The sequence below is a fragment of the Phaseolus vulgaris genome, chromosome 4 (assembly GCF_051622355.1).
Source record: "Phaseolus vulgaris cultivar YP4 chromosome 4, ASM5162235v1, whole genome shotgun sequence".
Lineage (NCBI taxonomy): Eukaryota > Viridiplantae > Streptophyta > Magnoliopsida > Fabales > Fabaceae > Phaseolus > Phaseolus vulgaris.
Window position 1 is genome coordinate 46,351,012 of NC_143501.1, and position 137,778 is coordinate 46,488,789.

Below are 137,778 nucleotides of genomic sequence, written 5' to 3' on the forward strand. Positions count from 1 at the left end.
TTTCATGTTGTTATCATAAAGAACACCAAGTATATGTTCAACTTCTGTCAGATTACTTCCTTTGAAGCAACAAGCAATGTCAAGAAAAACACTTTTTTCTTCTTCTCCCAAAGCATCAAAGCTTACTTTAAGTATCTCTAGAATTTCACCATTAGGAATTCTTTTATAATGTTCAATAGCAGACTCCCATTCCTCCACACTTTTTCCAACTAAGTTGGAACCTATTACTTCTAAAGCCAATGGGAGACCAGAAGCATAAGTTACTACACGTTTCAAGACGTCCTCGTAACTTGGATCAAAATTTGCTCTTTTGAAAGCATTCCATATAAGCAATTGAAGAGAATCATACTTGTTCAATTCCTCCACCTCATAAGTTCTTTCAACCTTATGAGATTTTAGCAGTTGTTCGTCCCGAGTGGTAACGATAACTCTGCTGCCGGGACCAAACCAATCGGATCTTCCAGCAAATGCTTGTAACTGCTTTCGGTTGTCAACATCATCTAGAATCAAGAGAACTTTCTTCCTACGGAGCCTTTGTTGTATCATTGAAATTCCTCGTTGCACACTTGCTAAGTTGATGTTCTTCTCTCCAAGTATTTCGGAAAGAATGAGGGCCTGGAGGTGTTTTAACCCATGTTTATTTGATTCAACTCTAACATTTTGAAGAAAACATGAACCATCAAAATCATCAACAATCAAATTATACGCTTCTAGAGCAAGTGTTGTTTTTCCTATCCCTCCCATTCCATGGATCCCTATAATGTGGACAACATCATTAGATCCAACATCCAAAAGTTTCTTCACTTTCAGCACTTGTGACAGTAGGCCAACTGGGTGATCCGCAACATGTAAAGGAGCACGATTAATCTCCCTAGAAACCCGTTCAACAATTCTCCCAATAAAGTTGTATTGGTATTCATCTCTGTTTCAAAACAAAACATACGTTGGAGATTCTACACACGGACTAAAGATTCATATTATATAAGTGGATGCAAATCTCAAGCCGGTTTTTATGAGGTTGATTAGATTTAAAGTTCACTTCTTAATATGGTATCAGAGCCATATAAAGTCTATCTTAACAAGAGTTTGTTGGATTTATCAGTTCACACTAAAAAAAAGTTAAGCTTTATGAAGTTAAACTAGAAGCATTGCATCCATGTTCTCTTCATACTTAGACTAATTGTCAAATGGTTAAGTGTTTCTTTTTTTATTTAAATAACGTTAAATCATTAGAGAACTAAAACATGATCCACTAAAAGTTAAAAAGTAAAAAGATTGGTAAGGTGGGTACCCATCTTTAAAATGATAGCCAGATAAGTCAGCAACTTGACGCAGAGCCACCTTCCATTTCTGCAGCTTCTCCTTCTTATCTTTGAACCTCTTTTGATGCTCAGCCAATGCTTCTCCATAGCTACCTTTCTGATGTCTTACATGAGAAGGATCCACCTTATAAAACACGGGTATAACAAACAACCCTTTAGTCTTGCAGTGAAGGATGGTAGCGAGTTCATCCAAGCAAAAGGAGGAAGAAGCATAGTTGGGAGAGAGCACAACTATGGCAATCCTAGACTCTTCAATTGCCTTCACAAGTGTTGCTGTTATTTCTTCTCCGCTTTCAAGTTTGTCATCATCAAAGAAACTGTGAATTCCCTTGTCATCAAGAGCTTTGAAGAGATTGGCAGTGAAAGCATAACGCGTGTCTTCCCCTCTAAAGCTCAAGAACACATCATAGGTGAATCCATGGGAAGTTGTAGTTGCCATTAGAACAAAGTCTATAGAGTGATAATGGTTATGCAGATGGAATCAAACTTGGAATAAATATGAAAATGCCAAACTATAAATAGTGTGTGGTCCTGTTGTGCAATAAGCGCGTGAAACTTTTGAAAAAACACTGTTAATTTACTTCACTTTTGGTCAACACAACAATTATCAATTCATGTTTTAAAGATTATACATTTATTTTATATGTAAAAAATCTTTTTTGCAACAATATTTTCTGAAATGTAAAACATTTATTTTTACATAAGTGATTTTATTTAGATTAATTGTGAGTTTTTTTTGTCACATTCATTATTTACTATTATTTTTTAGTTTTTGCTCAATCCTGATTTTTATTTTCTTTTTACTTAGGTACTCTAAAAAGTATTACACATTTATAATGAATTTTCTACCAATTTAAAACTTAATCTACCAAATAATATTTTTAAAATAAAAATAGTTTATCTTTATTTCAAATGTCATGCTATATTCTTGTTTGTTTTTCTGCATATCAAAATCTTGATATCCACAGTGTCCGTAAGTTCAATTTAGAACCTAAAATTTATATTTCTAAATTAATTTTGTTAATATGTTTCTAAAATGTCATATTGTATCTTTATATCTCTCTTCTTTCTTTCTTTCCTTTTTATCAATAATAAGTGTTCCTACAAGATCTGAACCCTGCATAACACTTTCTCTTGTGGTGATCTTTTCGTCTTTTCGGCCTTTCGGTTAGTCTTCTTTCAGCTGAATCTCCTTTGGTCTGAACACGATGGGGGAATACCTGCGAAGACACTCCGACGATCAAGTCAGACCAAGAGCTAAGTACCAGAAGAGTAGGAAATGAATAATTACCTTGGGTGTTGTGTCTCTTCTGCTATTTATACTGCTCTAGGTGGGCTATGGATGCCGTGGACCTACTTTAAAGTCCAAACGAAGGCTCAATTGTGTCTTAACCGTGCTTATCACTTAAGTTGACTTGTTTATACCTAATTACGTGTTTAGCTTTGCATCTTGTCGTCTAGTCTGCTTTGTTGTCTGGTCAGCCTTTCGACTATCCGGTAGTACATAGTAATATAAACAATAAAAAATAATAATATTATAATAAATAATAATACTAGGTATTTCAACTCTAATAAAACAAACCTAATAAATTCCAATAGAAAAAGCCTAAGAGTGTGGATGAGCATGATAGAGTTTCCTATGAAGCTTCCTTTACGTTTATTTCTTTCCATGTCGGTACGTAACACGCATTTCACTATTGTATCCATTGCCAATTAATTGGACAGCAAATATTTTTAGTAATATTATTTTAATAAAAGTAACATTATAAAATTATCATTAATTTTTTAATAATAATTCCTTTTAAAAAAACAACATTGTAATTTTTTTTATTAAAAGTCTTGTATAACCTTTTTTAATAAAGAAGTAACATTTTAAAAATATTACTAAAGTAATATTTTATAATAAAAAAGGTAATATTATATAAATGTTACTAGAAAATTTTAATAATATTTTTTAATAAAAATATGAATTTTTAAAAATATTATTAAATCTTTTTAGTAATATTTAATATATATATACAACATTATAAAAATATTATTAAAGTTATAGTAAATTTTTAATAAAAAGATGACATTTTAAATTTGTTATTAAAAAAATTTAGTCATATTTTTTAATAAAGGTAACATTATAGAAATAACACCAATATACATATTTTTTAACATTTAAATAAATATTATTAAATTGTTTAATAGAAAAAAATGTAAAGATATACGTATATTCACATTAAAACTAGTAATAAAACTTTGTCGACATAAAACTAGTATTACTTTGAATAGATTTTTGAATTTTGAATGTTTGAAAGTGAATCTTAACATGTATTCTATGAATAATCACTCAATCACACTTCCTAAACTCAATTTGTGAACATCCTAACGGGAGTAATTAAAAATTCTTTTCACCCTATCCACTACAAGAAAATCATGAAATAGAAACCAATTTGTAGAAACCAAAATAATTAGTTGCAATAGTAACTAAATTAGAGACATTTTAAAAACTAAAAAGAAATTTGGTTTCTAAATTAGTTTATATTATTTTCTATTATTGTTAAATAGTTTCTAAATTGGTATCTAATTAGCAACCAAGGTTTTTGCTACCAAATTTAGAAACTAAATAATTGGTAGTTAAAACCTTAGTTGCTAATTAGATACCAATTTAGAAACTATTTAACAATAATATAAACTAATTTAGAAACCAATTTTTTTTTAGTTTCTAAAATGGTCTCTATTTTAGTTTGTATTGTAACTAATTATTTTGGTATCTAAAAATTGGTTTCTATTTCATGATTTTCTTGTAGTGATCACAAAATTCAGAACATAACAATGATACTAATAAATAACAATCATACCAATCATTATACTTTATATTTATGTTAACGACCATAAATAATCTTTTTGCATGAATAATTGGTTAGTATAAACAAGGAGGTTTATAGTTAGTTTCCAGCAACACTATGTGAACTAAAAATATGTGTTTGTGTCTACGAGCTTGAGCTTTTAAAAACCAAGTTTGAAACATCAAATGATTTTATGAGGAAAACCTTAAGCTCAAACAGAAATTAAAAACAGCATGAAGAGAAAAGAATCTAAAACAAAGACTTGACACCTAAAGCACATAATTTGAGAAATTAAAAAAGAAAGTTATATGAAAATTGAAAGTATTGGAAAGAAAGTTATTTGAAAATTGAAAGTCTTGGAAAACCATGATTGGATATGAGGAACAAAATGATTCATGATAGCAAATGTATATTTATCATCCTTTTATTGATATGAATTCTCCAGTCACATAAACATATCAAACAAGATTTTACAATTAATGTAATGTTAGAGATTAACTTAAACTGTATTCATAAGGAGTATTAACATTTAATCTCATTTTCAAATTCAATTTCAGAAATAGGTTTAGAGATTTTTTTAATGAGGTTTTAATTATTCTAAAGTGTATGATTAAAATCTATGAAAAGCAATGATTAATTAGATTGAATGTTCACTTGCAAATTAAGGTTCTCAACTGCAAGTCACCCAAATGTAATTCACTTATGCTTATACTTTAAAAAAAAAAATACTAATCCTATACTAAAATATTTTATTCCTATTTACATTTTTATGAGGCTAAAAAAATGAAAATGGGGTCTAATAATTTTTTTTTTAGATCTCAGAAAATAATTAAATTTTAAAAAATCAGAAACTAATTACGAAATTAAAAAATCATAAACAGAAATAAAGTTGAGTATAACACATAACAATGAAATAAGAACAAAATTTCAGATTAAGAAAATACATAAGAAGACTGAAAATGGAATTAATTTATTTCCTAAAAGAGTAAAACCAAAAAACTGAATATGAAAAAAGAAGAAGAATAATAGTGGTTTTGAAAAACCAGAAATAGAAAAGGGAACAAAAAGAAGAAAAAGAAAAAAAATGAAGAATAAAGAAAATAGTGAGAGGGAGGCTTGCAATGAGAAAAGATATATGATATTGTAATGGTTCACAAATGCATAAGAATGCAAAAGGAATTAATTTATTTCATAAAATAATAAAACCAAAAGAAAAAAAAACAGGAAATAAATGAAGAAAAGGAATCCAAAAGAAAAAGTAAATAAATGAAGAAATAGAAAATATTAAGAAGGAGCTTACAATGAGAAGAGCGCAAATAGTGTAATGGATGCGTCAGATTAAGTTTAACCCTGAAACTGTGAGAGTAAGTCTTCAAACACAAAAGTTTTTAATATGATTCTAGATAAATATAAACCCTCCAAATCTTAACATATTTAAGATGTGTATTAAAAATTTAATATAATTATAATTTTGTTATTATTAGCATAAATAATTTAGAAACTAGAAAAGCAACCTATAAAAATATAAAAACTTGAAAAGGCCTAAAATCATGAAGATATATACATTATTAAAACTCAATCTGGACACAAGTTGGGTTTATGAGAATCAAAACAAATCATTGTTAATATATGAAAATATCTCACTCATACCCTAGGTAAGTTGGTGCTCACTACATCATTTTTCACTTTATACAACGCTGACATGTCAACAGGTAAACAAATGTTGTCTAAAGAAGGTATATGCAACGATTTTTTATTGTTTGCTACTTAGTAAGGTTTATTTATGTTTGGCTCAAAATATTTAGAAAAAAATGTTGCCTAATTATTTTAAGCAACATTTTATAAAATGCGAACATAGATATTATATTGCGAGTAGGTAACATTATTAAAAGTGTTAGTATTTTATATAATATTTAAGACAACATTTTTAAAATATTTTATATAACATTTTAAAGAACGATTTTTAAAATGTGGATGTTTTAAATAACATTTTAGACAATATTTGTTAAGTAGTTCTCTTAAGATTTAAGGAATATTTATATGAATTAAAGCTCTTTAATTGAGTTGTTGTTTGATGAAAGAGAAGACTGGTTTCATTTTGGACTGTTTCTTCCTGCATCTCCATATCTTCTTTTGGTACCTCCATACACAACATGAAAATACATTTTTATCCTACTTGTGCCACCCCTATAGAATAACTTCCGGTAATCTGGAAACGCATTTGAAAAAAGACTTCCAGATTACATAATCCGGAAGTTAAAAAAGACTTCCGGATTATGTAATCCGTAAAGTAATCATGCATGTTAAAAAAGACTTTCGGATTATATAATCCGAAAGCTAATTAAAATTTGAAAAATGACTTCCGAATTATATAATCCAGAATATTACAGAGGAGAGTGAGAGAAGAAGGTATGGAGGTGAGAGAAGAAGCAGCCTTCATTTTGTATAACATGGCCCATGAGCTACAATAAAAGGCCATGAGAGTCGACCAAAGTCCAGAACATAAGTGAAGTGAGAAAAGAGGAAAGTATAAGCATAATAAAGAATAGAGCAGAGAGTAGAAATGAAGTTGGGTTTAGGGTTCAAATCGGTGGAGAACGCGCACCACGATTCTGTGTGGCCGGTCACATGGGTCCCTCATCAGCTTCGTTCGTGTCTTCAATGTTGATTCCAACACATGGGTACAACCTTTTCCCTCTCTTTACCTTTTGCAATTGTCTCAAACTAGCTCGTGCGTTATTCGTTACGCTTAACCTCTCGTTCTTTTTTTGTGCTCGTACGAAAACCTAAAACACTAAACAACTAAAAATTTATCAACCGAGAAGGGAACCTGTTGTGTGTGAAAACTCTTGATTAGTTTTGATGTTAAAATATTATAGAGAACTGGGACTGGTTGTGATTAATTATTGTTTTAATTCTAATGCCACGTGCTTTGTGAACCCTAAGTAAAACAAATTTGTATGTTAGGTCTGGGCTCGAATTATATTTACATTCTAAATTATTCTCGTATTGACTTATGCATGTTTGTTGTTGATGATTGTTGAAACTTATGATGTGGTGGATTGTTCTTAATCAACATATTTTATTCTTATACAAAATGAATATAGTTTTCTAGAGACAGGGTTTTATTTCCTACCAGCCACTTTTTAAGATATTTTGTTGGAATGGGCTTATTAAATCTAGAAAAACAAGTAGAAACTACCCCTCTTATATTAATTTTCCCTGCATAAGAGCAATTTAGTGCAAAATTTACACTGAAAAGGAGTTTGTACGATACATGCATAATAATATATGATTAGATAGACAATTATATTGTAAAAAGACGAGGTTGGAACATTTTTTTGGAAGAATACTTGATTTATTTTTATGCTTCGTATACTTCAAAGAACATAGAATTCCAAAGTAAACCATATTGATCATCAAAATGCTTGTGTCTATGATATTCTAAAAAAACAGAATTCATATTGAGGCTTATTTTTTAAGATTGTTATACACAAACATGAAAGGTTGTACATATGAAAGATTGTTATTTTTTATGATTGATCAGGCCTGATGGTACAAAAAAGGCTTATGTCAGGTTAATGCATTGGATGTGGCAAACATTATCTAACATAGTAGCTGGGTTTTATTAAATGTGTTCTATGGTGATTCTTGACAGTAACTTTTCAAAAAAGGATAGGTTCTATATTTTGGGTTTTATTATTTTGTATCTTTTTGTTCAACAGAATCTAAAAAACATCATATTTCAATTTTGACTCTTAAATTGATGATTGAAATGAGCATGAGATAAACTTATTCCTAAAACTGTGAAACTATATTATTAAGTTATTCAAATGTTATTTTTAATGTATCAGTATCCTATAAATCAAAATAAGTTTGTCTTGTTGGGAAGGGACCCATCCCTCACTCAATTCAACCAGATGGAATGTTATTATAAAATTATTTACTTGATCATATGGTGTTGCCAGTGTAAGTCGAAATGATGGAGTATATTAAATATCTTTAACTGTCTATGGCTAAAGCTGTACCTAACTGGGCTAAGAGATCATTAGAGGGTATACATTGATTCCATGTGCCATTTCTATGTAAAGAAAAAAATCAGATGTGCTCATTAAAAGCTCAAATTCTTATCTTGGTAGATGTGAATCTCCTATTTTGGGTGACAAAATGTTAAATGGTTATTACTTATTAGTAGTTACTTGGTGATATTTATGTTAAATATCTAATTTTATAGAGAAAGCAGTAAAACATGCTCATTGTTATCTTTTTTCTGTCTTATCTAAAGGGATATTTTCATGAGTTTTTAAATTGATTTTATGAATGACTGAACAGGAAAGCGGCAATGAGAAGCCTATTGTTGCATTTATTGCTGGTTTGACTGCTCCCCCTGACCGTCATATGGGTCATGCTGGAGGTAAGATTACTTTTTTAGAATTAATAGCTTCAGAGAGAAAATATCATTCTGCATGTTGCTTTATTCATCTTGATTAGGCGACATGCTTCTTGGGCTTGTTTTGTTTCTTGTTTTACTTTGGCATTTGATTTCCATATTTTTAGCTTGTAGTTTGTGTTGATATTTGTGATTATATTTATATGTAAATGCGGTATAATCAAATAATGCACAGTACACTATACATGAAATGGACATAAGTATATTACTTAAAAATTCATATACAAGTATCAAAAACAGCAATAACCTCGAGATGCAATGTTATTTTGTTAAAAACATTTGAAACCATTGAGGATTAGTTGAATGTTAAAATGTGCTCGAGATGCAATGATGAGAGCTTGCCTTTGATCAGAAACATATTGCACCAATCCACATTCTTCAAATACTTTTATGGTTATCATTGGAGTAGTGACCAAGTTTCTTGACAGTGTTTGTGTGAGATCCTTTACAGACATAGTGAAAGAAGTGCAATATATTAAACTTGTGAGAGAACACAAGTTGGAATATGGAAATATTTATGGAGCTAATCCTTATGTTAGATAAGGGGTTTATCATAATACTCCTATGCCTGGTGCTTCTATTGTATCTCATTCCCGATTTGATGATACGTTGAACTAATCATGGTAGACAACTGAGGACCACAACACAGCTTTTGGAATTCTACCTTTGACTTGTGAATCAATAAAGATTTAAATAAGGAACTGGTAGATTCTGCTCAAACTATCGAAACAACTCTTAATGCTAACACCACTTTATCCGAAAAGATGAAGGAATAGTGACATGCACTCTCCTTTTGATCCACTAAAGGAAACCCTAAACATTTATCTTGGTTTTTTATTAAAAATTTTAAAGAAAATTTCAAATTATAATGATCATAATTTTTTTTAAAATTCTTTTCGTTTTTGAATATCTACGGTATGAAAATATAATTATATAAATATGAAGTTTCAGCTCTTGAAGGAAATGATTGACAAGTTTAGTCAATAAATTGTTCTCTTCCTAGATAATATTGTTTGCGGAAGACATTCTAAACAATAGTGAATATGAACATGTTCAGCAGAAGACATTCTAAACAATAGTGAAAATCAGCATTAGTATTTAAGGTAGATGAAGGTGAGATCAGCTGATAATCATTCTAGTGATCATTTTGTAAAGTTTGGTAATAAAATGTCATTCCCTACAACAAATGATTCAATCAAAAGCTGTGTATCAAAATTCTCACTTTTTTCTAGGTGAACAAAATTTTTCTGAGGCTCGATATTGGTTGTATAATATCAACCGTGTGAACTCGACACAACTTATGTACATGAAAAACATTAACGAAGAAGATATCGCTAATTTTGTGTGTTGGGATACTCGGCCATACCAGAAGATCTTTATAAATGGATATCAAACATGGTCGCAAGGAGAATCCCGATTACATTTACTACTTAACTTTGTTAATAATGGTGCCCCTCTGGATTCAAATATGTCTTCATCTAGAACACACGTATTTGTGAGCAACACTATCTACTAGCTTTGGGAACCAAAGCTTTATGTCCAACTTTAGCGTTATGAAATTTATGTCCTTGGTGGTATTTTGTTCAAAAAAACTTTTGAGAATCGTTTTCATTTGTTGGAGGAATAACACCTAAGTACATTAGATCTTGTATCATAGTTATAGTCACACGTGTCTTATCATATAAGGTCAAAATAAAGAGACAAAATCAATTGATTAAGAACAAATATTTTGAACCAATATCACATTTAAAGATTCAATTCCACTTAATATCCCGATCTACTAGTTCAAATATTACGGTATAAAACAACGCATGGATTATATTAGAATCTGTTCACTTGATTTGGGCTCGAACTTAATTTGTACACACTTGTTGGACTTGGGCTTGGTTATTTAGAACTCTCGGATGGGTGTGTACATACACGGGACACCAATCATAAGATCTAATTGGTCTTTTCCTCTTTGTACCTAATAGATCTACGATGGGTGTGTAGAAACAGACTACCCATGTTTGGGCCTATGTAATGGGGTTTTCTAGAGTATTTTACTGTTTAATTTTTATTTTTAGTCTTACTGTTGTCTCGTCTTCCTTTTGGCATTTTAATCCTTTCCGCTATTCGGTATAGACAAAACATAATCAGTTCTTAGTTGTATAATTTAAATAAATAATAGTGTAATCAAATCAAAGTAAACTAAAAAAAATGGTGAAAATGGAATATGTAACTACAACGATAATAATATGTAACTATAACTATTATCCAAATGTAAGTATTGAATAAAAATATTTACTTATTAATTCTTTTGGTATAATGCAATAGAAAATAAATATACGAAATGACTCATCAAATAATTTTTTGAGATTATGAGATCCTTTACCGAATAAGATCATCCAAAATTGCTAAATTTCCCTAGGAATTACCCAGAAATTGAAACTGAGTTGAGAAAAAACACAAGAGTTTAGAATATCAATGACAATCTTGTTCTTGCATATACATTTTTTTTTAAATTTCACAAATCATGAGTATGAATGATGATTTTTCAAAATTGTCTCAATTTTTCTTGCATTTTCACCACAAATTGAAAGGTCAACTACAAGGAAAGTTGAAAGGTTCAGTTTTCCAAACAACTATTTATTAAGCAATATGGGTTATCTCAGAAAAGATCAATTCATGATGAAAACTTGTAAAGCCGAAAGAACAATATTTTAGGTACGTTTTAAAAAGTTTTTAAGTTGAAAGCCTAAAGAACAATGTTTTAAGTTAAAATTGTTGAGATGTTTATCAATTTTCAACCTCAACATCCCCATGACCAACTTCTTCCGGCGTATCATTATAAGAAATTTCTTCAATTGGGATAAGTTCGCCATTATGAAAATTTTTCCCAACATCAAAATTTTCCAAGTTCGACAAGTGTCTACAAATCAAGTCCGAGCCCAAATCAAGTGAACAATATTTGTACTTGTAGGTCGGGATATTAAGTGGAATTAGATCTTTAAGATGTGACATTGATTAAAAATATTTGTTCTTAATCAATTGATTGTCTATTTATTTTGACCTTATATGATACGACACGTGTGACTATGGTTATGATACAAGATCTAATGTACTCAGGTGCTATTCCTCCAACAAAGGAAACTTTAGCTTGAAACAGATATTTATAACGATTTCCAAAAGTTTTTTGACCCAAAATACCATCAGGGACATAAATTTCATAACGATAAAGTTGGATAAAAGATCCTGGTATGGGAACTTCACTGTGAGGCTTTGGTTCCCAACTCTCGCAGATAGTGGTGCTCACAAAGACGTGTGTGTTCTAGATAAAGTCATATTTGAATATAAAGGAGCAACTCCATTATTAATAAAGTTAAGTAAGTCATAATAAATGTAATAGAGGGTTTTCCCTTGTGGCCATGCTTGAAATCTATTTATAAAGATCTCTTGGTATGGCCGAGTATCCCAACGATACACAGTATTAACGATATCTTCTTCGTTAGTGTTTTTCCTGTACATAAATCATAAGTTGTGTCGAGTTCACACGGTTGATATTATACAACCAATATCAAGCCTCAGACAAATTTTGTTCACCTAGAGGCGGTGAGAATTTTGATACACAATCTCTTTTGGATCATTTGTTGTAGAAAATGACATTTTTTTACCAAACTTTACAAAAGGATCACTAGAATGGTTACTAACTCATCTCACCTTCATCTATCTTAAATACTAATGTCTTTTGCTGAACATGTTCATTTCCACTAATTTTCTCAATGTCTTCTTCTGAAGATATGATCATATGCTTATTTCCACTATTGTTCTCAATGTCTTCTTCTGAAGATATGATCATATGCTTATTTCCACTATTGTTCCCAATGTCTTCTTCTGAAGACGAAGATATGATCATATGCTTATTTCCACTATTGTTCCCAATTTCTTCTTCTAAAGATATGATCATATACTTATTTCCACTATTTGTACACAACGTTTTTTTTTCTAGACATCGACTCAGCTCGGTTTCGGATGAGTGAGTCGTAAAGGGGCATGCTAACTGATTCACTTGTATTTCCAGTTGTTTTTATATTCATTAATGATCAACATAGTTTTGGGCTTCTAATGCGTTTTTCTTAAGCTGGCCACTCCAGGTGAAGTCCCTCCCGAGAGTGTATTTCGTATTTCAACCTCTTGGTGTAGGAAGTTTCACTCCATGTGAAATCCATCCTGACAATGTATCTTGTTCTTCAAACCTATCAGTATAGGTTTCATTCCAGGTGAATTCGTGAGTGTATCGTGTACTTTACCTTTGGGTTCAAAATGCTTTCCAAGTGAAATCCATCTCGTGTTTCATTAAAAAAAAATGGTGTCATTATAATTTGAAATTTTCTTTGAAAATTTTAGTAAAATGTCGAGATAAATGTTTAGGGTTTCCTTCGGTGGACCACACCGAGAGTGCATGTCACTATTTCTTCATCTTTTCGGATAAAGTGGTGTTAAGAGTTGTTTTGATAGTCTGAGCAGAATCTGGCAGTTCTTTCTTTAAACGTTCAACTTCGGCGGGATGTAGAATCTTAGTAGCGTCATCACCAAGTCTCTTGCATACCAGCAAAGTCCTAGCGGCAAGCTCAACAACAATATTGGAAAGTTCTGACTTACTCAAACTAAGACACTCAGATCCTTAATGAAGACTCAAAGAGACCATCAGACCCTTTCTTCAGCGGATAAACCTTTAGAATTCTCTTTATTACCAACACTCTCTCGGTTGTAATGGGATGAATTAGTCATTCAAGCTGAGAAGAATTGGCACGAACTATTGTCGGTTCTTTATTAATTCGTAAAGTCAAAGGAAGAATCCCAAAAGCTGTGTTGTGGTCCTCAGTTGTCCATCATGATCGGTTCAACGTGTCATCAGATCGGGAATGGAATACAATAGTAGCACCAAACACTGGAGTATTATGATAAACCCCTTATCTAACATAAGGATTAGATCCATAAATATCATATTCTAACTTCTGTTCCCTAACAACCTTAATATATTGCACTTCTTTCACTATGTGTGTGAAGACTCTCATACAAACACTGTCAAGCAACTTGGTCATTGCTCCAATGATAATCACACGGTTGTGATAGAAGTATTTGAAGGATGTGGATTGGTGCAATATATTTTTGATCAAAGACAAACTTTCATCATTCACAGCATCATCATAAGGGAATTGTGGACTCTCAATGCAGTTTAAAACCATCATGGCTTCATCTGCAAGGCTATTGATCATGGGGTCAGTCAATTGGAGCAACTTCTTCACCATACACATATCCTTGCACTGTTTTTCTAACCACATGAAGAAGGACATCACATGTGTGGACTAGCTTGTGTCACGACCTAGCTCCACCACCCAGAAGAGGATCAATGTTGTGGAATTTAAAGAACTCTTCTCTGCTAAGAGTCAAATTGGTACCTACGTCTGAACTTGGTAGGAAACAAGCCATGGTAATGATGAAGAAAACAAATGAAAACTAAGAGCTATTGTATACAAAGGTATGCACATGTGGATAACCAATACATATGGATTAACCTCAGTGCTTGGCACGATCACACGAAGAATACATGTGGATGCACTTTTTTTCTTCTTGTTTGTTTTATCCATGATTGTTAGTGATTAGTGAAAAGACTTACAGTGCAAACTGATTCATATTGCTGATGTTGGCATCTTGAGTATGATAGCTGACATAGGGATAAATCGACCTCAGCGACACTCCTTGACCATCATGAATAACATCAGTGGTGTTATCAAGCCTAAAAGGTAATTTTTTTTCTGTTATGTTACATTACGAATGTATTTTCTTCATGGAATTATATGGACTAATCTAGCTTCACCTCCTTTGTGTAGAAATGATAAAACTAAGTACTTAAATTTAGCAAATATTTGTAGTGGGCTAGTGAATTGAATCAATTACTTTTTCACTAGTATAATAATGAATGAAGCATATACTATTTTGATGAGAAATGTTTTATAATAAAAAAAATTATGGCAAATTTCAGTTTCATATATGTTTTCATTGTAATGAAAATGAAGCTTAGCATTATGTGTTCTTTGTAGGATCACGTTGCTGTTAGGACCTCCTGGATCGGGAAAACTACATTACTTTTGGCTCTTGCGGGAAAGCTTGATAGCAATGTCAAGGTAGTACAAAATTCTAGCCTAAATTAGGATTCCCTTTGGTTATGAAGAACCAATGGTTTACATTAATTAAGTTACGAGTAGTAATTACTTGAATGATTTTCAAACTGTTATTCAATGATAAATTGATATGTATGGTAAACTAGTTGATTTTTGTAATACCTTCAAATCTATATTAACTATAGTTTTTAATTTATTGACCGTTTTTTTTAACTTTTTTTATACTATTAGTGTACAAAGTTAAATAATTGCAAAGGATCTCATATTGCTCTATATTTTGTATTTTCTAATGTTTTTATTTTATGAATGAAGTATTGCTGTTCTTTGAAATAAATACACTACTAAACCTAGTGCTTATACTAACCATTCTGTCTGTGTACTCCAATTATTTTTCTCAAAACAACTAGTACTGCAATACCACAAGAAACAAAGCTACGCTGTAATAAATCACCTTAAAAACCATATTTTGCAAATTTCAAATAATCATCAACGAACTCATATATATTGGGAGGAACATTGAAAACTACAATCTCATTAATAAAATTATGCAAACTCTTCCTGCTCAATGGGATATCAAGAAACAACTTTGCGTGCACCTAAGAATCTTGACAAGATTTTCTTAAAAGAACTTGAATCTTGAAAGTGTATGAAGAAGTTCTTCAACAAGATGCTTAGAAGTAGAAAAGAACCACATCATCCAAGGTGCCAAAGGTAACTTTAATGATCAATATTTTTATGACTTTAAAGATGAGGTAAACTATAATGATATTTATTCTATTACTCAAGCATATTATGAAGTTATTTCTAATACTTCCAAAATGATTAATGTTTTTAAATGTCTTTAAAAGGTTTTAAAAAATGTGTCTAAGAGCTTTAGCTTTTGAAAACCAAGTTTGAAACATCAAATGATTTTATGGAGGAAAACCTTAAGCTTAAACAGAAATGAAAAACGGCATGAAGAGAAAATAATCTAAAACAAAGACTTGACACCTAAAGCATATAATTTGAAAAATTAAAACGAAAGTTATTTGAAAATTGAAATTCTTGGAAAACGTTTTAAAGTGAAAAATACTAGTTAGAGAATAGACCGTCTACTGACCGAAAACACTTTCTTAAGGAAAATTCTATTTGAATCTTATATAGATGGATCTATAAACTCAATGATAAAAGCAGTATTGGATATGAGGAACCAAATGATTCATGATAGCAAATGTATATTTATCATCCTTTTATTGATGAATTCTCCAGTCGTATCAAACAAAATTTTACAATTAATGTAATGTTAGAGATTAACTTAAACTGTATTCATAAGGAGTATTAACATTTAATCTCATTTTCAAATTCAATTTCATAAATAGGTTTAGAGAATTTTTATGAGGTTTTAATTATTCTAAAGTCTATGATTAAAATCTATGAAAAGTAATGATTAATTAGGTTGAATGTCCACTTGCAAATTAAGGTTTTCACAAGTGAAATCTTAATTAGGCCCAAATGTAGTTCACTTATGCTTATACTTTTTACAAAAGAAATTACTAATCCTATACAAAAATATTTTATTCCTATTTACATTTTTGCAAGGCTAGAAAAATGAAAATGGGGTCTAATAATTTCTTTTTTAGATCTCAGAAAATAATTAATTTAAAAAAAAATCAGAAACTAAATACAAAATAAAAAATTAAATACGAAATTAAAAAATCAGAAAAAAAAATAAAGTTGAGTATAACACAAAACAATGAAATAAGAACCAAAATATAGATTAAGAAAATAGAAAAAAAGACTGAAAATGGAGTTAATTTATTTTCTAAAATAGTAAAACCAAAAGACTGAATATGAAAAAAGAGAGAATAATAGTGGTTTTGAAAAACTAGAAATAGAAAAGAGAACAAAAAGAAGAAAAAGAAAACAAATAAAGAAAAAATAAAATATTAAGAAGGAGGCTTGCAATGAGAAGAGACTTGATATTGTAATGGGTTCACAAATGCATAAGAATGCAAAAGGAATTAATTTATTTCATAAAATAATAAAACCAAAAGAAAAAAAAACGGTAGTTTTGAAAAACTACAAATAAAAAAGGAATCCAAAAGAAAAACTAACTAAATGAAGAAATAGAAAATGATCCTTGAGAATAATATTAATAATATCATTAGAAATGGTAAATTTTCCAAAAGTCCCAATGGATACCCTTCAAATTGTTTACCATTAAATTTTCTTCCAAATAAGCTCGTCATTTGCAAGTTAACTGACAACAACTTTGTGTCATTTGGGTTCCATGGCTAGTTGAAGGCAAGTGTAAAGAGTATTTTTCTCATATTGTAAACTGATAAAAACATTTATTCATTCAATTCTTAATTTTTTTCTCTCTCTCTTTATTTTCTTTGCAGAGGTTCGAGAATCTAATTGTGTTGAATTTTGACTAGGAAAAATATTATTTGACACCCACTTTTTGCAGCATTGCTCCAAATTACATCTTCCACATTACAAAGGTTATGAGATGTGAAAGGGTATTTTTGTCAATTAAAGGGGTGTAATTTGGAGCAAAGGGTGTTAAAGTATCATTGCTCTTTTGACTATTGTAAATTTTTAACACAGATACCTGATATGTTTAATCTTCCAAATTTGGAGAAACTTTCATTCAAAGGGTGTGAGAGTTTAATTGCAGTTCACGACTCAATTGATTTTATGACTAAACTGAAAATATTATATGTGAAAGGTTGCAACAAGCTTATGAGTTTTTTGCCTCTGAACTTGCCCATTCTTAAAAGTCTAGAACTTTCATATTGTTCGAATCTAGAGAAATTTCCAGAAATACTTGAAAAGATGGAAAACATAAGGGTACTTCAATTGAAGGAGCTTCCCATAAAAGAATTGTTGTCAGTTGCGTTTCAAAACCTTATTCGATTCGAAGACTTAAGCTTGTCATGTGAAATGGTTGACTTACCAAGTAACATTGTCACGATGTCTGAGTTGTTGTATATTGCTGTTACTAATTGTAAGGAGTGACGATGGGTAAAATTAGAAGAGGGTGAAGATAACATAGGCTCAATGGTTTCTTCTAATGTAGGTTTGTTTTCGGCCTCGTCTTGCAACCTTGATGATCACTTCTTCTTAGCAGGTTTCATGCAGTTGGCACAAGTGCGTAGTTTATTGCTAAGGGAAAATAATTTCAAATTCCTTCCTGAATGCATCAAAGAACTTCACAACCTCTACAATCTTGATGTGAGTCATTGCAAGCATCTTCGGGAAATTAGAGGAATGCCACCAAATTTAAAGCTTTTCAAGGCAATAAACTGTATATCCTTGAGTTCCTCGAGCTCAAGCATGTTGCTAAATAAGGTTTTGTCTTTCTTTTGAAATACTTTTATGATTGATAATACGAAGTGCTCTTCATGTTTGTTATTTGTTATAGCTAATGAGTTCTTTATGAATTATGTATGACTAACAATAACTACACGAGGCTGGAAAAATTGAATTCTGGTTTCCAAGAACAAATATTCCAGAGTGGTTTGATCAGCAAAGAGTGGACCTTCAAGTTCTTTTTGGTTTCGTAATAAGTTTCCTGCCAAAGTTCTTTCTCTTAATATTGCACCTGTGTGTGAGGAATATAAATTTCATTTCATTAGACCTATGGTGTTCATTGATGGCAAACTTCAAGAATCAATATTATTTTCTTCCAAGGAAATAGAGATGATGTTTGAATTGGATCAAACATTCCTCTTTGATCTACAAATGCTACTTGTTTATAGTAATTTGTTTGAACTACCTTTAGAAAAAGAATGAAAGCATGTGGAGGTTACATATGTAGGTGTGATAAAGACCTCATTTGTTAAAGCAACAGGAATCCATATATTCAAAGAGGAAAACAACATCATGAAGGACATTCAGTTTGATGATCCTTATAGCAACAAGAAAGTAGACTACAATCTAAATGGTTCTCAATCACAAAACCACTCCTTGTTATAAAGCATAGGTTTGTTCACTACATGCAAATTTTTCCTAAGTTTTTTTTCTTTTTTGTTTTCTTGTTTTTATTTATTTTATTTTATTTACTAGCTTGAGCACCAACTCTCCTAAAGTATGGGTGAGATATTTTCATATATTAATAATGATGTGTTTTGATTCTCATAAACTCAACTTGTGTCCATATTGAGATTTAATCATGAATGTATCTTCATGATTTTTGGCATTTTCAAGTTTTTTATATTTTTATTGTTGTTTTTCTAGTTTATTAATTATTTATGTTAATAATAACAAAATTATATTAAATTTTTAATACGCATCAGTTTTGGAGGGTTTATATTTTTCTAGAACCATATATACTCTAATGATAACAAATGTGAATGTGTTGTTATCTTATATGTTTTATGAATAAGAAAAGTGAGGTTGTGGTGACGGACTAGAATAAACACTAATGCAGAAATACAAAACAAATGCGACTATTTTACATTTATAAGGGCGGTTATATAACCGCACTTGATCAACACACATTCTTAAATTGAAGATTTACAAGTGCGGCTATTTAGCCGCATTTGTAAGTGCGGCTATTTAGCCGTATTTGTAAGTGCGACTATTTAGCCGCATTTGTAACCGCATTTGTAAATGCGGCTATGGTAAAGAGCCGCATTCTTTTTTATTTTTTTTAAAAAAATTAAAACCATAAACCCTAAGGCAACAATAGCGGTGACAATGGCACAAAGAAGACAATGAAGGCTCGTAAAAACGAGAGGAAAGACGAGAGCAGAAACAAAAGAGAAAATGAAGTGTTAGAGAACCCTTCGCCAATGCAAGAAAACAAACAGATAAGTGAAACAAAAAAAATATGTAAACCATTGGTGAAGAAAGAGAGCGAATCGAAACGAACTTACAATGGTACGAGAACATAATGAAACTCGTAGAATAAGAGAGGAACACCAAAACATGAAGCTCCAAAAAGAAAGAAAGTATGAAAGAGTAAGTGGCGCGCTTCAAAATTAGGCTAAAAATTGATTTAAGAATGCGGCTATTAGTTATAGCCGCATTCTTAAATCATGCGCTTTGATTTACGAATGCGACTATTATAAATAGTTGCAGTCGTAAATCATGCGCTTTGATTTAAGAATGCAACTATTTAAATTGTCGCATTCGTAAATCATGCGCTTTGATTTAATAATGCGGCTATTTAAATAGCCGCAATTGTAAATCATGCGTTTTGATTTAAGAATGTGGTTATTACAAATAGCCGCATTCGTAAATGAAATTAATTTAAAAAATGCCACTGCGTTTTGAATGACAACAACAGCTAACCCTATAACCACATTAAATAAATAGTCGTTATTTATACATTTTGTGCTAATGAAGGGATGTAGCCAACCTTTTATTGCAAGACAATCATGTTTGTTGTCAAAACTCCATAGTAGCATGATTTTGTTTGATAATAAAATTATCCCTACCTCTAGTCCTAAGTATTTATTTTGCACATGTGTTGTTGTCAAAGTTGTCAATAGCATGTGTTGTTGTCAAACTTACACAGTCAATTAAGTTGGGTATATTCTCATATTGGTTGTCAAATAATATGGAAAAATGTTAGACACCAGGCGTCAGTATTGTCAAAATCCCAATCGTTGTCATCATGTTCTTAATCATCTTCGCTTGATTCATTCACGTCATCATTATCACGTATTGGTTCGATAGCATTACCATTGACCCATTCAAGAACTGATGTGTCAACTAATTGATGAGTATCATCTAAAGATCACAAATTTGACTAAAAAATAAATTAATCTATGAAAGAAGGAAGAGACGAGTTGCATTTAGTTTAATTTAGTAAATATCAAGCAATCATAAAAAATATTTACAAAAATGTTAACAATACTCTCTTAACACAGAAATTGATTTAGAGTCAATATATCTTCTTTTTCCTTTTTTAATGGTTTTTTTACCTTACTTAATTACTTTTTCTTATAGAAATATTTATCATTTTTGTATCATGTGGAGGACATATTGTGTATGTTTATTTCCAAAACAAAGATTTTATGAGCATATGTTATAGGATAAAAGTTGTTGCCTTTGAGCAATGTTCACGGCGGGAAAACCATGGTCAAACCGTTGTCTAAAGTTTAGGCAACAATTTTATGTTGTTGTCTAAAGTAATTTTGTTGTAGTGTTTGTATTGTCCTTAATTGATCTAATCATGTTTACTTCATTTTATTGTAATAAACAAACTAAAAATTATGAGTGTGACTACTATCTTTGGATAAATAGTAAACTAGTATAAATTTTCATAGTTTTAAGTTTTTATTTTCTAAAACTTCGTTTAAATTTTTAGTAATTTACAAATTTCAATAACATTTGCTTTAGAGCTTATTATCCATTTAAATATTTTTTATTTATAGTTATACTTCATTACTCTATTTACCATGTCAAAATTTGTAAGTGATTTTGTTTATATGGATATGTTTGGTAAAACTTTTTTCAAGTTTGTGGATTATGCATAAAGCAATGCGATGACTGTTATTGTCTGAATTATGGTCGTTTCTCACTTTTAACAATAAATCTAGTATGAATCATCGTTGATTTCCCCATTTAATTTTTTTAACTCCTTGTATTTTTATTATGATAATAACTTTATACCAAGTTAATTAAATCAGTTATGATAATGATTTTAGTTTAAAGTCGTTGTCATAATTCCTTTAAACAACAATGAGTATAACCGTTGTCAAACAATATAATATAATCATTTTTAATATTACTTTTTAACTCTTGTTAAAAGTCTATATACATTAATACATCCTGGAGTTTCTGGATAATCTACTTAGGATATCTAAATTAATGAGATCAAATTTTAATTTATGAATCATATTATTTCGTATCATTTATAATATTACAATTTTTATTTCAATACAAAAGTTTTATAAAATCTATATTTTAATAATTTTTTATTTATATTTATATAAAAGATATATTTTTGAAATAGAAAAATATTAAACAAGAACATACTTCGATGGAGAGTTTTTAGAAAAGCAAAAATTTACATTTATTTTCTGTCGTCACCTTTCTCATTCTATCTCTTCTATTTCTTCTCATTCTTTTCTCTCTTTTCTTTTTCAACCTTCTATCTTCTCTTATTTTTATTAATATTTATATTTCTAAATTAATTTTGTACAACATATGTTTCTAAAATGTCGTATTGTATTTTTATATCTCTCTTCTTTCTTTTTATCAATAATAAATAGGAGTACTAGGTATTTCAACTTGTATAACACTAGCTAGTGCAAAAAAAAATTTAGACAACAATTTTTTGAACTATTAGACAGCGGTTTCAAAATTACTATCTATAAATACATAATTTATACTATTGGGGAATAGATAATAGTTCCAAAACCTTTGTTTATAAGTCACATCTAGACGACAATTCTTTTCACCAAACATAGTGTATAATGAAAATAAATATGGTTATACTCTATTAGGGATGGAAATAAACGACGATTTTGCCTAAATTCGTTGTCTATTCCCTTTCCTTAGACCTTTTTAAAATTCACATGGTCAAGGTATAGATTATGGTTACTGTACAAAACTGCCGTCTATTATGTTCTCTAAGAGGTATAGATGACGACTATGGCCCATACCCGCCGTCTACTATGGGAGTTTTTTTTTATTTCATTCTATTTTATATGTTTTTTCTTCTTATTTAACATGTTCATTTAAAACCCAGTCAGATACATAAATTCAGACACATCCTTTCAAACAAGCAAATTATATATATTGATAAATGTATTACAAAAACTAATACATATTCCTATCTATTTAATTCCTATACTATTCGTTAGCTATCCTAGAGTTATAGTAATTAACGAAATATGTGGCCCAAACATTTCTCACATAATCTAGGACTTCTAGTGGCAGTGGTTGTTCATTTGTAAACAACTGCATTACAAAATAAAATTCAAATTAGTGTTAAGATACATATACTTTTATTATAAAGAATAATTTAAATATTATTATATGTTCTTAATCTTTTCGAATGCCTACTCTTACAATGGTAATCATCCATTGCATAACGTAGTAGTCACACTCATAGCCTCCCGATTGTTTATTACACTACAATTCAATATAAATTAAAAGTTAATATTGATATTTTGATAAGCAATGAAAATAGGAAGACAAAAATTACAAACCTTGAACCATGCAACTTTTGATAATTTGCATTGGGTCGACCTCTAAGTATGCTATATCCACACCATGCCCTTATTAATAGAAAAAATCTTGTTAGTAGATGTTTAAGTATTATACACAGGTAAGTTTATAATGTAATTACACATAAACTATTTGCTCCAGATGTGTGGATAGCTTCTTGTGCAGTGAAAAAACCACACAACAGTGTTATACGAATAACACAAGTAACTGCTAGTGACCCTTGCATCATCCGTGAAAACAGTTAGTAAATATTTAAAACATGAAATACTAATAATTGACAACTTATAATTGAACTTACTCATTAATATAAGGGCATAGATATATTTGTTTTCCCTCTTTAATCAAAGTGTTGATGATGTATGATTGAGTTTCAGCTTTCTTTGCTTTAATTGGATTAATGAAATAGGGATCCAAGAATCCATATACATCTTGATTCCCGTCATTAATAGAAACTCTAGACAAATACCTACAAGTTATTAGTTAAAACATAATCAATAATAATTTAATATAAAATAAATTGAAATATAGGTGAAAGATACTTACATCATAAAAAATTGAACGATGGTTATATTAAGCTCTAGGTTTCGAGCTGCAAATTATAACACATCTGACATATATATGTACAAGGGAATGTCAGTGTTTCTTCCAAATAAAGTATCATCCCACGAAACCTCTAGTGGGTTTGTACCGATAGGCTTAACAACTGATAATAAAGAAGCTATAGGATCATCAATGGTAACTGAAAGCTTCTTTTGTGGACTTGGTTTCTGACGAGGTTTCTACAAAATAAAGAACATTTGTTTTAAATTACATATAATACATAAATATAAATTAATATAATGAAATTAAATTCTTACCGGGGGTTTTGGAATAACTCGAATGAGGTTTCTACAAAATAAAGATCATTTGTATTAAATTAGATATTAGATATAATACATAAATATAAATTAATATAATTAAATTAAATTATTACCGGGAGTTCTGGAATAACTCGAATGAGGTGTTTGGGTCAGATTATGAATGTATGAACTATCTCAACCACAATAATTACCTCATCTGTCAGTAGAGGAACATGAGCATTAACAACTCGTACTTTGTCCACCGTCACCTTCACCACATTAGGGAGAGAGACACATTATGTAAGGTAATGACCCATTCAAAGACTTTTCCAATGGCCACCTGAGGAATGATGTCGTTCTCTAGAAGTAACTCACATTGACTTATTTGGCCAATGACATCCCCTGATGTTGTGGGAGCTGCACAACTCCCCTTTGAGCTCCTCAGAGTGGGAGCCACAAGCGCCTCAGCACAAAGCTGCTGCGATAGAAACTCCTGTCGCAACAACCGATTCTTCGTAAAACCGTCATATATCTTACACTGATAGAAGGCGGTTCCACCCAACAACAACCGTCTATTTGCCCAATAATTGGAATATAAACGGTTTTACGAGGAACCGTCGTCCATATCTTCGTTTTAATTTCAAAAATATCACCGCATTTTAATGGACATTGTTTGACAATGAAAGCAGTGTATATTAGTTGTCGTAAATGGACTTTTCTGCACTAGCATAAGAAAAACTAATAAACTCGTATGAAAAAAAAGCTTGAGACTTTGAATCATAATGATTGAGTTTCCTATGAAGCTTAGCATGATTGAGTTTCCTATGAAGCTTCCTATATGTTTATTTTTTCTATGTCTTGGTAGCACAAATATATATTAAACGGAAGAAGACATATACATTGTTTCCAATATTATTTAATTAAGAATTTAAAAGGAAAACAAAGAAATCAGGTTAATAAATAAGGGAAATCGAATATAAATGATTAATCCATATTCATATCGAAATCATATAATGTTATTTTGTTGTAATAAGAAAGAAAAAAAAAATAGTGTAAGATAAAATAAAAAGCCAATGCATATCTTGATCACTGCATTTATAATGATAAGTCATGGAAATTGCAAAGTTGAAAGAGAGGAAAAAAACTTAATTTTTTTTAAAACATAATAAATAAATTATATATATGATTTTGCTGTAATTATTATTATTATTATATATATATATATGTGGGTGCGTGTGTGATTTATAAAAATAGCACAAGATTAAGGAATGGTGAAGGTGTCTTTCTTGAAAACTCAGTCCTTGCAGGCTATGGTGAATGTGTTTGGATCGTTGACTCAGTAAGATGTGAATTCTTTTTTAAACTAAACTAGGCTCCACATTGTTACATCATAAATAATTGCATATTCATTGAATTGAAGTTTATAACTTTTGTTCTTCTTATGGCTGTAACATCACCTTCCCAAGCAATCTACGATGTGTTCCTCAATTTCAGAGGCCCAGACACACGTCAAGGTTTTACTGGGTATCTCCACAAAGCACTTCGTGACAGTGGAATCCACGTTTTCATTGATGATGAGGGCATTCAGAGTGGACAGATAATAACACCAACACTTAAGGAGGCAATTGAAAACTCCAGGATTGCCATCACTGTGCACTCTACAAACTATGCTTCTTCTTCCTTCTGTTTGGATGAACTTGCAACCATTCTTGACTGCTCCAAAAGGACTGGACTGTTGGTCTTGCCTGTCTTTTACAAGGTCTCTCCTTGTCATGTCAGACACCAGCATGGAAGTTATGGAGAAGCATTGCTTAGACTTGAGAAAAGGCTTCTTGAGGAAAGGCTCCACCATAACATGGAGAATTGGAAGATGGCTCTGACAGAAGTAGCTGACTGTTCTGGCTTTCATTTCGAAGATGGGTATCCCTCTTTACCAATCTTTGTAATTTTTGTTGGATTAAATTTCACTTGTCATTGGAGTTGAAAAGAAAATGTCTTTTTGTTGATAGATACAACACAATGCTTTTAGTTTGACTTGTTAAACTTTTTGTTTGAAGCAGAAAAGAATATGAGCACAAGCTCATTGAGAAGATTGTTGAGCGTGTCTTCAACTTGCTTAGCAATGGCGAAGAAAGATTGCATGTTGCGGATTACCCAGTAGGACTAGGGTCACAGGTGCTAGAAATAAGGAAGCTTTTGGATGTTGGATGTGATGATGGTGTCCGCATGATAGGGATCCATGGAATGGGCGGTGTAGGGAAATCAACACTTGCTCGCGCAGTTTATAATTTGATTAGTGATCAATTTGATGGTTCGTGCTTTCTTCAAAATGTAAGGGAAGAATCAAACAAACATGGGTTAAAACACCTTCAAAGCATCATTCTTTCACAGTTACTTGGAAGGAAGGAAACCAACTTAGCAAGTGAGCAACAAGGAATTTCAATAATAAAAAACAGGTTCAATCGAAAGAAAGTTCTCTTAATTCTTGATGATGTAGACCAGCACAAGCAGCTGCAGGGAACTGTTGGAAGTCCTGATTGGTTTGGTCCCGGCAGCAGAGTGATCATCACCACTCGCGACAAACAACTTCTAGCATTTCATGAGGTTAAAAGAACACATGAGGTGAAGGAATTGAATAAGAAAGATGCTCTTAAGTTGCTTAAGTTGAAAGCTTTTAAAACTGAGGAAGTTGATCCAAGTTACATGGAGGTATTGAATCAGGTAGTAACTTATGCTTCTGGTCTTCCATTGGCTTTGGAAGTAATAGGCTCCAACTTGTTTGGAAAAAGTGTACGAGAATGGGAATCTGCTATCAGACAATATAAGAGAATTCCTAATAATCAAATCCTAGAGATACTTAGAGTAAGCTTTGATGCTTTGGGAGAAGAAGAGAAGAGTGTTTTTCTTGACATTGCTTGTTGCTTCAAAGGGTATAAATTGTCAGAGGTTGAAGAGAAACTTCGTGCTCTTTATGATAACTGCATGAAATACCATATTGGGGTGTTAGTTGAAAACTCTCTCATAAAGATTACTCATGATGATAGAGTTACATTTCATGATTTGATTGAGGACATAGGTAAAAAAATTGACCGTCAGCAATCACCACCAGAGCCAGGGAAGCGCAGGAGATTATGGTTACAAGAAGATATAATTCAAGTTTTAAAGCACAACTCGGTGAGTGAGACACTGATGGATGGTTTGGTTTCTCATCCTTTTCTGTCTATTGTATTTTTGCATCACAGTTGTCTTTTTTCTTTACAATTTGTAAAATTTCTCTCAATAATTGAATTAATGCCTTACATATACTTGCATTGTGGTTGATTCATGCATTCTGCTATCACAGGGAACTAGTGAAATCAAAATTATCTGTCTGGATTTCCCCATATCCGACAACCAAGAAGTAGTAGAATGGGATGAAAACGCTTTCATGGTGATGAAAAGCCTTAAAATACTTATTGTTAGAAATGGTAACTTTTCCCCATATCCAAATTATCTACCTGAAAGTTTGAGTGTACTGGAATGGCGAGCATAGGTATTGGAGTATGATAGCTTATCCAAGGCAAGTTTTAACAATACATTTTACTAATCGAGTAAATTAATAAATTCACTGTAAGCTTATTGTTAGTGGTATTCAAAGTTCTCACTTTTTATACAGTAAAGTTTGTTCTCATTTTGTGAAGTCAAAAAATATTTTCATAGCATACAAAATATAGTTATAGAACTCACTTATTCATTAGATAGACAGCAACTTGTTGGTTTTTTGAAAGATTCATACTTTGTTTTCCCTCCTTTGAAACTGGATAAATGAAAAACGATTACCAGACTTACACTGAATCTTCTGGAGCAGTGTGAGCATATTTTTGGTTGACACATGCTTTGAAGTTCTGATAGTTATGGGAAAGGGAACTTTTCATATTTCAGTCAATAAACATTTACATCACCTTAAACTCTCTTTTCGCAGGTTCAACTGTTTCCTTCTAAGTGCTAGGATGATCAGGAAGGAGAAAGACTTAAACCAGTTCAATTTTGTAACTGTACTGTTTAGATTTTCCCATAACACTACTTTGGCTACTTTTAGCATTTTCATTTAGTATGTTTGAAAATTTTGTATAAGCAGAATGGTTACCATGATGCTTATTCACTCTTGAGTTGGGACACATAGTTTTGTGTTTACTTGTATGGCTATCTTTCTGATGAATGTCTTAGTATTGCATGTCAACTGGTTTAATTTAGATTTTAGATCTGGAATTCCAATTTAAATTGATTCCTATTTCAGTGCTTTATAATATGCATCACATTTGCTTTTACTTGCTTTTTTCTTAAATGCCAAAGGAAGATGATAGTTTTGTCCCCTGCAATGAGGAGTTGTTTCATATAAATTGTATTACTAAATTGGTTAATCTCATTTGTCTGAGGGATATATGTGTTATTTTGTATCACCTGTTCTATACAAAGCATGAAAAAATATTCGCAAGTAAAATCAATCTTAGGAACGAAGTTTACAACACAAATTGAAAGCTAAGAGGTGTTTATTACAAATCTGAAGACAATAAGCAAGCCAGATAAAAAGTGTGTTGGATCAAACATTTATCACTAGACAAAAACTCACTCTTTAAAAAAAGTCCCACCACACTAACCAGATGGGTAAACTACCACATTCGTTTAAGTAAAAGTAACTTACTAACATTACCAATTTTCCTGTTTCTTGAATAATCAAGTAAAATTAATTTACTAACATACTTCATAGATAAAACTTATAATAATACTTTCTTACATCTAATTCACAATCCACTGTCATACTGAAACACCAAATTGAATTCCAATATATATTGTTCAAGAGAAATATTAATCATGTGCCATAATTGATCACTCTGCTTCTGATACTTCTTTTCTCTTCTTCCATTTATACAGATCAAAATAATAAGTTCAAATAAAATGAGTTACTGTGATGAAGTATGAGATGGGATGATTTACCTTTGACACTTATTGTGCCACTTACAAACTTTAACTCCATCGAACATCACTCTATCATATAAAACTATACATCGTTTCTGTTGCCCAATTACCGTGTGTGAATCTTGCGAGTCCACAAACTTATTACTTTAGCTGCTAATGGTTTTGTGATTCCGTACTGCTGAGATGATTGTTCAATTTCTATTGCAAATGGATCAGTGAAATGAATATCCTCCCTGTTACTTTCCAGTTTAAATACACTGACTATGTCTCCTTTAAGGATTAAGATATGTAGCACCACTGAACACGACCGGACACTACAACACGTGTAATCTAAAAAATGTAGAACACGGGGACAAGATCTATATATTATATAAGTATGAATTATATAAATTGACAATCAAGATTTATGTGAAAAATTATGTTTGAGTTTTGTCTGGTGGCAGAAAGATGCTTCTCATGGCTCGTTCAAAAGGATTTGTTCCTTATTTTTATAATCATAATAAAAATTTATACAATAAATTTGAGTTTTAAAAGATTAATGTATTTTTTCTTTTTAAAATTGTGTTGGGACTGTGCTATAATTATTAAGTAATCTAAAAAATATTTGTTGAATTTGACACTTTACCGATACGTGTCGTACAAATGTTATACGCGTGCTAGTGTCCGACATGTACACACCACCAAGTCAATCAAAGGAAAATCCATTGCCATTAATGAAAACCATAGGTCACATCTAGCATCCTTACAAGTTGAAAAAAAAATGTATTACGAAGAACTGTGAAATTATTGTTGGATAGGTCTAAATCTTGAACATACCATGTGAAACCTATTGAAAAAAGAATCAACACAATTTGCATTCTTAAGGACAAAGCTATATACCATTGAAAATCCTCACTTTTTCATCACCAGCTTCCTTATCCATTGCTGCTGCCCACAGTCCATGAGAATGCTACTTGGTGACTCGACAATTCGACAACTAGACAGACATAGGTAAAGTCTTGAAATGAAAATGGAAATTCTTTTATGGGAGTGTACTGGAAATAAAGTTCCCTTATGTTTTCCATTTGTTTCTTATGTATATGGAGAGCTCTCAAGATATAACAGCATGAAAGTTGGAGGTTTCAAGAGAGATCAACTTATGAGTGAAAAATTCCTAAGCTTGGTGCAACCAAAATCACTCAATACTTCAAGCTTATATAGAAAACCATGTAATTCAAGTCTGACAAATTTCAAATGAAAGTTTCTCCACACTTGGTAACCAGATATGTTGAGTATCTGGGTTACAAATTTGCATTTGAAAAATTAAAAACCCTTAGATTCACCAACTTCTGCAAAGAAAACAAAATTTGAATGAATAATCTCATAATGATCAGATTATTAATTTACAAGATAAGGAAAATGCACTCATTAAACTTGCCTTCATTAAGTTTGTCAACTCAGTTGTGGAAATACTACTGCAGGGTAACTTGCATATGGCAAGTTCCTTTGGATGAAAATCAGATGGTAAACAATTTGAGGGATATCTCCACCATTCAAGCACTCTCAAATTATCTGGGAGATATTCTGGACCTTTGGAAAAGTTACCATTTCTAATAATGAGTGTTTTGAGGTTTTGCATATTCTGGAAGGCCTTTCCATCCCATTCTACTATTTCTTCTTGATCAAATATTGGGAAATCCAGACATATCATTTCAATTTTGCTAGTTCCCTGTTAATCAAAAGGCATGAACCAACCACAATACAAGCACAGCAACTATGACATGATAATATGATAATAAAAAAGGTTAAATCAAACCATTCATGAACTTCACTCACCCTGTTGTGTTTTAAAACTTCTCTTACATCTTCCAGTAACCATAATCTCCTACACTCACCTGGCTCTATCAGTGATTTCTGTCGGACAATATCTTTAGCCATATCCTCAATCAAGTCATGCAATGTAACTCTATTATAACAAGGTTTTGTACCATGACTAAGCTTTACTAGAGATTTTTCAACCAATGCATCAATGTAACACTTCATGTTCTGACCATAATGAGCTTGAAGTATATCTTCAACCTCTGCCAATTCATATCCTTTGAAGCAAGAAGCAATGTCAAGAAAAACACTCCTTTCTTTTTCCTCCAAAGAATCAAAGCTTGCTTTAAGTATCGCTTGGACTGGACTGTTAGGACATTTTTCAAATTGATGGATGACAGTTTTCCATTCTTCTACACTTTTTCCATACAAGTTGGAACCTATTACTTCCAAAGCTAACGGAATGCCAGAAGCAAATGTTACTGCATGATTCAAGAGCTCCTCATACCTTTGATCATAGTAATGCATTTTAAAAGCTTTCCATTTAAGCAATCCAAGAGCATCATTCTTATTTAATTTCTTCACCTCATAAGTTCTTTGAACATCATAGGAGGCTAGCAGTTGTTCATCTCGTGTTGTGATTACGATTCTGCTTCCAGGACCAAACCAATCAGCTCTTCCAACAACTGCCTGCAATTGCTCCTGTCTGTCAACATCATCTAGAATCAAGAGAACCTTCTTTTGCTGGAGCCTACGTTGTATCATTGAAGTTCCTTGTTGCACACTTGTTAACTTGATGTCCTTCTCTCCAAGTATTTTCGAAAGAAGGATGCTTTGGAGGTATTGTAAACCATGCTTGTTTGATTTTTCTCTCACATTTTCAACAAAACATGAACCATCAAACTTGTCAGCAATCAAATTATTATAAACTTCTTGAGCAAGTGTTGATTTCCCTACCCCGCCAACTCCATGAATCCCTATCATGTGGACACCACCATCACATCCAACATCCAAAAGTTCCATTACTTCTAGCACTTGTGACCCTAGTCCAACTGGGTAATGAGCAGGATTAATCTTTCTGGAGACCCAATCCACAATCTCCTCAATAAACTCATATTCAAATCTAGCCCTGTTTCAAAAAAAGTTTTGGTGAGTTTAAAGTTAAAGCCTTGTATTATGTCAAGGTTAAGAAAAAATTATTTTCTCTTCTAAATTTAACACCAAATCATAAATCCAAGTGAAGCTTAATCCAACAAAATTATAAAGTAAAGGCATGGTGGGGTACCCATGTTCGATATGAAATCTAAACAAGTTAGCTACTTGATGCAGAGCCATCTTCCATTTCATCAACTTTTTCATGTTATGCTTGAGCCTCTCCTCATGTTTAGTGAAGGCTTCTCCAAAACTTCCTTTCTGCAATTGCACCTGAGTAGGATCTACATAATAAAAGACTGGTAAAACCAGCAGTTTTTTTCTCTTAAGGTAGTGAAGGATGGTTGCAAGTTCATCTAAGCAACAGGTGGAAGAAGCATAGTTTACAGAAAGCACAGTGATAGCAATCCTGGACTCTTCAATTGCTTTCACAATTGTTGGTGTAATTTGCTCTCCTCTCTTAAGGTTTTCATCATCAATGAAAGTGTGGATTCCACTGTCATGAAGAGCTTTGTACAGATAGCCCGTAAAACCATAGCGTGTGTCTGAGCCTCTGAAGCTGAGGAACACATCGTAGCTGAATGCTTCTGAACATGACTCCAGTCCAACTGAGTCATACTGATTTTTAGCAGATTCCCATTCTTTTTCAAAACAATGGAAGGCAAAGAAGCATAAGTTACAAAATGATTCAATTTCTAATCTAATAGGAACTGACAAAAGATCTAGAAGACAGATATGAGTTCCAAATAAAGTCAAGTCAACAAACTAGTTTAAAAAAAGTTCTCTTTCTTTAATCTCCATAACTATAAAATTATTACTTCAGTTCAGCTCCATCACCTCAGTGTTCATCCTAACAACTAACAAGAAAACTTGGTATCCATGCTTATATTATAAATTAGTACATTGACTAGTGCATAGGTTATGCTTATACTACATATCATGCTGTAGTAGTCTCTTAAAAGTTTTATCAACAAAATTGATTCTTAAAATTAAAAAATCAGTTCTTAAAATTAGAATATCATAGTACATTATGGTGTCAAAACTTTAAGAAATTATAATTGTTAGATCATTAAAAAACTACTTAGCCATTTTTAACGTGTGTGTATATATAGAGTGATGCATGGTTTTGGAAATGTATATATACTTTTAATATAATAAATACTATTTTTATTTCTTAGGTAAATTCTTTCAACAATAAACTTATTAATATTTAAGTAAAAGATTACAACAGCATCAACATGTGTGTGTATGGTGATAGATGATGACAGTAATAACAAAGTTGAGAGGTGCAATTCAGTAAAATCTACAATAGCATTGCAATTTTGACCTTCTATGGTCAAATCTTAATTCACTCCTACAATAAATTCCTTTTTATTGACACCCCAAATGAGAGGGTTGAAAAAGTCCCAAGCTTCAAAGCTCCCACATAAAGTAGGTTAGGGTGAAGACTAAAGTAGGTTGTCCACTAAAATACTTAATTAAATTTTATATTTTCAGAATTGTATACGAGTCATTAAAATATTTAAATTGATCCCTAAATATCTCACATTAATTATATATTGGTTTTTCATTAATTTTTATTAGTTGAAACTTAATTGGAAGGTTAGGGCCAACTCAACTTGGGTTCGTCACGAGTCGACATTGTCTGACTTGGGTCTAACCTTGGTTGATCCTGTCTCCACCTGACTTAACATGGCTCAATCTAAACATGACCTGAATGACCAGACCTGACTTGGTTTAAGGGAGTCTGACTTAACTTGACCCAATATGGACCCGAGTAAACTTGGCTTGATGTGACCTAAATCGACTCAGCCTAAAAAAGGCCCGACAAGACTTGTCTCAAGTTGCGTCTAACTTGGCTTGACCTGACTTGACATTACCTAACATGAGCATAACTTGAATCAACTCAATGTGGGCCTAAATCTACTTGACTTGATAACTCGACTCGACTTGGTCATCCATGGTTGAACCTAATGCGGCCCAACTTGACTATGCCTAACGTGTCTCAAATCGACTTAGCTCGATGTGGGTTGACTCACCTCTGTGCAATGTGGACCCGAATAAACTCGACCAAACCTTGGCCAGATTTGACTCCGCACATTATCTCCTAACTTGACTTGGCCCAACACGACTCAACCCGACATGGGTTTGACTTTACTTGGCCTGATAAGGGTCCAACTTAACTCGACTTGACCTCACTCAATTCGGCCCTAGATGTGCCAAACATGACTCTACCTGAGGTGGACCCGACTTAACTTAGCATGATGCGGAACCAACTCGACTCGACATAACATGGGTCTGACTTGACTTAACCCGACCTCACTTAATTCGATCCTAGGTGGGCCAGACGTGACTCTACCCGAGGTGGACCCGACTTAACTTGACCTTATGCGGGGCCAACTCAACCCAACATGGGTTTGACTTGACTTTCCCCAATGCGGCTCGACCTAGACTTAGCCCGACCAAGACTTGGTCTAACATAACTTATCCTAACTCGTGTTGAACATGATTGTGGTCAGGCTTAACTTGGTTTGACTTAGACCCAATCCCTTTCTCCCTGACTCAGACTCGAACAAACCTAGATCCATGTTGACCAGCTTGACATGGTGGTTGCCCGGCCGAACTCAACCTAAGTCTAACCGGACTTTGTCCATATTGTCATTGATTCGATTGAGTAAATATTTTTCATGTGTATAAATATTTTTCAAGTAATTTTTTTTTTCATTTTAATTTTTAAATAAGATTTATGGCTTGGTTAGCCCTAGTCTATGGGACTTAATTTGTATTTTGAACCTGTAGATTTTTTTTATCCTAGCTTATGTGAATCAGGACCAAACTCTAACGGCTAGACAGAATTGACAGGTGTAATCAACTGCAATGGCTTGAATAGTCAGCTCCACAATCCTGATTCATTGTTGTTGGCTGCATGAGATATATAGTTTCAAAGAGGTGCAGAGAGACTAAAGGGGAAGAAAAAATGGCATCTTCAGTGTTGCGGATAAGAAACTGCTTCAAGAGAGGAATTGCAGCCACTCATCCAAACCAAGAAGCTATTATGCTCCCCAACACTGCTATAAGAATCTAACATAATCCATATTAATTTTGGGTATATTCGGAAACTTCAAATTTTTTCACAACACAAATCCAATTAATTTGGTCAGTTTTCAGGTTGTGTCAGGTCATTTAGCTTGGAAGTAAAATAAAAATGATAAAAAAAACTTTGAAACCTGTGGTCAATCTTTGAATGTTCTCAAGACTGGAACAGTTTGTAAGTTCTAGTCTTTCAAGAGAGGGGAAGTCGAGAGGTGGAAAACTATTAAGCTTGCTGCAACTGACAAACCTCAATATTTTAAGTTTAGTCAGAAAACGAACTGAGTCGTGAACTGTAATTAAATTCTCACACCCTTTAAATGAAAGTTCCACTAAATGTGGGACATCAGATACATCAGGAGTCTGAGTCAAAATTTTGCACTCTTCAAATTTTATGGCAGTTAGATTCTCGAACTTCTGCAAAGAAAATAAAGGAAAAAAATAAATAAGAACCGAATGAATAAATTAAAAGTTGATTTATAATTTTCAAGATGAGAAAAATCTACTGTTTAAACTTGCCTTCAATAAGTTATCCAACTCAGATGCTAAATAATTTAAAGGATATCTGTTCCATCTCAATGCTCTCCAAATCTGCGGAAAATAATTTTGATTTCTTAAAACAAATTGAAATGTTTTAAGAAATTTTTGGCGGTTATTCATCCAGTTGAAGGTGTTTGCATCCCATCCCACTGATCCTTTTTTGTCAGATTTGAGGAAATCATGATAGTTAATTTCACTTTCACTGGTTCTCTGTCATTGCAAAAGATAGTTCATGATGTGAGAATATGATAGATAGTGAAAAAGTATTAATTAAGATAAGAAACCAAACATTCACTAGTCTCACTCACAGTGTTATAATCCGAAACATGAGTCACATTTGGTAACCATAATCTACTGTTCTTCCATGGCTCTTTTTGTAATTCCATCCGGACAATCATTTTACTCATGTCCCGTAGCAAGTCATGCATAGTAAATCTATCATCAAAATAATCGAATTTCAAGAGTGATTTTTCAACCAACACGCCAATGTGATGTTTCATTCTAGGACCATAATCAGCATGAAGTATATCTTGAACCTCTGTCAGTGCACATCCTTTAAAGAAACAAGCAATATCAAGAAAAATAGTCTTCTCTTCTTCTTCCAAAGCATCAAAGCTTACTTTAAGTATATTTAGGATTTCCCTCTTGGGAATCCTTTCATATTGTTTGATAGCGGTCTCCCATCCTTGTATACTTTTTCCATACAAGTTGGAACCTATTACTTCTAAAGCCAGTGGAAGGCCAGAAGCATAAGGTTCTACACGATTCAAGGCTAATTCATAATCTGGATCAGCCTTTTCCTTTCTGAAAGCTTTCCATTTAAGCAGCCGAAGAGCATCATTGTCATTCAATCCCTTCACCTCATATGTTATTGTAACTTGATGAGTTGTCAACAATTGCTTGTCCCGAGTTGTGACCATGATTATGCTGCCAGGACCAAACCAGTCACGTCCTCCACCAACTGCTTCTAATTGGTCGAGCTTGTCAACATCATCCAGAATCAGGAGAACCTTCTTCCCATTCAGACTGTTCTTTATCATTGAAATTCCTTGTTTCTTACTTGTTAAGTTGATGTCCTTCTCTCCTAATATTTGTGATAGAAGGATGCTTTGGAGGTGTTCCAACCCATGTTTGTTTGCTTTTTCTCTCACGTTTTCAAGAAAACACAAACCATCAAAATTCTCAGCAATTAAATCATTGTAGACAGCTCGAGCAAGTGTTGATTTTCCTACCCCACCCATCCCATGGATTCCTATCATGTGAACACCATCCTCTGATCCACAATCCAAAAGCTTCCTTACTTCTAGTACTTGTGAATATAGTCCAACTGGGTAATCCACAAAATGTACAAAAGAAGGACGAGTAATCTTGTGATAGACATGCTCAACAATTCTCTCAATAAACTTGTGTTCATATCCAACCCTGTTTCAAACAAAATAACATCAAAACTAAAAGCCGTGTGTTCATGTTTTGAAAATATTTTCATGGTTAACAAATATTTCTTCTCTCAAACTTAATACAATGAAAGTTGAAGTAAAAAGATTGGTAAGGTGGTGTACCCGTCTTCGAAATGATAGCCAGACAAGTTAGCTACTTGACACAGAGCCATCTTCCATTTCTGCAACTTCTCCTCATCTCTGAACCTTTCTTGAAGCTTAGACAATGCTTTTTCATAACTACCTTTCTGGTTTCGGACATCAGAAGGGCGAACCTTATAGAAGACCGGTATAACCAACAACCCTTTTGTCCGGCAGTGAAGCATGGTTGCAAGTTCCTCTAAGCAGTAGTAAGAAGTAGCATAGTAGTGAGAGAGCACAACGATGGCAATTCTGGAGCCTTGAATTGCCTTGAGAAGTGTTGTTATGATTGGGTATCCTTTTGGAAGCTCCATGTTATCAATGAAAGTGTGGATTTTTCTACGAGCAAGAGCTTTGTAGAGATGGCCAGCAAAACCATTGCGTGTGTCCCAGCTGAAGCTGAGGAACACATCATAGGTGGATGCAGCCTTTAGAGAAGGGGTTGGCATGATTAAGGATCGATTGGTCAGTGTGTTGGAAAGGAGAATCAAGCTTGAATAAACGTGAAGTAGATAAACTCAAAGATTAAGCTGAAAGCTTTGAGTTGACTTTACATAACATGTATTACAAAGTATAAATAGATTATGTTAATTAGATTACCTTGAACTTCTCATATTATTATTATAAGGTGGCATTTTGTCTCAGTCAATGGCAGTTTCCATTTCTTTTGGATTCAATTTTGTTTATTAAAGTGGAGGTGGCTAGAAGCACAAGCATAAGAAGCATGGTGGATTTTGTTTCAATTACAAACTCATACAATTGATCACAAATTGGAAACCTTGCAGTTTAATTAAGTAAACTAAATTCTACTACTCTAATTGTTTCAACTATATAAATTGTTTAGATTATTATTGAGGGAAATCCTATTTTGAAGTATATCTTCTAATATCAACTGTCCTATCTAAGAGTAATTTAATTTTTAAAAACGAAATTAATACCCCAACAATTTAGTGTGTTTTTTTATTTTAAACAATGCAAAAAAAATTGTGTCATTCAATAATTTGATTTAGTTTAAAATTTAAATGTTTTTGGACAACCCTACTTTGGAGTCAACAATTTAATATTTTTAGGTGATATTTGAGTATGGGACATTCATTTCCTTGTTTTTTTTATTCGGGTTGAAAGGAACAACCTTCGATGATTGATCACTGAGTTAGATAACATGACACCATTTTCAATCTAAATACTTCAAATCATGTAGCCTAAAAGATATAGTTAACTATTTAGCAGTTGAATATTAGTTATATATCCAATTTATGTGGACCTATCTAAGTTATTCGAATTTTAGGTAGATATTACTATGTGGTTAAACATATTTTGGAATATCGAAGTTAGTTGTAATACATCTTCATGGTCCAAATTCGGTGTTTACAAGGTTTATTGGATAGCCTTTTTCGTGCTAGCCAACTTAGAAAGAACGTCAACACGGTCACTGTGTTCTTTGGCACATAATTGATTCCAAATTGATCAAATTGCCCCATCTTTAGCAATATGATAGTATTTTTGCAGGTAAAGTTTCTTAGCTTTGTAATCACCGTTTATTTGTTCGTTGATTAATTGAGAATCGCTCTAACTCTTGAGTTATGCCAAATTCGCAAGCAAGTCTTGGTCCAGTGATCAAGGTGATGTTTCAAACTCCATTCAAGAATTTAAAATGAATCCAAGAAAAAAACCATTCGAGAAGAAGAATCAACAAGAAAAATTAAAGAAGAAAGAATTCAAGAAGTATAGAAACAGATAGGAAGAAGAAGAAGAAAATCAAATAAGATCAATGTTTAAACATTTCTGCTGCACACAGTACCTTTGTCTGTCAATCACATTAGTATTTTATAACTTTTTGTTATGCTATTTGTTGGTTGTTGTTATCTTATGGTAAGAGTTTTGAAACAAAATTAGTGTGAAATGAAAATTGTTAGTTGTAGTAAAAGGATCAAAAGTATGAGAAGAAAAGAAAAAGAATAATAAGATTTCCTTCATTTACAGTTTCACACCTGATTCTCACCATGCATTACCAGGAATGAAGCAAACAACATCCCATAGAATTCCTACTCAAACCAAAAAGGAATTATTCTCAACCCAAAAGCTAAATGAAACTTTGAAACTTAATAAAAGGAACTTAATCACAATTCTTTTATTCATTCAATCCATTTCCACAACTTCTAGCAATAGAAAAATCTGAAACTCAGTCGAAAGGAAATCACAGCTGCAATGGAAATCAATGCTGCTGAAGCTGCTACCAATCGCTCCTATGAGGATTTTGAACCTTACTGCAAATGGCTTACACAGGAAGGACAAGTGATTCTTGAGATTAATTTGAAGGGTACCTGTTAAATTTCCTTTTTATTTGGATGATTATAGTGTTTATTAGAAAAACTAATAATTGAAATTATAATCAGTTTTAGATCCTATATTCAATCTGCACTAGGTTTTATCATGATTTTTAACTTTTGATCTTTTTAAAAAAAAAATCAACTGTCATTAGTGCCTTTTATTCTCTAAAATTTACCCCTTTATTGCAAATCATATCTTGAGTCAATTTGTTATCTATTAGAATTAGATGTTGGAGACTCCATAAAGAAAATAAAATACTTATAAGTAGTAAAGACAGTTCCTTTTTTTTATAGTTTTTTTAAGTTGAATCAGAAAAAAATAAAACTTATGGTGTCCCTTTTTTCATATTTGACAATTATAATTATGAATCACTTAATAATTTTCCTAAACTTTCCATCTATAACAATAAAAATAGAAAAATATTAATAATAATATGAATTTTATTCTAATACTTTATTAACAAAAAAAAATGGAATCCCATTGAACCTTTGTGAGTTTTGTACCTATTATCATAACAACCTCCATCAATTACACGATAGGATCGTCGGTAGACACTGTTTTCTTCTACTCCAAATGTAGGTTTGCTTGACATTGTTGCTACACAAAAAGAATCAGTGACAATAGTTAGGATATTATATGTAATGATATTATATATATCCCAAAGTGTCTGATGTTAGTCTCACTAGATGTCTAGGTCAAACAGTTTGCAATGCAAGTGACAACCTCCGATGTCGACACAACAATTACAACATCACTATAACGGACCTTTACCAAATTTACCAAATGAGAGGGGAGATACACACTTTGTAATTTGGTGGCTTCATAACACTTCTCAAGGGCAACCAAACAAGGAGAAGAATCATAATCAATGTATAATTCTATTTCACTAGTGGAACCAACATTATCCCTCGATGATTGAGCCTTTATAATCAAGCCTTTGTGAGAAAGAACAAGAGAGGAAGAGAGAAAAGGAGAGACAAAATTGTATTATTAAGAGAAACATATTGTATTATACAACAAAAGAAAAGATAGAAGACTAAGTATATATACAAAGAATGAGAAAATCTGTAAGTGACTGATAGTTACTAATGTCTTATTATCCCCAGTTGGGTTACTGTTAAGTAGGATATCGTTGATGTTGTTATATCGTCCTATATCTCTTGTAGGTGCTATATATAAAATAATTATGAAGGTGTTGTCTTGTCGTATTAAGAAAGTTCTCTCAGAGGTTATTGATGTCAGCCAATCGGCTTTTTTAAAAGATAGAGGATTGCTTGACGGTGTCCTCGTGGCCAACGAGGTAGTTGAGAAGTTACGGAGGTCTGGGAGGAGTGACTTGTGTTTGAAGGTGGATTATGAGAAGGCTTACAACTCAGTAAGATGGGATTTCGTTTACTATATGATGCGCAGATTGGGGTTCCACCGTAGGTGGATCATGTGGGTTAAAGGGTGCCTGGAGTTGGCAACGATTTCTGTTTTGGTAAAAAGAAGCCCCATGACGGAATTCAAACCATCAAGAGGACTGAGGTAGGGAGATCCCTTAGCCCTATTCCTTTTCCTCATAGTAGTTGAAGGGTTGGCTCGGTTAGTAAGACAGGCAACCAATGTGAACTTACTCAAAGGGGAAGGTATGAAGAAACGAGGTTGATACTTGTGTGTTACAATTTGCGGACGATACCCTCTTTTTGTGCAAAGATTCTTACCACAATGTGCTCACAATCAAAATAATTCGTAGGTGTTACGAGATTGCTTCTGGGCTGAAAATCAACTTCCATAAATCTAAGTTGGCTGGCTTAAATGTTGATAGAACATTCATTGAGTGTTATGCAATTGCTCCCTGGTGAGGGTACCATTCAAATACCTGGGGTAGAAGTAAGAGGTAGTCCAAGAAAGAAGCAGTTTTAGGAGCCTGTACTTGACAAGTTAAGTAATAAGCTCTATGCATGGGAAGGGAGGTTCTTGTCGCTTGCGGAAAGAATATGTCTTATAAAGTCGGTTCTAATAGCCATTCCACTTTTCTACCTGCCTCTCTTTAAAGCCCCAGTTTATCATAAAAGTATTAGTATCCAAAGGAGGTTCCTTTGGGTGTGGGGAAGTGAAAAGAGTTATTTCTTGGGTTAGCTGGGACACTGTGTGCAAATCTAGGGAGGAAGGCGGGTTGGGAATTAAAGACGTTAGATTGTTTAATAGTTCTCTCTTAGCAAAGGAGAAATGGCAGTTAGTAAGGAATGAACAAAGAAAGTGAAAAGACATCTTGGAGTCGAAATACGGTTTGGATCCAAACCGTAGACATGTTCACATGAAATTCCAATCCTGGTGGTGGAGAGATCTTTCCAAAGTTTGTGGTGAGGGTGAAAAGTAGGTTGGTTCCAAGAAGCTTTACTCTAGAAAGTTGGTTCCGGGGGTAAAGTTAGATTTTGGGAGGACAATTGGCTTGATAGATGTAACCTCAGTTTTATGTACCCTAGACTTTATGCTATATCTTTGGATCAGGGGAGGACAGTGGGAGAGGTAGGTGTTTGGGAAGCCTCAACATGGAATTGGTGGTTAAGGTGGAGGAGAGTCAAGTTTATTTGGAAAGTTGTACAAGAGGAAGATATGATTAGAAAAATCTCTATGTGTACTATTAATAGAGGGCTACAGGGGGATATCTCAGGGGACTAGCAGCTCGAGTCCCTAGTGACTACCACGACATCTTCAATCAGTTTTGGCAAGCTAAATCTTTCCCTAATGTGCGTTCTACGAGAATTCTCTTGAATAAAATGTCAACTAGGAGTAGTCTGATCAGGAGAGGGGTGGTTGTTGATTCAGTTACTTGTGAGATGTGCCAAGGTTCGGAAGAGACGACTCAACACCTTTTCTTAGAGTGTAAAGTTGCTGAAAGGGTATGGTCAATGTGCTATAGATGGATAGGTATCCTATTTGTCCAAAATAAGGATTTGAAGACTCATTTTTAAAAATTTCTATCTGGGTCATATGAGCGTTAAGTAGAATCTGATTTAGAAGGGCATGTGGATGGCAGTTATGAGGGTCATATGGGAATAAAGGAACTCAATATTTTTAAGCAAGGAAAACCTGATGCGGAAGAAATATTTCATTTAGCACAACTTAGAGCATGGCTATGGTTGAATCACAAGGTACAATCGTTCACGTACTCCTTTTCGGATTGGCATTTGAATCCGGAGCTATGCATTAAAAGCTACAGGTAATATAGAAGGTTATGTTTCCTGGTTCTTTGTAGTAGGTTGGAAAGGGGGTTTAGTAAGTGTTGCTGGTGGAGAGTCTTTGTTCTGTGTTACTGATCCGTTCAGATGGCTTCCCAACTAGAGAAGGATTTGATGCAGCTCCTTGGTGCTCCTCTTTTATGCTGTTGTGTTTTGGATTGTTTTTTGCAGCTCCAACTGGCTATATAGCAGTTCTATATGCTATAAATGGTGAGGATTATGCTGTTAATTAGGCAAAATTCCATGCCATCTCCAATCTGGGTTAAGGTGCTACCTACCTTTGGTTTTTTGGTATGCCTAAGGTTGAAGGAAAAAAAGAAGAATTCAGGACAGTAGCAGTCATATGTTACTACTGTAAGGGTGGTTCTGTCTTATGAGGAAACTGTTTTTTTTTTTTATTGGAAGAATTGGAAGCTTTCTTTTGGATGCAGGGTTCTCTGTTTTTGCTGCAGAGAAGTTTGAGCTTGATACCATGTGAGAAAGAACAATAGAGGTATACAGAAAAGGAGAAACCGAATTATATTATTGAGAGAAACATATTGTATTACCAAAAATAGAAGACTATGTATATATACAAAGTCATGAGAAAAACTATAACTTCCAGTTACTAATGTGTTCTAACTCCAACACTTTGTGTTCAATTAAATACATTATTCGTGAGTTCAACCAAACTTGATTCTACCTGTATTATTGATTTATTTAGTTTAGGATTTTGCTGCATATGTACCATTCTATTCTGTGTTAGCGAATTCTTACTAAAAAAATAAAGTTATTAGCTAAGAACCTGAATAAATTATGATCCATTAGATCATTTTATTACAATTGTTCTATTTGAAAGAGAAAAAACTGATGCAGAGGTGCTAAAACCATGACAACAAATAGATTCTGTTTTGTATAGACTTAATGCAATAAATATAGGAGATAATTTTCTTATTTACAATATAAAATTGACCTATAATTACAAAGATCCCAATTAAATAAGAAAACAAATAATAAAACATAAAATAAAAAGAAATCCAAATAGATAATCTATGACACTCTAAAATAGTCTGAGATAGAAAGATGTTAGATATTTCTCAGATTTTTTAACAGTTCTCAATAGCATGAAATGAATGAAATATGATGAAGTTAATGAGGTATTTGACTCTTTAAACTTGTGTCTTCTTGACATTACTAATACCTGCATCATAAAGGATTGCATACTAGAACAATAAACCCTTATCCTACTGGGTTAGATCAAAACCTGTGTGTTTGATTCCTGTAAGGAATATTGAGTCTCACAACAGTTTAAGATCAACACAACAGATTTTTATTAATCTTTTTAAAACTCATTTAGAAAAACCAAAACCAACATGAGTATATGTATGTTCAATATACTCTAAAACAGAACCACTCTTTTTGCTCTTAAATCTAGGGAATCATAAAGAAAACATAGAAAATAGGTTAATTGATGATACTAAAAGAACTAAATGAAGGGTGAGAAGTAATAGAGTATACGTTCTCCCAAGTCCTAATCGACCTTAAAAAATTCTCAGAAAAATTCCTTGAATTTTAGACCTCTTTCTGAATTGGGATGCCATATTATCACTTGGCAGACTTATACAACATGCATGAATGGTTTTATTTTATTTTATTTGTTATTAGAGTACTTTTATATCATAATTATAATTCTTGTCCTATGTTCAGTTAATTAGATGTGAACAAACATGTATGTAATCTCTATTTTATCTTTAAAATGTCTAATTTTTTTAGTGTACCAAAGTATAAAGAAAAAGAAAAATCAGGATTGAGAAAAAACTAAAAAATAATAGTAAATATTGAATGTGACAAAATAAAACTCACAATTAATCTAAATAAAATCACTTATGTAAAAAAGAAATGTTTTACATTTCAGAAAATATTGTTGCAAAAAAGATTTTCTATATATAAAATATGTGAGTTTATATTATATAATCTTATAAAATGAATTGATAATTATTGTGTTGACTATTGACCAAAAGAGAAGCAAATTAGAAAGACAGTAAGAAAGATTTTTTTCCAATGTTTCACGCGCTTATTGTACAACAGGCAGGACCCACGTTATTTATAGTTTGGCATTTTCATATTTATTCAAAGTTTGATTTCATTTGCATAACCATTATCACTGTATAGACTTTGTTGTAATGGCAACTCCAAGTTCCCATGGATTCACATATGATGTGTTCCTGAGCTTTAGAGGGGAAGACACGCGTTATGCTTTCACTGCCAATCTCTTCAAAGCTCTTAGTGACAAGGGAATTCACAGTTTCTTTGATGATGACAAACTTGAAAGCGGAGAAGAAATAACAGCAACACTTGTGAAGGCAATTGAAGAGTCTAGGATTGCCATAGTTGTCCTCTCTCACAACTATGCTTCTTCCTCCTTTTGCTTGGATGAACTCGCTACCATCCTTCACTGCAAGACTAAAGGCCTCTTGGTTATACCCGTCTTTTATAAGGTAGATCCTTCTCATGTAAGACACCAGAAAGGTAGCTATGAAGAAGCACTGGCTAAGCTTCAAAAGAGGTTCAAAGCTAAGAAGGAGAAGCTGCAGAAATGGAAGATGGCTCTGCGTCAAGTTGCTGACTTGTCTGGCTGTCACTTCCAAGACGGGTACACCACTGTACTAATCTCTTACTTCATAATTTTTGTTGGATTATGTATTATTTCTCTAATGATTTAATGTTAAAATTCCCACGATAAAACTTACAATTACTAAGACATGGACAAAAGGGCTTAATTTTAGCTTCATTTAAACCTTTTTGTTTGAAATAGTGATGGATACGAATACAAGTTTATTGGGAATATTGTGGACTCGGTCTGCGACAAGATTAATCCTTGTCGTTTACATGTTGCGGATTACCCAGTTGGACTAGGGCCGCAAGTGCTACAACTAAGGAAGCTTCTGAATGTTGAATCTGGTGATGGATTCCACATGATAGCTATCCATGGAATGGGAGGGATAGGAAAAACAACACTCGCTCTAGCAGTTTATAATTTCATTGCTGTCTGTTTTGATGCTTCTTGTTTTCTTCAAAACGTGAGAGAGAAATCAAACAAACATGGGCTAGAACACCTCCAAAGCATCCTTCTTTCAAAAATACTTGGAGTGAAGGACATCAACTTAGCAAGTGAGCATGAAGGAATTTCAGTGATACAACAAAGGTTGAAGCGAAAGAAGGTTCTCTTGATTCTTGATGACGTTGACAAGTGCGAGCAGTTACAGGCACTGGCAGGAAGCCCTGATTGGTTTGGTCCCGGCAGCAGGGTCATCATCACAACTCGAGATACACAACCGCTGGCATCTCATCAGGTGAAAAGAGCATATAAGGTCAAGACATTGAACAGAAAGGATGCTCTTCAGTTGCTCACGTGGAAAGCTTTCAAAACGGAACAAGTTGATCCAAGTTATGTGGAGGTCTTGAATCGTGTAGCAACTTATGCTTCTGGCCTTCCATTGGCTTTGGAAGTAATTGGTTCCAACCTGTTTGAAAAAAGTGTGGAACAATGGAAATCTGCTATCAATCAATATAAAAGAATTCCCAATAGTCAAATTCTAGAAAAACTTAAAGTAAGTTTTAAGGCTTTGGAGGAAGAAGAGAAGAGTGTTTTTCTTGACATTGCTTGTTGCTTCAAAGGATATAAATTGACAGAGGTTGAAATTATGCTTCGTGCTCTTTATGATGACTGCATGAAACATCATATCGAAGTGTTGGTTGAAAGATCTCTCATAAAGATAAATCAGGATGGAACAGTTAAATTGCACAACTTGATTGAGGAAATGGGCAAACAAATTGACCAGCAAGAATCACTGAAAGAGCCAGGGAAGCGCAGGAGATTATGGTCACCTAAAGATATAATTCAAGTTCTAAAACACAACAAGGTGAGTGAGACTCATGAATATCTTGATTTCCATTTTTTGTCTCATATGGTCACGTTATACTTTAACAGGGAACTAGTGAAATTGAAAGGGTGTGTCTGGATCTCTTCACATCAGACAAAAGAGAAATGGTGGAATGGAATGGAAAGGCCTTGGAGGACATGGAAAACCTCAAAATTCTTATTATTAGACATTGTAAATTTTCCCAAGGTCCCAGTTATTTTCCTGAAAGTTTGAAAGTACTGGAATGGTACCAATATCCTTCAAATTGTTTACCATCTACTTTTCATCCCAACAAACTTCTCATATGCAAGTTACCTTACAGTTGCTTTACCTCATTCGGGTTGCTTGGCTCATCAAAGGCAAGTTTAGAGTGTAAAACTTCCTCACCTTGTAAATTGTTGATTGCCTTCTTATTTCTTTTACCTTATATTTTCTTTCCAGAAGTTCGAGAAGCTAACCATCTTGAATTTTGACAACTGCAAACTTTTAACACGGATACCTGACGTATCTGAGCTTCCAAATTTGGAGAAACTTTCATTTAAAGAGTGTGAGAGTTTAATCGAAGTGCACGACTCAGTTGGTTTTCTGACTAACCTTAAAATATTAAGTGCTGAAGGATGCAAGAAGCTTTGGAGATTTCCACCTCTCAGCTTGGCCTCTCTTGAAATTCTTGAACTTTCCTTTTGTTTCAGTCTTGAGAATTTTCCGGAAATGTTAGGAAAGATGGGACACATAAGGAAACTTAGTCTGCTTAAACTTCCTATAAAAGAATTGCCAGTTTCATTTCAAAATCTTACTGGACTCCATCAGTTATACGTGGACTGTGATTTTGTTCAGTTAAGTAGCATTGTCTTGACGCCTGAACTGTCTGAGCTTATAGTTTATAATTGCAAGGAGTGGAAATGCGTAAAATCTAAAGAGGGTGAAGAAGAAGTGGGCTCAACGGTATCTTCAAATGTAGAATCGTTTTGGTCTTATTCTTACAACCTGGATGATGATTTTTTTTCAAAAGGTTTCACGCAGTTGGCTCAAGTGAGACAAATGTGGCTAGAGAAAAGTAATTTCACATTCCTTCCTGAATGCCTCCGAGAATTTCACAACATGTATGCTCTTGACGTGAGTGATTGCAAACTTCTTGAGGAAATCAGAGGGATTCCACCAAACTTAAAACATTTCAGGGCAATAAACTGTGTATCATTGACTTCCTCAGGTTCCAGCATGCTGTTAAATCAGGTTTTTGTCTTGTTTTTAATGAATTTGATTTCATAATGTATAGTTCATTTAATGAATTCTTGATGAATTGTGACTGACAGCAACTTCACGAGGCTGGAGGGACAGTGTTTGTCTTTCCAGGAGGAAGTATTCCAGCATGGTTGGATAAACAAAGCAAGGGACCTTCAATCTCTTTCTGGTTTCGAAATAAATTCCCTGCAAAAGTTCTTTGTCTTCTTATTGCACCTGTACTGGATGATGTCACTTCAGGATTAGTTAGACCCATGGTGTTAATCAACGGCAAAGTTCAAGAATATCGTTTTCATCGTAAAAAGGGAGGAGTGAAGATGGTGGAATTGGATCATATACACCTCTTTGATCTACGACAGTTACATTTCCATGATGATCTGATGGAAATGGCTTTAGAAAAGGAGTGGAAGCATGTGGAGGTTACGTATGAAGGTTTGTTTGATACCTCACTCATCAAAGCAATGGGAATGCATGCAGTGAAAGAGGAAAGCATGAGCATGGAGGACATTCGATATGATGCTCCTTACACCATCACAAAAGTGTGGCCATGCAAGTTTTTAGTAGTTTTTCTTCTTTTCTTTTCTCACCTTTTGTTTGCTCTTATTTTATTTACAACTCTCATGAGTGGCTAGATCTAGCAGAATGTAACCTTTCATAGTTGGCTTATGACTCAAGAACACAACTTTTCGAGCCTTGGAACCAATTTTCTTCTATGTTATTGCTAGGTGGATGCATAGCAGAGACACCCAAACACCTTGAGGAGTTCTAAATCTGACTTGAATCCATAGTCATGCTGTGAGGAGAAGCATTGTTAAAGAGAGGCGCAGGGATCTAATTAGTTAGTTAAGTAGCGGTTTAAGCAATTTTTGGGAACCTGGGAATGAAATAGCAGAGCCGTGACTATGTTCAAAAGATGTTGATGTCTTTTTTTTAATCGACCATTCTGTTTTGGAGTTTGGAAACAACTTTTCTGGTGAACAATGCCCTTGGTAGCATAGTAATAAAATATCATGAACTTTGCTCCATTATCAAACCTGATAATCTTCACCTTCTTATCAAATTGAGTCTAAACTGTGGTAATGAAATTTTGAAAAAGGTGCTAACTTCAAATTCAAATCTCATCATAATGGTCCAAACATGTCCATGGTCATCTAGAAAAGTTAGGAAATAGTCTTGCTTGTGGATGCTAGGTTTTGAAAATGGCCCTCAAATATCAGTATGTAAAAGCTTAAAAGCGGAAGTTTTTTTTTTAATTAGCAATGAATTAATAGAATAAAATGAAACACTTCAATAGTCTCTCAACCTTTATACATAAATCCCTCTTAATTTAGGCATTCAACAAACAAAGGAGAGTTAAGTGACACACCACTTAACTCAAGAATCTTTTTTTTTATCAGCAAAGAATGAAATTAAATTAAGAGGGATACAAACGGGGTATCCCAACCCTTTTACATAAACCAAACCACATTAAGAATCTCCAAGAATAAAAAGATGAACAAACACCCCAGAAGTGCATAAGCTAGACATCCTATTCCAGCTAGCACCGTGCTCGTATTCGAATGCTATAAGCACTGCAAACTGCAGCTACAAAACCATCAAAATACACCAAAATATTGGTTATCTCCACCACCTCATTGACATTCCTTCTACCCAGCTTGCAGTGGCACGATTGTAGCACTTGTCACAGAATTAATCACTTCAATGCAGCATCTTCCATTCGCTCCTTTTTGGACTTTGGCTTCCCCCTGTTTGCTCCTTTTAAGCTCACTTTTATCAGAAACCAACTTCCTACTTGCCAGGGTTCATCTCGCACTTAGATTGGTTGGAGTTTACAACTTCGACTTACACAGAACCCTGAACCAGCTTACACCCTACCTCTATTGGTCTGTTAAAAGACACATCAAAACAGAATCCTCCATCATGTCCTTAACATTCTTTTTGACTCCCTTGCATACAAGCACATATGTCCTTTCCATCTTGCACCAGCTGCAGGTCATGACAAACCCACCAACACCTCCAACCAACTATAAATCCAGTATAGGCTGTAGTCTTAAAACTCTTGGCATCTAGGAGTCCTAATTATAACTTATAATGCAAAGCATTGGATTAAGAATCCAGTCTACGAAAGAATAAGTAAAGGAATGCACCTTGTGCTTCATCCAAAGCCAGGATTTGAGTTGAGCCTTCTGAAACACCTCCTCCGCATCTACTAGCCCTTTTTTGAATACAATCAGGTTCCTTTGGTCCCAGATACACCTAATAATAGATGCCCAAACACCTTTCCATACCAGGTTTTGCTTCTTGCTAGCATTGCTCAGATAAAAACTCATAAAGTGCAGATTTAAATCATTCTGTTGAACAGAAGAGATACCTATCCATTTGAAGCACAAGGACCATACCCTTTGTGCGCATTTACACACCAAGAAGATATGTTGACAAGAGTCCTCCTTAAGTTGACACATTGCACATAGCGTAGATTCCATCATCACCCCTCTCCTACTCAAACTCACCCTTGTTGGGATTCTATCCAGCAGCACTCTCCAAGCTGTCACGATCACATTTGGGAATGCCTTAGTCTTCCAAAGGAGATTAAACACATCGGATTGGGTTCCACAAGACTGCTTGGCAAGGCACTCATAAGCAGAATTCACAGAAAAAAGGCCTAGTTCTTCCTTCCCCCACACCTGCATCTTAAAGTATTTAAATAGACCGAGTCCCAAGAAAACTGGTTTTGCACAAAACCAGCAGAATCAGAAACTTGATGGCTAGGTAGCTGTTGGAATTTTAGCAAGCTAAAGGCTAGGTGTAAAAAAACTCCCTCCCTTCCCATTGCATCAATTCAAGATCAACATTTGTAATGCCAAAGTGATGCCCGGACCTTGCTGCCAATCTACTTCCGTGGCCATTTCGCTAACTCACAGCACCCTTCACTTTCTTAATTCTTCTTACTTCATGTCATAACATTTTCTTTGCTTCCTCCATAACTACATACCAGCAGTTTGGATCATATTTGTATCCTTCTATTACATCTCCGCACATCCACGTATGTTAAGCACCAGGAACTGGTCTACCAACCACAAAACGTGCATAACAGGCCTACAAAAATTGCAAAGCATTGACCAACATTTGGACATGGGCCTACAGGTTATATTTATGGTCTTGCAGACCCCACAACAAACCTGCATAAACCAGAAACCTGTAAGTGACTTCTTGAGATACAAAAGGCCAAGATAACATTGTCGTGAGCTGCAGCAAAAGATTGCTGCCTCTTACACCTTGGCACACCAGAAAACCACACCAGCATCCACACCCATGACAGAGATCCACTTCATGAAAACCCCTGTACCATCTCTTCTCAAGGCATTAGCACTTTTGATCCATCCAGCTGCCCAAACCTGACAGCATCTCCACCCTACCAGCTTCCTTCCTCCACAACCTCTTCTCTTAAACAGCCCTACACAATACCCAGCCAAACCCCTACTTCTCCCACATTCTTCCATTGATCTAGGGATATTGAAAACAACCTCGGAAAAGCGTCTTTCAAACTTTTGTTACCTCCCCAGATACCATTCCAGAAACTAATTGTATCTCCTGCTCCCACTCTCCATCCTGTTTCATTTCTAAACCACCCATTTCCTTCTCCCTCACCGCATGCTTTGGATAAATCTCTCCACCACCAGGACATAAGATTTACTTGTTGTCTGTTGTGATCAGGCTCCATTCCGTACTTAGACATCAACACCTCTTTCCATCTCCCACTTTCTTCCAACATAAGACGCCATTTCCATTTAGCAAGGAGTGCATCATTGAATTTTCTAATGTCTTTAAATCCCAGCCCTCCCTCCTCCTTCGGACATCACAACTTCTCCTAGCTAACCCAAGCAATAGGTTTATTATCCTTCCCCCGCCTCCATAGAAATCTCCTTTGTGTGCTAATAATGCTTTTACACACCGATTCTGGAGCCTTAAAAAAGGACATGTAGAAAAGTGGTAAAGTTGTAAACACTGACTTAATAAGACATATTCTTCCTGCCAGTGATAAGTACCTCCCCTTCCAACCACTAAGCCTCTTCTTGATCTTGTTCACAATTGGTTCCCAAAATTGTTTCTTTCTAGGGTTGTCTCCTACTTCCATCCCTAGATACTTAAAGGGAGCCTTCATTTGTGTACAATTAAGAGTTTTGGCAAAATAGACAAGAAAGTTCCTATCAACATTTAAACCTTATAACTTCGATTTGCGTAAGTTAATCTTCAACCTAGAGGCTAGCTCATAGCATCTCAAAATAGCTTTTATCGCCACAACATTACTGTAATTATCTGTACACATAAAAAGTGTATCATTCGCAAATTACAACATACAAATCTCTATCTCACTCCTTCCAACCTTCATTCCTTGAAGAAAATTTGCTCTTAGAGCTTGTCTCACTAACCCAGCTAGCCCTTCTACAACAATGATAAAGAGAAACGACGCTAGCGAGTCGCCCTGCCTAAGTCCTCGCATGGGTTTGAATTCGGATGTAGGGCTTCCATTGACCAAAACAGAGACTGTAGCCGATTCCAAACACCCTCTTATCCACTCAATCCACTTACTTGGGAAACCCAACTTCTTCATCATGTCATAAAGGAATTCTCATCTTACCGAGTCATACGTCTTTTCGTAATATTTGAACATTCCTTCCAGCTTGATCTAAAAGTGGTTACACCCAGTTCCCATAGGCCACGCTTTCGCCGATGCCTCAGCGGAGTGGAAAATCTCTCCCCCGCTTCTTCACCTACAACTCCATACAATTGTGACAGCGGCAGCTGCAGATCACTGTCCCTGCCCTCATCTTCACCTACTACTCCATTCAAATTTGAACGCGAGATCCGCAAATCACTGCCTTTACCTTCCTCTGACGACCAATTAGCTGTTAGCATTAAACTCAAAGTCGTCATCAGTTTTATTTAGAAATTTGAATGGTTAATAATTATTAGCTTTAATCATAGTTTTGAATGTCATTTATATTGTGATTTTAAATGTAATTTATAGTATAGCTTTGATGAGAGAGAATGTAGAATTTGAAAAATCTATTGTAAGACTATGTACAGAGACGGTATTCTTATCTGAACAGTAGCAGTGAAATACAAGATTTATTCTCTATTCACAAATTGGTATCAAATCTATGGCCAGTATAACCAATAATATGTCTCTTCCTAAATTAACAAAGATGGCCAATTATGACAATTGGAGCATCCAAATGAAAGTCCATCTAGGATCTCAAGATTGTTGGGAGGTGGTTCAACAAGGTTTTGAAGAACCAGAAAATACTACTGGTTACTCGATGACCCAAATCAAAGTGTTGAAAGAGACACGATCGAAAGATAAGGCAGCTTTGTACATGTTGTATCGAGTTATTGATGAGGTAATCTTTAAGAAGATTGTTGGTGCATCCACTTCAAAGGAAGCATGGGACATCTTGGAAAAGGCGTTCAAGGGTGCAGTCTGAGTTAAACAAATGCGGCTTCAAACTCTACGAGGTGAGTTGGAGGCCATGAAGATGAAGGAGTCATAAGATGTATCTTGTTACATCACTCGTGTGCAAACGATAGCCAATCAACTTAAACGCAATGGAGAAACTCTCATGGATGCAAGGGTCGTGGAGAAGATTCTTCGTCATTGACGGATGACTTTGAAAATTTTGTATGTTCAATTGAGGAGTCAAGAAACTTGGAAGAGATGACCATTGATGATCTCTCAGGTTCTCTTGAAGCACATGTACAACGAAAAAAGAAAAAGAAGCAATAAGTCTTTGAGGAAGCCTTACAAGCAAAGATGATCATAAAGGAAGACAAGGTGATCTACGGGCAACATAACCGAGGGAGAGGACATGGACGCGGAGGTCGTGGTCATGGAAACAACAATGAAGAAAAGGGACAAAACTGACGTGGACGAGGTCATGATCGTGGTGGTCATTCACATCGTTCAAATGTTGAATGTTACAAAATTGCTTCTAAGTATACAAAATTGGCAATGGATACAAAAGGCAAATACGTGCTACCAACATGGAAAAAAAATAAACATATACGAAGCTTCATAGGAAACTCAATCATGCTGATCCACAATCTTAGGTTTTTTTTATACCAATTTATTAGGTTTGATTTATACGAGTTGAAATACTATTCCTATTTATTATATTATTTATTATTGATAAAAAAAAAAGGAGAGATATAAAGATACAATATGACATTTTAGAAACAGTACAAAATTAATTTAGAATCATAAATATAAACAAAAATAAGAGAAGAGAGAAGGTAGAAAATGCAGAGAGAAAAAAGAATGAGATTGACAATATTAATAATTTAAAAACACATGGCTAAACTAACCATGTTCTAATGATAGTTGCCTATATTAAATACAACTAAAGACCACACTTTTATTATTTGAGATCACATGTTTTTTTTTAAAAGGTCATTGTCACTAAATTGTGACAACATTTATGATCCGAAAGACGTCGTCTATTTTAGTTGATGACCCAATTATACATTTTAAACCACATTTAAATTAAACCACTTTTAGATCACAATTTATTATTTAAAAACACATTTTAAAAACAACACTTAAATTTTTTTATATAATTAATTAATAGTATCATAAACGTGATCTTTATTGATCTTTGAACCACATTTATATAATGTTGACTAAAGTAACAAAATAAGCAAGTGAACAAAGTTCCACACAAAATTTACAAGCTAATAAGAGGTTTTTATTCAAACTTTTTTCATTTTCTCAAGGTCTTAGATTTAGGTTATACAATTGAACTTACGGGACACTGTGGATATCAAGATTTTGATATGCAGAAAAGCAAACAAGAATAGCATCACATTTCAAATCAAGATAAACTATTTTTATTTTAAAAAATATTATTTAGTAGATTAAGTTTTAAATTGGTAGAAAATTCATTATAAATGTGTAATATCTTTTAGAGTACATAAGTAAAAAAGAAAAAGAAAAATCAGGATTGAGCAAAAACTAAAAAATAAAGTAAATAATGAATACGACAAAAAAAAAACTCACAATTAATCTAAATAAAATCACTTATGTAAAAATAAATTTACATTAAAGAAAATATTGTTGCAAAAAATATTTTCTATATATAAAATATGTGATTTTATATTGTATAATCTTTATAAAATGAATTGATAATTATTGTGTTGACTATTGACCAAAAAGTGAAGCACGTTAGAAAGACAGTAACAAAGATATTTTTCAAAAGTTTCACGCGTTTATTGTACAACAGGACCCACGCTATTTATTCTCTGCTACTTCGGTCTTCCATTTTCACATTTATTCAAAGTTTGATTCCATCTGCATAACCATTATCACTCTATAGAGTTTGTTGTAATGGCAACTCCAAGTTCCCATGGATTCACCTATGATGTGTTCCTCAGCTTTAGAGGAGAAGACACGCGTTATGATTTCACTGCCAATCTCTTCAAAGCTCTTTCTGACAAGGGAATTCACACTTTCTTTGATGATGACAAACTTGAAAGTGGAGAAGAAATAACAGCAACACTTCTCAAGACAATTGAAGAGTCTAGGATTGCCATAGTTGTGCTCTCTCACAACTATGCTTCTTCCTCCTTTTGCTTGGATGAACTCGCTACCATCCTTCACTGCAAGACTAAAGGGATGTTGGTTATACCCGTGTTTTATAAGGTGGATCCTTCTCATGTAAGACATCAGAAAGGTAGCTATGAAGAAGCACTGGCTAAGCATCAAAAGAGGTTCAAAGATAAGAAGGAGAAGCTGCAGAAATGGAAGGTGGCTCTGCGTCAAGTTGCTGACTTATCTGGCTATCATTTTAAAGATGGGTACCCACCTTACCAATCTTTTTACTTTATAACTTTTATTGGATCATGTTTTAGTTCTCTAATGATTTAACGTTATTTAAATCCAAAAAGAAACACTTAACCATTTGACAATTACTATAAGTATCAAGAGAACATGGATACAATGCTTCTAGTTTAACTTCATAAAGCTTAACCTTTTTTAGTGTGAAGTGATAAACCCAACAAACTCTTGTTAAAATAAGCTTTAAATGGCTCTGATGCCATATTAAGAAGTGAACTTTAAATCTAACTCAATCTCATAAAAACCGGCTTGAGATTTGCATTCACTTATATAATATGAATCTTTAGTCAGTGTGTAGAATCTCCAACATATGTTTTGTTTTGAAACAGAGATGAATACCAATACGACTTTATTGGTAGAATTGTTGAACGGGTTTCTAGGGAGATTAATCGTGCTCCTTTACATGTTGCGGATCACCCAGTTGGTCTACTGTCACAAGTGCTGAAAGTGAAGAAACTTTTGGATGTTGGATCTAATGATGTTGTCCACATGATAGGGATCCATGGAATGGGAGGGATAGGAAAAACAACACTTGCTCTAGCAGCGTATAATTTAATTGCTGGTGATTTTGATGGCTCATGTTTTCTTCAAAATGTTAGAGAAGAATCAAACAAATATGGGTTAAAACACCTCCAAACCCTCATTCTTTCTGAAATACTTGGAGAGAAGAACATCAACTTAGCAAGTGTGCAACGAGGAATTTCAGTGATACAAGAAAGGCTCCGTAGGAAGAAAGTTCTCTTGATTCTAGATGATGTTGACAACCGAAAGCAGTTACAAGCATTTGCTGGAAGATCCGATTGGTTTGGTCCCGGCAGCAGAGTTATCATTACCACTCGGGACGAACAACTGCTAAAATCTCATGAGGTTGAAAGAACTTATGAGGTGGGGGAATTGAACAAGAATGATTCTCTTCAATTGCTTATATGGAATGCTTTCAAAAGGGAAAATTTTGATCCAAGTTACAAGGATGTCTTGAAACGTGTAGTAACTTATGCTTCTGGTCTCCCATTGGCTTTAGAAGTAATAGGTTCCAACTTGGTTGGAAAAAGTGTGGAGGAATGGGAGTCTGCTATTGAACATTACAAAAGAATTCCTAATCGTGAAATCCTAGGGATACTTAAAGTAAGCTTTGATGCTTTGGGAGAAGAAGAAAAAAGTGTTTTTCTTGACATTGCTTGTTGCTTCAAAGGAAGTAATTTGACAGAAGTTGAACATATACTTGGTGCTCTTTATGATAACAACATGAAACATCATGTTGGGGTGTTGGTAGAAAAATCTCTCATAAAGGTTTGGCGTGGAAGGCGTAGTGTTGTTGAAATGCACGACTTGATTGAGGACATGGGTAGGCAAATTGACCAGCAAGAGTCACCCAAAGAGCCAGGGAAACGCAGGAGATTATGGTTACCTAAAGATATCATTCATGTTTTAAAACACAACACAGTAAGTGATTTGCTTTTATATCTTTGATTCAATATTTTTCTGTCATCTTTTCACATCATAGTATTCTTTTTTCTTGACAATTTGCAAAGTTATTTTGTCTGATTAGAATTTTAAACTTCTCTCAACATGTGGATTTCATTGATTCGTGAATGTGACTTTTGCGTCAACAGGGAACTAGCAAAATTGAAATCATTTGTCTGGATTTGTCTATAAGTGAGAAAGAAGAAACACTAGAATGGAATGCAAACGCGTTCAAAAGGATGAACAACCTTAAAATACTTATTATTAGAAATGTTAAATTTTCTAAAGTTCCCAATTATTTTCCGGAAAGTTTGAGTGTACTGGAATGGCATGGATACCCTTCAAATTGTTTTCCATCAAATTTTCTTCCAAATAAACTCGTCATCTGCAACTTAACTGACAGCATCTTTATGTCATTTGGATTCCATGGCTCGTTGAAGGCAAGTTTAAATAGTGTTTTTCTCATATTGTAAACTAGTAAAAACAATTATTCATTTGATTCTTAATTTTTTGTCTCTCTTTATTTTCTTTGCAGAAGTTCGAGAATCTAACTGTCTTGAATTTTGACCAGTGCAAATTTTTAACACAGATACCTGATATGTCTGATCTCCCAAATTTGGAGGAAGTTTCATTCAAAGAGTGTGACAGTTTAGTTGCGGTTCACGACTCTATTGGTTTTATGACTAAACTGAAAATATTGAATGCGGAAGGTTGCAACAAGCTTATGAGTTTTCCACCTTTGAACTTGCCCACTCTTGAAAGTCTAGAACTTTCATATTGTTCGAATCTAGAGAAATTTCCAGAAATACTAGGAAAGATGGGAAACATAAGGGTACTTCGATTGGAGGAGCTTCCCATAAAAGAATTGCCAGTTTCGTTTCAAAACCTTATTCGACTCGAAGACTTAATCTTGTCATGTGAAATTGTTCACTTACCAAGTAGCATTGTCATGATGCCTGAGTTGTTGGATATTAGTGTTACTAATTGCAAGGGGTGGCAATGGGTAAAATCAAAAGATGGTGAAGATAACATAGGCTCAATGGTTTCTTCAAAGGTAGATTGGTTTTTGGCCTCGTCTTGCAACCTTGATGATCACTTCTTCTCAACAGGTTTCATGCAGTTGGCACAAGTGCGTAGTTTATTTCTAAGGGAAAATAACTTCAAATTCCTTCCTGAATGCATCAAAGAATTTCACAACCTCTACACTATTGATGTGAGTCATTGCAAGCATCTTCAGGAAATTAGAGGGGTTCCACCAAAATTAAAGCGTTTCAAGGCAATAAACTGTATATCCTTGAGTTCCTCGAGCTCAAGCATGTTGCTGAATAAGGTTTTGTCTTGCTTTTTAAATACTTTTCTGATTGATAACACGTAGTGCTCTTGATGTTTGTTATAGCTTTTTTTTTATCAGCAATGTTTGTTATAGCTAATGAGTTCTTTATGAATTATGTATGACTAACAGCAAATGCACGAGGCTCGAAAAACTGAATTCTGGTTTTCAGGAACAAGTATTCCAGACTGGTTTGATCACCAAAGCAGTGGATCTTCAAGTTCTTTCTGGTTTCGTAATAAGTTTCCTGCCAAAGTTCTTTCTCTTCTTATTGCACCTGTAGGTGATAAAGATGAGTTTCATTTCATTAGACCTATGGTGTTCATTGATGGCAAAGTTCAAGAATCAAAATTCTTTTGTTTCAAGGAAATAGAGAGGATGTTTGAATTGGATCAAACATACCTCTTTGATCTACAAGTGCTACCTGTGTATGGTAATTTGTGTGAACTACCTTTAGGAAAGGAATGGAAGCATGTGGAGGTTACATATGAAGGTGTGATAAAGACCTCAATTGTTAAAGCAACAGGAATCCATGTATTCAAAGAGGAAAACAGCATCATGGAGGACATTCGGTTTGATGATCCTTATAGCAACAAGAAAGTAGACAAAGATCTAAATGCTTCTCAATCACAAAACTACTCCTTGTTACAAAGCATAGGTTTGTTCCCCACATGCAAATTTTTCCTAGGTTTTTTTCTTTTTGTTTTCTTGCTTTTATTTTTTATTTTATTACTAGCTTGAGCACCAACTCACATAGGGTATGAATGGGATATTTCCATTTATATATATATATATATATATATATATATATAAATAAATAATGATCTGCTTTGATTCTCATAAACCCAACTTGTGTCCATATTAATCTTTAATCATGAATGTATCTTCATCATTTTAGGCCTTTTCAAGTTTTATATTTTTATAATTGTTTTTCTAGTTTCTAAATTATTTATGCTAATAATAACAAAATTATATTAAATTACATCTTCAATATGTTAAGATTTGGAGGGTTTATATTTGCTAGAACCATACTCTAGTGATAACAATTGTGAATGTGTTATCTTCCATGTTATCTTAAATGTTTTAGGAATAAGAAAAGTAAGGTTGTGTTGACGGACTAGAATAAGGGATGTAGCCAACCTTTTATTGCAAGACAATCATGTATTGTTGTAAAAACTCCACAATAGCATGGTTATGTCTGATGATAAAATTATTCCTACCTCTAGTCCTAAGTATTTATTTTTCAAAAAAGTTACACATTCCATTAAGTTGGGTATATTCTCATATTGGTTGTCAAATAATATGGAAAAATATTATACACTAGTCGCAGTATTGTCAAAGTCCCAATAGTCTTCATCGTTGTCATCATGCTCTTAATCATCTTCACTTGATTCATTCACGTCATCATTATCACGTATTGGTTCGATAATATCACCATTGACCAATTCAAGAACCGATGTGTCAACTAATTGATGGAGGACCATCTAAAGAACACATATTGAACTGAATAGGACTAAAAAATAACAAATTAATCTATGAAGGAAGGGAGGGAGGGGCTGCAATTAGTTTAATTTAGTAAATCAAGCAATCATAAAAATATTTACAAAAATGTTAACAATACTCTCTTAACACATTCTTAACTATTTGATATAATGAGTTTATCATGATATTGTAGCTTCCACTTTCTAATAAATTTCATTTAATAGTTAAGAGTTTGTTAAAAAGATTATACTAAAGAGTTTATTACTAGAATTCGTGAAAAGGAGAATACGCACCACTAATGCCCCCATCACCACTTGATGAGATGAGGCCCTGAATAGAGAGGGCCTCAAGAATCTGCCAATAGAAAAAAACAAACTATGCATAAAGCATCCATGTTGTATCAGAAACACACGGTTTCAGCTCATTGTTGAACACAAGTTAGTGAAAGTACATGCATGCTGCAGCACAGTATCCTTCACAGTCACGATTGATCTTATCAGAATTGGGAAATTTGATGCAAATTCAGCATCTCCCTGTTTATTCTTGCAGGAGACCATACATAAAAACTATTAGTCATATTCAAGGAATCATCTTTCTAGCACATGCAAGCTAAATGTTTCCCCAAACCTGTACCAATTACAAAAACACAACTTTTTTATACTTCCAATTTCTATTTTGTACTAACCAATATTAATTTCCAGACAAAAGAGTTTTCGGACTTGTGAACCAACTCTCTCAAGTGAATAACTATTTTTTAGTGTATCCTACAAACAAATGAATAAAAGCAAGTTAAAAAACTGGCAAAAGAAATTGAAGAAAGCTGTGCTGTTCCCACAAAAAAATAAGAAAACCTAAAATAAAATCTACAAATCCTAGGTAAATGTACATGTAGCTTTCTCACCAGTGAAAACAATATAAAATGATGTAATTTAAAGAATATGTTCAAGAATTTGAAGCAGAATGCAGCACATGTGAACTTACTCAAATAAAAACTTTACATAGTTAATCACATAGCTTGTCAAAGGATGGACAGTTCCATCAGTTACTGCAGTCTTTGTAGCATCGTTTTCAACTGCTTCTTCAAAATCTCCAGATGTCTCCTCAGCCGTTTGTACAAACTGTTTTGTCAAACCCATTACAGCTTCTCTTATTTTGGTGCAAGCTCTGCCTTTAAAGAGTATTTCAATCTGCAAATTGTCCGTAGATAAAGTTGAGAATATGTTACAACCATTGAATTATGCCTCCTAACCACATAAAAACAGACATAAAGTGTCATGTCCAAAGTGTCAAACATAGGAACACACTATTCTACAAATGTGCCACCTCTCAAAATTGGCTATTGAATATAAAATAAATTATACTTAACCTTATAAGTTTTATGAAACCTTCACAGTGGACTCAATGTTGCAGCAAGATTCAAGAATTTGGATTTTAAAAGAAAATACCTCCGAATGGATTTCTTGCAATATTTCATACATGTCCAAAAGCACAAATAAATTTTCAGGTGATCTCTTGCTTTTGGCAATAGCTTCTCCAAAACAAAGCAACATGGAAATACTGTTTGTAGTTACTTCAGCAAAACACTGATCTCTAAGCGAGTCAAATATTCTGAAATTTTCTGCATTAGGACGAGGACATAACCAAGTAATTAGACAAATATTGTTATGCAGGGAAACAGTTGTGATTTTGTGTATTTGTTATAAACATATCTGATGAGGACCTCGAAAGAACTTCAAAGGATACAAAAAAAAATAAAGAGCTTAAAGAATAGATAAATTTGTTTTAAGAATATTCCAAAGGGATATTCCTTGTGTCTAAACAGAATATGCATTTAAGGAGTAGCTCTAGAAACACAGGATGAGATATAGAAGATCTAGGTTTCTATTAGTTAGAATTACTACTAAAGCAATTATTACAACATTAAACATCCTAACTAAAGCGCAGAAATTGATAAGCTATGCACAAACTCTACTTTGATTGTAACACAAACCCATAAATACAGTAGGAGAAATGTTACCATCAGCTGCACTCTGAATGAAATACCAGTAAGAAAGTATGTTATGTTCCGTCTTTTGTTATTGTTGATGAGAGTGTAGCAAATAATACCTGAGATAGACTGATTGTGGGGTGTAGTAAAGTTCTTTGTGACAATAAAAAACTTGGTTCATGTGTTTTACTTGAAAATAATGGTTTTGATTTAGGAAAAGACACTAAATGGAATGTTGCCCTGGCATCATCTGAAAATGATATATGATGTTTCAAGCTTATTGAAATTAGAGTATTCCTTAAATCCTTTAAATTCCAAGGGTAAAAGTGAAGAAGATTTTGTTTGGGAAATTAAAAGTAATTCAATTCAAAATTATGCATGGATTGGTGCAGTGAATAAAACTGAAGTTGTTTCTAATCCAGAACAGTATGGTGACTACTGGACAAAAATATTGAAGGCAGTTGGGATAAAGAAAAATATAGGAAAATATAAAATTGGAAGTGTGGGCGATGACAATTAGAGAAGCAATCTAAATGAAGAATATGAAAGGTTTGAGTTTAAAGAGGGAATTTGTTAGCATTAAACTCAAAGTCGTCATCAGCTTTATTTTGAAATTTGAATAGCCAATAATTATTACTTTTAATTTGAAATTTGTAATTTATACTATGATTTTAAATTTTAAATTTTAAATGTAATTTATAGGATACTTTTACCTTATTATTTTCTTTCCAGAAGTTCGAGAAGCTAACCATCTTGAATTTTGACAACTGCAAACTTTTAACACAGATACCTGACGTATTTGAACTCCCAAATTTGGAGAAACTTTCATTTAAAGATAGTATAATAAGGCCTAAATAACCAAAAAGATATAGTTAATTATTTAGTAGTTTTTTTTTTTTTTATCAGCAATGAATAAATAAAATTAAAGAGAATACTTCAGGGGTATCCCAACCCATATACAGTAACTAGAAGTAGACTTCCTATATCATCCACAAGCGAAACTCTCCTTTATGGTTGGAGCAGAACAACCTTAAAGTAAGAAAATCCTACCCAAAAAAATAACCAACATCGGCGACCACCGATTACACATATGGTGGACGCCGCTTCATCGATCGGCGATCATGTTGACCCATGGAGAACGCCGCTTTATTTAGTAGTTGAATATTTATTCTATTATATTATTTGCTAATAAAAAAAATAGTTGAATATTAGTTATATACCCGATTTATGTGGACCTATCTAAGTTATTCGAATTTTTTTGTAGATGTTACTATGTGGTTAAACATATCTTGGAATATCGAAGTTAGTTGTAATACATCTTCATCCAAATTCGGTGTTTACAAGGTTTATTGGATAAGTGTTTGGTATAAAATTCAAGAAGAAAATATTTAAGATGAAGAATTCAAGAAGCAATAAAATAAGATCAATGTTTAAACATTTCTGCTGCAAACAGTATCTTTGTCTGTCAATCACATTAGTATTTTATAACTTTTTGTTATGCCATTTGTTGGTTATTGTTATCTTATGGTAAGAATTTTGGAACAAAATTAGTGTGAAATGAAAAGTGTTAGTTGTTGTAAAAGGATCAAAAGTATGAGAAGAAAAGAAAAAGAATAATAAGATTTCCTTCATTTACAGTTTCACACCTGATTCTCACCATGCATTACCAGGAATGAAGCAAACAACATCCCATAGAATTCCTACTCAAACCAAAAAGGAATTATTCTCAACCCAAAAGCTAAATGAAACTTTATAAAAGGAAACTTAATCACAATTCTTTTATTCATTCAATTCATTTCCACAACTTCTTCTAGCAATAGAAAAATCTGAAACTCAATCAAAAGGAAATCCCAGCTGCAATGGAAATCAATGCTGCTGAAGCTGCTACCAGTCGCTCCTATGAGGATTTTGAGCCTTATTGCAAATGGCTTACACAGGAAGGACAAGCGATTCTTGAGATTAATCTAAAGGGTACCTATTAAATTTCCTTTTTATTTGGATGATTATAGTGTTTATCATAAAAACTTATAATTGAAAATCTCTTTTAGATCCTATATTCAATCTGCATTAGATTTTATCATGGTTTTTAATAATCATCTGTTACATCAGATTTCAATAATCATCTGTTACCACATTAAAAAAATTGTGATCTTTTATGGTTTTACATTTTTACAGGTTTCAAAAAGGAGCAACTTAAGGTTGAAACCGACAACTGGGGAACAGTAAAAATCTATGGAGAAAGGCCTGTGAATGGAACCAACAACAAATGGAGCCGTTTCCACAAAGAAATAAAGATGTCAATAGGGTGTGATACGAATTCAATTTGTGCAAAGTTTTCTCATGGCCTTCTCTTTATTGCCATGCCAAAAGAAGCAGTAAGGGAGCATTTCATTTGTGGGGCAGAAACAAGAAAGAGAACAAAAGCTATTAAAGTGGCAATTGGAGTAGTGCTTGTGGTGGCAATTGGAACTTACATAGCTCGAAGACTAAATAATGATGAAAACATTCAGTTAATTAGCTAGAACATCAAAAATGAAATGTGAAGTGTTAAAAGAATCAGGATATGTATTGTATGCTGATAATGCATAGGCTTGTTTGCTTTCAGAATGGTTTTCTGTGGCAATGAGAAAAAGTGAGTAAGGTACTGTTCATGCTTTTATGTTTTCTTGTAACATACACATACCTTTGAAGGATAATAATAAAGTGTGCCTTTGGTGGTGATTTTAGTGCCTTTTTTATTTTTATTTTTTGTGTGTGGCAGAATGAAAAATCATATTAACTCTTGTCAACATATAACTGGTTGTTCCAACATAATTGCATGGTGTCAACAAGAAGAATGTATGAGGAATAGCATCTGAGGTTTCTTACTTGCAAAGTGTCTCTTCAACACATTTTGGAGTTAAAGAATAGGCTAAATTAAGTTTATGTAATTTAGTATTTTTCCTGTACAGAGATTAGTGAAGCAAGTAAAAGACATATCAAAGAAACCTTATACACTATCCACCATGTATTTGAGGTCATCACATAAGCATTTTTATAGCCTCACAGGCAAAAAACTAGTGTCAAGCATTCTCCATCTCAATAAATATTTTACTTTTGCAAAGATATATTACAAACAAGAAGGGTAATAACCTGAAAAGGTAAGCTTTCTTTCTTGGTTGGACCCATATATATAGAAGCAAATTCTAGAAAGTTGAAAAACATGTTGTGTATAATTTGACAGTGGTTATTAGCTCTTTAACTATTGTCCCCTGATTTGTTAGCATTCAGAAAATTTGCTATAGGATCCTTTTATTATGACTTTATTAATTAATTCGTGTGTATTTTTAATTACAAATATCAGAGATTAAGTTTTGGTCTTTAGTAGCCATATATATTATGTTTTGTATTTTAATTCATTAAATCACACCCTTAAGAATTTATCTTCTTTCCTTTACTTCATCGAAATTCGTGAACTTCTACTTGTTATGTTACTATCTGCATTCTGCAATGCAAACACTTTACCATAATGCTTTCAATAGTTTAAGAAGGAAACTTTTTCAACAATCATGGCTTTTTTCAATTTTTTTGTCTTCACATGACATAGGGAACTAAAAAGTACCATAACAATCAAAATGTAGATAAGAAATTAGAGATGATCAGTCTTTCACATCCAACATGGAACAATGAAAACATCAGTAGCAGATACACCACTGCATAACAAAACTCCCTGATCAAACAGTAACAAAATTTACAAATCATTCATTCATGTGCAATCTACAGAAACATAAAGGCAATTTGGTATGAAAAGGAGGTGTCATTTAAAAAAACCTCTAGCAACCATTGTCTTCCATTTGAGAGAACAAGGTCAATGCATCATCAAGCAAACCCTCTTTACATAGCCCATTGATCATAACAGTATATGAGTTAACAGTAAGATGGTAACCTTTAATTAAAAGATTTTGGAAAACCTCTTGTGCGTTTTTAAGTCTTCCCGCTTTACACATTCCATCCAGAAGTACAGTGTAAGTGTGTAAACCCTGCTGAATTTTCTTCTTTATCATTGTCTTCACTGATTCAATTGCCTTGTCTACATCATGGTTTTTGCATAAAGCACATAATAAGGGGAGGTTATCCCAGTATTTTTGCACAAACCATTAATAAGAGAACAATAAGTTACTCTATCACGAATCATATTCTTCCTTGCTTTGAAATCGGTGCTCCATCAGGGTATCTCGGTGGATTGAAGTAGGAAGAAGTATATAAACTATCTCTGAGTGATGTGAAACTATATTATATAGATTGATTGTTAGTTTCATCCACTAATGAGTTGCGATTATAGAAATCAAAATTAGGTTTTCAGTTGGAATAACAATTGCCAATTGAAAAAAAATCATAAATTTTAATATAATTTAAACATACACAAATATATATTTAATATATATATTAAATAAAGAAATTTATAAAGGAAAACTAAAGATAAATTAAAAAATCCCAACAGAAACAACAAATACAAATATAAACTATTAAAAAAATTGTAATTTCATTACAAGTTAAGTTCCACATTAAATCAGAGGTTTAATTGTAATGTTATTTGAGAAAAAATTGTCATTTAAAGAAAATTAAAAAAAAAAAAAAAAAGTTGTTCTTCACCTGTATTTTTGTTTGAGGGAAAAATCTTTCGCTTAAAAAGTAAAATAGGGCTAAAAGTAAGTCTGAAAATTTGTTAGTGAGAAAATATCAAACTTGTGGAACAAAGTAAATTAATTTTCAAATATTTTATTTAAAGACGTTTTATAATCTAATATAGTTTTTAAATTGTTCAAAATATCATTGCAATCATAATTTACTCAAACATCATAATTACTCATTTCAATTCAACTTCTTATATCTTTTCCAATTAAAATTAAATGACATTTTTTAATTTGATAAATAATTTATCCGTGTAATTCTGACCTCCCTTCATAACATCTGTTTGCACAGAAAATTATTTCTTCAATTATGTTATTCAATTTCATTTTTGTTTTCGAAAGTTATTAACTTTTGGCATAATGGTGAAAGACTCACACCAAAAGCAATAAATATAGAATACTAAATCTTCAACTTAATTAGAGATAATAGAAAAGGAAGATAAGCACTTTGGAAATCAGCTTTGCATGGAATTCTCAAGTTAAATTCAGCAATGTTCTGTCTTAAACGTGATTTTCAAAAGGTTTCAAAAGCTTTGCATAATATGTTGTCAAACTTATGAGAATGATTGTTGTAAGGGAGTGTATAATTTTATGATGAAAAAAAACACAAAAATATAGTTGATTCAAAATTTATATTCGATTAAAGCTAAATAAAATTGATTTTTATATTTAGCTTGAATAAATTTTTAATTAAAATAAAGTCAACAATAAACACCTAAGTTCCAATATCTTGAGAATTATAAAATGACAAGAGAGAAAATTAAACTTAAGAAGGACAGAAAACAGCAATATAAAAAAAAAAATTATCAATTTAATAGAAGAAAAAAATCAACCTACTCCTAATTAAAAAAAAGATAAATATATTTTCGTTCTTAAACTATAATATTAAAGTGTTTGTAGAATGAAAATAATTGGAATGGGTTTGTTCAATTTAAGATTTCATTTCATTAATTTATTGGAAATAACATCGAATTTTTAAAATAAAATCTATCAATTTTTAAAATAATTTAGCAATCATTTCACATAGAAGATAAATCTCGATTATTTTTATATTATTTAACTATGTAGTACTGACACAAATACTAATACGACACCGACACTAATACGACACGAACACGGATATGAACACGGATACGAAGATACACATAATTTCTAAAATATAAGACATGAAAACACAGATAAATTTATAATAAAAATTATGTGTATAAGTATGTTTCAGTTTTTTTATATTACTCATAACTGGTTCAAAAGAATTTGTTTCTTGTTTTTATAATCATACTAAAATTTATATTATTTTAAATATCACACTCCACCATATCCTACTAGCATTGATATGTGATATGTCTGGTGGACATAAACACGCTTAATAATGATGTAAAACTTAGATTTATGAAAACAAATTTAGTATTATAATAGAGGACGAAAATATATTTAAAAATAATAAAATTATGCCACAAGTAAGTTACTAAGCTTAAAATATAAACCTTGCCCAATATTTGTCCCTGTTTTCCTCTTCAAACTCCTCCTTTCCCAAATCAAAACCCTAAATTGACAGCATTCTCATATTTTCCGATGGGTTCGAGAGGAGCGACCGTGGTGCTATCGAGAGCAAACAGGATAAGAACGAAGCTGCAGTCGGCGCTGGAAGCCACCGTTTTAGAGGTGGACGACGTGTCGTACCAGCACGCCGGTCACGCTGCCGTGAGGGGAAGTTCCGACAAGGAGACCCACTTCAACGTGAAGGTCGTTTCGTCAAAGTTCGAGGGCCAGAGCCTCGTGAAACGACACCGTCTCGTCTATGACGCTCTCGCCGACGAGCTTCAGTCCGGTCTGCACGCCCTCTCTATCCTCGCCAAGACGCCCCAGGAAGCTAGTTCTGCTAAATGACGCATTGTGGTGCGGAAGCTTGAAACTTTTCTGATGTGAGTTTCAGAAGCTTGATCATCCCTTTGTTTTGAACTTGTTTGCCCAATCGGGTCCTTCCTGCTGGGTTTTGAATACTACTGGAAAATAAAGCTGCAAACTGAGTGTAGAACAGACCAAGGATTAGGTAGGACCTGTTAGGATTAATTTGTACATGAATGCGTATATAAGAAGAAAATGTGAAGGAAAGACTGAAGTAAGAAAATTAATCTGTTTACAAGTTTAAAGTAACTTAATACAAGGGAGTTTTGTAGATTATACTATGGATAAGTTAATTTTAACTCCTAGATAAATTTATTTCACTTTCTTTACTTTTTGGTTCATATATAGAAAACGATTGTTAATCACAATTGTGACCAGACCCCAACTAAGCTTCTAAATTTCAGTTACGGTTTATTGATGATACTTGATATTGTGGGGAATTGTATGAAAATGCATTTAATTGTCTGCAATTATGGTATCAAAATCCTTGATGTTTGGCTGATAATGTGTTTTGGGTTGTTATGTTGCAACTTTTGCTGTCTTTATTGGCTATATTTTGCAATATCAAGGATGGTAATGAGACTGTAACTGTGGCTGCAACTACGATCTAGAATTTTCAGTGAGCACTCATTTCACTTGAAATTTAGCGGCATATCTTAGTTTACTTCATTCACCTGTCAAATATGTGTCTTATCTGTCAAGGTTTGAGGTAATGGTGGTAAATTTTGACATTTTTTTCTTTGATGCTTTGATTGCTTTCAATGAGTTTCCACAATTCCATGTATGGCTGTCAAACTTGAGTGTTAACTAATAAATTTGTTTGAGCTAAAGAGCTTACCTCTCCAAATTGCCCTCACTTGTTTGTGAAACCTATCTTGATGGAATTGCTCAACTTGGGTGGGTTTGTTCAAAACCATCTGCTGAAGTCCAATTTTGCAAGTTAATAACTGCTCTGGATTTTCAGCAATGCAATTATGAGTTGTGGCTGTACCTCGACGATTAGGGCTCAGGTCTCTTATGTTTCTCTATTGCTTGACTCTCACAAAACAGAGTTCATGCTCTGCTCTGTCAAAGTAACAAAACAGAGCCGTCTTGTGTGGAAGTCATCTCTCCCCTTCTTCTTCTATGGCAAAGTTGCATCTCTCTCTTGACTGTGTTGAAGTTGCCACTTCTCACATACCTTCCTCTGCCGTTTACAATAGGCAAAAGTTCCTTCCTCTTAACAGTGACCCGAAGAACTCATCCACTTGTATGAGTCTGATTTTGGTCTAATCATTGCAGTCTTGATCCTGATTGACTTTCATTATGTCCCATTGGTAGATCTAATTCTCTCTTTGGCTTTCACTACTTGGCTTTATTGTGAAATTCAGTTGCTGAATTAATGTTGTATTAAGAGTATTATATTTATGCATATTTTTTATTTAAGGTTTCTTAATATTAATTTTTAAATTAGGTTAATTCTTACAGATTTAAGATTCAAGTCTATGAATACCGAGAGTTTACATAGATTCTTTTAGTTTGACAACTTTGCTTCTACAATGTCATGTGCTTTATGTTGATAGAATCCGACTAAAGCTCCTGTGATGAATTAACCTGATGCATAAAACTTCTTATTTTATCGTTCCAATTCCTGAAGATTAGTTAGTTTTTAGTGTAGAAGAGAGTATAAATCTGAGGAGCTTCTGTCAAACTTTTTGATATTTTGTGGACAATTTTTCCAAAAGAAGTAATTACAGGGTTGTTCTTTGTAGCTTCTCACAAAAAATAAATACGGAAGTAAAGGCATCAGGATCAGTGATAGCAATATGACCAACCGGAGGATGGAAGCTATCAATCAACCTATTTCTGTAATGTTTTTGTGTTGATATTAGGCCAAAACATTTTGAAGTGTGTTTGGTTTATTTCCTATTAGTACTTGTTAAATTGCTGTTATGTCACTACAAAATTTTTGCTTTAAATCTTGAAATGATTAGTGATTTATTTTGAACTGTTTTTGTATATTGACTTTATTTACTTTTCTTTTCAGTTTCATTCAATTTTGCTGGGAGGATGTCTCAGTGGATTTGAAGCATATCAACTATAAAAGATGGTGGCAAACCCTCCCATAAAATGGTGGAGAACAGGAAAATTTAATTTAGTTGCTTGGATTTTTCATGGAAGTGATTGAATGATAGAATAGATAACAATTATATATAAAATGTCCACCTTGATTTTGCCACATTCATTGAAGTAACTTTTTGTTACTAATCAAACTATAATGAAGTTATTATTGTTGTGACAATGTTATTTGTGGATAAAACCTTTACTTAGCATATCTTGTATAGTTGTTAGTTTAGGTTGGTTAATTTAAATATAAAAAAGTGCTTAAAGTGACTATGAGTGATTTTTTGCTGTTGGTTAAAAGTAAACTGTCAACTTGATTTATTCTGGAATTTTGTTGAAAAATATGATAGAACAGAGGATTTGCATATAACAAAAAAGCATTAGTGACTGTAGTAATGACAAATGAATGGCTTAAACACAAACAAAAAAGAAAGATGAGTGACCTATTTAATAATTTGATTTGGTGTCATCTTTTCGTTCAATAACTTCACCATATAATAAATAAATTCTTTTATTTAATGAAATAAATGATAAAATATATTTTTTATTTCAAAATGATTAAATAATATTTTCAAAATAATAATTATAAAACTTTTTAATACAAAAAAACTATATATATTAAATTATATTGTTTTTTATCTTTAATTAGTTATTCACGAAAGTAATAAAATGCATAATCATTACTTTTTGAAAGAGATAAATTATTAACTATTTTAAAATACTAAAAAATATTTATTTTATTAAATAAATAAATAAATAATTTTTATCTGTTAAAAGATAAAATTACTTAATTAAAAGAACACATAAAAATGGTGATCTCTTTATATATGACAGAATAGAAATAAAATAACTTATATATACCTTTTAATACTATTTTTAGAAATATATATATATATAATATTATAATTAATTACTTATATAATTATAAAAACATATAAAATTATGTTTTTTTTAATATTATACTATTTTAATGTAATAAGAAAAATAATATACATATTTTTTTACATGTGTTTTTACTAGTAAATACAAATATAATATTTTTATTAAAAATCTTTGTTATTAACTTTAACAAGGAACTTCTGAAATTACTAAAAGTTTCTTACGGTTTATAATTTTCTAATTTTAATAAATTTTAATTTATATAATGAAGATTCCTTTTCATAACCGCTTTTTTTTTTTTTTTACTCTTATAACAATCTTTCATTCTATTAAATTATTCTAAGCATTTTGTAATTCATAGAGAACCGTCTTCAAATTGATTTAAGAAGTAATTTTTAATTCTTCTTTACTTGATCCCTATTGAACCTGAATATTTTCACTATGCATAAATTCATGTACCCACCTTACTTCCTAGTTTCTTTTTTTGTACTTTACCTTACTTCTCACTTTCTTTTTTGTATTGAATCTGAATACCTAAGTTATTTTTAATCAGATTTTTTGTCATTACCATTTATCTTTATGATATTTCTCTATCTTTTCTTCTTTTAGGTTTTGCTTTTCGATAGTACAATCATCTTAACTTTTTATAAATTTTAGATTCAAGAGACCACCTTCAAAATACAGATTGTGGGTTTGGTCACCAGATAACATTAAGTAGGGAAGGTATGTCATCGTGTTCTTAACTTTTACTTTTTTATATGCTATATTGATGTTTTGTTTGTTCTTTATTTGTTAATTATAGATGGTTAAATTTTAGAGGAAAAAGAGACGGAAAAACTTCAGAAGCAATAACAAGAGTTCGTCTTCTCCCCATTTTTTTCTTCATTTATTATTAGTTATTCACAATCTTCAAACACGAGAAACTTCAGTTAGAAGAATATAGAAAGAGGAAGACACTAAACACTCAGACACTATTTTTGTGTTCCTATCACTGTCGTGCTTACCCACCAAGCGCAAGGTTCCAATGCGAATGAACATTGTTAAGAGCGGTGTGTAATCTAATTCGGTGCGTGTTGCATTCTCGAAAAAAAAGTTCAATGCGCTTCTACATCCACTGAAGAGTTTAGGGAAATGTTGGTAGTTTTGTTTGTGAATAGAAAAAGAAATTGTTTGTGTTTGAAATTTGATTGGGAGGGTTAAGAATAATGGGGGTGGTAGTGATGGAGGATATGGAGGGAAGTGGTTGACACTAGGGGTAAAGGATATGAACGATTTGACTAAGTCTCTCTGCGGGTCCAAGGCAAAGAAAAGATAACATTTTATTATATTTTATTCTTTTGTATATAATATTTTTCATAATTAATGTTGATTGATTGAGGGTGGGTTTTTGGTTTATTGCTTAATAATATTGCATGTGTTGCAATGATATTAAGAGTTTCAAATGTTACCTAATTGTTGTCATATATAATTGGTCGTGCCTAATGGAAATTTTTTGGTTTAGTTCCATAATTAATGAAATATTAAAAAATAATGAAACTCAAATTCTATTTAATTATTTTCTTGATTAAGTTTGTAATTTTAAATAAATTTTAACTATTACAACTTCATCAAATTTTTTTTTTACCCATAATTGATAAAATATTAAAAAATTATAAAAATGTAAAATTCAAATTCTATTTAATTATTTTCTCTCTTAAGTTTGTACTTTTAAATAACTTTAAACTATTAAAACAAATGTCTTTAGAAGAATGTTATCAAGCCATTTTTAAGATTTCATTTTTATTTAAAATTAGATCACAGTGATTTTGTTATAAGTAGCAAACATAAAAAAAATTGTTGGTTTGTTTTCTACATAATAAATAAATTTTTTAGAACTTTCTTGGTATTACATGATTTTGACAATAATTAATGAAATAAACAAAACTTTTTTAATGTACTGTGAGATTTAAAGAGGAAAGAAAAAATTTCAAATAAAATAGTGTATATTTATTGTTATAATCTATACGTAAAAGGAGACTCCCAACTTTTTTTTTTCACACAAATTTGTTCGTATTTTATCATTATTAATATTTTATTTTATTATGGTCATTTTGTTATTTTATTAATTTAACTTGGTTAACATTTAACAAAACATTTTTTTAGTTTTGAAAATTTATTTTATTTATTGTCACATGTGAACCACGTTATTTGTAGAGTGGAGAGATTTGTACTTCTTTTAGACTCATTTTTTTATTTGTTATTTTACAGTTAAGAATTTCCCATTTTATCCTTATTAATATTTTATTAATCTATCCTTATATATAAAGGGATTCTCATTATAATGGTTTGTGGTGTACACAAATTTGTTCCTATTTTATCCTTTTATTAATATTTCATTTTATTATTTTATTTTGGTTATTTTGTTATTTTATAATTACTTAAATTTAAAATTAAAAAAAAGAGTTAATTTAGGAATTGACTGAGAGATGTGTGTCGGTGTCGGATACTCATATCGGACACATGACACGTATCCGTGAAATATCCAATTCAAAAAATATTTGTTGGATTTATGACAATTCTAGTACGATTCTAACACAATTTTAAAAAGAAAAAATATATTAGTTTTCTAAAAACTCAAACTTATTGTATAAATTTTTATTATAATTATAAAAATAAAAAACAAATACTTTTGAACCAGTAATGAAAAACATCTTTCTTCTTCAAAAAAATAATACGGAACATACTTATACATATAAACCTTTATTGTCAATTTATATAATTCATAATAATATAATATATAGATTCGTCTCCCCGTATCCTACATTTTAGAGATTATATGTATATCAATGTCTGTGTCAATGTCTGTACTACATAGCAATACATTACATTTATTATTTAAAAAGAATGAATCAAATTGAACTTTGAATTGAATAGTGGTCTGGTAGAGGTAGAGAGTTACTTTAATTCTTTTAATAAAATATAATAAGGTTTTAAGTAAACTTCATAAATATGTCATCAATGCAATTTTTTTTTTATAAAATTAATATTTAAAATTTGATTTTATTAATATTAATAATTAAATTACATTATTTTTTCTTAAAAATTTAAACAATTTGGATCCTATATAATACTTAAGATTTGTTAATAATATGAATCTTATATATAAAAAACATTATTCTTTAAGACTGTATGAAAGTGTGTATATTTAATAGTTATATAATAACAGAAGTCATTACCAAATTTTAATTTTTTAAAACAAATAGAATTTGAAAAAAACAAGAGATAAGTTTATTATTTGTTTTTTTTTTTAGTTTGGGATTTTATAGAATAAACGCTGATTATTAAGGTAGTGTTTTTATCTCGTTCAAATAAATAATTGTTCAAATAAATAATTAATATTAATTGAAAATATAAGTTGTTGTAACATTTATTTTTCGTCTTGGATAAAAATTATATTTTAATGTAATGTATTTAATGTGTTAAAATAAATAATTAATATTATTTTGATAAATTAATATATTTTGATGTTATTATTGGTATATAAAAATCTTTCATTGATAATAAAGATTTAAAATGAAAGGTAACAAAATATATTTTTAATTTAATTAGAAAAATAATAATATTTTATTTTTTTCTTTTAATAAATACAGTGTAACTTTTTTTTATTTCAAAAAATTCACTCAAAATAATTGATATGCTGTTTTATACTAGTTTTTTTAATTGCTATAAAATTTTAAATTTATGAAATTTTGTGATTAATTTTTCTTAATCTGAAAATGTTTCTTATTATTTTTTTAATTTTTAATTTGATTCAAATTAATCACGAAAGAGTTTGATTTTAAATTTTGTTCTGTTTGATTTGGAAACTGTTTTCCATTTTAAACTATTTTTTTCTTTATTTTTAAAATTAAAAATATTTGTAAATTTATCCTATATAACTACTATGTTCGTTTCTTATATATCATATCTTCTCATATATATTCATATTTATTAAAATATATTAGTTATTCTCACATATATTCATATTTATTAAAATATACTATTTCTTAATAAAACAATTTTATAAGTTTTAATAAGTGAATTGTATATAGCTGATTAAAAAATAAATAAAAAATAAGTGAATTGTATAGAATATATTGTTTATTTTTTATTTTTTTTTGGAGTTTTTCCTAGTCCCTTCTCCACAAGGTTACAACAATAAATAAAATCCTTTATATTCCTAAAGTTTCACTTTGACAGAGCAGTTTTTATTCCCCAGTGGAACTGCACACAAACCAAATCCTTTGTGCCCTAATCCCTCAAATCGGAACCTCACCTCCACCGCCCCAGCCTTAATTCCGATCAACACCTTCGCAGTCGTCGCTCTCACCAGGTACTTTATCACATCTTCCATCCATTTCGCAACACAGTACGCTCGTTCATATACTTTTTATTTTCTCTCAATATTTTTTTGAGGGTTTTTCTCCGAAAATCGTCGACGCGGATCTGATGCTTTGGGCTCGAAACTTGGGGAATAACTTGGAGAATTCGGTCAAGTAGCAGTTCTGGAAGCTTCTTTGTTTCCAAGCCCTTAAGATTTTTTTTTACACTTTTTTTTGGCTGAAATGTTTGCATGTTTATATTTGATTGAACTTTGATATTGGCAAGCATTTCCCATCTTTGTTATGGGTTCAGTTATTTAATTTTGTAAACGGGCGTGTTTTTTCCTTGGAAGTGTAAGTTTTTATTTTTGAGAATGCAGCTACCTGTTTTGTGTGAGGATTTGAGGATTTTGAACTGAAAGGAAGTGTGCGACTTCATGACAATTTTTTTGACTCCAGTGAATCTTTCAATGTAGACAATTTTGTGTTCAAGACTAATTAGTTTACTGTATTCTCATCCATTTTTTTTGAATGTTTTGAAAAATTGTGTGGATTAATTTTGATTAACCATTGTATGAGATGATTTCTAATTTAATGAATGTCATGCTGACAGTGTTATCACATAGTTCTGTGACAATGTTCTGATGTTGGTAGACTAATTGAATGAGATTTAAACTTACAACTGCAAGACAGACTAGCCGTATCTTTTTTATTTGTATTTTGATGTATATCTGCAGTTTTACTTGTTTAGTCCATGTTACTCATCTTGAACCCCACCCCGCACCCTCTACTCCTTGGATCTTTAAGTGGGTTGAGGAGGTGGTAGACATTGATTCCTCGTTGATTTCATTGATTCAATTCAATTATCTAATGATTTTTGTTCTTTATGCAGTCGGTTAGCGGGAACTTTGTTATTCTGTTTTATTGAAGAAGTGAAAACAATGGATGATTGGGGTAATAAGATCTTGCTTCACTTGTTTGTTTTTACATCCACATGTTGTTTTGATGTTAGTATAATGACTGAAAACTTGATTTCATGTTAACAGTAACAGTAGTTAAAATGGCTAAACTTGTAAGGAAATTCTCAATTATAAATATCAATTACGAAAACTGTAACCCAATCACATTGCCCAATGTCAGCCATTTTGTACCGAGTTCTAAATCTGTCCTAAAATTAAAATAAAACGAATTCTTATTTTGTTAGTTCCTAACAAAGAAGATTCCATCTATTAATCAATTCAATTCTTGTTTATTTTAATTTTAAACACAATATATATGTGTGTAAGCCTGTATATTGTCTTTCTTCTACTATCTTTTGTAGCCATGTTAATTCTAGAGTGTTTTGTTGCAGAGGATGAACATATTGCTCCTCTTGATCTTGTTTCAAAAGATCCCATTAAAAGTAAATGGGATGATGAGGATGTGGATGAAAATGATGTGAAGGACTCATGGGAGGATGAAGATGAACCTGCTCCGGTATGAACAATTAAACATTATGTAACAACAGAAAATTATTTGTGTATGATTGTACTTGTGTGATTTGGGAAGAAAGATGGTCATTTCTCATTCCTGTCCAATCACCTTCCTGTTGGCCGATTAACAACTTTTACACTACTGCCATGTCAATGCAACCTCTGTTGTTACTATACTAATTAGCCAAAATGAATTATAATTCTTTAGTAATTATATTTTTATTCTTGTTTTTCTATCCATTATCTTCTGTAGAGGGGGTTGTATAGCACACACAATTATTATTTTTGTAGTACAATGAAATTAGAGTTTTGTGATTACTTCAATTTTGATGTGCTATTTCTAATAATTATGATCTTCTGTTTTCTCCATAGTTGTTAATTGCCATATTTTTTTGTTACTTTGCATAATGTTGTCAGGCACCTGCAGCACCTGCTGTAAAAACTACTGAAAAGGCTTCAAAAAAATCCTCTGATAAAGCTACTGATAAGAAGGGTAAGACAGTAGAACCAATAAAGGAAGAAGAACCATTGGATGCTGTGGCAGAAAAACTTCGCCAACAAAGGTATATTGTTTTTTATCCAATTTAATCATCCTGATAGGTATAATGTTTGTTATGAGTACCCGGACAGGTATACCTTAATGTGTAGGTATGCTACATATAATATGTTGGTTAGGAAAAAATGACTGTGAACAAGGGAAAATTGTAACAAGGCCATAACGCTGATTTTTCGTAGTTGGTTTCAATTACTCTTAATGCAACTTGGTTTTGTTTGCATGACAAAAGGATCTGCTAAATATCAATTATTGTGTTGTTTAAGTGCAATTTTGCCTTGTTAGGGCTTATATCTTCTTTGAGTTCTACTTGAACTACTTTGTTTAAGTGCAATTATATATATGTTTGCTTTTAGTAGTCCCAATATTTACATAATGATATCTAAGGGGTTTGTGTCATCTAGCACTGGTAAAGAAGGTCATCTACTAAGTGGAAACAAATCATATTGACTACAACATTTAAAAGAAGCAGATCACTGACTTAGACGTTGCAGTCTTATCTAGTTTCCTATTTATTCTCTATCTCAGATTAATTGAAGAAGCAGATTATAAGTCCACTAAGGAATTGTTTGGTGGGGGAAAAGATGAAAAGGACCTTGACACTTTCATACCGAAATCTGAAAGTGATTTCTTGGAGTATGCAGAGCTCATCTCACACAGGCTTCGTTCTTTTGAGGTTAGTTAAATACTCGTGCTTTATTCATTCCTTAAATATGTGTCAAAAGATCATTCTGATTTGCTTTTCTGAAATGCAGAAAAGTTTTCATTATATGGGCTTGCTGAAAGCAGTAATGAGACTATCCATGACTTCTCTAAAAGGGGCGGATGCCAAAGATATTGCTTCTTCAGTAACTGCTATTGCAAATGAGAAGATCAAAGCAGAAAAAGAAGCCAATGCTGGTAAAAAGAAGACAGGTAAGTTCATAATGGAGGGAGAAACCCTTTGTTTCTTTTCTATTTTTGTTGATTTTGTCTCATTTCCTTGGTGTTTTCATTTTTTATACTGCAGGTGGCAAGAAAAAGCAACTTAATGTTGATAAGCCTGATGAGGATTTTGTACCTGCTGATCGATATGATGCTCTGGATGATTATGATTTCATGTGAAAATTTTTGGTCCAGTTCCATTCAGATTCAGTTACGGGATTCAACATAGGAAGTTGGGACAATACCCTTCGGCATACCCTTGTCAAAAGTTAATGAGTGCTGTCCCGTATTTTGTCTTAATAAGAAAGAGTGTGCATCAGTGTTTTGTTTTCTCATTGTCAATTTTGTCACCCCCAATTTATACTTTGAAGTTATTAGTGTTATATGATTAATAGACTTAAAAAGGCTTGAAGATGAACGTGGCAACATTCAACATTACCTTCAACTTGGGTACATTTAATGTTCTTGGATTGTAAGAATAGAACTTTTGACTTTTTTTTATTGTTAAGGGACCTTGTCATTGCCTTTTTTGCTTATGTTGGATTTTGCAGCAATGATTCCTTGTTTGACGTGCACTGTGATGAGACAGATGAACAGAAAATGCCGCCAAATATCTTCACAAATATTTAATCAAGTCCTTGTAATTTTATTCAATTTGGATTTCGGTTTGATGATTTCTGTTGTTTTACTTATCTGAATCATGGTCCCTTAGTATTAAGAATCAATCCTTCATAGAAGAGTGAAATATCCTATGAAAGAAAAATATTAAAGTAAATGAATGCCATACTGGAACAGTGGACTTTTCCCCCACACACTTTTGCATCTATAAAGTTAAAGAACATTTTCCTTTTGAATCAACCAATTTTTTCAACAGATATGTTCTCCCTTCAAGTCTGTTTGGTTTTCAAAAGTAAAACGCAGTAAATGTGAAAGGAAATAAACTTCCCTCCCTGAAAGACCATTTCCCATTCCAAGTGTCATTAATCATTTTTGTCCATCCACTCATAAACTGTAAAAATCACCATTGATAATTATGCAAATTGCATCAGAACCAAGACGAGGTTATGAGCTATTATCCATGGGGAAGTTGGCAAAAATGTGTAAATAATACTAATCTGTTTTTATTGTGGATCATTTTTTATTTGCTTTCATGATGACTATATTTTCGATATTCTTTCAAAGGATTCAGTTATTTTATTTACATTCAAATTAAATACAAATATTTTTGGACGATTTCATATTTCTTTTAAGGAAAAAGTTCGAACATATTTCTTTTTTTTTTTTTTTTAAAGTTTTCGTGTTAGGCATCACTATGCAACTTGACATCAAGCTGACACCTCAAGTAACAACAATCATTTGCCATCACATGAAAAAAAATATTATTAAAAAAAGAAAAAAGAAAGAAAATACAAAAATATGGGGGGATTAGACCAAAACCCATATGTTAACAAAAACGATACATAGGTAGATTATACCTATTCATAAAGAATTCTAAGAACAGACTAGCTGGGAGTCTATTATACCAATGAAATGATTCTCTATGAATAAATCCTAAATTAGCCAACTTATCAGCACACGCATTCCCTTCACGAAAAATATGAGTTACCCTAAACCTGATTGTCCCACAAAAATTAAGACAAGTATTCCATCGATTCTGAAGCATCCACGGAACATTAGTCCTAACAGTAAACACAGCACAAACCAAGGCAGAATCACATTCAAGCCAGACATTAATAAGTCCCATTTTTTGAGCTTCTTCCATAGCATATATAACTCCATAAAACTCAGCAACCAAAGCAGTTTGAACTTCAAGAAACGCTGAAAAAGCACCAATAAATTCTCCCATACTCCCACGAAAAATACCTCCACAAGTAGCAAGACCAGGATACCCCCTAGCAGCCCCATCAGTATTAATTTTGACCCAGCCTGGTGAAGGAAATTCCCATCTAATAGAAAGAGGACGAAGAACTTTACCACTACGAGTCTTAATACCGAAAAACTTAATCACGTTGAAGTCCAACATATCATTCTTCATTGAAGCTTTAGACGAATTTCCCACTAGACAAGTTAAATCTTTAATTATCAAAATAGCCTTAGAAACCCCAATCTTATCCTGAAATCTAGCATAATTCCTCATACGCCATATCATCCATATAGAAAAGGTTATCACCGCAAGCTTAATCAATTTAACCAAAGGATTACCATCACTCTTAATAAAAGAAAGTAGATCATCCTTATTAGAGAAATGAGAAGTAAGAAAAATTTGTCATACCCAACTCCAAATATGCAATGCGTTAGAACATTCAAAAAATAGATGTTGAATAGATTCCTCTTGCTTTTCACAAAGCGAACACATAGAACATATATGCAAACCCTTATTCTGAATATGTTGATCTGTAGGAAGTCGCCCATGAAAAATTTTCCAGAGTACTAGAGTTTTGGAAGGCGGAATAGATGAAGACCAAATGAATTTACCCCAACCACTTGGAACTCCTGGTTCCAAGAAAAAAGTCCTAGCCGATTTAAGAGTGAAACGACCAGACTCATTTAGAATCCAATTAGGAATATCCTGTTCCTCTCTAATTATTATATGATTAAAAAAATGAGGCATCTGCTGTAAAGAGAAGGGAATATTCCAATCACAACCTGTCCAAAATTGAGAGACTGTATCCAGAATGCTAACACCATCAGATAACCCTGCAATATTTGCTAAAGAAGTAGTAGAGCACCATTTATCATTCCAGAAATTAATAAAAGAACCTGTACCAACAGTCCAAGAAGTATAGTCAAGTATGGTAGAATAAAATTGCTTAATTCCAGGCCAGAGAGAGGAAGATCTATAAACCGTTCTAAATTCATATTTTGATTTAAGAACCCTGGCTTTCAAGAGTAAAGACCAAGGTTTGTCGCTATAAGCAAAGTTCCAAGCAAGCTTAAGAAGATATGCATTATTTTCATGATGAAGATTAATAATATTCAAGCCTCCATCCTCAAGAGGTGAACAAATTTTCCCCCAATTAACGGTAGCAATACCTTTTTTCAGAATATCACCAGTCCAAATAAAATTCCGACACCACTGCTCAACTTGCTTAATAAGTGAAACAGGCCACTTATACATATTAAAACTATAAGCTAGAGATCCAGTAATCACTGTATTGACCAGCTGAATTCGACCCATCATGCTAAGAGATTTGCCTTTCCAAGATGCTAGCTTCAATTTAACTTTATCAGCCAAAGGTTGAAGAAACCGACACTTTGGAGCACCAACAAAGATAGGCACTCCTAAATAATTGAAAGGCAAACAACCATGACTACAGGAAAGAATATTTTGAATTTTGGTGACAAATCTTGGAGAATTATCCATGGTGAAGAAACTACTTTTAGAATTATTAATATATTGACCAGAAAAATCACCATATGTTTTAAGAAAAGAACTCAAATTTCTAAGAGACTTAATATCCCCCCTACAAAAAATAAATATGTCATCAGCATACAAAATATGAGAGAGAGTGAGATAACCTTGCGGACTGGCCATATTTAAAATCTTCTTATCATTCACAAGCTTAGAGAGACCTCTACTAAGAACTTCCTCTGCAAGACAGAAAAGTAAAGGAGACAATGGATCACCTTGTCTTACCCCTCGACTGCAAGGAAAAAAACCCACCAAACTACCACTTATTCTTATAGAAAGCATAGCTGAACGGAGAATTGTACTAATCCAACCGACAAATGAGGGGTGAAAACCAAAGCGTTTTAAAACTAATAATAAGAACTTCCAACTCAGAGTGTCAAAAGCTTTATGAATATCAACTTTGTAAGCCACATTACCTCCTCTAACCTTTTTAGAAAGCATGTTAATAGCTTCAGAAGCAATACCAATGCAATCCTGAATCTGTCTACCCTGCACAAATCCATATTGATTAGGAGAAATGATTCTAGCAGCCACAAGTGCAAGCCTATCCGCCAGTATCTTGGAAATAATCTTAAACTTGAAATTAGCAACAGCAATTGGCCTGTAATCTTTAATGGAATCAGCACCCTGAACCTTTGGAATAAGAGATACCACATTACTGTTCATTCCAGGAAGAACCCAGTTTTGTTTAAAAAACTGTTGAACAGCATTGCAAACATCTGTCCCAATAATTTCCCAGCAAGAATGATAGAAAACACCACCAAAACCATCAGGACCAGGAGCACTATTACCGTTAAGATTAAAAACAGCATTTTTAATTTCAGAAAAATCTGGACATTTAATCAACATCATATTCTCCTCAGAGGAAACCATCGCAGGAATATAAGTACCAATAAAATCTTCCATATTATCAGTATCCAGAACATTAGAAATAGACTCAGCATAAAGATTTTTATAAAAGTCCAAAATATGATCCTCAATGATTTTAGGATCCTCCGTAACCTCATTATCAATCCGTAGACGATGAATCCCACTAGAATTATTTCTCCTTTTGACCACCGCATGGAAAAAAGCAGTATTTCGATCTCCATCCTTGAACCATGACATCCTAGCCCTTTCTTTCCAAAACAAATATTGACAGTGAAGAGCATGATCAAGCTCCTCCTTAGCAATCTTTTCTTGACAGAGAAGTCCATCACTATCAGACAAACTAGCAGTCTCTAAGCTCTTTTGAATACCAAGAAGGATGCCCTGCTTAAGAAGAACTCCATTATGAACATTACCAAAAGAATTTTTATTCCAGTCTCGGAGCTCAAGTTTCAACCTTTTTAACTTATGTTGTAAGATAAACATAGGACAACCAACAACCTGATTAGCCCAAGAATCATGAATAAGCTTTAGACACGAAGTGTCCTGAAGCCACATCGAAAAGAAACGAAAATTGCTAACCTTCCACAAAGAATTACTAGCAAGACTAGCAAGAATAGGGGAATGATCAGAACAATTTTTAACAAGAACCTGATAAGTACAAGATTCTCATTCATCCAGACACACTCCATTACATAAAGCCCTATCCAGTCTTCTGTGAATTCTATGCAACCCTCTCCTTCCGTTACACCAAGTATAACAAGATCCAGTAAAAGGCATACAAGAAAGATCATTAGTATTAATCCAGTCCAGGAATTCATTACAAGAAACCTGATTAGGAGCCACCCCCCCTTTACAGTCATCCGCCGAGAGCACGACATTAAAATCTCCCAGAATACACCAAGGCCCTGTGAAGAAACTAAGATCCCTCCATAAAAATCGTCTAGACAAGTATGTGTTAGCACCATAAACACCTGCAAAGCTAAAACTTTTATCCTGCAGACGACAAGTTACAGAGATAAATTGATCATTAACCAAGAAATTTTGGACAAGATTAGGAACCGACAAACACCAAAGCTTAGCAACTTTATTAACAATAGGAGACGTAGCCACCAAATGCATATTAACAGATTTGAAAAGGACGTCGAAAACATTAGTGTACGGCATCATGGGTTCAGCAAGAAAAACCAGGAGAGGTTTATGTAGGTTAAGTAAACTAAGCAACATCTCCACAGTTTTGTGGTTTCCCAATCCTCTGACATTCCAAAAAAATGAAGAGACCTTCATTGCGACGTTGTAGAGAGAACTGCCTTAGCAGTTTTCCTGGATTTACCAGTCCCCTTAGGTGGTCTCCCTGGTTTTCTTTTAGTGCGAACTGTTTCCTCCCCATTATCACTGTCATCCTCCTCCATGTCATTAGAGTCAGCCCAAAATTTTGAAACAACCTGATTTTCAATATGATCAGAATTAATTCCAACAATGGTAGGCGAAATAGTTGACGCTCCAATAAGAGAATCACCTCCCACATCTGTAGTTTCCAAACCATCAAGAGCATAAAAGTGATTTTTAAGGACCAACGATATTGCTTTAACATCCCCAAGATATTTAGCCTTCCGAGGGGAGGTATGAGGCGACTGAGATGGTACAGTCACAATAGCAGAGACCACCACATTAGGAACTGGTGCATTAGTATCCGCGTGTGATTTAACCCTCCGAGGAGAGGAAGTACGCAACGGAGATGGTACAATCACAGGAACAGATACCTCCACATGATGATCATCAATAAAAGTTGTTGAATTTGACTGAGTCCTTAGCTTGCATAACAGCAAGTGAATCCAAAGTGGGAGTGGACAACCCCTGCTTGGGTGAGGACTTATCATGATCTGAAGCATCCTCAAGAGGAGGCATATCTACAAAATCATCCTCCACCTGTTTCATCAACTTTCAACTTATCAATGAGGCCTTCCACGAGTTTTGTCTCCGGATCTTTTTTTCTATATTCTTTACGTTGCTTAGGAATCCTCCCTTGGTCCCGTTCATCAGAAGATGCCTTCTGAGAAGGTTTATGTTGAGGCCCAAGAACACGACCCTGGTCATGGATCGCCCGACACTGAGCAAGCTCGTGCCCAATCATCTTACAATGAGAGCAAAATGGAGGGAGCCATTCATATTCCACACCAGCTACAAAAGCAAAGTCTGGACGTTCAACTAAAAGTTGATCGGAGAGAGGGGACAGTAGATCAATATCCACCAACACTCTAGCAAACATACCCCTATTCTTTCTCATAGTATGCTCATCCAAAGACAAAGGAGTACCAAGGCCTCTAACGATGGAATATATTGTCTTTGGTTTCCAATACTCCAAAGGCAAATGGTAGATTCTAACCCATGTTTGAGCTTTGGTACTCTTCATGGTAGCTGGGACAAAGTCTTTTGTCCAGGCAAACAATCTCAATAAACCAGGAGATAACTTCAGCGAACCCATCCCGAGGGCCCATCGCATGTCTTCTATAGAAGCGAACTCAAACTCATAGAAACCTTTTCCAAGAGGAATTGCTTTCCATGGTCCAAGAGCTTTCCACACCGGCTGCAACTTTTTAGTTAAATCTAGGTGTGTGAGAGGTTTATCCCCCTTAGATAGAATAACCCGACCATGGAGATGGGTTTTGCAATCCTCAAGACCAGCCAAGTAATCTGCCTCATCAATCTGGACAGCAATCATGTCCCCCTTAATACAAGGGGTAGGTAGCTGGGACAAAGGAATGTCACATGTATTTCCCAAAGCCTGAGCAAAAGTCTTCCTTTGACCGGACATAGAGTATACTTTATTATCAGGACATACTTTTCGATCCATCAAACAAGTCCATGGAATGAGGAAACCCGCAGAGCCCTCCGCCATTTTAAAAGGCTAACAAGTTGCCGCCAAAAACTTCCGCAAAACACACGAAATAGCAACCGCACCGCACCACCACGTGAGCCACCACCTCTGCAGTCACCGCCGTCGACCGCGCTGGACCTGTAGTAGAAAACCCTCCAACATTCTTTAGAATTATTTTCAATAATATATTAAAAATTATAATACTCATTTAAACTCCTTAATGTACAATTGTATGGTATATAAATAAATTATCTAAAATAAGTTTGTTCCCAATCCACATTTGGATAAAAAAAATGTTAGACACAGACAATTCATGAAAAATAAGCTGTGCTACAATTTTAAATTGCCCCTGAAAATATGTCTAAATTGATTTTCAACTTTGATATTTTGAACAAAGAAAAATTTAAATTAGTGAGTTCATCCCTAAATTATTTGGGAATTTTAAAGAAGTTTTAAAACTATTCTTTATATTTAATTCGAAATGGAAACAGCAGGTTTTTTTATTGGACTTCATTATGTCGACTTGATTGAAACCTCAAAAATTTGCAATTTATGATAATTTTTTTTAAAAAAAACTCATATAATATATATATTTAAATAGAGTAAGAATGACTTGAATATTTTCAAACAATTTAAAAATTTACTAAGTAAAAACCCTAGTACATTTAGATAAAAGATATATTTTATAATACATTATCAAATTATTAAAATAACAAATTTGCGTGGCCTGTCAGTTTTTTAAAATTTTATAATGCATAGATAGGATTTTAATACTTACGAAACAAGTAAGTCTTTTATTTTGATTCTATAATCTTTTTGTGGTGTTTCTAAAATTAAACAAAAGGTCAAATAACACATACTAATACTATGATAGAATATCAATATATGACATCCCAAAAAACTTCTATTTTTTTTTTAAATTCATAAAATAAATGTTATGAAATTTTAAAAAATATTTATAAATATTAGAAATAAAAATTCACTAACTAGAAACAAATATTTCAGATTTTTACAAAAAATAATTAAAAATTTATATAGGTGAAAATCAATTATTTCTAATTTTAATTTGACTAAAAATATATTTAAGAAATTTCTTTTGAAAATTGAAGGAGTGTGTTTAAAAGAAACATGGTGGTAATATATAGCAGTCATTGTTGACCTTATATATGCATGTCTCTGTCTATGGTTTCTGTAAGCCACCCATATTCAGAAGTTGATTATTAGAATCAAACACGAAATCTAGGAACTGATGATTTTAGCATTTAAATGGACGAATGGAATTGCGTGTTTTCCTCGTTTCAGTTTCATCACAAACCGTGTTTCCCTTTGATCTTTTGGAACCATAAATAAACCAAACCAAACCCCTCATTATGGTGAGATGAAAACTGAAGGACACTCTTTTTGAACCATAGTTTTCTCCATTCACTTCCCCTCTCCTCCCTCCCTTTCTCTGTTTGCTCTTCCTTCGCCGTCACACATCGACAAACGGTAAAGGTTTTGCAAACATGAGTGGTAAAGCCTCCGTCTCCAAGGAACTCCATGCCAAGCACACAAAGGTGCAATTTTTCCCCACACCTTTCGTTTTTTTCTCATCATTTTCATCTGGGTGATGATGATGTTGAGTGCCATCAAGTATCGATTAACTTGGTCGACGTTGATTTCTTTTTATCATAATGTTTTCACAATGTGTTTTTGTGTATTGGGTCGTGTGAAGCTAGCAACAACGTCTTCTATTTTGTTTGTTTTTGTGAATGGATGCAGATATTAGAGGGACTTGTTAAGCTACCCGACAACAGGGAATGTGCAGATTGCGGGACAAAGTATGTGCCTTATTTTCATAACCCATTGTTTTATGTTGATAACAGATGTTCATGCTTTCAGGAAATTATACATAGGCACTTCATGTTGTTTGTTGAAAATTTACTTGAGATAAATAGGTCGAGAGACATGGAAATAAGAGTGTCGTTTCTAAGATTGGTACCTTGTTTGCTAGATAGAATACCCCTAAGTTCCTCCCTTTTAAACAATTAGCACCTGTGATGAGTCGCTTATAAGAATGCAGATGCAATGTGTTTTTCAAATAACAGGACAGTCTAATGTGTTCTAAGAATTAAGGGACCAACCACAGATATAGTACCATGAGTGAGATTAGGGGGATGAGAAAAATCTCTGATGGTACAAAAATAGTTAATGGATTACTATAGAAGGGGTATTGTGTGAAAATCCAAGAAGCTATCGGAGTGGCACTGTAATTTGCTAAGATTCAAATATAATAAGTCTCTTTCGGGGAGGGGGGAGTATTAAACAATTTTGAGCACTTGTGTCAAATGCACATGGATAATGATTGTACATCCGATATCCAAAAGTATCTTTTTTTGTGTTTAGTTCTAAGCTTTCCTTTTTGGTCACTTTGCTGTTCATGTCCTTTGATTTTGGAGATCAACTTGGGTTTTAGCACTGATTATTTATTTTGAAATTGTTGAGGTTTTTTTCATGGTTTTTAAAAACATATTGTTAATATTTCAGGGCACCGCGATGGGCAAGTGTGAACTTAGGAATTTTCATATGCATGCAATGTTCAGGAATTCACCGGAGTCTTGGAGTACATATATCAAAGGTTTATATAGATCTTTTCTTCTGTGTCAGTGTAGAAATTGTTAATGTGCTAAACCTTCTGATTTTGCTACTAGGTGCGATCCACAACTTTGGATACCTGGTTGCCCGATCAAGTTTCTTTTATGCAATGTAAGGAACTACACAATTTGGTTCTATATTTCTATATTAAGAGACAGAAAATAGTTAGATACTATGAATTACTCGGTTGCCTTTTCAGAAGAAGATAATTAACTAGTTCTGTCAAAAGGGTAGTAGATGTAGGTCTGACAAAATTGTATTAGTAAATCATGTAAGTGGTATGGTACATTCCATATATATCATTTATATGAGATTACGTAATATCCATTTAATTGGTTGGTGAAACTACATACTGATGGAAGATAGGATAATTGATAGAGAAAATACTGGGCTCTCTTCTCTTGCAGCTGAATTTGTTTAGTACTTCTGTTGTCTGCAGAATGTCCTAACTCATCTCTTGATTTGTTGTATTTTATGCAGTAATGGGTAATGCAAGGTCAAATAAGCACTGGGAGGCAAACTTACCACCAAATTTTGACAGAAATGGTTGTGGAATCGAGAGATTTATTCGTTTGAAGTAAGTTGAAACTGTTAATGAGTTCTTGTGAATAACATTGGTTGAAAACAGAAGATTAAATTTGCAACTAATTTACCATTTTCTAATGTTGTCAAACTTGCTTAAAATCTTCCAGGTATGTGGAGAAAAGATGGGCTTCAAAAGGAGAACTTCTACCAACTTCAAAGTCAGCTGAAATAATCTTTAATTCCAATGAGTCACCTGCTGCTGGGGCCAAGACTGTTATTCAGAAGAATAGGAGATTGTCTCTTGAAGAAAGCATTCTTGTGAAACATATGAAACATGTTCCGCCTCCGGTAACAAGATCTCAGGAGGTATTCATGTTTGATCTCAAGTTCAATCCTTGATAAAGAATTATCTTGCACTGATACATGTGCATTGGATCATTTTAAACAAATAATCACATGCACAGTTTACACTTATACCAAGTTTACTATCAGATACTGTGATCTATTGTGGAGGATATGTATTTCCTTTTTTTTTCTTATTTTGCAAGGCAGGGTAGGGGGAAGCCAAAATTTTCCTTCTCATTTCAAAATGCTACCTTACAGAATTCCTTGTCCTCTTTTTGAAATGTTTTTTTCATAATTTCAAGACATGCATTTATCATCCCATAGCCTTGTGTAGAATGTTCCTTTAGTGGGTATATTCAGAAAAAGTGGAATGAAAGAAGGGACAAGGTGGAAGGTAGTGGAAGGAGTGTGGTCTAAGAGATATCTAATGGCAGGTCATAATTTGCATTTTGTTCTCTTTTTTCTTTTCCTCTCAGCTCAGCTATATAGCACCATTCTCTTTCTGCTATACTCAAAAAATTTGTTTGCCTTCCAATACTTACTACCTTACAAAAAGCCAATAACAGTTTATCTTTTGCAATTCAGCGGCCCTCTGTTCTTCAAAAGAAGGTTTCACCTCCAATAGTAAGGAGGCCGTCTGCATCCCTTGATTTTGACAGCTCCAGGTCGAATAACAATGGTACTGTCGATCATTTTGGCCTCTTTACGATCCATGATGCTAAACAGGAAGTCTCAACTACACCTCCTAGTTGGATAACGTTCGATTGTAAGATGACAATACTTGTATTGCACATTTTTGTTTAATATCCTTGCACTCTTCTTATTGGGACTAATAAGATGTTGTCATCTCATGTTATGCACTTCAAATGTATTAAATCAATATTCATGTTTGCAGGAGAAGGCTTATGAGGAATGTTTGTAGATTGTTGAGCTAGCTTTTGTGTAGAGGCCACAGCATTATAGTTGAAGAAGATCTTGCAATGTTGCATGAACTTTGAGCTGCATTGATCTGGTGTGTACTTCTCTTTTTTCAACGATTACAATGTTGATATGATGCTTTTCTTTATTTCCATTTTTAGAGGACCCTTATATTTATATACATTTTCCTGGAATCAAGAGATTTTTGTCATGGTCTGTGGCTATAGAATTGCCTGAAATATTAAGCTAGCTCAAAGTGCATCCTTATACTATACAATGAAAGTAAATATCTATGACAAGGCATATTTTGCATGTTGATAAACATTTGTGATAACCATGCTTGCAACTTTCTCAGTTTTAGTGCACATTGGTCTCAAATGCATAATTTGATGCATGGCATATATCTTGAACACAATTTATATTGAAGATTATGTTTTCTCACAGGTTTGATAACAAAGTTTTCAATCAACACACTGCAGCAGGATATAAATTTGGTGCACTTTTGCACTACTTTGGTGTTGATGCATCACACAGCCTATGGTCGTCCATAACATGGTTTGATTAGTACTGTAGCTCCTATCACTTTTTCCCTCTCACAGCCATTGATTGAGATCAGGGAAAGATCAAAGGAAGTACATAGCAGTTCTTTTCTTATCAGTGTCAGTTCAGGAGTCTGTGACTGGAGATGTTGTCATCCAGCCTAAGTTTGGTCTTTTCTAGTGCACCATTTTCTTTTATTCGTCAGTCAAAATACATAGTCAATGTTAACTTTCTTCATTGAATTTTTGGTTGCTTAAAAAATGTTCATATGATCAGAAGTTTTATCTTTGTTCTGTGAACTTCTAATCTTGCAGTGTCATTACTGTGCACCCTTTTAACCAAGTCTTTGAGCTTTACTTGTTAAAAAAATATTCAGCTTTAACTTAACTTCTTTCCCTCATTATCATTTAATTAATTTTGTTTTTGATGAAAATTTCCTTAAATTATTTTTCAACTTCACTAATATAGCATCTAAAAATTAGTTTAATACTAATATATTTATAAAAAAATATTAATCTATCTTTTATTAGAAAAATAATTCATGTAATAAATAAGAAACTAAATTTTTGCACAAATGCAATTCAATATTGGTTAATAGAACCTAAACTTTGAAATACAAAAATTAATATCTTAATAAACAAGCTATTCATAAGCCTTTAAAATTAAATTTGTACTCGCTTAATTTAAATACTCAAACCTAATCAAAAGTTTAAGTTTATTTGTCAAATTTAACCCACGAAAAAAATCTCAATTTTATTACATTATACATGATAATTAGTGGTAAATTTTTTATTTAATAAACCTCAAGTATACTTCAGTCAACAATATATAAAAATATAATGAAAAAAAATTGAAAGTGACACTAAAACATTTACATCCTTCAATCAAATTATCATTTAATTGTTTTTGTTAACAGAAATGGTTTTTCTTAATTTTGATAGATAATAGGGTTTACTAAAATAGGATTTTCTTATAATAAAATTCAATAATCTACACATACTTCAATGACAATGTAAAAAAAAGTACATTCAAATTAATTTTAAAAAATTATAAAAATTCGAGGCATTAATAAATAACATATGTAGAAATGAATAAAACCAATAACATTCTCTAGTAGTTCAACTATGGTTCCTCAATCCATCACAACATAAAAATAGATTAATGGGCGCAAAATCATCATCGTGGGGCTGCTCGCATTGTAGTTTACCCTCCGCAAAATCAAAATCCGTGCGAGAACGTATAAAGGCGGGAAAACGCTGAAACTATCTCTCGTCGGTCACAACCACCACCGCCCTACGTACCTTCACACTCTAACCTACTCTCTCTCAAACTTCCTCTTTCTCCTTCTCCTTCTTCCTTCTTCTTCTTCTTCTTCCATGCTTTCAGAAATTCACTTTCTAAATTTGCGATAGCTTTCAGAAATTCACTCCGAAGCTCACCTCGGTATACCTCGCATTTTCTCTTTCGTTCTCAGAAAATTAACTCACGTATGGATTAGCTTGTTAGTTGTTGCATTAATTTAAGTTTCAGATTTTGATTGTTGTCATTTGCATCCACAATTTTCAGAGCTGGACTTCCAATTCCGTGCTGCGCAATTCAATTAATTATCAGTTAGTTAGCTCTCACTTTTCTTTTTCTTGTTTCGTTCCAAGAAAAAATGGAGAAACTCAGGCCAGCGTGGGCTGTCAAGGCAATCATCGTCATCATTTTCACTTCGATTCTTTTCCGATGCGTCTGCGGCGAGAATCATACCGTCGGTGGAGCTTCCGGCTGGGATCTCCGTTCCAATATCCAGGCCTGGTCGTCTACGACAACGTTTAATATCGGAGACGATCTCGGTACATATCCACTCTCTCTCTCTCTCTCTCTCTCTCTCTCTCTCTCTCTCTCTCTCTCTCTCTCTCTCTATATATATATATATATATATATATATATTATATTCATCTCCATTCATCTTAATCATGCATGCATGCACGGATTAATGTCTTAAATTGTGAGAAAATAATTTCCGCCAAGCAGAACGCATTCAATCGCAACCTTCGAGTTTCAGATGGTTTAGATCTAGCAGGAGCAATTTAATTAACAGCGGAGTAAAAGTTAATTAGTTTGATTTCTATATGAATTTTTATTTCAAAAATTTCAGAATCGATGAAAACAAACACGTTTTCTAATCTAGAATGCTTTATTTTATCTGTGGCAAAAAATTCTGATTATTCTTGAGTAGAAAACTGCCAGTAATGATTCTCCCACTCCCACTCCCAATTTTTTTTTTCTCAAACCAAACCAAAGACTAGAAAGCTGCGAGTCGAAGCTAGTTTAGCGAAGTGAAACGAAAACCAAGACGAAGCCAAGGGCATTTTAGGCATAACGGATTATTTGTTATTAATGGTTAAATTACAATTTCTTTTACTATTTATTTTTGAAATACAATTTTTATTTTCTTTTCAGATTTTAGTCTTTATGTTTTAGAATATCTTTTCATCTAATTCTTAATTTTTCATATGTATTTTTTAAATTTTAATTACTTAAATTAGTTTATGAATTTTGAAAATAATGAAATAAATTCAGAAAAAAATAGAGAAAAAAAATGATATGGTAAAAAACCAAAACTGAACAAAATTGTAGTATTAAACTGTGAGAAACTAAAATAATAAAAGTTTTGGCGTGGTTTGGTTGGCAGTGTTCTCATACACGCCAGTTCACGACGTGGTGGAGGTAAACCAAGTAGGTTACGACACGTGTATGATAGCCAACGCGCTTGCCACGTACGATGACGGAGAAACCGTGATTCACTTGGGCGGAGCGGGAACGCGATACTTCGTGTGTGGCCGGATGGGCCACTGTCAACAGGGCCTTAAACTCCTGGTCCAAGTTCTAGCACAGTCCAACAACGGAACCAACGACGATCAAAACCCAAACCCCGGCACCACTTCTTCTCCTCCGCCTCCTCCTCCTCCGCCGGCTTCTCCGCCGCCCCACGTCGACGAACACCCTCCCGCGGATGAGCCCTCGCCCTGCGACTGCTCCGGTGCGGAGGAGCGTTTTGGGGTGGTGCCGTTTATTACGCCAGTAATCGTGCTCGCTTTCGCCCGCGCTCCTCCGTTTTCATCTCATGCGTTGAAATTGCTAGCAAGCTAGCTAGCTTAGTGCATTTTAGTTTTACCTCGGCCTATTGCTCAGGGCATGAATGTGTCAGTTAGAATTTGAATAATGAGTTTGCTGTGTGCGTATTCAGTGTGAATATTTTCTCTGAACGCATTGTATGTACTTTCCTTCTTGTAAGGTTGCAATTGCAGCTCTGCATGCATATTCAAAGTGAATATTTTCTCCGCTGTTGTAAATTTGTCTTTTTCACTTGGTTAATCTTCTGTGTGTGAATAATATAAAATTTTGGATTTAATTAACTAGCTCACTAGATTTTTAATTGATCTGACTGAGACTAATTACATTTCCATCACAATACCGAAGGTAAATGTCACTAACGCTATTTCATGACATGAGACATAATATGTATTATTAGAAACAGGGAAATATTATTTTCTTTCCAGTCTTTGAGATGTCTTTAACAAAAACAGAAGCTTGCTAATCCAAGGCCGAAGGGTTGTGGGTTGGGCCTATAACATCAGCCATTTCTTATCGGCTTTGTCTACAAAATGCCAAGGCATTATTCGTGTTGTGTGATAATCGGGCGGCGTCCACAGGCTCACTCCCATCACCATATTGCTTAGAACTTTAGAATACCATCATTAAATCCCTCATCCACCAAAATTTTGTTTAAATAAAATTATTATTTTAAAATTACATTAATCAAATCACAATTATAAATTAGTAAGTTGTCACGATATTTTCCTAATTGTTATACTTAATGATATTTAGACTTTGTATGCATAGACGGATGGTGTCCTCGTGGACCTACAAAAGGAATAATAGTAGCCGCTAGAAGTTAGATGTCTACATCAGGAGCAATTTTGAGTGCTGCTTCTTCAAGCTAATGGCAAATTACCAGCTTTCAATTCTTTCTTACGCTTCGGGCCATTTATGAGCAGAGGTTCTTTTATAAACTAAATTTAGTTTATTCTTAGATTCATCTAGAGTAAAATATATATTCATTTCTTCTTAGAAACTTGTCCAAACCCTTCTTTGGGTCCCTATTCTCTGGTCCACAACTTGCTTGTGCCTTGACAACGCGTAGAAGGATTTTCTTGGTTGTTTCCATTAGTGGTTAATAAGAAAAGGACCAGTCTTTGATAATGGCAAACAGTGGGTCTTATTCTTAGGTCCTCTACCTTGTACATTCTTCGTAATCAACATTTAGACATAATTATTTCCATAAACAACGGTTACGCAGTGTCACACGCGTCAATAGTGCCACTCCCAACTCGTTCCTTGTCCTTGCACTGATAATTCAAAATTTCTACTAGAAGAAAATAACACTAGCTGTTGAATTATACTTGGCCTTTTTGAAGGTAGCAGAATTCATTGACAAAAGTAGAAAGCGTTAAAATAGAAAGAGAATGCAATATTATAATAAAACTGAACTTTCCTAAATGAAGAAGCTAAAGGCATTTTGCAGGCAGAGAAGATGGGGGTCCGTGTCTGTGGTTTCTCAGAAGTAAAAGACTTTCACAACTTGGATCCACTTATGTTTTCTATTGTAGAAAGGTCCTACTTCTTTATGAAGTTCTGTACTCACAAACCACTCAAAGTTCATGACACAACAAGAGACATGGGCCTCTTTCTGCTTCAATTTTCACTGCCATGTAAGGGGGCAACGTGCTTTCCGACCTAAGAGGATCATAATTAAAAATGAAGGCTTAAAGAAACAGCAAGTCCCACTAGATCTATAATGATCTTTACCATGCTGACAGATACTAACCACGTGCTTGTGTTCACCAAGTTTACTGCCTTAATCCCATAATTTGATCCCAAAACTAATTCTCCCTTTCAAGACTTTGACAGCATGACCAATCTGCTTAAGCCAAGGTATCTCCATTGATGGTCACATGCAACCATGCACAGTTGAAAGGACAACTCACTCCTCACATTACATTCACTTTATCTTCGTTCATGTACTTCAACCCATCTACCAAATAACTAGATAATATAATTTCTTTTGAAATTGTATTAGTCAAATTACAAATAATTATCTTTATATCTTTTAAATTGTTGTTGTCAAAGTAAAAGTAGATTTAGTTCTTTTCTATCTCTATAATACGTCAAAAGGCAAAGGGGTCCAACCCTCTATTCCAACTCCCTCAGTTTGGTCTATCAATGTACACGAGCTACTATATATCAACTCGCACGAGTAAGGTTGTTACTTGTTATTGTTAGGTGTATATGATCTGGTTCAAATGGTATGTGTCCAAGTTTGTTCCCCCTTCCTTGTATGTCGGATCTCTTGTAATTAAAAAGGTAAAAAGGACAACCTTAAACAAATATAATCTACGACGTTGTCGATCTTCAGTTGAGCCTTTTTTTCTAATCATGTTTGTTCATCTGCCATACACAAACCCACTTTGATTAAGAAATCTAGCTCCAGCTCCTCTCGGACCAACATAATACTTTCTCACTCAACAAGTATTTTAAAGCTGAATTCATTGGTAAATTATTAGGTCTGCATAAAATAATGCTACCTAGGTCCAAACTACACAATCAATACACACATTATGTGATATAGGAAAAACTAAACTTCTGAATGGTTTAAAGGATCTAGAGCAAAGAAAGAGCACAACAGATTTGGGAGAAACTAACTTATGGCCACTATGTCTCAAGAAACTTGAAAAGTACACCATGTCTGATACTTGTCCTGGCTTCTTCACAGTCTCAGCAGCAAAAATATGTACACAGCAAGTCCTGCCAAGGGGAGAAGAAAGAGTCAACATACAGAAACCGACAATTCGAACTTATATATGTGGGATTTATATATATATATAAATATATATATATATATATATATATATATATATATATATATATATATATATATATATATATATATATACTACGTACTAATAATGTAGATTATAATTTTTCTACTCTTCAATCAAGTGTTTGGTAGGTGGAACAGTCTAATCAAAGCTAGATTCATTTAATTGCACTAACTACTACTTATGTTTCGCCAGGTGTTGAATGCCTAATGCGTCAAGAATATAATTAGATGCCATAGATATCTGCACTATGGAATAACAGTGTCACTTTTTCAGTCACAAAAATACATATTTGTGTATATAAGAAGCTCTACATAATCCTTCCTGAGGTCATACCTCGTAGAAAAAAGGATAAAAAGTTCAACAAACATTTGATTATGTTTAATTTAGATATAAAGAGATTCCACACGAAAGTGCTGTATTTAACTACTATTACTGATCCAAACACTAATATGGGAACAGTTGTCATCTAGCACATGACAAGACTAACCGTTCTAAAAGCATAAGTTGTAAGGCGAAAGGTTGCTGAATGGTTTAATAACAAGAAATATGTTACATATACATATGATTACAAAGGTAGCCGACAGTGAAATTCTGCATAACACATGGATTTAGTAATGTGATGACTGAATGCAATGAGAACTAAAATAGGTATATATGATAAGTACCTTCGAAATGGTCAACATACTTCCATAGATTCTCATCATTTTGCTAATTTTTCACTGTGACTGGGGAAAAAGACGGCGATTTACCATGTCCTTGAGACGCTGGATAGATTCCAGCCTCTGCAGCTTCATTTGATGGTTGAACTTCTTAATGAAGGCTTCGGCCCTGCGATTCAGTTCCTCTAGACTCATGGATTTATCTCTTCTCAAGGAAGCTCTATCGTTGAAAGTGTCTGACTTTTTGAGCTCCTTCTTAGCCCAAGCCACAGGGTCATTATCATCATCATCATCACCCTCCCCATTGCGACCAAATGGCTCTGCCTTGGCAATCCTTGCGCCCCATGTCTCACTCTTCTTCAGCTGTGGCCTAATCGTTTTCCCCTGCCCCTCCATGATAGCCTTCCACGTGGCTTCCAGTGTGTCATCACCATCGGAATCCGGCAATAAATAATCATTGGTGCAATTTTCTGGCAAAGGGTGGAGCATGAATTTGTCACGGGACAACAAATCAGTCTGTTCAGCCACCTTTTGTTCTTGCTCTTGCTTTTTCTCTTGCTCTTGTTGTTTTTGTTCTTCTTCAACCTCCTTTTCTTCTTCCTTGGGTTCATTTGTTTGGCTCTCTGGATCGGTTGGGTGGTTGGCAGTGTCTGAAATGGTGGTGGTTGCGTGCTTAGGATCAAAGGGTGCAGGAGAGTCAGAGAAGAATTTGGGGTGGCTATTGCCTTTGGGGTGGAAGTTGGAGGAAGCTGCAATGATGATGATGATGAAGTTGACAATGATGTAAAGGAATGGAAGTGTTAGCCAGCTTCTAACTGAGACCCAAAATTGAGGAAGAGTGGAGAGAAGAAGGTGGAATGTGTATGGGACTACTGCCACTTTAAACAAAACAAGAGAGGAGACAAACCCCATGGACATGAGCACAAGCTTTGCAGCCCACATGGCTGTTTCAAATCTGTTAGATTTGCGAGAAGATGGTTTTTGAAAAAGATCCATCGCTGACATGTTGCAGGCAGAACTACTAATAATAACTCTTCCCAACAACACGCAGATTTAAAAGAACAAAGCAAAAGAAAGAACTCTTCCGCTTAGAAAAATGAGAAGAATAAGACCCAGAAACAAAAACTTCTAGGTGGGTGGGGGATTTTAGCAACTAGTACATAAACATGAACAAGCACCAGTTCTTCAGAGGAAAAACAAGAGACAGGAGCTTTTTTGAAACTGAGGTTTGTGTATGAAAACCAAATTCTGAAAGATTTTCATCAGGAGTTAATTAAGAAGGAGACAAGAAGAAGCAAGGTTTGTGGTGAATTACCGTGGATCCTTGAAAGGTGATGAAACAGAAGAGAAAGGAACAGAAACAAAGGAAGTGAAAGAAAGAAAAAAAAGTGAACACAATGTATTGAGACGAAGCTGTGCAGAAGTTGAGTCCACTCTAGTCTCTAGAGTACAAAGAAAGAAAGGGTTTTAAAGAAAGAGAGCTTTCAAATTTCACTGTTTCAGGTGCTGTAGTTAGCAGCAGAGGCAACAAAAATTCCATTAGTACTGGGTAGGCAGGGTGGTCATAGAGTAGTAGAGGACCACATGAACAACATCTCTCTAAGAACCTCTCTTACTCATATACTCATTTTCCATTCCCAACCAAACACACTGTTTGATGAATTCCCCACCGTCAGATTCTTCAACAATAGTTCAAAGGGTATTCGAAAAATGATAAATTTTGCACTCTCCCCTTCACTCATTGCTATATAGCAGGTGCTAGCGACAGAACCACCGAAACTTTAACTATTGTTTGTGAAAAAAAAAACCGAAATGTTTGGATATATTTTCAGATTTGAAATGTCAAGAAAAAGTAAACGGTTGAATTTGGGTGGAAATGGTTCTGGTTTTATTAGTTAATTAACCCTAATTAGGTTGGTTGTTAGCAAGGTTTAGTTTATTTTAAGAAATCTAAGCAATATTTGATGGATTAAAGTGGTAGCTGTATTGAGCGGCGGTGGGCAGAATTTGCGGAGAGGGTGATTACAACTTTTGGCACCACTAAGTTAAAGGTGCTCTCAACTAACCATAAGAGTATATGCTCCATCTATATCATTCTTCTCTTTCTTCAATTAAATTTACAACAGTTTTAACATTTAATCGTCTAATACTATAATAAATTCATTTGATTTCAAGTTAGCTTACACTATCCAATTCAATTATAAATTCAGTAAAACACTATTCAAAACTTATCGATAAATAATAAAAATTAACAATAATAATAAAATATACACAAAATTAAATTGAGATGCTTCTAGAAGAATATATAATAGACAATAGAAAAGAATGATCAAGATTAACAGTTTGAGTCTTTCATCAAAGAATTATTTATGAATTGGTATATATATATATATATATATATATATATATATATATATATATATATATATATATATATATATATATATATTCAATCTTTAATTAAAATAAAATTGACCCAATATACGTCAATTAAATTAATATAATCTAATTAATAAAACATGAAATCATTAGTTTATTCATTATTTTTTAGTTTTTTTGCCACTTAGAATTGAACAAATAAAAAATTATTAAGAATAGTACAAACTAAACAAGATTTTCAATTAAAGAATATAATTAAATTATCAAAATTCTTTTAAAAAATTCAATAATAAAAATTAGAGGTAAAAGATATTAGACTGTCTAGAAGATATTGAACAATCTAGGGCATTCTGTTACAGATATTGATGCCTAATTACATTTTTAATTATGAAAAAATTAATAACATTGATTATGTAAAAATTAATTATATTATCATGGTTTCTGATCATATTAATAATTCTCCTACATGTATTATATATTGCATATTTTTTTTTGGCAAACACATTAAAGTGTCCCATCTGTGGCAATCTATTGCTAGAAATATTTTACGAGTCTGAAATTGTCGAATTTTATTTTGTCTAAAGAAATAAAAAATTAAATTGCTTTATCCCAACAAACACATTCAAAAAAAAATTCAAACAGTCAAATCATCCTTAAATATTAATATGTTTCGTCCAAACACAGTCTTAGCATTCTCATCTTTTGAATTATTTACTTTGTTACAACAAGCAAGATTTTGAATTTATTACACCAATAACATTGTAAAAATTAAAAACGGACAAATTAGTATCTTTCAATTGTTGATTTTTTATTTATTTTATTCTTCAAATTGTTGATTGAATTTTTTTAGTACTCAATTACATTTTTTTAAATCACTATTTGTCATTAAATAAAATTTATATATGTGTTCTTAAATAAATAAATAAATAAAACGAGACCCACATTATTAAGTCAACAACACATGAGTTTTACTAAACAATAAGAAATATTGTTAGATTGTTCATATAGTTGTATATCCAATTTCACTAGGATTTTAACCCTAGATTGTTCATAGTTAATACAAGAAAAACACAAGTGGCAAAACCACAAAAACTCAATAAGATCTCTTGCAATTAATATTATATTTTACCACTAAATTTTCCATAATATGATATGTTTGTTCCACCATAAGCCATGCAATTAAGTGATTATCTATGACAGAGTCATAAACAGTCATCAATCAACAACATGGATTCTAAGAAAAAAAATATCTTTTCAAAATACAAAAATAAATAAATATCTTCACTTACTTTGCATGGTAAGATAAGTTTCATTGACTTTTTCCTTTTGATACAATCGCTTTTGATTAAAAAATGAACAAAAGATCAATGAAATTAGTTAGACCAATTTTAAAAAAGAACTTTTTGTTAAAAAGTAATAAACTGAATTTTCAAAATGTAAAAAATATCATAAAAGAACTTTCTCACAGACATTATTCAAACACTCCCCATCATACTATGTGATAATTTTGACGTTTGATTTTTTTAAGTAATGAAATTGAACATATGACTTGTTTCTATGATAATTTTTAGGGTTTTCTTTCTCGATGACGATACTGAAAGTTGATTTGTATCAACATGATATGAACATAAATATATACAAAGGTTGGTTGTAATTATCTCTCACATTTCCTAAAATAATTGAGTCAAACATACAAATTTCTTTTTCCTGGTTTTCTCAATTAAGTTCTCATCAACAATCATTCCATTTTTCTGATTTTTTTAAAGTATATTAACAATTTTACAACAACTAAAAATAAAATTATTTTATAATATATAAATATATACCAATCTCATTTGTTGATTTTATAAAATTGAATTAAATTTAAAGTAAATTTTATATTAAAATTATTTATTATTTATCTTAGTGTAGTGTCAATTTGTTGATCTTATTAACACTACACGAAAATCATGAAATATAAATTAATTTTTAGAAAGAAAAAATAATTAGTTGTTATAGTAACTAAATTAGAGACTATTTTATAGACTAAAAAAAATTGGTTTCTAAATTAGTTTGTATTATTGTTAAATAGTTTCTAAATTGGTATCTAATTAGTTTTAACTACCAATTATTTAGATTCTAAATTTGGTAGCAAAAACCTTGGTGGCTAATTAGATACCAATTTAGAAACCATTTAACAATAATAAAAATTAATTTAGAAACCAAATTTTTTTTAGTCTCTAAAATAGTTTTTAATTTAGTCACTATAACTACTAATTATTTTTTGTTTCTAAAAATTGGTTTTTATTTCATTTTCTTGTAGTGTAAATTATTTTTTTTATAGCTATAAGTGGGATGCAAAACTAAAGTATGATCATATATGTTGAAATATTAATAGTCACTTGTCAATTAACTCCTAAACATGTTTTTGATCTTTCTATTCCATTTCCCATTTATGAACCAATTAGAGTCAACTGAAGGGTACAATGCAAATATTATTAGATGAGATTCCAAATTCAAACATTGGTACCATTATTGTACACTACAAAAGCTATAATTGAGTAATAATTTACAAATGTGGATGAAGAAGCTATTTTGATTTTGTGATCAATCCATCACCTTACAGAGTACACCTAGATAATAGCAGAGAGGACAACCTTAATAAAGGAAATCACCACCAAGCTGCAGCATTGCAAGTTGCAACACGCCTGTATGCAATATCAATATCTATGCATTTATGTGCATAGAATCTAGTCAATATTTTGGCTAAGAGAAATAACAAACACACTGCTCCTCACTTAATTTTTATTGTTAAAGTGATAGTATGTACACACAAGCATCCAACTATTAAAAAAGTCATCTAAAAAATTAATTATTAACTCGCCGAGTGGTTGAGAACTACGAAGTTCGGACACTCCTCTTAAATGGCGTGTCGGTGTCCGATACTCGTATCAGACAACGACACTCGTATGAGAACTACGAAGTTCGGACACTCCTCTTAAATGGCGTGTCGGTGTCCGATACTCGTATCAGACAACGACACTCGTATAACACCTGTAAGACACGTATCTGTAAAGTGTCCAATTCAAAAAGTATTTGTTAGATTTCTTACAATTCTAGTACGTTCTAACACAATTTTAAAAATGAAAAATACATTAATTTTCTCAAAATTCAAACTTTATTGTATAAGTTATCATTATGATTATAAAAATAAAAAACAAATCTTTGTGAACGAGTTATGAAAAACATTGTTCTGTTCCAAAAAATAATCTGAAACATATTTGTGCACATAAATCTTTATTGTCAATTTATATTATTTATAGTTATATAATATATAGATACATGTTTCCATATCCTACATTTTAAAGATTTTACGTATCTCCATATCCGTATCAGTATCTGTGTCAATGTCCGTGCTACATAGGTACATAGGATGAGAGTTCAGTGATATCTCGATTTCTCAACACACTTTAGTGTTTCCTAAAAAATATATGTAAAAATTATTGTCGAGTGATTGATACTTTGTTAATATCTTAGTATATTTTGATACACTTTGTAGTTTTTCAATAGAGTGTAAAGATTCTTGACAATATTAAAAAAAATAAAAAATATCTATAAACTAAGATTAAAGTTAAAATGACAATTAAATCTGATTTAACTATTCGTACAATCAAAACTCAACACAACTACCATTAGTAGTAAGTGGACAATCTAAAGTAAAATATAATGAAATTCTAATCTTAAACTAATATTTTTATTAAGATTAAGAAGAATCTCGATCCTAAAAAATAATTTTAAAAAAAACTTCAATATTTTACTTGACATTTTATTTGAAACCTAAATATCTTGTAATATGGTTTCTCTTGAAAGACCTAAACCTATTATTTAAAAGAAAGTATTGATATATTGGAGTTGAACAGTAACTTAGTTTGTTGGCAGTGAGTGAGAGTAGTATCTTGCATGATTGTGGAATGGGGTCAGTTGTCTTACCCTAGGGAACCAGCCACTCACCGACTCACCTCAACTTGTTTCTACACACCTTTTCTCTCTCTCTTCCTCTTTCGTAGCTTAAATGTCTGCTAATCATAACCACAACTATCTGCACCACCCTTTTTCTTAAACCAAACTTTGATAATAATCATAACAACAACTATACTACACCTTTTTCTTCAACCTCAGTTTTCAAATGTGAGGAACAAACAGTACCAAAATCATCTCACATTACCAAGTGCCAACTCTACACCTTCTTTCCTTTCCTTCATGATACTAACAAGATGTCAACTTTTACATCAATCAATTACTGTCACTCACTTCTCACCCCTTTCTCCTCTTTATTCTGTGTCATACTTCACTCACTTTCTTTCTCTCAATCTATTTTTTTTTTTATCTTTTTATAGTTTTTCTTCTCTTTTTATAGTTTTTCTTTCATGTGTTCTTTTTAGTAACTTCTTTCATGTATATTTTTTTACTTTAAGGCTATTTTTTACAAACCAATTTTAGTTTTGAATCTTTTGTAGATACTAATAATTTGTTGATTTAAGTGAAACTCAAGAGGTTGCTTGATCTTTTCTAAAAAAAGTTATAAATTCAGGATTCTATTGATGGAAAAAATATAATTGGAAAATATCTCATTCGATAAAAATAATATTGAGAAAGAATTAAATAAATAAGTAATATGAAGTATTCTTTAAATATTCCAACCCATATATATAAAAAAAGAAGGCTAGGCGGAATAGATATGCAATTCCTATAAACCCACATTTGAGAACTCTATTATTGTGTTTTGACCTAGTGATCACAAGAAGAATTCTGGTTTTATTAAAGGATTCTTCATCCATGACCATAAATAGATAAGTTCTTTATTTGGGGTTCAATGCAATTGAATTTACCCCATGTGATTGCTATTCTTCTTTTTCAATGTTTAATGTTTGTGATGACCCAATTAGAAAATTGGCCTAATTGTATGATTCTGTATAATTGCATGATTATATAACTTCAATCATAATTAGAAATTTATTTTGAGTTATAAATTAGAGAAGACAATCAATATTTTTATGTCTAGATATATGATAAAGAAGTTTGGTCACGACTAGAATTTTTTTATTTTTTTTTAAATGCAAGGTACTTTGGCTATACTCATTCAGAAAATTCAAAGTGGAATAAAGGGACTTGGATTATTGTGCCGAAGGGATCATTAATGTTTAGGATTGTGTCTATAGAGAGGAATTTTTTATGGGGTTAGAGTTTGAAGGGAGAAAATTGTCTGAGTGTCTTGGGACAAGGTGTGCGAGTCTCAGAAAGCAAGTGGTCTTAGCATACTTAATATTAGGCTCTTTAATGTGTCCTTGTTGGTGAAATGGATATGGTGTCTGAGTCTGATTAAGGAAGGGCTTTGGAAGAAAATTCTAGAGTCTAAATATGGTGGTTGGAGAAGTTTAAAAGAGCAAAAGTTACGTAATTCAGAGACGTAACTCAGACTCTCTCTGATGGAGAGATATGAAGGAGGTCTAGAAGCTGGAGGTTTGAGAAGGTCTTTTAAAGGCCGCTTAAGGTGAGAGGTTGGTAACGGGAAAGAATTATTTTTCTGAGAAAATAATTGGTTGGGTTCTGACACTCTGAAAAGTAGATTCTCAAGGTTTTTCTGACTATCAGTAACCAAATATGCTAAGTTTTTTCTTACTTATCACTTTGTTACTTGTGTCTTGCTAAAAGATTAACTAACAAGTAATATACTCTATTTTCTCTAATATTTTCGAGTTTTTTTTAAGAAAAAAAAACTTGTTAAAATTATTATTCTTTTAACATGGTCGTGTGCTAAATTCATTATTAAATGTCACACGGTTTAGTTGCTATCAGTCAAAAAGTGTTAGTTTTTATTACATCTATAAATTTTAATTCTAATAAATACTATTGTTAGAATTTGGTGTTGGAAATCTCACGTCCTAAATCCTAAGCATTTCACAGTACCGTAAACTTTATATTGTAAGTTGAAATTTTATAAGGTTGAGTTTGACTTAAATATGATATCAAAGTCATCTAGAACCTATTCTAACAAGAATCTGTTGACCTTATCAGGTCACTTACTATCGGATCATGGGTTATCCATAAATATATAGTCTTATGCACAAATTGACAGGTCTTACCATTATAATGTGTTGGAGATCTCATCGATTAGAAATAAAAACATTTCATATAAATAATTGCAAATCTCAGCTTATAAGTGAGTTTTATAAGATTGAGTTAACTTTAAATTCATACTGGACATACAATTACGTAAATTCAATAATTCAAATTTCAATTCTCATAAGTTAATTTACTTAAACCGCTTAATGTGTATACACTTTTGTTTTTAAATTAATTCGTTTTTTATTAACATGATTAATGTCAACACACATTTTCTTTCTTTTTTTTTTCTAGTGGAAAGAGTGATTATATGGCTCAATTCCCTATCTAGCACCATTTACACTTTTATTTCCCTATCTAGCACTCTTTTGCTTTTATTTCCCTATCTAGCACTCTTTTGTTTTTATTTCCCTATTTAGCACTCTTTTATTTTTTATTTCCCTATCTAGCACCATTTCAAAAATAAATAAAAAATAAAAAATTATTTTTTTTTTATAATTTTAATTTTGAATATATTAAAAAACAAGTATTTTTAATGTTTAAAATGTTAGAAATATAATTAATGAATAAATAAATGAGTTTTTACAAAATAAAAATAAAAAAGTAATAAATTAAAAATGTTTAGTTTAAATTTTTTTTAAGAATGAAGAAAATAAAAAATTAAACTCTACAACATCATAAAAGTTGAATTTATAAACATAAATTAGTATTTATTTTTGTTATTATTGATAGTGTAATCATGTTAATTTCAAATAAAAAATGCAGGACATAATTATAAAAAAAATCAAAGTCAATTAGTATTAATTAATATTGAACGCAGAAATAATATTGAAGTGTCTATCTACCCTAAATGCAAAATCCTAAAAAAAAACTAATGCAATTGCTACACTTAATGCTTAAAAAGAAGAAAAAAAATGTAAAAATAAATATATATAGAAAATAAAAACAGCAACATTGCAACAGATCTTTCATGTTATGAAACACTATTTGATGGAACTCATAAATGAAGAGTATTGGTCTGCATACACTGGTCAAATACTATGTCCAAGTCCTGACATGAAAATAACCTCAAAGGGAAGACCTAAATCAAGTCGAATAAAAACTGATATGAACATAAGAGAACAACATAATTGAACAAAAAATGTTCATATTGTCAAACATCACAACACACAAAAAGAACATGTCTCAATATTATTGAATTGTGCACTTCTCGTCATTAATTATTACCATTGAAGAAAATATTAAATGAATGATCATCTTTCATTTATTTTTCTTTTTATGATCAACATCTACTTATTTAGTATCGTCTTATATCTCTTATCTTTATCTTGTTTGGATTTTTTTTTTATATTTGGTATATTTATCTTATTTTGTTTTGCCTTTATTTTATATTTTATATCTTATATGTTTTTAGTTATTATTTTTTTCTGCCATTGTTTATTTATTTTTATTTTTTGTTTTTATTTTATTATTGTTGTTTTTATTTTCTATACTTATTTATTTTTGAATTTTTTTTCTTCTCATTTTTAAGCATTAAGTGTATCATTTGCATTAGTTTTTTTTTTAGGATTTTGCATTTAGGGTAGACACTTCAATATTATTTGTGTGTCCACTATTAATTAATACTAATTGACTTTGTTTTTTTTATAATTATGTCCTGTATTTTTTTACTTTAAATTAACATGATTACTTCATCAATAATAATAAAAATAAATACTAATTTATGTTTATAGATTCAACTTTTATGTTGTTGTAGGGTTTAATTTCTTATTTTCTTCATTCTTAAAAAAATAATTTTAAACTAAATATTTTTAATTTATTACTTTTTTTTATTTTGTAAAAAATCATTTCTTTATTTATTAATTATATTTCTAACTATTTTAAACATTAAAAATACTTATTTTTTAATGCATTTAAAATTAAAATTATCAAAATAATAATAATTATTTATTTATTTATTTATTTTTGAAATGGTGCTAGATAGGGAAATAAAAAATAAAAGGGTGCTAAATAGGGAAATAAAAACAAAAGGGTGCTAGATAGGGAAATAAAATCAAAAGGGTGCTAGTTAGGAAAATAAAAGTGTAAATGGTGCTAGATAGGGAATTTATCCTGATTATATTTCCTTCAGGAATAAAAAAAAATGCACCGAATTATTGAAGTTAAAAGAAAATTAACACTTAAAACATCATTATTTAATGTGTAAGTATTAGTTTGTCGATAAAGTGAAAGAAATAATATTTACCATATTTTGAATAATAATTTAAGTATTTAACAAATTATATCTAAATTATTATGTCTACCAAATAATATCTTGGAATACAGAGAGAGTTAAATGTACGATTAATGAGTTGTCAAAAACATTTCTCTCAAGAAACTTAAACAGTATGTTAGGATATGCATTATTTCATGTTTTCTAATAGAAATACGTTAGGTGCACATACATTGTTTTATTCCATTAATTGAACTATCAAAAATAATTATAACTTTGAATATTTAAAGTTAAGTTCATCCATACAAATATTCATCAAATTAAATGTATACATTTTAATAGCTTCTACATCTACAGTACAGAAGAAGCTTCTGCAACTAATTTATGTAAATGGAATATTTGAAGAGCTAAAGAAAAATTGGTGCCTAGAAATAATTAAGGTTAATTCAGTATGAAAATAACGACTATTATTTTCTCAAAAAGAACACAAACTTAAAAATTTAGTCTCTGTAAAAAATAAAAAAATTACGTTTTATGGGACTATATTTTTAAAAGAAAAAAAAGAAGCTCAAACTCATGTATGATTATGAAAGTGTTTTATTATTAAATTTAAAAACTAAGAACTAATTTGACATTAGATTGTATATTAATAAGATTATAATCTGATATTAATTAAATGATTAAGATTAGATATCACTTGCTTTTTAAATGGTATATTGTTTATTTTTTATATTAAAATATTATTTCTAACTTAATCTTATAAAATTGAATAAAGTTTACGTCCATTTATATATTTATATATTATGAATCGATCTTATTTCAGTTTACATGTGATTTCTATTATACTCTCTTCATTGGGTGTGAGATTATATATTTATGGATAATTTAAAAACGACAATGTGTGATATGATAAATTCAATAAACTCACAACTAAATATATTTTAAATGACTCTAATATCATATTTAATATCATATTGATGATTAAATTTTAAATCTAATTCATTCTTACAAAATCGAATAACAGAAAATAAAATTTACATTGATTTATATATATATATATATAAATTTATATATATATATACATATATATATATATAAATTTATCTTACTTATGTGTGTGATTTTTAACATATTAACAAAATTAGTTTATTAAAAAATTAAATTATGGGTTATTTATGACCAAAATAGTAGTATATCTAAAGAAACAATTACAGTAAAATAAAACTCTATAACACAGTATACATAAACGAAAGAAGAAAAAGAAAGGAAAATGTGTACGGAACTACCAAAGAGATCTAGTGATAGGACGAACAAAAAAGTTGAATAGATATCACGAGAGTTTCAAACAAAACCAATCATGCTTCATTTTGACAAAGAAAAACTCCTTCTAAATGTCAAACTTCAAAGACCATTTATGTGAAGCACTGTTTGAAAACTGATAAATGCCTAAATCACACGAATTATTGCACACATATATAATAGGGTTGGATCAAAAGCCAAAGAATTGGGGAGAACAACTTGCACTTTTTTTTTTGTTTTTGGAAAAAGTGTCCCTAATTATTTCAATGATTGGTGAAAAAGGAAAAGAATAAAAATTATGCAGAGAAAGGGTGGTTAATCCCTGCACGGGATTCCAATTTGATGCTAGGTATAATAATAAATAGTGGATTCAACTGCGATCAATGATTTAACTTTGCATTGGAAAGTTCTATTCAATCTATAGCATAGTGCAACCACTGCATAGGGATTCATAAAGAACATGATTAAGTTGGTGCATCCAATTCTTATAATATATTTAATTTAATTGTATTCTTTCTGAGAAAGCATCCAAGAAATTGAGGTGCCATTAGGGAGCTATTAAGTAGGGATGCCAATATGAGTTTTCTATTTCATCAATTTGTTGGGTCACAGGATGATTTAAACATAAATTTCATAATTTATGAATTAAAATTAATGTATTTTATATTAAATTTCATTTTAATTTTTTATATATTATTTGATTTATCGAAGTATTGCTAATATTTATTTATTTTTATTTTGTTAGACATTAAATTTAATTTTTTATTAAAATATTAAAATTTGATATAATAAAAGAAAAACTTAAAAAGTGACGGATGAGCGTGTTAACCCATCCTGTAACGCACAAATTACTAATTTCAGTTCTTTATCGACTAACATGTCTTGTTCTGCTTTTGACGGACCAATGACAAATCAGATAAGTCTGTTTTACCATACTAATCCTAAATTCCAATGTTATTTATATTTTTATATACAAGTACAAACAAATTTATATTTTTTTTAATGGTTTTTTCTTCCTAAGGTACTTTATTTAAACTTTTAATATTATTTTATTTATAATAAATATTTGTTATTTATGAGGAATTTAAAATTGTGATGGAAAATTTGTTAATAATCATGTTGAAAAAATTAATTTCTTTTTCATATTAAAATTAATTTGATGGATCCGAAGTTAATTATGTGAAGCATATGAGATAAATTTATTTTATACTTAAATGCGTTACTTTATATATATTTTTAGTTCATTACGTTAGGTTGTTGAAAAGATATATTAACGGAGATTGATAATGAACCATAGAATAATTTATACAAAATTATCATATCAACTTAAAAATAAAATAAGAAACATTAATAATCCAAAACCTTATAATGAATTACTAGGTAATAGCTAAATTCATTTTATTATTTGTCAATCTAAATACAAAAGGAGATAAGATTTTGAAGAATGACTTATGAGCATTTCTTGCTTCTTAACTTCTTGTTTCTTCTTTTGAAATTCCTTCTTTTTGAGTTTACTACAATTATTGACCAAATTGTTAAATAGCTAAAAGTTACTTCTACTCTACACCTAACTTTTGTATTACATAAGTATAGTGGTTTTTTTTTTATGAATTTGACCTCCAAACGTTTAATAACGTGGACTTAGTTTTTTTTTCATGAGAATTGATTAGTTTTTAAAATTAGAAAGGATTAAATCACAAAATTAATTGATTTTTTTTTTTAAATTAGAAAGAGTTATATCACAAAAACTTTAAGTTTATAAATAATATAAAGACATAAATTAAGTTTTAAGTGATAAATTTAAGTATTTTTAATATTAAGTTTTTATTAAAAAATCATTTTATTGAGTGCTTGAATATATTTTATTCTAAGTATTTTTAGTTGAATTTTTATTATTTTTTATTGAATATTCAAAATATATATTATGTATTTTCCTTTAAGTACTCCAATACTCTTGTTTTTCATTTTTAACTTATTCATCAACTCATTCTTTCTCTTTCTAATCTCACCCAACTTGTTAGTCAATTTGTTTCTTTTCCCTCCAACAATGAGATAACCAACATGTTAGAGAAATTTAGAGATGAAAAATATGAGTTAATTGACAAATTGGATAAAGAAAGATAGAAATAATTAGGGATGACAAAACTGGTCAGTCTCACATGTTTTGGCCCGATCCATCATTGGCCCGTCAAAAACGGGATGGGGTGGGTTGACCCATCAAAGTGATACAGGTGGAAATTAATAATTCGCCCTGTCAAATGGTGGGTTGGCGGGCTGACCCGTCATTTTTTGAATTTTTTTCTTTTTTTTTTTGTAATTTTGTAATTTTAGATTTATTTACTTGGTTGTAGTAATTAATATCATTTTTTTTGGACAGTAAAAATGCAAAGAAGAATAATAGAATTGAATAAAACTTTAATATTTTAATAAAAGAATGTTTAATACCTAACAAAATAAAGTAAATATCAACAATATTTCGATAAATCAAATGATTTATAAAGAAATTAATATAAATATAGTTTTATATAAAACATTGATCACCATCAATTTTAGTTTCAAAAGTTTGAGATTCTTCTTTAAAAGTAACAAAAATAAATAAGGTTGTCCTGCCTACCTTTGGTCCACCAGATTGAAGGATTAGACAAATCAAGCCAATACGAGTTGGTAGGTTCAAAAAGTTAATTCACTTTATCATCCTTAGAAATAATAATTATATCATCGTGTTGATGATAAAATCAAAAGACATAATAACATAAAAATATATTTTAAACATCTTAAGATAAAATCAATTAAAATATTCAAATTTATTAAATAACTAAGATAATTAAGTCTTACATAAAAGTATATAACAACATTTTCACTTTTAACTGAAAATTTTTATTATTATTTACATGATACTTTTATAACAATATTTTGTAAATTTTTATCATGTCAATAATTTTGTGACACTTGTTTTTAAGAAGTTTCACAAATGTAATTCCATGTATGTGCATATCATTTCGAGGCAAGTGCTTCAAAAGTCCAAGTGTGTATTTATTTAGTTTTGTGTTGAGAAGAATCCAACATAAGTTTTGGAAGCAATTAATCGTAGTTTTTCATTGGAGTGCTTTCGTGTTCATAAAAAAACTAAACAAACTATAAAGTATGAATGATTGCACTGTGCATATGCCTTCCACTATCCATTTAAGAAATTTTGTGTTTAAATATATAAATCAGTAACAAAGTCAATTACATTAATTATCAACAATTTTGTCGTCAATCGTTTGTTTTATCATTAAAAAAATTTATCCCATCTCTTTGTAAAAAAATACACTCAAATTAGGCAATTGCTTCTTTGTAAATAAACATTATAAAAGAATTCGTGTATGTATTCGATCATAATATATACAATCTGGGAATAGATTTACCATTTAGCCTAGCTCAAATATAAATTACAAAAAGGGTTAAATATATTTTTTTTATATTTTTTTATGTTTACACAAAATTAGTTTTTTTTTTCCTAATTTAAATTTTAGACCTTAAGGAAATTATTGTAATGGATCATGAGAATGTTAAATAGATTTTCAGTATGAACTAACACTACAAGAAAATCATGAAATAGAAACTAATTTGTAAAAACCAAAATAATTAGTTGCAATAGTAACTAAATTGGAGACCATTTTAGAAACTAATAAAAATTGATTTTTAAATTAGTTTCTATTATTGTCAAATAGTTTCTAAATTGGTATCTAATTAGCAACCAAGGTTTTAACTATCAATTATTTAGTTTCTAAATTTGGTAGCAAAAATTTTAGTTGCTAATTAGATGTCAATTTAGAAACTATTTAACAATAATAGAAACTAATTTAGAAACCAATTTTTTTTTTTTCTAAAATGTTTCTAATTTAATTACTCTTGCAACTAATTATTTTAGTCTCTAAAAATTGATTTTTATTTTATTATTTTTTTGTAGTGTAAGATGTTAAAATATTTTATATGAACTCATTGTTATCGTAGATGTTATAATATTATAATACCCTGAAAATTTGAAGTTGTTTTGTTAGTTAAGAAAAAAACTGATAAAAACACATTCCAATAATTTTTGTACTACAAATATTAAAAAAAATCTAAAAATATTAAAAAAAAAAAAAAAAACCTAAAGTTTGGATTAAGGAGGAAAACTACTTTTGCACACGAAAACATATATTTAACCCATTAAAAAATAAATTTAATTTGAATGCATATCTCAGTTATAGTTTGAACGATTCAAACTTATTGAATATGAACTAATTAAACACAACTTTTTGGTAATACTTAAAGGCAAAAGATTGATTGAGTGAGTCAGAGACACTTGACACATATAAAAGTGTGAATTTAATATTATGAAGCATTGGGCTATGATTAAAGATAAGTATATCCTAATTAAGTAAGTAGAATAGTGTATGATCTACTATTAATCCATAGTCAAATATCTCTTAATACCGACATTAAAGTAACAACAAATACCATGCATTCTACTTGCTATCTGTCATCATCACTGCCAATTTTATTCAAACCCAGAATCATTATAAAATTAAGACTCAACAAGCTTCCATGTTAATAAAATATAGAAATGGAAGTGCCAAAGAGAAAAAGGACAGCTTAATACATATAGAGAAGTTCTTATGCAGATTCTTTAATTAACTACTTTTTGCATAGCTTTTAATTATTCACTAATCGTAATTACAATACTAATTAAACTATTCTGCATAAAAGTTAGGAAAATAATTGTTTACTATTTTCCCAAAGGAGTTTTTTATTCACCAAAAATAATTTTTTTGTTCATGATAAACTGCTTATAGTATAGTGTGCAATGATCATGTTAACCTAGAACTGTTTTGATTTTCACTATTCATTCGTACTATTATAAATTAAAATATATAATGTCAATATTTTCAGTGCATAAGTTTTTCTCTTTTTTTTCATTACATATTTTCAATATTGTTATGGGGATTATTTTTTGACTTACACATTTCATTTTCCAATTTTATTTTTATAATATTAAAATATAATAAATTTAACGATTATTTATTTTAATTAAATTTTGAATTTTAAAATATTTAGAGAATTTTGAATTTAAAAAAAAAATCCAATTTCTTCAAATTTTACCCTTTAAATGACTACTATTTTAAAATTCAAATAGACTTATGAATACTAATTTCGTTTATATATATATATATAATAAAATTATAATAATATTTATAAATTTACATCATATATTAATTCAATCAATTAATTAATTAATGACTAGATGTTTCCCCTAAGTCCCTTTTAAAGGTAATTTTATATAGCTACCAAGAAACTTTCTTTGAAATCATACTTTTCTTAACTGTTACTTATTTTTATAATCTATAATCTTCTTCTGTTTATATTTAAAAACTAGAGTTTAAAAATAAAAATAAAACTATATTATTCAATCAAATGTTTTTGTAAATTTAAAATTTCATTTACATATTTAGATATATTTACTTATTTTAAACTTTTACAACTAAAAAGTTATTAAATAAAAAATAATTTTAGAGAAACAAAATAATCAAGTTACTATATTAATTAAATTAAATATAATTTTAGATACTAAAAAAATTATTATCTCTAAAGTTTATTTTTATTTAATATTTTTTTATAATAATAATGATTTTAATTATTTGGTTTTATTCTCAAAAACTACACTTATTAAACTACCCTTAGTTTTATTTATTGGAGATAATATTTAAATTTAAAATTAAGAATATGCTAGAACGATGATATTAAATAAGTTTGAAATATTTATATTTCAATTCCACTAAGCATACAATCTCTTTTTCTTCTTCTTTTTAGAGCAGAAGTAAAATATGTTGGACACTGACACTAGTTTTTTATATCAATCCAAAATAAATTGAAATATTTAAGAGATACTCCAATTTTTTTTTTATATATATTTAAGAGATAATTTTTTTTTTTATAAACTATACCTCCAAAACACCTAAGACCCTGATGTGATATTCAGCATAAGTGACAATAATACAAATAATTTGACCAAGTACTTCCCTCCTCCAATAAATGTATATTATCTTGTAGATGTTGAAGGAATGGTGTTCATAACACAGAACACTATTTGTGATACTGATATATACACGAGTAGCAACTGAGAAAGTGCAGGAATTCAGTGGGAGAGTGAAAAAGGCAAAGAAAGAGTAATTGAGAAGGTAAGCATGGCGCCACTATCACAACAAAAGTGCATGCACACACATACCTTCCCTCAAAAGTCTGTGCCGTCCTCAAAAATATTCATGAGTGACCTACTTACTTATCTTGCATGCCACCCAATATATGTATATATGGATGATGATGTAGCCCTAATGTGAAGGGCAAGATGAAAAACAATATTGTTTCCAAGACTTAGGGGACCCATATAGATTTTAGTACTTGATAAAGTTAAAAATTTGAAGAACACCCTTGATTGAATGTAGCATGAATTGAAGGGTTTTGAGAGATGGATTTGGAATTGAAAGAGGCAAGACGCCGTCTAGTGGAGACCCACCAAGATGATTAGTGGCAACAACAACTCCATTCTTATTTCTTACAACAATTAACCTACCTACCTTCCTCCCTATATGTTCCCATCCATACTTTTCATTACTATCAAATTCTATTACCTACACTTAATTACAAAACCCAAGATTTTTTAGGTCATTAGGGTAGAATATCACATTCTTTTCATTCTTTCTTTGCAACTTACATTAATGATTTAGTGTATGGCATCCTTTTAGTTCTTAATTACAAGAAAAATGTTTAAGATTTGATTTAAGTGGTTTTCTAGAACATAGTTGAAAATAAAAGTAAGTTTTTAGTTCTCACACATTTAGTTAATATCAAGAGTTTCTTAATGCTTTATTTAGATTGGAAGATGAATTTGAAAAAGAGGAAAATGATGGATTTGAGAGGTAGAAGAGTGGAAAGTGAGGTTGTTTTGAATAAAGTGAAGGAAAATGAAGGAAAAAATTATGAAAGTTTGTGAATGATATGATGAGTGTTATTGATATTTTTTTAAATTGATAAAATTGTAAGATTACAATTTTTACTTTGTGGTTAAAATTAATTTAAAGCAAAATATGATTACTTATTTGTACATGAAATTCACCTGTCATTAAAACATTATTCTTGATACGATTCGTGAATTCAGTTGAAAAAAAAAATACGAATTATCTGACATAGTGGATACATGCAAAATTGTTGAAAATGAATTTTGATAGAATTAAATAAAATTGAAATAGAAATAATCATAAAAGATTTAAGCAAAATTGTAAGTTTTGTAAAACTTAATAAAATAAACCCGTATTATTCAGCGCCTAATTAATATTAAACATAAAATCGTACAATACAATATGATGAAAACAGAGAGTTAAAATACAATAGTTAAGCCAAAAAAATAATCATATGATAACAGCTATTATTCGAAAGAGTCTTGGAAGTCATCATATTTTTGTTGGAGTTGGTCATTTCTTTGATTAACCCTCTCAAAACCTTAGTTGATATTGATGTCAAAGTATTTAATCCTTGCTATAGCTCCAAAATATCACTCCAAAATTGTGAAAGCATTTGAGAATCATGAGGGACTAGAGCTTGAGGTGCAATGTCTTCAACATGGTTATCGAGTATTGGTTGGTCTTGTTCATCATCCTTGTCATATATTGTTAACATGAACGATATTTAATTTATTCAAGATTTTTCAACCAAAATAATGTGACCAACCAAGTTTCACGAATGCATCGATGGATAAGTCCATGTCATATTCAGTCATGATTTGCACAATCAGAATGTCCTATGGAAGAGGCATGTTGTTATTCTTGTATTTGATCATATGTTGCATGATGTAATGAGGTATCAATATATTATTTTTCACGATCCATAATATAAAAATGTCTTCATGCAATAATTGAGAAAAATTGTTGGCGGACTCAATATGTGCATGAACATGTAATGCAATATTCTATAATTAATATTCATACTATTACATTCCTAACAATTCAACCGTGCATCTTTGGTCTAATCATGAAACTTAATGTCATATCACGATCGTAGTTGAGCTCTTCAAGGATGTTTGAAGATGACAATTTTTTACCATGGCTTCAAATTAGCCAAAGTCAAAGAATCTGAATGTCTGATTTGAATCTTCTTCTTATTGATCTCAATATAAATGTTACCAAGTTTTATGATCTTCAAGTTCAAATAAAACACTTTAATCAAATCCTCAAATTATGGAGCTTTTAGTATAAAATATTGTTTAAAACCTTGAAAGTGTAAATGATGGTAAAAGTAAAACTATGCAAATAATTAGAAATTCATGATCTTAGGTGTCATGTCAAGACTATTCTGGTGTAAAATCTATTTTCATGATCAATCATTTAATCACGTTTTTTAGAAAAATGAAACATTGTGTTTGATTTAAGACATAATATCTAATATAATATGTTGTTTATATTCCATCTTAAAATGTCTTTCACATCTAACCACGGAATTTAATATGTTATGATTAATTAAATTTTATAAAAATATTAAATTAATTTAGATGTAAATATGTAATTTACATATGTGATCTTTCATATTGTCTACTTAAGTTAATTATTTCTAATCTATTTGATTCAATCTAAAAAGTTTCATTACAATCAAAATTATTTTTTCATTACAATCAAAATTATTTTTTAATATACCATTTTTTGTGAAATTTATTCATAACTATTTTTTTTTATTGAAGTTTAACATAATTATTACACAATAAAACTTTTCAATACATGATTACTAGTAAAAGACATACTTATGATAAAATTATAATTTATAGAAATAATTAGTGTTTCAATACAAACACAAATCCAAATGTAAATATTTTTTAATTTAAACAAATTATATACTGATAATATATTTTCTTACAAAAATTACATATTGTTATGTATAATAAATTTCTTAAATTTCATAATAAGTAGTTAAATAGTTATGATTACGATATTTACTAATTATAAATATAAAAAAAATACTGACAATATATGAAATTTGAATTCATATTTTTTTATATAATAATGGAGATCGGTTTAATAGGTTTAATATTGTATATTTTTAACTTTGAAATCTTTATATTAACCTAATTTCTCTTTCACTCTAATCAAATACAAACTCGTCATAATCAATTACAATAACATGCAAATAACGGTAAAGAATGGAGTTCTTACTTGGCGATGATCAGAAGATTGTGAGAAGGAGATGTCACCAAAATCGATTATGACAACCAGATCAACAATGAGGTCAAAATGAAACAACGAGATCATCTTCATCCAAGTAAGTGCATGTAATAGAATCCTCCTTAATCGATTATGGACATATTATGCTTCAAAATGAAAAACATAATCAATCATCATGCAAGGATAATTGATTATGTGCTTCATTTTAATGCATAATGAATTATCCAACCCATAATCAATTATGAAGAGTTATATATGCAATGAACGAAACAGGCAAGGGAAAACAATATCACACCACACTAGCAAGGAAGCTAAAGTTCAAAATAAAACCACACCATGAACAAAGCCACGAAGAACAGAATCACATCAACATAGACTAAGACGTTCCTTAAACACACCACCTACAACATAACACACATATTACAAGCTTAGCTAATTCAAACCATGCAAATCACAAAACTAGAAAACTCAAACACATCATGCACACATAATTGATTATATAAAGTATTATAATAGATTATGGCTCTTATATAATTGATTATGACCTTTGTGAAATCAGTCTTCAAAGTCATGCTCTTACTTTTTGAAGGGTAACCACACTCTCAACAAACCACCTTGACGATGTTGGTTATTAATTCTGATTTTATTATTATTAATTCTGATTTTATTACCCTTAAACTATTTAACCGTTATATTGCATTAATGGTCAGTTTACAGGTCTGTTAGTATTCCTATTTTATAGCTTCCAGTAATTGTAATTTTATTATATATATATATATATATATATATATATATATGTGTGTGTGTGTGATTGAGTAAATCAAAATGAATAAGATCAGTTTTGCAATTTTGTGCAATTACGTTCAATTAGTTGCTACAACCTTTTGCCTTCTCTTATTTCCTTCAATTAGTTCCTACAACTGGTATCAGAGCCAGTCTGTTATCATGAACTCTACCCAATTATCAGTCACTATCCTTGATGGAAAAAAATTACAATCGGTGGTGTGTGCAGATGAAAGTTTTGTTTGATTATCATGAGTTATGGGATGTCGTTGAGAGTGGAGTGTTTGCATTAGTTGCTAATGCAACTGAGGCGCAACGAGTAGCGCATTGTGATAAGAAGAAGAAGGACAATAAGTCTTTGTATCTCATCCATCAAGGGATGAATGACAAGACGTTTGAGCAGATAGAAGGAGCAACAACTGCCAGTGAGGCTTGGACAATTTTGTCAACCAATTATAAAGGTGATGATAAGATCAAAAGGGTGCGCCTTCAAACCCTAAGACGCCAATATGAATTGCTGCAGATGGAAACCACAGAGACTATTGATGTCTATATAAATAAAGTTCTTGCCTTGACAAATCAGATGAAGACCAATGGTGAAATACATTCGGAGCAGACAAAGGTGGAAAAGATTTTGAGATCTTTAACTCCTAGATTTGAACATGTTGTTGCCGCAATTGAAGAGGCCAATGACATTTCAAAAATGACAGTAAGGTTATTGTCTGGTTCTCTACGAGCTTATGAGCAGCGGATGAATGACAATAAGATTGAAAAAGCAATTGAACAGGCTTTAGAAGCACAAGCCTCAATTGGTAGCTCCTATCATAAACATGGTAGCTATTTCAGCAAAGGTCATGGTGGCCAGAATCATGGAGGCGCTTGGTGCGGGGAACGTGGTCGCGAAGGACGAAGAGGCATTTATAATAAATCAAATGTTGAGTGTTATAATTGCCATAAACGTGGCCATTATGCAAATGAGTGCAGATCAAAAAATGATAATCATGCTTCCAATTGTGCTCAAGAAGATAGTAATCACGAACAAGATGAAGAGGATCATGAAGTATTAATGACAACCACATCAAATGAAACTCCAAACAACCAGACTTGGTATTTGGATACAGGTTGCACGAACCATATGTGTGGTCAGAAGGAGCTGTTTGCATATTTGGATGACTCATTTCACACAAAATTGAAATTCGGTGATGGCAGGTTCGTTCCGGTGATTGGAAAAGGACGAATTCTTATTACATTGAAGAATGGTGATCACATGTACATCTATGATGTTTTCTATGGACCTGACATGAAAAGTAATCTGTTGAGTGTGGGACAACTGGCCGAAAATGGTTACATGATGCACATAGTTGAAAATAAATTCTCAATTTTTGATAAAAAAGGTAATTTGATTCTTAAAACCCTTTTATCAAAAAACCGCATGTTTCCAGTAGATATTCATATGGGTGATTTCAAGTGCTTGAATGCAATAGTGAATAATGAATCATGGTTATGGCATTTACGCTTTGGGCACTTAAATTTTTAGAGTTTGGAAAATCTTTCCAAAAGAAATTTAGTGAATGGTTTACCCCATATTCATCACCCTGATCAATTGTGTGAGGCTTGCATTTTTTGAAAGAATCACAGGATACCATTTGTTAAAGAGCCTTGGCATGCAAAATTTCCTTTGGAGCTTGTTCATACAGATGTTTGTGGCCCAATGAACATATCATCAGTTGGAGGTAATAAGTATTTTTTAACCTTTATTGATGATTTTTCAAGGAAAACCTGGATTTATGTATTGAAAAGCAAGGATGAGATATTTCACTACTTTAAAATATTTAAAGCATTTGTGGAAAGAGAGAGTGGCAGACAAATTAAGATGGTGCGTAGTGATGGAGGAGGTGAGTATAAGTCTAATGAATTCAAGAGGCATTGTGAAGAACTTGGGTTGCAACATAACATAACTTGCCCCTACACACCTCAACACAACAGAGTTGCTGAGAGAAAGAATAGAACAATCATGGACATGACAAGGAGCATGCTTAAAGCGAAAGGTATGCCAAATTATTTTTGCGCTGAGGCCGTAACATGTGCGGTATATTTGATAAACAGATCACCCACTCGGAGTGTTCCTAACACAACTCCGATTGAGGCATGGAGTGGATTCAAACGCAATGTGCAGCACTTGAAGGTATTTGGGTCAATTACTTATGCTCATGTCCCCAAGGCAGCAAGATCGAAGTTGGATGATAAGGCAGAGAATATCATTTTCATTGGATATAAGCATGGGGGATACAAACTGTACAATCCAATGACAAAGAAGGTTATTGTTAGTCTTGATCTTACATTTGCCGAAGATGAGGAATGGCAATGGAATGCATCAGCTGAAATAGATTCGAAAAAATGATATATTTATGTTTTGAACGATGATATGGAAAATGGAGTCACTCTTGAAGCACCTGCAGTTCAACTTGAAGTTGCAGTTCAACCTGAAGTTGTAATTCAACCTGAAGTTGCAACTCCAATTGCAACTATGATGGAGCGACCAAGAAGGCAGCAACGACAACCTGTACATCTTCAAGATTGCGAAGTAAATCTTGATGATGAAGTTGATGACAATGGAGATTTGGTTCACTTTACTTTTCTTGCAAAATCAGAACCTGTGAGACTTGTCGATGTCATTCAACACCCCAAATGGCGAAAAGACTATGAATGAAGAATTGATGGCGATTGAGAAAAACAATATCATGACTCAAATTGGGAAGGTCGTTCCAAATCAGAATTAAGGGAGGATGTTGGTTATTAATTCAGATTTTATTATTATTAATTCTGATTTTATTACCCTTAAACTAATTTACCGTTATATTGCATTAATAGTCAGTTTACAGGCCTGTTAGTATTTTTATTTTATAGCTTCCAGTAATTGTAATTTTATTATATATATGATTGAGTAAATCAAAATGAATAAGATCAATTTTGCAATTTTATGCAATTATGTTCAATCAGTTGCTACAACCTTTTGCCTTTTCTTATTTCTTTCAATTCAATTAGTTCCTACAGACGAGCACCACCAACAGGCACGGTAGTCAACACAACACCATGATACCGCCTCCATCAACCTCACTTTCTCCACTAGGATCACCCTTCTTCAACACATCACAACAAACTTCCAACACCACCTACATTTCACACACAACAACTCACAAACAAAAACATGTAAGAACAAAGAAAGTGTGAACCAAACACACAATCACTCACACTTATTTAATGGAATTTTCAAAATCCAACTATCCCAATTACCATGGTTAAGGAATATCTACAACGTTCAACTTCAAGAATTTCTACATGTATGAAAATCTCAATTATGGTGCCATGCACAATGAAAGTCATGTTGTCATGCACAGTGAAAGCAATGTTGTTATTCACAATTTAAAAGCAAGGTCATTTGTATCTTTGTAAGGAGATACAAATGGTTTTCTTCTTATTTCGTCTCACATGAGCGAGGGTGTTGAAAACATATATTTTCTCTCTTCTACGCTTTCATTTCCACACATAGTTGTTGATCCAAATGCAAGGATCTCCCACAAATCTATTTGCATGATCAATTATTTACACTCATACAAACATAGCATAAATGTATAAATATTGAAAATCTCATATATATGGAGTACAAATCTTATCTTATAAGTTAATGTTATAAAATTGAATTTATCATGAACCTACTTATTAATACTAAATATTTTTTTATTATTATTATGCAAATATGTTATATATGTGTGATATTTGTTTCCATAAACAAATAGTTAAAACTGGAAAATTTTATATCCCTACATCTAATGTTTTTTGTGTGTAATTATAGAGTACTTGAAGTTTCTATTTAACATTTAACTATATATATCTCTATCATACTAGACCCCTCATGTGGAAAAGATAATAATTAATAATTGTGACTTAAACCCTAACATTTTGTTAAAAAAACTCAAGCACCAAATCACTTGTATCAATAATTCTAGATATAATCAATCACTTTAGATAGAGATAATTCATCTTCTATGTAGAGACTAAGATAAAAAAAAAATGTTTAAAAAGTTTAAGAATTAAAAATTTAATTAACCCAACTGCTTTTAAACATCAAAATCTGACAAGTTCGAGGCCTATGTTTGTGTGAGAATGAAAATGACTTTTTATGTAAAAGCTAAAACAAATTAAAAAAAAAAAACAGTATAAGATATCAGATGCAAGATATTAACTTAAACTTCTCTACCCATTTTAATTTGCTCAATCATTTATTAAACTATATTTCACAGAAACTTCACAGATATACAAGTTCCATCATGAAAAAACAATGTTTAAGCAGAAGTTTGATGTGAAAAGGATATATGAATAAGAAAAATAAACAGTTGGTGGTCCATGCTGGTGTCTTGCTATATGCAGAGTGACTGACAAAGATAATACAGAATTGGATGATGCTTCAACTATTGCAGTTGACCCTTTCAACCAACAATTTCTTCCTAACTTTCTACATATACTTGTTAAATTAGCCTAATGTTCATAGTAGAATACTTTGGTTAATTAGGCCCTACCTTTAGGTTTAGGCCTGAGGTTCATCTATATATAATTTATTTGCTCCCATGCAGGGTCTCATACAGAAAATAAACCACATTCAGACCCTCATTATTTGGAAAGATAGGGACAAATGTCTCAATAATAAAATAATAAATGAAAAAAATAATAGTCTTAAATTAGATGTTCAATTATCAATTGTTGTATGTATACCAAGTCATAATGAGAGTCTCCAATTCTTACTGTAGGTACATTATATAATCACCCTATAATCAACACTGCTAAAAAAATTATTAGATAAAATTTAATTTTAAAAATAAAAAATTATTATTATATTGACTTGATTAGATATTATTTTAGATAAAAAAAATTATTGGTACTTAATAGTTTTTATTATTGATAAATAATTTTTAAATTGATATTTAATTAGTTATAAAAGTTTTAACTATCAATTAAATACCAATTTAAAGCTATTTATCAATAATAAAAATTATTTAGATATTAATAATTTTTTTTAATTCCTAAAATAATATATAATTTACTTAATATTTTAAGTTTCTAAAATTAATTTTTATTTAATGATTTTGGGTCTAACACTTATACACAAAATTATTGGAATGAACTAGAAAATTGTATAATTTAATCAACTTGCTAATCTTAAATAAATTTTTATAAACTAACATTAGCTTACAGTTCAAGTGGAATTTAGCACAAATCACTAAATAATATCTCATATTCGAGTTTTATTGATCAAAAGTTATAATTACAAAGAAAAATGGCTTTGAGTACTCAATCAATCTTTTCAACATATATTAATCACCACCCAACTAAGTAAACACTTCATTTTTATTGTGGTAAAAAAATCCTAAAAGGAAACTATTTCATGATGCCCCAAAATAGTTAATAACTTTTTTTCTTTGTTTATGTTAGTTTATGATGACCTAAACATTGTAGTTTATGCTATTGATTCTGAATTATGAATGTTATTGTCTGTAATAGATGGCATGTGCAGTGATAAACAAAGAATTAAATGTGAAAAAAAAAATGATAAACCATTTGCACAGCCCTGTCGTTATTAGGTGGGTTAAAGGCAGAGGACAAAAGCCATTTTTTTCGGTACCTAAAAGGAAATTTTATCCACTAACACATGCCATCAATAAATACACATATACTCAAAGTGGGTAGGGCCAAATCCAACCACTAACCACTGTACATAGTTCATGCCTTAACTTAACTTTAAGTTTAAGATTATATCCAAATTATATTACCAAATATCTCATGCTTAACATGGTAAGTTATGTAATTTTGCAGTAATGCAAAGACCCCAGAATAATCAATGATGGAACATTCTCAAATTTATGTGTATTTATATAGCTTGGGATTAACGCTTATGGCATCTTAATTGGTTCTTGAAGATGAAGCTACAAATGTCATTTTCCTTGCCCAATCTTTGGCCCTCCACACTCATCTTTATTCTTGTTGTACTTCCTCTTTCTTTAGGAAAATTCCCACCATTTGTTTCAAAAATTATTTATGTGAAGAATATTTTTTTTTACAACACTATTTACACACTATAATAAAAGAAAAGAAAATGATGAAATAGAAACCAATTTTTAGAAACAAAAAATAATTAGTTGCTATAGTGACTAAATTATAGACTATTTTAGAGACTAAAAAACATTTGGTTTCTAAATTAGTTTCTATTATTGTTAAATAATTTCTAAATTGGTATCTAATTAGCTACCAAGGTTTTAACTATCAATTATTTAGATTTTAAATTTGATAGCAAAAAACTTGGTTGCTAATTAGATATTAATTTAGAAACCATTTAACAATAATAGAAACTAATTTAGAAACCAAATTTTTTTAGTCTCTAAAATAGTCACTATAACAACTAATTATTTTTTTTATAAAAAAAAATTGTTTCTATTTCATCATTTTCTAGTGACATGAGAGAGATACTAATAGTTTAAAAATTGATCTTTTGGTTTAAATAATGATGGAGTTTACTTGCTTAATTAGCAATTACAAACCTTTAATCACAACTTATTTAGATTTTATATTTGTGTCATTAAAAAATCCATCACAAGTGTGTTTTTCTCTTAAAGAATGCATATTTTGACATAGTTTGAGTATGACACATTTGAATATAAAAATTGAAAGATTTTTTTTTTCAAATTACATAAATATAGAAGGATTTTGGATTTGAAGGATAAAAAGTAGTTGAAAAAATGAGTGATGAAAAGTATATTTATAAATCTAAGTTGCATAATGAATAGTGAAAATTGAATAACTTATAGAAGCATCCCATGGTTTGAGAGGTGGGTGGGATTCTCTTGTATATTACCTAACTATAATGTTACCCGAAATTCAAACTTTCCAAATGTTACATAAAAGCATCACTTTCAAAGCATAAAATTTTCATACTGTGATGATGCCCTCAATGCTCAAAAGGACTTAATTATTATATTGGTATGTTATTAGCTTAATTTAATGGAAGAGGGTGATTCACAGTGGATGGAAAGCAGCTAAAAAATGGGGAATTAAAGATCAGAAATTGTGAGTGAATGGGACAAATAAGAAGAAATGGGAGGAAGAAAGGTTAAGGCATCTTCTTATTATATATTATTCTGAATGGATGGCCTTAAACATACCCATCAAAGTTTTACATGAGACAGAAGGGAATGGATATGTTAGTATCAAAAGTGATTTTCCATCCAATAGATCATCGAATTTGCACATGATATTGTCGGTTTGATGTCAATAGTTTCATTCTTTTCTTCCTCTTGGTTGAATGCTTAAACTAATTAATATTCATGCCCTCTGCCATCCTCATCAATTAATAGCTAAACAGCTAAAGCCTAAATCATAAACTCTAAACACGAATTTTAAATTTGTGAACACGAACTTAAACTCTAAACACAAACTTCAACTTTATAAACTGATTTTATGAGATTAAGTTAAATTTATAATATACTGTTAAATAATATTTATCTCCAAAGGAAATTTCAAGGCACCTTCAATATTCATACAAAAATATTTTATGTAAACTTGACCAAATTTCTTAATCATGTGTATGCATGTTGAATGAAGCTTTTGTTGATTATGTTCACTTAATTATATTGGGAGGGACATGATGAACAGTTGAGATGTCAACTTAACAATGATATTGAAATTTGTTTGATTTTGATTGCAACCATGCCTTGCTGTACTTACACACAAAAGGGTCAACCATCATAACATCGAAGTATTCAATTTGGTTATGTTTGTATAACATAAAATTCAAATATCATAACATTATTTCACTGACTCGTTTTAAAAGTGGAGATCAATACATGGAATCAAGGCTTGGAGATCGTATAATTGTGGTCCTACGGTTCCATGATGTTACTAATAAAAATATGGATTTGTGCTGAGTTTGGTGGCCCTCTCCAAAGAGAAGAAAAACAATGTCTATTATTTGGGATAAGTACATTTTGTTCAGCTTCTAATTGAGTATGCTTCTATTATAGTAGTTCAATTACTTTAAAAGAAAGGGTTTCTCTAAGGTCTCCTTCCCTACCTAAACAAATAATACTTGTTATTCTTCAATCATCTATTTTAATTATTTATTGAATCATATTTGTAAATTATTTGTTTGCATCTTTATTTCAAAAGGTTTAATATATGTCAGGTTTTAATAATGAATTGAAATGTATTTACCAAAAAAAAAATCACAGCAAATACTTTTTTTAAATTAATTGTTGTGATTTTGTGTACAAACATTTTTAATTAATTTTCTCAATTTTATTTCCTGAATAATTGACTGTAGGTACCATTTCCTTGGAAAAGAAATATAAGTAGAAACTTGGATAAATGTTCTTGTTCAATTCAAGTGAACAACAAATTTTTGGTTTTTTTCTTGTCTATTTTCTGGGATTTTATTGGATATGCAATGACAATGTTGCAGCAACATCATTTAAAGTGTATCATCTGATCTATAAAAAAGAAACATTGTCTATAGGTTCAGTAGTGATGTAGGCTCTCCCTAAATATTGTACCGTGTTTAAAGCTAGGGAAAGGGATCATTTCTCCCTCTCTTTTAATTTCTCTGTGGGGAAAAAAGAGCCAACTCAAAACTCCTATTTTTTAATATAAAAAGGCAATGGAATGGAGCCATGATTGAACATTCAGTAACAAATTGAAAAGGGGAGAAATCCTATATTTTGTTTATGACTATACAAGTTGTATTAATAATGCCTATGAACATGTGACTATACAAGTTAATACAACTAAATCGAACAATAAATAATGCATAATTATTGTTTATGAAAATGTGCCTATGAACATTTGTTGAATACAAGTATTTATTTAAAACAAAAATGTTTTAGTTCTAGATTAATTTAGCATACCACACTTGACTGAACAACATCTACATGAAACTCTTGGCGAACATGCATGGGCCAAGAAACGAGACCATAACTTGTTCGCAACAAATCGAAACTCCCTAAATTGGTAGGTAATAGTTAATATAACTAATGATCAAAACTTAAATATACAATCCAAAACCATAATACCTTAAACTGCATATTAGTTTGTACTAAAAATTATCCGACCGAATAAATATTCAAAATGCCTAATCTGATGGAACCCTTGGTTTGTTAAATATTGACCTTAAACCTAATGTATTGGTTATAAAAAAATAAATTAAAAAAGAAAGGGTAAACACATGCATGCAACATTTGATCCTACACCGCAAACAGAAATTCAAAATATAACTTTTTTAAAAGTGTAGAAGCAAAACTTGTGTGCTTCGATGCAAATAGATGGTAGTTTATTGACATATCACAAGATCAGGGAAAACATGCCCATTTAAGTACCCAACCCAAACCCAACACTTTATAAAACACGTGACATCATTGGCATCTGCGCTTATATAATTGTATATTAATAACGAACAGAAATTTTCATAAAAACACATCACCATACCATTAAGTAACATAAACAAATACAAGTCATATTAAGATCACAACATGTGTCAAGTACCACGAAAACAAAACTAACATCAGTTCAACAGGGTAAAGTTTTGAAAGATAGATTATAACGCATGTAAGGTATGGTCATAGAGAGACTCGAGCACTCGGGATCCGTATATGCTGGGATTCCTTCAAAACACTGCGTACAGCGAAGCATCTGGGTTTACCTACAAAACCATTATTCAACTCAGAACATGAACAAAATAAACCCCCACAGCAGGTAGTCTATGCAAAGACACAGCTAGTATACGGCAAATGACAAGAAAAAAAACACGTATACAAAGACTATTATCCAAATTATGCCTTGATGTGAAATGGAAATGGAGCATGGATGAGAAGAACATTAGTCAAGCTTGCTACAGATTAATCATAAGGCATTATTAGCTAATCATTATTAACACTCAACTTTCACACCATTGATCGTATATAGATATAAACAAAAGCACACCATCATCATCATCATGCCGAGTAGAAATATGTTCATAGAAAATTTTAAAGGAAAAACACTAAAAGAATCCCCTAGCCCCCTTATCATTAATAAAAAACATTTTTTATTCAACAAAAACAAAGAACTGTATTTTCCATCATGTTCAATTGAAAATGGTAAGTAAAAATGCACCTTAGGGCAGAATAACTTAAAAAGTGAGCTTCTAAATAAAAACTTTGGACACCTACAAGCTCAACAAAAACTATAATGCAAAGAAATTTTCAATTTGTTTGAAATCTTATGTCATAAAAAGAATACTCCAGAATAAGGAAAACTATAGTCAATAATTGCAATCTAAGCTTAGATATAAATTCAGAGTCAAACAAAAGTAACTTGAGTCACAACATACACTTCCAAATTCAAAAGGCAACCAAAAAGATAAGGATAAAATTTTAATCCGATATTTAAATAAAAAGGTCCTTCATTGAATAATCCAACTAGAATATGTATCGCTAACATCAAGTCTAAGATTTGACGATATTGGCATCAATTATGTCCAACAAAGAAGAAACAGTCAATCATAAACCAGAAGAAAGTTCTTCAGACATTGGATCTATGGTTAAGAAAAATGCATTAGCATAGAATATAAAAAGTTGGCAACCAGTGCTGAAAGCAGGTTAAACAGCTCAACAGCTACATTGTATTTTTCAGCAGTTTAAAACTAAATGTCCAAAGGAATAAAAGATTCTTGACTGTGTATGTTCACTGACAGTACTGACCTTCGTTGATTCCAGGCAGTGTTTCTGTGAGGAACATATTTTTGTTCGTGCTTTTCTGGGGGCAAGTAGTGGAGAGCTGGGGAGCTAAAAGACAAAAGCCAGCAATGTTAAGAGAAATTCTTATGAGCACATAAATAATAGCAATAAACTACATGTAAGAAGATATGCTAAATTTTCACCAGGTGTTGCCAGAAGCTTTGCAGAAATTGGTGGCGCCAGAGTGTGCAAGATAGGAGAACAAGAAAGTAACTCATATCAGAAAGCAGCACATTGGAGACAAAGCATCTGAAAAAATAATATTATAAAAGAATTAGAGAAACTCGATTTATTTTCAACAAAATAATAGATGTAATCTAAAACCTATTCCAAAAATGCCACAGAAAAAGGGTAATAAAATTAAACCTTGATTCACAATCAAACATTCTAAGCAACACCACAGACAGATATGGAGGCAGAGCAGCGAGTGCAACCACCTCCAATACTGGTGCAGGTATTTTGGCTCCCCTTTCCTGCACCAGCAGTAGGAAGTATTTCATTGATTGCTATTCAGAGTCATCAAACACGCCTCCATCATCAGAGAAATCATCAAATGTTCGCATATCAAGCTGGTAACGCAAGATCCCTCCTATCCCTCCAAAACCTCTGCAAAACTGTGAACCTTCTTGAGATTTATTGGTGACAAACTCAAGAGTGCAACCAAACCGTTTGTATTCATTTGCAAACCACTCCAGAAGAGACAACTTCTCCTGAACCTCAAAATCAGCGGAGCTCTCAGGATCCCGAAAATTGCTTTGGTTGGCCTCCTGTTCCTTGTTATAGTGCTTAATGACAATCTCTCCAGAAGCACTATTTTTCAAGGAATATCTGTTCATATCCAGATTTTCCCAGACAATAAGTGTCTCAACAGCACCCATCTCCAACGCTTTCAGGGTATCATCAACCCCAAAAACATACTTTCCTGTATCCTGACTGATTTCCTCAAAGTATTTCCCAATCAATCGTTTCTCCTGGATAAATTTTACATTGGAAAGAATTTCAGCAGACAATTCAATAGCCTGATTAAAACCATTTTCTCCTCCATATGAAACATCAACAACATTAAGTATTTTTGCCTGAAGTCGAGGATCAAACATGTCTGACTGACTAAGCTCAGTTTTGAAATCAGCAGAACCAGCTAGAATTAATCCAGAAACATTGGGTTGACTGGTGGTAGGATTGATATAGAACTGGGTAGCAAGCTCTGCCGTCTTCCTGACATAGTTATGACGCTTCTCCATGCGAAGACGGGCAAAACGCAGAGCTGATTGCCCTCCTCTTCCATGTTTCTTTGGGAGATCCACACTGAATTTATGAAGCACCTCTCTTGTATTACCACTCAATGTCCCAAACAAAGTACCGTTACCATCCATGACAATAAATCCAAACTTGTCATCAGACTCCAGGAGCTCATTCAAAGCTTCAGTGTGAAACTTATTGTCACAGAGATAAAGGGATGCATTAATAGGTCTGAAAGGCTCAAAATCAATAGTGACCTTCTTTTCCTTCCCATCTTCAGTCACAATTGTGCCAGTATACAGAACGAGCCCATTTGGAGGAACCTTGTTATAGAGCTTAAGCCTCTGTTGAGCAGAAGTGATTGCACCTAGCACTGACTGTCGGTTAACCCTACTTTTGATGTTTGAAGCAGTTCCAAACTCATCACCAAGCATCTTCGTGACACGAGATATTTGATCTCGCGGGGGCATGATAAGGGAAATCATACTTGTCCCATTTCCTCTGGCAGCCTCAAGAGCTTTGATCAATTTCTTGATTTTCCACACCTCAATGTTCTTATCAGTCTCGTGACCTTCAGCCATCTTCAAACAATAATAAACCAAAAACCTTGAAAGAAATAAAAAGTACAACAAATAAGTCACATTCATTTCTATATAGATAAAAAAAAAAACATAAATACAGTGTACATAGCCCTAAATATGAATATACCAGTACCAAGTAGAAATACAAACAAACAAAATAGGAATACTTCAATAAAAAAACACCAAGACATCAAACCATCCCATTTATCATAGCTCACCTTCATTCCTCCGAAAACTCATTTATTTCATTTGACACACAAATCAGCCTAAAGGTTTTCATGGAATCATATCATATTAACATTCAAACAGGCTTTTGAAAGTACTCTCATATCCCGCACAATTCCAACATCCCCTAATAGATTGCTACTATCCCCTTAAGTTGCAGCAGAAACAAATAAAAAACACAGGATGTGTGAAATGCAGACATATTTATATCATAGTAATAAAATAATAATAATAAAAAAAAAAAAAACTTTTTTTCTCACTCGGATCCATGTTTGCCTTCTCACTCGTGCCAACTTGCACATAAAAAATTCACACAGTAAACACTACAATAAAAGACTCTAATTATAAAATAGAACGAACCACACACAGATTCGCAATAAGACATATCAACACTAACACACACATACAAAAATACACGCACGTGCGTGCCTCTAAAGCATCACAAATCAGAGTATATCATATCCCATTAACAGCACCATATGTCCATCAAATCGATCCATCCGCACAAAAGAATCATAAAATAATGACAACACGATTACCGACAGCGCCAAAAATCAGAAGCGATTGAAACATTAAATAAAGTACAAAAAATCGAATTATATATAAACATGAGAACGATCATGAAAATTGAGGAATCTGGAGATTGGATTTGGCGAAGAAATTAACCTTTTATGTGGCGGCGGCGAGGGAGAGAAAGAGGCCGCAGAGAGAGATAGAGAAACGTGCCCTAGCGCGCAACTATGGAATGCTTGGTTTGTCCGTAGGGAGAATGTGCATCTGGGGTTTTTGAAGAGCAAGGAACGGTGTCGTCTGACAATGATGCTCCGTTAGCATTTTTATATATGCGGTGCGGTGTGAAACTACCGTTTAGTCCTTACAATTCAACAAATTAATACTTATTTCTCTCGTGCAATTTTATTGCAATTATTATAAACTAGTCACACTGTATTATTACAATTTTATTTAATTTTTATTTTTATTATTTATATATATATTTATATTTTAACTTTTATTTTTATTATTTATATATTTATATTTAATATCAAAATTCATTTCGTAATTCATAATATAAATTTATAGTAATTTTAATAAATATAAATATACATGAGAAAATCACATAAATTATCTAAGTGTACTTACTAATATATTTTAAAATAACATATTTATTAGTTATATATAATAAATTTATAAATATCTTTAATTTAAAAAAATAAATAAAAAAAACCAGTTTAAAACAGAAAAACGATTTTTACAACAAACCCAAAAATCAAAATTAAATTTTTTTTGTGATTAATTTAACAAATTTCATAAATTCAGAGCTGTATAATAATAATTGAAAAAAAATAGTATAAAATAGTAACATACCAATCTCTCTATTATCTTCAAATAATGTGGTCCACGTTAAGTGACAATAAATAAATAAAAAATTAAAATTAAAAAACTATTTTATTAATTACTATATAAAATAAATTAATAAAATACAATATTAATAAAAAAATCGAAATAAATTTGTGTACAAAAAGTTATATCACATGAAGTTATATATAACTATAGATATAAATTTACATTCCCACCAAGTTTTTAGCAAGTGTGTCTATATTATTGTACTTAGTTTAATTTTAACTATATACTTGCTATTTATGAGTAGTTTTACGTTTTAATCTCTTTATTAAAAGTTTGTAATTTCTTTGAAGTTAAAGTTTCTTTATGAAGAATAATGGTTTATCTAATTTTTCTATTATTGTAATTTTAAATACGACATATTTGTATATTAAAATACATATGTTAATATTATTGTTAGTAGAATAAATTAAAAAATATCTCAAAGTATATAAACTTTTTGAAAATACTAATTAGTGTTGTTCTCCCGTAAATGTAGGTAGTAATCTTTCTTCCCTTCTTGATGATAGTTTCATGGACCTTTTATTGCTTATCAAAATCTTTAAAGATTAAATCAATATAATGGGTAACATATGAAATTCAATATAAATGCTCACTTTTTTGCATCAACCGTTCTCCAGTTGCCTTGAAATTTGTAGCATTATCAACCACTACCTGCACTATGTTTTCCTCACCAACAAATTCTACTACATCATCCAACATTTTAAATATTTTTTTTACAGTTTTTGAGATGTCAGAAGTATCTAATAAAACACAATTCCTTTAGGATTGTTCACCAAAAAATTACAAATTGAACGTCTTTTTTTGTTTATCCATCCATCAGGCATGATGGTACAACATGTTCTCTTCCATTAATCCTTATACTCTTGAAGTTGTATATTAGTTTTGTCCTCTACTTGTTTCATAAGCTTCTATTTGATATCATGATATGATGGAGCATTATAGCCAATGCTAATCTACCAAACATGTCACACAGTTTTGCAAAAGTTGGATTTCTAATAACATTGAACGAGATGACACTTGTGTAAAAGAATTAAACAACTTGAGTATCAACTTTTTCTTTATCACCTCTCTTGTTAATTGGATTTAGAGTAGCTTGAACACATCAGTGGATTTACTTTTAAATATCTTGCTTGTGCTACCACTTTTTTCACTCTCTTCCCCACCATCATTTGTCAAAGGTTATTGAACTTTCTTTTCTTCAGTGAGAAATCTTTAGCATCTAAGACAACTTTCAACATTAACACCTTGTTTGCTTCTAGATGTGACAACGGAGGAGGAAGGGGCGAGCGGGAAGAACTTTTGTTTGGATCGGGGTATGTGAGGGCGTGAGTGCGAACGAGCGAGCGGGTTCAGTAGTTTTTTCACTTCTCGCAAAATTAAGAAGATTTGCGTTGATTGTAGAGACACAAATAGACATTTATGTTGCTACCTTCCATCAATTCTAATATTAAACAATGTGTGCATTAGTGAGTTTTCAGTTTTTTATTACAGCGTCGGGTGCAATAGTTTCCTTCTTCTTTCTGAATTTTCTTTGTAAATTAGTGCATAATCAATTTTGTTATCCTTGTAAATTGATGCAAAATCGATTTTCGATTTTTCGAAATGGTACAGAATTGATTTTTCAATTTTTCCAAATAGAGCAAAAGATGATGGAAAGGTTTGTTATATTATTTTGCAAACAATGTTCAGAATATATACACATTTTTTGTGTAAAGAAAAGGACAAAAGAGAATAACAGAAAAATACAACTCATGGGTACACCTCATTCTCTTTCTAGAAAGATCTAAAAAATTAGAAAACACTGCATAATAAATTGGGCTGAAATTATTTTGTTTAGACTGTTGTAGAACTTTCTTTTAGCCCCTCACAAGTTGGAGGTTGGAAGATGTCAAGAAGCTCCAACTTGGATAAATTGGAGTGAAACAGTCGTGGTAGAAGGGCTTTAGTAAGGATATCTGCTAACTGATGTGAGGAAGAAACTGGTAGAAGAAGCATGAGTCCACTAAGTAGTTTTTCACGAACAATGTGGCAATCAATCTCTAAATGTTTTGTTCTTTCATGAAAGACGGGATTGCCAGCAATGTATAAAGCGCTTTGCTTATCACAATAGAGGACATGATTCTTAGTGATAGGAATTCTCAAATCATCAAGAAGGAAAGAGAGTCATTGAAGCTCGCAAGTGGCAGAGGCAAGGGCCCTATACTCGGCTTCTGTGGAAGATCGAGAAATAGTAGATTGTTTCTTGGCTTTCCATGACACCAAAGAATTGCCAATAAAAAAACAGTAACCAGTGATGGAACGTCGTGTATCAATACATGTGGCCCAATCAGCATCACTGAATCCAAAAATTTGTGTTGAAGACCTACGACTAAAAAATAAGCCTTTTCCAGGGCATCCTTTCAGATATCGAATTACTCTTAAAGTAACTTGAAGATGAGTCTGAGTAGGTGTGACCATGAATTGACTGAGTTTCGCAAAGGCTATATCAGGTCTAGTGGTAGTTAAATATATGAGACGCCCCACCAGTCGTCGATATGACAAAGGGTCAGGCAAAGGTTCACTAGAGTCCTGATGAAGACGCATGAAGTCATCCATTGGAGTAGAAAAGGGTTTGCAACCCATGAGACCAGAATCCTTAATCAAGTCCAGACAATATTTGCGTTGACAAAGAGAGATGCCTTGGCTGGAGTGAGCTACTTCTATTCCCAAAAAATATTTCAACTGGCCAAGATCCTTTATATGCAAATGAGAATGGAGAGTGGCTTTAATCTTAGTGATCTCAGAAGCACAATTTCCAGTGAGCACAATATCATCGACATAAACAATGAGAACAGTGAAAACATAACTAGTATTTTTTATAAATAAACTATGATCAGCATGGGCTTGAGCATATCCCGAAGATTGCAGTAAAAGAGATAATTTTTCATACCATGTGTGACTTGCTTGTTTCAGACCATAAGAAATTTCTTGAGTTTGCAACATTGATTAGAAGAATAATTGGATAGTCCAGGAGGTATCACCATATAAACATCTTATAAAATTTCTCCATGAAAAATGCATTACTGACATCAAGTTGTTGTAATTCCCAATTGTAATTCCCATGTTAAAATCAGGAGGTTCATTATGCAATAATTCAAAAGGAGTTTTATTTTGAATGACAGGAGAAGGAACACGATTTATCAAAAAAACTACATGTTTAATAGCATAGGACAAAAAATGTTTTGGAATATTAGATTGAAACATGAGTGCCCTAGCAACATTAAGGATGTGTTGATGTTTTCTTTCTACGCGTCCATTTTGTTGAGGGGTATATACACAACTTGTTTGATGTAAAATACCTTTGGATGAAAAATAATTCTTTTGAAAAAACTCAGGCCCATTGTCCGAACGAATACATTTAATAGTGTTGTGAAATTGAGTTTCAATTAAAGCAACAAAATTTTGGACATGCATTTGGACTTCACTTTTTTATTTTAATAAGACAACCCATGTAAAACGATTAAAATCATCAACAATGGTTAAAAAATATTTATGACCATGAATAAAAGTTTTAGAAAAGGGTCCCCAAATATCCATATGGACTAAATCAAATAATTTGCAAGATCTATTGAGACTTGGAGAGTATGAAAGACGTTTTTGTTTAGCTAAGTGAAAAATGTCACAATTGTCAACAACATCTTAGAAATAAAAGGAAAGGTCATGTGCAAAACATTGAGACGATTTCCGAAAAGGTGTCCTAGCCTAAAATGCCAAAGATTGGTGTTAGTGATAGGGGGGTGAAAGTATTGATGGAGACTTTGGGTGGTGGTTATGGATGTCAAGAGGTGTCAAACTCACAGGATAATTGATGTCCAAGTGATAAAGCCCTTGTTTTAATTGACCCAAACCAATCGTCTTCAATGATCTTGTTTCCTTTATATAACAATTGTCATTAGAAAATATCAAAAAGTAATTAAGAGAAGGAATGAGTTTAGAAATTGAAAGAAGATTAAATTTAAAATTGGGAATGTAAAGCACATCATGAATAACAAAGTTTGGACTAATTTGAACAAAGCCAGAAAAATGTGCAAACAAATAGGTACCATTAGGTAAATGGATTTGGACAGGTTTAATTTGAGAGTAATAAAGAAAAAATTTAAAGAGGAGGTAATATGATCAGTTGCACCGAAATCGATGACCCAAGAATTATTTTGTGAGTGTGTGACATGAATAG

The 137,778-nt window shown here is 31.9% G+C and overlaps 13 protein-coding genes, 3 long non-coding RNA genes and 1 pseudogene across 25 annotated transcripts in view; 10 read left to right on the top strand and 7 right to left on the bottom strand.

The window, feature by feature from the left end:
• LOC137837847 (TMV resistance protein N) overlaps positions 1 to 1,780 on the bottom strand; it is a 4,057-nt gene extending 2,277 nt beyond the window's left edge. Inside the window, 2 exon segments of the mRNA XM_090301381.1 lie at positions 1 to 922; positions 1,292 to 1,780. The exon segment at positions 1 to 922 is cut by the window's left edge and continues 189 nt beyond it. Of these exon segments, the coding sequence (XP_090157507.1) occupies positions 1 to 922; positions 1,292 to 1,761 (1,392 nt within the window). The 5' untranslated portion in view covers positions 1,762 to 1,780.
• A 4,882-nt stretch (positions 1,781 to 6,662) lies between these two features.
• Positions 6,663 to 14,966, top strand: LOC137837849 (uncharacterized). 3 transcript variants are annotated; one of them, XR_016520445.1, is made up of 4 exons: positions 6,663 to 6,837; positions 8,489 to 8,570; positions 14,314 to 14,392; positions 14,690 to 14,966. It is a non-coding gene; the product is annotated as an uncharacterized LOC137837849 (long non-coding RNA). The 3 variants fall into 3 exon arrangements; XR_016520443.1 differs by having other exon boundaries at positions 6,664 to 6,837; positions 14,268 to 14,392; XR_016520444.1 differs by lacking the exons at positions 6,663 to 6,837; positions 8,489 to 8,570 and adding an exon at positions 14,063 to 14,127 and having other exon boundaries at positions 14,268 to 14,392.
• Positions 14,967 to 25,030: 10,064 nt separating this feature from the next.
• LOC137837848 (disease resistance protein Roq1) lies at positions 25,031 to 27,498 on the top strand. Its single transcript, XM_068647000.2, has 3 exons — positions 25,031 to 25,698; positions 25,839 to 26,952; positions 27,122 to 27,498. Exons 1-3 carry the CDS (start codon positions 25,220 to 25,222, stop codon positions 27,308 to 27,310), a joined length of 1,782 nt encoding a protein of 593 aa, XP_068503101.1. The 5' UTR covers positions 25,031 to 25,219; the 3' UTR covers positions 27,311 to 27,498.
• Positions 27,499 to 29,419: 1,921 nt separating this feature from the next.
• On the bottom strand, positions 29,420 to 33,377 carry LOC137837843 (disease resistance protein Roq1). Its single transcript, XM_090301066.1, is given in 6 exon segments — positions 29,420 to 30,029; positions 30,032 to 30,109; positions 30,112 to 30,442; positions 30,550 to 31,660; positions 31,817 to 32,448; positions 33,345 to 33,377. Coding segments are annotated over 6 exon segments (2,349 nt in total). The 3' UTR covers positions 29,420 to 29,865.
• A 1,343-nt stretch (positions 33,378 to 34,720) lies between these two features.
• Positions 34,721 to 37,398, bottom strand: LOC150028131 (disease resistance protein Roq1-like; annotated as a pseudogene). Its single transcript, XR_016520299.1, has 3 exons — positions 36,873 to 37,398; positions 35,622 to 36,735; positions 34,721 to 35,523 (listed from the first exon to the last, which is right to left on the bottom strand). The product of XR_016520299.1 is annotated as a disease resistance protein Roq1-like (transcript).
• A 1,650-nt stretch (positions 37,399 to 39,048) lies between these two features.
• LOC150028132 (uncharacterized) lies at positions 39,049 to 40,348 on the top strand. Of its 2 annotated transcripts, none has more exons than XR_016520446.1 (2): positions 39,049 to 39,210; positions 39,908 to 40,348. It is a non-coding gene; the product is annotated as an uncharacterized LOC150028132 (long non-coding RNA). The 2 variants fall into 2 exon arrangements; XR_016520447.1 differs by having other exon boundaries at positions 39,916 to 40,348.
• Positions 40,349 to 44,555: 4,207 nt separating this feature from the next.
• Positions 44,556 to 48,501, top strand: LOC137837846 (disease resistance protein Roq1). Its single transcript, XM_068646998.2, has 5 exons — positions 44,556 to 45,077; positions 45,240 to 46,347; positions 46,416 to 46,706; positions 46,789 to 47,580; positions 47,661 to 48,501. The coding sequence occupies exons 1-5, from the start codon at positions 44,608 to 44,610 to the stop codon at positions 48,219 to 48,221; spliced, it is 3,222 nt and encodes a 1,073-aa protein (XP_068503099.2). The 5' UTR covers positions 44,556 to 44,607; the 3' UTR covers positions 48,222 to 48,501.
• Positions 48,502 to 54,894: 6,393 nt separating this feature from the next.
• On the top strand, positions 54,895 to 59,165 carry LOC137837844 (TMV resistance protein N). 4 transcript variants are annotated; one of them, XM_068646994.2, is made up of 5 exons: positions 54,895 to 55,440; positions 55,810 to 56,923; positions 57,094 to 57,384; positions 57,480 to 58,274; positions 58,407 to 59,165. In XM_068646994.2, exons 1-5 carry the CDS (start codon positions 54,971 to 54,973, stop codon positions 59,013 to 59,015), a joined length of 3,279 nt encoding a protein of 1,092 aa, XP_068503095.1. In that variant the 5' UTR covers positions 54,895 to 54,970; the 3' UTR covers positions 59,016 to 59,165. The 4 variants fall into 4 exon arrangements, with proteins under 4 accessions (XP_068503095.1, XP_068503096.1, XP_068503097.1 ...); XM_068646995.2 differs by lacking the exon at positions 57,094 to 57,384; XM_068646996.2 differs by lacking the exon at positions 57,094 to 57,384 and having other exon boundaries at positions 57,516 to 58,274.
• Positions 59,166 to 60,737: 1,572 nt separating this feature from the next.
• Positions 60,738 to 61,361, bottom strand: LOC137836527 (uncharacterized). Its single transcript, XR_011085319.2, has 2 exons — positions 61,202 to 61,361; positions 60,738 to 60,943 (listed from the first exon to the last, which is right to left on the bottom strand). It is a non-coding gene; the product is annotated as an uncharacterized LOC137836527 (long non-coding RNA).
• A 2,153-nt stretch (positions 61,362 to 63,514) lies between these two features.
• On the top strand, positions 63,515 to 64,464 carry LOC137837850 (inactive protein RESTRICTED TEV MOVEMENT 2). The gene is made up of 2 exons (XM_068647001.2): positions 63,515 to 63,714; positions 63,919 to 64,464. The coding sequence occupies exons 1-2, from the start codon at positions 63,603 to 63,605 to the stop codon at positions 64,263 to 64,265; spliced, it is 459 nt and encodes a 152-aa protein (XP_068503102.1). The 5' UTR covers positions 63,515 to 63,602; the 3' UTR covers positions 64,266 to 64,464.
• Positions 64,465 to 67,903: 3,439 nt separating this feature from the next.
• Positions 67,904 to 70,599, top strand: LOC137837851 (BolA-like family protein). Of its 2 annotated transcripts, none has more exons than XR_016520535.1 (2): positions 67,904 to 68,463; positions 70,345 to 70,599. XR_016520535.1 is itself a non-coding variant. In XM_090301638.1 (2 exons), the coding sequence occupies exon 1, from the start codon at positions 67,986 to 67,988 to the stop codon at positions 68,298 to 68,300; it is 315 nt and encodes a 104-aa protein (XP_090157764.1). In that variant the 5' UTR covers positions 67,905 to 67,985; the 3' UTR covers positions 68,301 to 68,335; positions 70,345 to 70,599. The 2 variants fall into 2 exon arrangements, 1 of the variants encoding a protein (XP_090157764.1); XM_090301638.1 differs by having other exon boundaries at positions 67,905 to 68,335.
• Positions 70,600 to 75,492: 4,893 nt separating this feature from the next.
• LOC137837852 (uncharacterized) lies at positions 75,493 to 79,125 on the top strand. Its single transcript, XM_068647002.1, has 7 exons — positions 75,493 to 75,651; positions 76,533 to 76,594; positions 76,992 to 77,116; positions 77,530 to 77,675; positions 78,194 to 78,341; positions 78,421 to 78,580; positions 78,675 to 79,125. Exons 2-7 carry the CDS (start codon positions 76,582 to 76,584, stop codon positions 78,767 to 78,769), a joined length of 687 nt encoding a protein of 228 aa, XP_068503103.1. The 5' UTR covers positions 75,493 to 75,651; positions 76,533 to 76,581; the 3' UTR covers positions 78,770 to 79,125.
• A 5,661-nt stretch (positions 79,126 to 84,786) lies between these two features.
• On the bottom strand, positions 84,787 to 85,767 carry LOC137838894 (uncharacterized). Its single transcript, XM_068648104.1, has one exon. The coding sequence runs from the start codon at positions 85,765 to 85,767 to the stop codon at positions 84,787 to 84,789; it is 981 nt and encodes a 326-aa protein (XP_068504205.1).
• A 1,129-nt stretch (positions 85,768 to 86,896) lies between these two features.
• On the top strand, positions 86,897 to 91,014 carry LOC137837854 (putative ADP-ribosylation factor GTPase-activating protein AGD15). Of its 2 annotated transcripts, none has more exons than XM_068647004.1 (9): positions 86,897 to 87,302; positions 87,508 to 87,566; positions 88,273 to 88,363; positions 88,437 to 88,491; positions 88,861 to 88,957; positions 89,073 to 89,271; positions 89,836 to 90,016; positions 90,146 to 90,262; positions 90,613 to 91,014. In XM_068647004.1, coding segments are annotated over exons 1-8 (735 nt in total). In that variant the 5' UTR covers positions 86,897 to 87,251; the 3' UTR covers positions 90,148 to 90,262; positions 90,613 to 91,014. The 2 variants fall into 2 exon arrangements, with proteins under 2 accessions (XP_068503105.1, XP_090157928.1); XM_090301802.1 differs by having other exon boundaries at positions 86,989 to 87,302; positions 89,073 to 89,684.
• An 841-nt stretch (positions 91,015 to 91,855) lies between these two features.
• LOC137836528 (uclacyanin 1) lies at positions 91,856 to 94,037 on the top strand. The gene is made up of 3 exons (XM_068645198.2): positions 91,856 to 92,151; positions 92,361 to 92,546; positions 93,389 to 94,037. The coding sequence occupies exons 2-3, from the start codon at positions 92,366 to 92,368 to the stop codon at positions 93,844 to 93,846; spliced, it is 639 nt and encodes a 212-aa protein (XP_068501299.1). The 5' UTR covers positions 91,856 to 92,151; positions 92,361 to 92,365; the 3' UTR covers positions 93,847 to 94,037.
• A 2,233-nt stretch (positions 94,038 to 96,270) lies between these two features.
• Positions 96,271 to 99,356, bottom strand: LOC137837853 (uncharacterized). Its single transcript, XM_068647003.2, has 2 exons — positions 97,304 to 99,356; positions 96,271 to 96,561 (listed from the first exon to the last, which is right to left on the bottom strand). The coding sequence occupies exon 1, from the start codon at positions 98,300 to 98,302 to the stop codon at positions 97,355 to 97,357; it is 948 nt and encodes a 315-aa protein (XP_068503104.2). The 5' UTR covers positions 98,303 to 99,356; the 3' UTR covers positions 96,271 to 96,561; positions 97,304 to 97,354.
• A 29,446-nt stretch (positions 99,357 to 128,802) lies between these two features.
• Positions 128,803 to 132,947, bottom strand: LOC137837855 (eukaryotic peptide chain release factor subunit 1-3). Its single transcript, XM_068647005.2, has 5 exons — positions 132,828 to 132,947; positions 130,483 to 131,961; positions 130,260 to 130,365; positions 130,081 to 130,164; positions 128,803 to 129,041 (listed from the first exon to the last, which is right to left on the bottom strand). Exon 2 carries the CDS (start codon positions 131,934 to 131,936, stop codon positions 130,623 to 130,625), a length of 1,314 nt encoding a protein of 437 aa, XP_068503106.1. The 5' UTR covers positions 131,937 to 131,961; positions 132,828 to 132,947; the 3' UTR covers positions 128,803 to 129,041; positions 130,081 to 130,164; positions 130,260 to 130,365; positions 130,483 to 130,622.
• Positions 132,948 to 137,778: the final 4,831 nt, after the last annotated feature.

Bases quoted from the DNA above. Each gene is read 5' to 3' on its own strand.
- LOC137838894 (XM_068648104.1), bottom strand. From the start codon at position 85,767: ATGGCGGAGGGCTCTGCGGGTTTCCTCATTCCATGGACTTGTTTGATG.
- LOC137837854 (XM_068647004.1), top strand. From the start codon at position 87,252: ATGAGTGGTAAAGCCTCCGTCTCCAAGGAACTCCATGCCAAGCACACA. The intron at 88,958-89,072 runs GTAAGTTGAAAC...AAAATCTTCCAG, and splicing joins GAGAGATTTATTCGTTTGAA to GTATGTGGAGAAAAGATGGG. The intron at 89,272-89,835 runs GTATTCATGTTT...TTTGCAATTCAG, and splicing joins CGGTAACAAGATCTCAGGAG to CGGCCCTCTGTTCTTCAAAA.
- LOC137837846 (XM_068646998.2), top strand. From the start codon at position 44,608: ATGGCAACTCCAAGTTCCCATGGATTCACATATGATGTGTTCCTGAGC. The intron at 45,078-45,239 runs GTACACCACTGT...TGTTTGAAATAG, and splicing joins GGCTGTCACTTCCAAGACGG to TGATGGATACGAATACAAGT. The intron at 46,348-46,415 runs GTGAGTGAGACT...ATACTTTAACAG, and splicing joins AAGTTCTAAAACACAACAAG to GGAACTAGTGAAATTGAAAG.
- LOC137837850 (XM_068647001.2), top strand. From the start codon at position 63,603: ATGGAAATCAATGCTGCTGAAGCTGCTACCAGTCGCTCCTATGAGGAT. The intron at 63,715-63,918 runs GTACCTATTAAA...ACATTTTTACAG, and splicing joins TCTTGAGATTAATCTAAAGG to GTTTCAAAAAGGAGCAACTT.
- LOC137836528 (XM_068645198.2), top strand. From the start codon at position 92,366: ATGGAGAAACTCAGGCCAGCGTGGGCTGTCAAGGCAATCATCGTCATC. The intron at 92,547-93,388 runs GTACATATCCAC...TTTGGTTGGCAG, and splicing joins TAATATCGGAGACGATCTCG to TGTTCTCATACACGCCAGTT.
- LOC137837852 (XM_068647002.1), top strand. The intron at 77,117-77,529 runs GTATGAACAATT...TAATGTTGTCAG, and splicing joins ATGAAGATGAACCTGCTCCG to GCACCTGCAGCACCTGCTGT. The intron at 77,676-78,193 runs GTATATTGTTTT...TCTCTATCTCAG, and splicing joins GAAAAACTTCGCCAACAAAG to ATTAATTGAAGAAGCAGATT.
- LOC137837844 (XM_068646994.2), top strand. From the start codon at position 54,971: ATGGCAACTCCAAGTTCCCATGGATTCACCTATGATGTGTTCCTCAGC. The intron at 56,924-57,093 runs GTAAGTGATTTG...TTGCGTCAACAG, and splicing joins ATGTTTTAAAACACAACACA to GGAACTAGCAAAATTGAAAT. The intron at 57,385-57,479 runs GCAAGTTTAAAT...TTTTCTTTGCAG, and splicing joins GATTCCATGGCTCGTTGAAG to AAGTTCGAGAATCTAACTGT.
- LOC137837851 (XM_090301638.1), top strand. From the start codon at position 67,986: ATGGGTTCGAGAGGAGCGACCGTGGTGCTATCGAGAGCAAACAGGATA.
- LOC137837853 (XM_068647003.2), bottom strand. From the start codon at position 98,302: ATGTCAGCGATGGATCTTTTTCAAAAACCATCTTCTCGCAAATCTAAC.
- LOC137837855 (XM_068647005.2), bottom strand. From the start codon at position 131,936: ATGGCTGAAGGTCACGAGACTGATAAGAACATTGAGGTGTGGAAAATC.
- LOC137837848 (XM_068647000.2), top strand. From the start codon at position 25,220: ATGGCTGTAACATCACCTTCCCAAGCAATCTACGATGTGTTCCTCAAT. The intron at 25,699-25,838 runs GTATCCCTCTTT...TGTTTGAAGCAG, and splicing joins GGCTTTCATTTCGAAGATGG to AAAAGAATATGAGCACAAGC. The intron at 26,953-27,121 runs GTGAGTGAGACA...CTGCTATCACAG, and splicing joins AAGTTTTAAAGCACAACTCG to GGAACTAGTGAAATCAAAAT.